Here is a 129,286-nt window from a genome sequence, read left to right on the forward strand (position 1 = left end):
CCTACATCGGATGTGTACTAGGAAAATCTTAAACTTATAAGGATGGTTTGAACTCCAATTATGTGAAACACCTTTTATAGGACAAAACCAGGAGGCCAAAAGGGTTGAATCAAATAATACCTCATCAGAGTTGGACCTAAAACCATTACATTTGGTATCAGACTCACCCTAGGGGTACTAACATGTGGATGAATTCTACACAGGGGTGTAAGCCACTTTGACGAGAGCGTCACAGAGATGGGAGAGTGTGTCATGATCCAGAAATCGGATGTGTACTAGGAAATTCTTGGGCTCATAAGGATGGGTTGGACGCCAACCATATAAGGGCACCTTTTATAGAACAAACCTGTAAGGTCAGTTGGCCAAAGTAGATGATTACGTGTCAAAGTTGTGTGATTAGGCATTTAAAATCGTGCATTATAGAATATAATTTTTGTTAAATGTCTAATTATGTTCAACATTTTAACATTGCATTCGACTTATAATATTTGGATTTTTATTCGATAATTTATGGATCTTGTGTGTTTTATTATTACAGGAAATTTTTTTTGGACATAAAAAATTGAAATTAAAATGTACGCCGATTGTGCATGATAGAAACTGTGTACTTATACCATACATGTGATCATGTGCACACAATTATTTGAAGTTGTGTGCGTGTGCAAAAATTTGAAGAGCACTGGGGCCATGCATGCAACACCGAGAGGAGCACACATTGGTCTTTAAAAGAGAAGAGAGGGCCAAATTTCGGGTTGATGTAACCCGTCCATGAAGACCCACGTGCATGGCCATGCGTTGAAGACCAAGGAGGCTGTGATTGGACAACTTCAAATTGAGTGGGCCGAATGCTTTGAATTGGAGAGAGAGAAGGGCTTTGAAGCCCATGCAGATAACATGCTAAAAGAGAAGCTCTCCACACAGCCTGCCTCCCTCTCTCTCTCTCTCTCTCTCTCTCTCTCTCTCTCTATTTTTTATTTGAATCTTAAACAATTGCTGGATGATTAAAAAGTTAGTTCGATTTGTTTGTTATTTAAATATTGTTAATTAGTTTTAAATTGAATCTCTCTTGTTATGCTCATTTTCTTTAGTTTATTTGTTTAATAAAAAGTTATGGTTTGAATTTTATTTTGGTTTGAATTATTCAGTTTAGATTGTTCCTTTAAAGTCTTGCTTTGAATCTTTAATATTTGTTTAGATCATTATTCAGTTTATCTTTCTTATTTGGAGTCTTTGTTGGAATTTAAATAATTCTTTGGGTGTTTTTATCATTAAAGCTAGCCGTTATATCTTGTTAAAATTTAATTTTGTTTAGGCTTGTGTTCAAAGTTAGCATTCCCAAAATCTAATATAATCAAATCCCTACAGTTTAATATAATTCCAAAATGTGTCCAAAAATATGATATAATCAAATCCCTGCATTTTAATATAATTCCAAAATATTTTCAAAAATCTAATATAATCAAATCCCTGTAGTTTAATATAATTTCAAAATATGCCCAAAAATCTGATATAATCAAATTCCTGCAGTTTAATATAATTTCAAAATATTTCCAAAAATCTAATATAATCAAATACTACAATTTAATTAATTAAATTTTCTGAAAATAACTGACAGAATCTATTCCGCTTATCTTAGCTCTGGAATGGTGCCTACGACGTCCCAACGACAAATCCGCTCCGATTAAAATGTTTAGGAGCGGAGCTAGGACCTAGATATGATGTTCGTTTTTCGATTTGACCAGGAAACGGAGGAGAAAGTTAGAGAGAGAAAGAGGGGTTGAGGATAGAGAGAGAAAGAAAGAGAGAGAGCGTGGAAATATAAGGAGGTCTCTAATTCTTTTGATTTCAATTGAAATCAATTCTCAGGAAGTTAGCGTCGTGAGTAAGTTTCTTTATATACATATATATATATATATATATAATATAATACTATTAGAAATATAAGGGGATCTCTAGTTCTTTTGATTTCAATTGAAATCAATTCTCCGGAAGTTAGCTTGGTGAGTAAGTTTCTTTATATACATATATATAATATCATAATATTATATTATAATAGTATTATATTATATTATATTAATATATTATTATATTATATTATTCGATTAATATTTATTATTAATTATTTAATTTAAATTATTTAATTTAAATTATTTTTTATTTTTTATTTTTTGGATCACTATACTACTAGACAAATGGAAGCCAGTTTAAACTCAAGAGTAGAAGGGCCCTGATATAGCCAAAATTAATAGGGTATATCAATTAAAAATCAAAGTTAAGGAACCACCATTACTTCCCATTATAAATACCTTTAAATTATATCAAAACCTCCCTCCTTCAAATAATTGACCATAAATATACTAAATTTAATAAAGGTATGACCTTCACTACTATGAAAAGAGTATATTGTTTCTTAATGTTGCAATCTTATCCTCCCACATTTCCTAACTTAAGCATCAGAGCAATCCCCCGCAGTACATCTCAGGTCCTCTAAGCCTCTCTTGTTTGATTCCTTGCAGGTGATCATGGTTAAAGATTAGTTTACATTAGCCAATCAATTTTTGGAAACAACAATCGGTGTCGTATGTGAGAATCAAAAGGATTTTTATCTTTTACCATGGCAACGTTGCATAATTCCAAATCAAAAATTTAGATCATAGGGTTACAATAGCCTTTTTGACAACATCCTTCCAGCCTAGTGATTTCTTGAATTCCTTAGGAAAGAAACCCCTAATTAATATAGGAATACTGATGGATGAGCTCAAAAATATATTAACCTGGAAGAGGTCATCACCACAAGACAAAAGCACATAATAGATCATACCCGATAAGCGACACAACTCGTAGCAAACCACAGAGCCTCGGGAAGCATCATCTTCAGGTAGTAGGAATCTTTTGAGAGAATCGCATGTCGAAGGGTCATGCCAGGAACTATTGAATCAATTTAAACCAAAGCCTTCCGTAGTAGTATTAGAGGATAGAAGAGGTACTTTTTGTTGAGTCTAGGGAGTGTCCTTCCCCTGAGATGATTCCCTTTGGACAATCTTGATCTTAGAGAAGCCAATTTTTCTTTTCTTTTTCTTCGTAAACGTTTGTTCAAATTCAACCCCAATCCATCCTTGAGAGAGAGAGAGAGAGAGAGAGAGAGAGAGAGAGAGAGGAGAGAGAGAGAGAGAGAGACAGAGAGAGAGAAATATTTAATATATATATATATATATATATCTTTGTTTGTTTAAAGTAAGATGAGGAATTAGGGGAAATGGCTCATTTGATGAGTACCGCTCATGAGGCCAAAAGACATCCATTTAATGAACACAACTCATGAGGCAACAAAGAAGTACGCATGACTCATAAAAAAATGGCTTATCTAATAAGAACCGCTTATAAGGCCCGAAGATGTTCATTTGATGAGCATAGCTCATGAGACAACAAATGAGTGAGCATGGCTCACCAAAAATGATCTATCTAATGAGCACTACTCATAAGGCCCAAAGATGCCCACTTGATGAGCATAGCTCATGAGGCAACAAAGAAGTGATCGCACGACTCACCAAAAATGACCCATTTGATGAGCACGACTTATGAGACCCGAAGATGTCTACTTGATGAGCACAACTCATAAGGCAACAAATAAGTGAGCATGAGTCTCCAAAAATAGTCCATCTGATGAGCACCCCTCATGAGGCCTAAAGATGCCAACTTGATAAGCACATGCAGCTCATAAGGCAACGAAGAAGTGAGCATGACTCACCAAAAATGATCCATCTGATGAGCACTGCTCATAAGGCCCAAAGATGGCCACTTGATGAGCACAACTTACGAGGTAACAAAGAAGTAAGCATAACTCACCAAAAATGGTCCATCAGATGAGCACTGCTCATGAGGCCCAAAGACGCCCACTTGATGAGCACAACTCATGAGGCAGCAAGAAGTCAGTTGAACTCACCAAAAAATAGTTTGGATTGAACCAAATATGCCAAAACAACTCAAACTAAGTTCAAACTATCCAAATGGTTAAAATGAAGCCAAAATTGCTTGCATAGGTACATTCCAAATTACTCTCGAGTTGGATACAAGTAAGAACTTGAGAGTAGAAGGGAGGGCAACTAATATAGCCAAAATGAATAAGGCAATCAAAGATCAAATTCAAGGAACAACCATTACTCCCTGTCATAAATACCTTTAAATTAGATCAAAACATCCCTCTTTCAAATAATTAACTATAAATACTGAATTTAATAGAGGTATGGTCTCCACTACCATAAAAAGGGTATTCCGAGAGGAGGTCGGCATCTCATTCTCATCTATTATTTCTTACCGTTGCAATCTTATCCTCCCTCACTCCTTGGCTTAGGGATCAGAGCAATCCCCCAGAGTATACCCCAGACCCTCCAAGCCTCTCTTATTTGATTCCTTACAGATGGTCACAGTCAGATATCATTCTACATTAACCAACCATTTTTCAGTTGCAACAGGTTTAGCTACTAAACAAAAGGAAGCTAGTTTAAACTATTGATAGGAAAACGTCGTGCTTCATCAACAACGTAGGCTAAAGCTTTGTCATTCTAAGATGCTTTCTATTTAGAGAATATTTTTCATTGGTGTAAATGTGTATTTGTTGGCAATGTAAAAATTATTGTGGAATTCTAGAGCTGGTTAGGAGAGGTTTCTAATTCAGATACATTTTTGTTTGATATTTGACAAGTTGCCAACTCGGAACAATGGTTTATTTCGTTTGTTGAACAAGAATTTAATCCATTGTACACATGGTCACTAAAGTGGCTAAAATTGAGGGGGAGATGTATTCGAACTTAGGACAATGTGGATATTTTGGAATCAGAATAGAGATATGCATACAATTATACAATATGGTCGATTCAGATAAAAAATAAGAAATCAAAAAAATTTTCGGTTAAGCATTAGGGCAAAGTGAATCAAAGAAAAATGCCCTATACAACCAAGCATTGAATCGAGCAAACAAATCAATTTTGCAAGTGTAGAAAATTGAATCAACCAAAGAAGAAGAAGAAGCGGAAGATAACCTAGCTAGTCTTCTAAGGTTTTAAAAGTTGCAGTTCGGCAACTCATTTAGAAGAAGAAGATAATTAAGGTTTGTTGGAAATTTCACTTATAAGAGTTATCTCACATTGGAAAATTAAGTAGAGGATAGATGACTTACTATATTGATGGGCCCAAGGCCTAATGGCTTAAACTCTTGGGGTCAAATTAGTATTCACTCATATGTGTATCCATATCATATAAGGGATTTTCGATGCATGGATTTCGGAGCTTACATTTGGATTTGGGTGGATTTGAACAAATTTCAATACAATTTTGTATTACATTTTGTCTGAATTCAATACAACTTCAATTCTACGGTCTATATAAACATAGGGCAAGTGAATTTAGTAATATGACTAAGACTGATCCATGCATAACTTAGCCACATAAGGACTTTTCGATGCTAATGAGTAGATTTGGTGAAGTTTTTCTACACCATGTCATTTTTAGTATTTTCATTTTTCTATTATTGATTGAACCAAAGTAATCGAGTTTTGTCAATTTTATGGGCCTAATTGATATTTGCATGGCACTATCATTATGATCGCTTGTAAAATGAACTTTAACACTTTTAAATAAATTTACTACATGACTAGGAACATAAATTTCAAAAAATTTGTCAAGATTTAAACAAAACACAATACAAATTATATTAGTTTCATTCAAATTCATACAATTCTAAATTCAAGATTCGAAATCCTTACTCTCAAATACGGTCATAATCCTATATTTGGAAAGACCTTAAATTTAGGTTTATTTTGAATTTAGATAAAATGAAATATAAAATTATTTTAAAAATAAACATATTTATTCAAATGCAAATTTAAGATTTACCGTACTCCTAAGGCAGCATAATGATTTTTCTTCAAAGAAAAATCAAATCGTCTATAGTAAATTGAGATTTTAAGCAAGAATTAGCAAGTCACTTGTTTTTATTTACTTTATGCTCAAGATTTAGATGCTTTTTTTAATCTCCTAGCTTGAAAGTAAAGAGTTCGAAGGTTAAATTAGAATTGAAAATTTAGAACTACATATATTTGTGTAACCCAGGTGAACCTTCTTCAATTATTTTTCAATTTGAGTTTTAAATCCTTATTATAAGTCATTGCCCAGTCCCCAAAACTAGAAGGCTCCACCATTTCAGTCAATCCTCTAACTATAAAATCTTTTCTTTGAGAAGGTTTTGTTCGTTGCCAACAAATTCAACACAGTATTTTCGCAACAAAATATCGAGAATTTCGAGGCTCCCCACTATTTTATTTCATTTTTCACTTTATTCAACTGCCTTTTTCTGAGAAGATTCAGTTAATTAATGATTTTCGGAAAGCAAAACATATATATTTATAAATTTGATTTTAAAATTAAGAAAAAATGAGTACGAATGTCATCGAAATCAGAGACTCGCCAACACATAATCACAAGATAATACAGCTAATAAAGCAGTTCATATGCCCTTTCCCCAAATAAAACCCCCAGAACTTCGTTTCCTCACCTCTTCTCTCGCTCGATCGAACCAGCTAGACGCTCCTGCGACAGCCATGGACGGATTCGGGTCCGGTTACCAGTCCGGCGGAGGAGACCAGAGAATTGAGATTGTGAGCGGGAAGCACTTCGGCGCGAGTCAGATCTACGCGAGCCATCCTCGGCCGCAGGATCTGGCACCGAGCCGGCCTCCGTCGAATCGGATGGAGCAGAGCTCATCGGGGGCGGCGAAGCCGTGGAGCTTCGGCGATCCGGAGATGAAGCGGCGGAAGCGAATCGCAAAGTACAAAGTGTACGATGTGGAAGGTAAGGTTAAAGCTTCTATGAGGAGAGGGTTTCGTTGGATCAAGAACAAGTGCTCTGAGATTGTTCATAGCTTCTAGCTAGCAGCTACTGCTCTGCTCACCAAGAACCACACACTGGGCGAGCTGTAGAGGATGAACAGACAGATAGAAGCTCGCTGAGTGTTCATATTTGGCTTTGTTTGATTTCTTCCATTTTTCGGTTCTGAGCTTCCCTGTTCTTCAGATTGTTTTCGGAATTACCAAAATGGCCCTGAGATGGCACTGGGCATCGATTTGTGGGGAATAATACTAGGGGCGTTTATGTCATTCGGAAGGATGGCGAGGTTGAACTTTGGGGAAAAAGAAAATGAACTTTTGATTGGATTGGATTGGATTGGATGCTTAAAGCTTTGATTTCTAATTGATTTAACTTGATTTTCATTAAATTTGCAATTCCATTTTCTCTATTTTAATGTTTTTCTTGATTAATTGATCTATGATGATTGAGAAATATAAATTTTCAGTCTCCGTTTTGAATTTTGATGGCTCATAATAAAGAATTGAGTTTTAAATCTTAAATTAAATATGTTGATTTGGACATAAGATTATGTAATATAATATATGTTATGGCAAAATTCTTTTACCGAAAGTGAGGGTATATTAATAAATAAATAGACGTATCGTGCTCTTTTATTAAAAGAAAAATATTTGTTATAGCAAAGCAAATTTAAATTCAATATATGAAATTTAAAATTTCTAATACTGTGAAATTCAACATCTATGGGTATGCGCCGAGCTTGTTTCAAATTCGTATTATTTTAAACACATATTCTACCCCAAGGTTACGGGTTCGAATTTTCTAGAGAGTTTACCCCGTGAATTATCAGGGGTGCGTAAATGGGTAGGCAGCTTTCACCTCCCGAATTTGGTGTCATACCATAGTTTTCAAAGTGATGCGATGATGGCTGGAGTTCCTGAATTATCAAAAAAAAAATACAATATAATATATGTGCTGGTAATTACATATTAATTTGTAGTTTGTGTTACCATCGTTCAATAAAAGTTAAACGATTATTGAACAAATAAGCAAAACACATTTTATCATTTCTAAGTTGATAATGATTATCAAGTAATTAAAGCTTCTAAATTATTTTAGTATAAATTGAACTTAAAAAACATTAAATTGAAACATAAACTTAAATACAAGTCAACTCAATATTATTGTGTATATATTAAATGTTTCATTAATAGTTTAAAATTCATGGAATATATTTTATTTTCAAAACTAAAGATATAGTAATGTTGAAAATAGAGAGGATCTTGAATACCCAATTAGACTAAAGGCCCGTACGACACATGATAAATTCTAAACCTTTCTGGTTGTCAAAATATTAATCAATTTAAAAATATATATTTTCGATTTGCATATTTTATTAAAATTAAACATATATAGCCTTTCTTGCGTTCTGTTGAGGAGGCTAAATGTTTGTAGTTGAATAGACATCATATCTTAATGATTCTAGTTTGAATGTTAAGGCTCTGTTTGGAACTCAAAAAATATTGGTGAAAGAAAGGAAAATACTAAGAAATCAACATTTTCATATTTGATTATCAACGAAAGTAAGAAAGAGAATAAAATATATATGTCAAATCCGTGAACAAAAATTAAAATTTAATAACATTATTAATATTTGATTTTTCTTAATTTTTAATCACATTAAAATAACTATTCTTTTTTAATAGAATTTAATATATAAGAAAAATATAATGAAAAATAAGTTTTTTTTTTTTTTTTCATTGCCTTTTCTTTCTCCAAAGAAAATCCTTATTCCAAACATATCTTAAGGGTTCACTTGAAATTTGAAAAATATGAATTATATATATATATATATATATATATATATATATAGAGAGAGAGAGAGAGAGAGAGAGAGAGAGAGAGAAATCTATTTTTTTGTATTTAGTTATCAAAGAAAGGAAAGTGAAAACGAAACTAAAATGTGAAATAATAAATTAATGAATAAAATTTTGAATTTACATATTGTTAACATTTATTTTTTCTTGATCATTAATCATATATATTAGAATAAATTTTTATTTTTAATATTATTTGATGTAGAAAAAAAAAGAACTAAAAATAAATGAGCTTTTTTTTTTTTCTTTTTTCAATTAAAATGTTTAATCTAAATAGAGTGTAAAGGGGCAGAAGGGAGATATGAGACTTGTGTTTGAATGTAAACGACCTAATCTATCGAGAGGCCGCGGGAGTCAACTCTGTCTCATCTTCCTATAGAATTTTTTTTTTTTTCAACTTCTTTCTACACGATTAACATGGGATTGTAACGTGTTAAGCTTAATAACTTGTGAAACATTGAATTATTTTCTTCTATTTAGAAGTACAAAATTAGGGTACTGAATTTCGAACGCAAGTTTTTAGATAGAAGGTAATATAAAATTGTATTAAATACATCTAAGTTAGCACAAGTTTAGATCGAAGCCCTATAATTAGTTGGATAAATCCATGGTTCCGAAAAAAGAGAAAGTGTTAGACACACCTAGTGTATATACCAGATTTAATATGATTTTAACATGTGTACATATTTTAACTAAATTATATTAAATATGATGTATACAAATACCAAATGTATCTAATATTTTCTCCCCAAAAAAAGGAAGTGTGCCTTTTCTTTTTTAGGGCTAGCGAAATGACCACATTGTATGTAATTAGTTGCCCCTAAGTCATTAATGTTCGATCTAAACTCCTATTTAATTTGTCGTAATTTGATTGACTAATTAACTTGTACCGTGCATGAATAAATCAAATTTAAATTCTATATAGAGCCGTATGTTTTGATGATACAAAGAGATAAAACATATAATAAAAAAGAATTTTCTATGTTGTAACTGTTTCTCAAACCATAATTAACTAAAATCATTTATCCAACCAGAGCCTTATCAGAGAGAGAGAGAGAGAGAGTATTTCCCAAACATGAAATGGGAAGATTAAAAGAGACAGAAATTAATTAAAAATTAAAAAAGAAAATGACAAACTAGCTAGCTAGCTAGCTAGAAAATACCATGCTTGGTTTAATTCCTTCATCAGAAGTGAACTACAAGTACAAAAAAAGAAATGATAATGCAAAACAAAAAGAGAAATTAAGAAAATAACTCATGCAAGATACATTTATTCTCGAAATTACACGAACCCTTAATTAATTAAGTTAATCCTCTTTGTAATTTTTTGTTCCCCTTCCATTCCCCCTTAATTAATTTCTCCCTACAATTAATTCATTTTTCTCCCCGATGCAATTAAACAACATGGCCAATTGAAACCCATGTGTACGTACTTGCACGTGCATGTGCATGCATCCATGCAACGTGCGATATAATTAAAATTAACGAGCGCCGCATATTATCATCATCGCCATATATATGTAAACGTCGATCGACGATCGTCCATCACTGCTTCCTCCCAGCTATCATCCTGTTGTGGCGTTCAGAGCAACCCAAGCGTTGAAGCTTCATCTGCGCGTAGAACTGAGCAATGAACTTCTCGGCCTTGGCGTCGATCATGCAGTCGCCGCCGTCTCCACCGTCCTCGTCGGCGTCGTCGTCGAGCTCCTGGAGGTTCTGGGCCGAGGCGTACCTGCTGCTGGCTCCACCGTCGGAGCTGCAGGGCGACGATGGTGTGAAGGGCGCGAGCGGGGACACCGGCAAGGGGAGCACGTCCTCGTATTGCTCCACGGCGGTAGCGGCCGGGGAAGCAGGGACGACCGCGAGCGACGGCACCTGTCCCGGCGGGTAGGGCTTGTCCTGGAGGTGTAGAGGGCGCATGGACCCCACCAGTTTGGTCAACGCGCCGGCCTTCTCGGCGACATCGACGGGGATAGGCTTCTTGTATTTGCCGCCAGAGTGGCCGCGGAGCATGAACAGGGCAACCCTGAACAGCTGCATGGGGCCGCGTTTCTTCTTGGCCGGCCCGCCGCGCTGGAGGACTTTGACGTCCTTGCCAAGCTGGAGGTTGGTTTGGGCGGGGGCGGGGGCAGGGGGCGGAGCAGGGGTGGCCGCTGCAGCGGTGGCTGGGATCTGCTCCATATGGGCGGAGGAGAAACGAAGGCCGCCTTGGGATAGCCGGTGTACTGTTGTGATCGTTTAGGCCTCTCCCTGCACAGAGCAGGGCGAGAGGCGGGAGGAGCGTTTAAAGGGAGGGGCAGCAGAGGTGTGCCATTTATAGGGAATTGCCATTTGAATGGCTGTGAATTGCCAATTTGGTACTCTCACATGGTCAATTCAGCCAGAGAGGACATGCATTAATTTCTTTTAGACTATACTCAAACTCACGACTGGTTTTCCCTTTTTTCCTATTTTTTGTTTAGAGAAAGCGAAATGACCACATTGTCCCGCAATTAAATACTCCTTTTTTTTTAGGCGAAATAATATAATAGCAAAAAAAGAGGAATTTGAAAATTACGGAGGCGGTGGGGGTGGCGGAATGGTAATAAAAGGGCAAAGGGAGAGTATTTGGGGAAGCGTAGGAAAGCGCGGGGAGCGGTGTTTCAGGCAGAGGAATCGGGTGGGGGGAGAGAGAAGAAGGAAGGGGCAGGCTGCTGTTGCGGAGGAGAAAATCATCGGACGGCTGGCATTGATTTGATGCCGTAAGCGCCACTCAAAAATTAATTAATTTATATATTTAAGTAAATAAAATAGAAAAATAAAAATAAAAATAAAATTGTTAAGAACGGCTGAACCGGTGAGTGTCCTCTACGGTTCAACAGCATTAACAAATAGTGGAAAGGGCAACAGCTGGACTAGCTTTCTATTATTAATGCAAAATACCAAACACCAAATCCCCCAAATAGAGACCCATAACGAAGGAGAAACAACATGCCCCAGAAACATGCTCCCATTCAGCCTGCTCGACCTTACAAGTTACGTCACCAACCGTAACCCCTCTCCCTTCCATTCCCCCATCAATCTTTTTAATTTGAGGGGTTCTTAGTTATAATTGCAAAAGAGATTTGCTTCTGCACCTAAATTTTACAAAAAAAAAAAATTGAATAATATTGAAGTCGCGGAATTCGGATGATGTTTTTATGATATAGACGTAGGGGTCTGACTACTTTTTAACGGGAAGCAAATCCTACATGTCTGATCATGTCTATCAGAATTTCAGTAATTCAAGACCATTACTCATGTTGTGATAAGTAACAATTCAAAATTTTATCTTAGTTTTCAATTGTTCGATATATGTTTGCGGGCCTTTTTTTAAAAAAAAAAGAACATTCACTATCTTGTCACAAGCACTATACATCCGTCATATGGTAGCCACGTGAAAGTACTGACCCTCTTTATAATTTTTGGTTAAGAGGTTGTCGAGCACAGTAGCACATTTACAATATTTATGATGAGAGCTAGCTACCAACTAAAATTTATAGCATACTAGCTCTATTTTTGTACCTCGTTTACTACTATATAACAAGAGGTGCATCCGGACCAATATGATTTTAACATGTGTCTGGTGTGTTAAATCAAAAATTATTATAACTACATAATTCAATCAAAATACAAATATATGATGAAATCATACTAATATCAGTGTATCTAATAGTTATTCCTTGTTATTTTTTATGTTATGAATTCATAATAATTTTTATATTACCATTTACTTTAGAAGGACAGTTTAGAAGTTATAAAATCCTTATGTAGAATTATTACACATTTAAAAATTAATAAGTATTCGAATTAATTTAAAACATATCATTGTGAGTTAATAATTAAATTTCTCACAATTTGAAAATAAAATTAATCATTTAAAATGAATGTTATATTATTATGCAGAAAAATCTAAACTAATTATTTACAAACAAAAAAGAAGGAATTATATATTATCCAGGCTAGGGATGAGCAAATGGTCGGTTCGGCTAAATTGGATTAATTAACCGAGTTAACCAAATTGCGTTTTCCTTTTTTTTCCTTTTTTTCCTTTTTCCTCCTTCTCAATTATGCGTGGACTTCTTAGTCCTTCCTGCAGGCTTTGCTTTCTCCATGTCATAGAGTTCCATTTGCTTCTCACCATGAATCCAATCAAGTCCATGTTCCTAAGACATTGATTAATTTGGTTAAGAAAAACACAAAAGTTGTTTTGTCGCAAGTGTGAGTCATGATTTGTACTAGGAGGATTTAGTTGTTTGTGTTGAAATTAGAGGTGTGGAGTCGTCGACAGCCGCACCAGCCCAAGCCGTTTGCTTTGACATTGGAGACCGGCGGCTACTAACCTCTGCAGACAATGCTAAAATCTGCAACCACCTCCTTTGAATTTTACTCCCTCTTCTGTATATATATATATCTGTGTGTGTGTGTGTGTGTGTGTGTGTGTGTGTGTGTGTGTGTGGAGATTGTGCAGGTGTGTTGTGTAGAGAAAGCTGTGTAATGTGTTGTGTTGTGCACAGAGAATGTGTGCAGAGCAGAGAGTTGTGGTGAGAGAGAGAGAGAGAGAGAGAGAGAGAGAGAGAGAAAAGAGAGGTAGAGAGTTGAGTAGTGAGACTCCTTGTAATTTTTCTCCCACTATAGTGAAGTGGTGTGTGCTCCGTGGACGTAGGTCGATTCGATCGAATTTTTGGTGTTCCATTGTGGATGTTTGTTTTCTTCGTGTGTGATTGTTGCTCCAGGATCTAACCCCAACAATTGATATCAGAACATGGTTGGAGTAAAATTGCCAAATCGAAAAAAAAAATCCTAGATTTGAGCCTCTGTCCAGTAGCTCAAAATTCAATTTTGAGACCACCACCGCATTCCTCTCGTAGAGACGAAGCTAATGGTAGCAACTGAAGCTCCAAACAACCTTAGAAAACGCCGCACGCGCAACCAACATCCAGGGGATGTTCCACGTGCCTTCACGCTCCGGCAGATAGTCGACGGCTCACTCCATGCACGACCACATGTCGGCAAATGCCTAGCGAATCAGCAGGAGGAAGAAGACGGTCCACGTCATCTGACACGTCAGTTAGGACCCTCGCCCTGTCAACTTGCTGCGTCGGCGCCTAGTCATCCCCACGCGACAGCGAGTAAGCCGCCCAATCAGTAGCCGTGTCAATCGCCACGTGAGCAGCCGAGTAAGCTGTCACGTCAGCTCGGACCCACGCCACGTCAGCAACTAGAACCCACAGTGCCACATCAGGAGTGGGTCCCACACTGCCACGTCAACTAATAGCGTCACTAACGCCGTCATGAATATTCCGTCAGTAAGGAATATTCTGTGAAAGTTGACCAAAGTTGACTATTTTGACCGAGAGTTTGACAGAGCTTTTCGAAACCATTTCAAGTCCGTTTTCGAATAACTTAAGTCATTTCTAAGGTTTTCGGCCGTTTTGGATCCAAACGTGCTATCGGTTTAAGCTAATTCCATCTCTAGATCAGCGAATCAAGATGTCAAACAAAAAGAGCTCTTAGATCAAAATGTTTGACGGCACGAACTTCAGTTTCTGGAAAATATAGATTGAGGACTACTTGTTTGGTGAGGAGTTGCACTTACCATTGAAGGAAAAGTCAGAATCTATGAAGGAGAGCAAGTGGGAGTTTCTTAACCGAAAAGCTCTCAAAGCTATCAGAATGACATTGACAAAGTCTGTTGCCTTCAACATCAAGCACTTGACAACCACCAAGTCCCTTATGGATGCACTATCTAATATGCATGTACGAGTAGCCATCAGTTGCGAATAAGGTACATCTAATGAAAAGATTGTTTACCATGAGCATGTCTGTAGGTGAAAGTTTCTGCAGATACCTGAATAATTTCAATGAGTTCTCGAATCAACTCACCTTGGTTGGAATTACATTTGACAGTAAGATTCGTGCCCTCTTGATTCTCAATCAGCTGCTTGAGAGTTGGAAAGGTATTGTTACTACGATCAGTAGTTCCGCAGGAAAATCGAAACTGAAGTACAACGAGGTTATTAGCATGATTTTGACGGAAGAGATCAGAATGCAGTCGAACAATACCTCCACTTCAAGTTCATCTTTGAATGTGGAAAGCCAAGGAAAAGGAAGCGGGCATGGACGATCAAACAATCGCGGCAAATCTAAGACCAAACAGTCTAAATCTAGAAATCACAGAGGTTCCAAGGGCACAAAAAACATTGAGTACTGGAACTGTGGAAAGGTCGGGCATTTCAGAAACTAGTGCAAAGTTCGGAGAAAGGAATTTGAGGCGAAGACAGAAGCAAATCTCACCTCTTCCTTGGGAGAAAAAGATGCAAAGATATGCTCTCTGGAGAGCAAGCAGGAGTCTTGAGTCTTAAACTCCGGGACCTCATTTCATGCCACTCGCTGCAGAGATTGTCTAGAGGATTACACACCAAGTAATTTTGGTAAGGTGTACCTTGGCAACGATCAACCTTGCGACATAACTGGCAAAGGAGTTATGAAGATTAATATAAACAGGTCAGTATGGAAGCTGAAGGATGTCAGATATATTCCAAACCTGAGAAAGAATTTGATCTCAGTTGGTCAGCTGGTAGATGAGGGATACACGACGACATTCATTGGCGATGAATGGAAAGTTTCAAAGGGTGTACTAACGATTGCGCGAGGTAAGAAAAGTGGAACACTTTATCTAACCTCCAATACCTCCATGTCTATTTCAGTGCTGCAGGAAATGACGACAGCAACATATGGCACCAACGACTCGGTCACATAAGCGAGAAAGGACTCAGGGTAATGTACTCAAAGGGAAAATTGAGTGGTCTACAGTCAGTGCAAATTGACATGTGTGAGGATTGCATATTTGAGAAACAGAAAAGGGTCAGTTTCCAAAAAAACACTCATGCCCCAAAGAAGGAGAGACTAGAACTAGTCCACTCAGATGTATGGGGACCGACGCCCGTCTCACCCATAGGCAGAAGGAATTACTTCATCACGTTCATTGACGATCACTCTTGGAAGGTATGGGTTTATTTTTTGAAGTATAAGTCAGAAGTATTTGATGCTTTCTGGGTATGGAAAGCTATAGTTGAGAGCGAAACTGGTTTGAGAATCAAGAAGCTGAGAACTAATAACGGTGGTCAGTATGAAGACGCTAGATCCAAGAAATTCTGCTATGAGCATGGTATCAAGATGGAAAGAACTATACCAGGTATGCCTCAGCACAACAGCGTAGCAGGGCGGATGAACTGAACGTTGATTAAAAGAGTCAGAAGCATGTATATGCAGTCAGGCTTACCATTACAGTTCTGGGTAGAAGAAGTCGGCACAGCAGCGTACTTGATTAATAGGGATCCATCAGTACCTTTGGACCACCGTATACCAGAAGAGGTATGGAGCAGAAAAGAGGTGAGACTTTCACATTTGAAAGTTTTTGGTTGTGTTGCATATGTACATATCAGTGATAATGTCAGAAACAAGCTTGATCCTAAGTCCAGAAAATGCACCTTCGTCGGTTACGGTGAAGATGAATATGGGTATCGCATTTGGATAATAAAAACAAGAAATTGATCAGAAGCAGAGACGTGATTTTCAACAAAAAGGTGATGTAAAAAGACAGGCACACAGCAAGATCCACCGAACCAATTTCGGAGAGAATCAACCTATGTAGATATGGATGATATCCCAGAATGTGTCAGGACACAACAGAAAAATGCCGAGAATCCTCAGGTGGAGGAACTAGTGAAGCAGATCGTCGCACCACCGCCTTCTACTCCAGCTCCGGTGCTTAGGAGATCTACTCGGCCCCATGTACCAAATAGAAGGTATATAGATTACTTACTTCTTACATATGGAGGAGAGCCTGAATGCTTTGATGAAGCATGTTAGGTGGTAGATACGAGCAAGTGGGAGCTTGCGATGAAGGACAAGATGAAGTCCCTCACCTACAACAAAACGTGGAAACTAGCTGAGTTGCCCAAAGGTAAGAAGGCCCTTCACAACAAGTGGGTGTACAGAATCAAAGAAGAGCATGACAGCTCCAGGAGGTACAAGGCTCGGTTGGTAGTTAAAGGCTTTGAGAAGGAAGGAATTGACTACACCGACATCTTTGTACCATTGTAAAACTTACAACCATCATATCAGTCTTGAGCATTGTTACCTCAGATGGCCTATATCTCGAGCAATTAGATGTGAAGATAGCGTTTCTTCACGGTGATCTTGATGAAGAAATTTACATGCATTAACCAGAAGGATTCTGAGATAAAAGTAAAGAGAATCTGGTGTGCAGGTTGAAGAAGAGTTTGTACGGTCTCAAACAAGCTCCCAGACAATGGTACCAGAAATTTGATAGCTTTATGCATAGGAATGATTTTCTAAAGTGTAACGCCAACCACTATTGCTACTTCAACAGGTATCAGTATAACTATATCATTCTGTTGTTATATATGGATGACATGCTGATCGCAGGACTAGATATAAGAGAGATCAGGAAATTAAAGCAGCAATTGTCAATGGGGTTTGACATGAAGGACTTAGGCTCAGTGAAGCAGATACTTGGGATGTGGATCTCTAGAGATAAGCAACAGGGAACATTGCAGTTATCTCAGTCGGAGTATATTAGTCATGTTTTACAGAGGTTTAACATGAGCAGCGCCAAAGCAGTAAATACACCTTTGGCAGGACAGTTTCACCTCTCCAAGGATCAAGTTCCCCAGATAGATGAAGAAAAGGACTTCATGGCTAAGGTACCTTACGCCTGAGCCATTGGAAGTCTCATGTACGTCATGGTTTGTACCAAACCAGACATTGGCCAAGCAGTGGAAGCAATCAGTAGATTCATGTCTAATCTAGGGAAGACTGACTGGGAAGCAGTGAAGCGAATCTTCAGGTACCTCAGAGGTACTATTGATAAGTTCTTATATTTCGACAAAGGAGACTTGAAAGTCAAAGAGTATGTAGATGCCTATTTTGCTAGTGAAATTGATCACCGCAGGAGCACCACCGGATATATGTTCAATGTTGGCAAAACAGCTGTTAGTTGGATGTCACAGATAAAAAAGATTATTACCCTACCCACTACAGAAGTTGAGTACATAGTAGTGATAGAAACCAGCAAAGAGATGATTTGGCTTCAGGGTTTGTTGACAGAGTTTGGGTTAAAGCAAGAAATGAATGTTTTGTATAGCGACAGTCAGAGTGTGATACATCTGGCAAAGAACTCTACATTTCATTCTAGAACCAAACATATCGAATTGCGTTATCACTTCATCATATCTCTATTAGAGGATGGAGTACTGACACTTGAAAAGATTCAAGGTAGCAGAAATCCAACTGTCGTGTTGACGAAGGTGGTGACTACAGAGAAGCTGAAGTTGTGCTCAACTTCATTTGGTCTTCATGCTTGAAGACAGACATGAGCACATCATTTGCCTATACACTGGCTGAGATGTTGTCTCCATCTCCAAGTGGGAGATTGTTGAAATTAGAGGTGTGGAGTTGTCGACAACCGCACCAACCCAAGCCATTTACTTTGACATTGGAGACCGGGGGCCACCAACCTCTGCAAACAATGCTGAAATCTGCAGCCACCTCCTTTGAATTTTACTCCCTATTTTGTATGTGTGTGTGTGTGTGTGTGTGCGCGTGTGTGTGTGTGGAGATTGTGCAGGTGTGTTGTGTAAAGAAAGTTACGTAGTGTGTTGTGTTGTGCGCAGAGAGTGTGTGCAGAGCAGAGAGTTGTGGTGAGAGAGAGAGAGAGAGAGAAAAGAGAGGCAGAGAGTTGAGCAGTGAGCTCCTTGTAATTTTTCTCCAAGTATATTGAAGTGGTGCTTGCTCCGTGGACGTAGGTCGATTCGACCGAACCACGTAATTTCTGGTGTTCCATTGTGGATGTTTGTTTTCTTCGTGTGTGATTGTTGCTCCAAGATCTAATACCAACAATTTGAAGTCGATTATAAATGAGAGAGGTCAAATGGAGAGCCAGGGGGTCTAAAGTAGAACTAACAAATGGTTCAATAATTTGTAACGAATTAGGCGAGATATTAAATAAGAAACTTATAATTTATATCTAATTCAAATAAGTGGTAAATTTATGATAATTTGAATTAAATAATTCATTATAGATGATGGATAATTTGTTATTCCCACCCCAAATATTTTTATTTTATTTTTTTTGTCATTTGATGAACAATTTATTTCGTAAGATAATAGGTTAAGTTATTTTTAAACTTATAATTTGGTAAATTATTACACACGTACTAATCAATCATGAATTTTATAGATCGAGAGTCGCATATAGTAGTGCTAGTGCAAGAGTTGGGAGTGTGAGGCTAAGTTTTGATCAATTGGGCTTATACTAATTGGGTTGATGCTTTGTAAGCATCGACACATGAAATTGTCCAAATTTGGGCATTAATTGTTAGCGAATTGGCAAATATCCAACAAATAAAGTCTAAAACCCACCAACCAACTTGTTTAAGGACAAATAAAATATTTTTAAATCATATCTAACTCGTTCAATGTGTGAATCGGTTATGAGTTTGTTTAAGCGATCCGGATTTGGTTCGGAAAAATAAATTTTTATCCGTTTTGTTAAGTCTAATTTGAAAGGAGTGACCTATGAGAGTGCATGGGTTTCACAAAATTATAGAAATTTGGGTGCATGGGGTTTCGCAAAACTATAGAAATTTTCTCAAAAAACATGATGAAAAGTCCTACATAAGTTAATTATTTTATTGTAATTATTATATTTTTTAAGACAAATTTACTCTAGCTATTTTAGCTATTCCACTATTTTATGCTATCATATTTATAATAATAAATTATTATAGTAATAAAAATAAATAATAATAATTTTTTTTTTTTGAAACAAATCTTCAAGACCCTTTAGACACTTGACTAATCCATCAGAATAATGAGTCTGCCCTTTTACTCTTCTCCATTTAAATACCTTCGAATGAAAAGGCATACTACCCAAGACTTGAAACCTAATATTTTAACCAAGAAAACCCTTAAGTTGACCACCCGAATTTGTAGCATAATAATTCTATTTTAGTATCTTGTTCACCACTATATAACAAGAGGCGCATTCAAACCAATATGATTTTAACATGTGTCTGGCGTGTTAGACCGAAAATAAGTATAACTATATAATTCAATTGAAATACAAATATATGATGAAATCGTATTAATCTCAATGTACCTAATATTTTCTTAACCTTGAGACCTCCAACATAAAAGTTACAAACCTAACAACTAGCTGGATTGATATAGCCAACAAGAGGTGTCGCAATGTCCTAGAGAAGGATTCGGAGTGGTAAGGAATAATAATATTTTAAGTTTGATGGAATCAACACTAACCTGTTATTTACCTAAGTGCGGTTAGTTCACCTAATTGCTACTTGTTGATTGATCTCTAAACTAATCATAGGTCAAAAATTAGTAGCCTCAATTAGCCTTTACCAGAGTTGGGATCGAGAGTTTAGTTATGCGAGGAGAATGTACTAGCACCCCTTACACACCTAATCTACGAATAGTACCTAATTAATTATGAATTATCCCTAAATTAAATTTAATAGTCTTTAATTAACGCCTTTAAAATAAATAAATAAATAACTATAGAGAAAATGAAAAACAAAGTGCGATTTAGGAATTTCAAATAAGACCTCCAAAGGAGAGCATCTTGTCAGATAAGCTCCCTTCAGAACTAGCTAATATAGGTGAGCTTTGAAATACTTCTTTAGTCTTTATTTAATCATTGGAATGCACACACATAAAAATAGAATATATATACAAATAATAATCAAATATCATCAAATTTGAGATAAAAGAGTCTTTAAAATATTCCCAGATTTTTTCAAATTTTTTCTAAAAATTTTTCAACATTTTTCCAAAATTTTCTAGGATTTTCAAATCTTTTCTTCATTTTTTGACATTTTTTTTATTTTTATTTTTTTTTGTTATCCGAGTCAAAAATAACTCAAATATTTTATCTATTTTTTTCTAATTTTTAAAATATTTTTCTGATTTTTCTTGTAATTTTTCTTGATTTTTTTCTATTAAAAAATAAAAATTAATTTTTTATAAAAATTAAACTAAGTTGGCCGTTCAAAAATCATATTGATTCAACTAATCTAAACCAAGTCTAACTCGGTTGGGGTGGGCCACATGTCTGCTGTTGTGGAGACACGTGACATTTTATTTTTTTTAGTTTACTTTAACAAGGTGATATCGGCATGACATCACCTACCACGTAGTGATTTTGCTTTTCATTTTTTTGAAATTTCTGCAGTGAGGTAACATCAACATGATGTCACCTGTCACATGGTGATTAATGTCACTCGCCACGTGGTAAATTCTAGTTGGTTGTAGAAGTTTAACATGGATTGCTGACATGGCAGCAATTTGGCCGTCCGGATAAAACACAAACTGGACAACCAGGATTGCGCCACGCTGCCTTCTGAAGGCACGGTCCTAGTTGGGTTAGCTCATTTGGATTTGGCTATGATTGAATTGGGCTAGGAGCATGGGTTGAGGGACTTGGATTTAATTAAATGGGCTACAGGATAATTGGGCTAGGCTTGAATTTAATTAGATGAGGTTCAACCAATTGGATCGAGTCCAATAGGCTCGAACTGGGAAACAAGCTTATTGGTTTTAGTTCAGCTGGGCTTGGGATTAGGTTAAATGTCAATGGTCAATGGACTCAAGTCTAAGTTTGACCTGAATTTTGGGTCTTTGGATCAACTGATTAAGATCAAGTTAACCCAAATTTGCGTTAAATCTCGGGTAATCGGGTATGGCTATTCAAATCTAGGTTACTGAATCCAAATGTGGGTAATCAATTTGGATTAAAATTCCTACTTGCATTCAAATTGAAAATTTTTAAAATATTTTGAATTTTAAATTTTATAATTTTAATTATCCAAGAAACAAAACATAACTAAATAAAATTAAAGGAACCAACATTTATCTTCTAACTACTTCAATCTTTAAGTCTACTCGCATTGTCAATTTTCCCACTACTTTTGTAATTCAAGTTTCTTAATCTTCTATCTTTCTTCACATTCTCAACTTCAAGCACTCAAACTTTTAACAATTCTTCTCTATGTTCATTTGTGTCTCTCACCCTCAGAAGCCCACTATTTATAGGTTTGGGGGAATCAATTCAATCAATTTTGATTTGATCAATAAGCACTTAATCAAATCAGTTAAAATTGAATTGAATTGATTAATTTGTGCTTGCATTAAATCATAATTTCACTACATGTTTCTTATGTAAATTCTTGCATGTCGAATTTGTGTTTTCCTTTTGTGCTTCCAAGTTCAAAGATGAAGACGTTTGCCCACTTTAATTCAATTTAAAGATAAATACATATTTTTTAAACAAAAAATTAAAAATAGTTATTTGTTGTTCTTTTTTATGTTATGAATTCATAATAATTTCTTAAATTATCATTTACTTTAGAAGTTATAAAACCCTGGTGTAGAATCGTTATACATTTAAGAATTCAAAAGCATTTAAATTAATTTAAAACACATCACTGTGAGTTAATAATTAAATTTCTCACAATTTGGAAGTAAAATTAATCATTTAGAATGAATGTGATATAATTATTATGCGTGGACTCCTTCCCGCAGGCTTTGCTTTCAATGTGGCGTAAAATTCCATTTGCTTCTCATATTTCCATGAATACCAAGTCCATGTTCCTAAGACATTGATTAATTTGGTTGAAAAAAACAAAAAAGTTACTAGGAGGATTTAGTTGTTTGAATTCAATTATAAATGAGCAAGGTGAGCGAGGGGTCTACAGTAGACCTAACTATGCAGCACCTGGTCAGAATCACATCCATATTAGAAGGTCCCGCATCGTTACCATCACCAGCATTTGTATTGTTATTCCCCAAGTCCATTCTGAAAATAGAACAAAATAATCTTAGATTCCTTTATCGTATTACAATTAGTGTATCTGTCTACCTAAGAACCACAAATATCCTCATACATCCAACTATATGACATCCATGATCCCAATTAAAGATTCAATCAAGCGGCTTAGAAACAAAACCTGTCAATAGTTTACTATAACTTTTCAGAAATCATCATTTTAGGAAAATCACATAAACAACCACAGAGTTCCTGTCTCCAAGTTGCGAGACGAAACCTCAAATTCCTCTTTAACCTCCAATGATGGCTTACTAAATTCCTAATCTACCCTTATCAAGATTTATTCCTATACTCTAGTATTGTTATCCGCTGTTTGTTAAAGTTTACAAAACCTAACAACTTAGGTTCTAATACCAAATTGTAGCAACCCCAAATTACTACCATTTTTTTTTTCAGTCTCCGATACCATGCTATAATATCCTGAACTCGAAATGGGTACTGGGCTAACCTGTCCATCACATAAATCTAACCATGCAACGAAAGGAAAATACATATAACATCCAAGATACAATACCAAAGTACTAATGTCATCATAATTACATAGGTTACTCTTCAAATATCTTACTTACATTACAACCCCAAATGTATCAAAAACATCACTATATACATAAAAGGTTTCACCAGCACTTACTTTTAATAACACTATCTAAGTCCTGTCTTAGAGTGCTAAGCTCGATCCCCTCGTGATCCTAAAATGTTGGGATATTTATTGCGGTGAGACACCTCTTGGTAAGACAAGATAAGTTATTACCAGTCTATGGCAAATGAGCTTTTATATAAGTAACATGACTATTAATTAAATTGTAACTGAGATAGAAAATGAATGTAAATACGTATCATAACTCACACCTATGCCATTTAAAATACAAGTTTTCTATTTGATTATACTTCTAGCTATAATACATAGTTTCTGTTTTTGTAAATCTACGTATGTATATACAACTGTGAAAAGTTCTCTAGATGGATAACTGTAATCATGAATTAACCGTGCATGATCGGGTTGTGTGGCCCATGGGCCGGACTTAACCATGACTGGCCTACCAGGTTAAGTCAAACTATGATCCTTCTGTAATACGATTGGCCTGCTCAACCTATATTAGAAGATATTTCCACTCTATCCTCAGTCGGACGGACAGACTGAAAGGACGATACAGATATTAGAAGATATGCTTCGAGCATGCGTGCTGAACTTTGGGGTTAGTTGGACCAAGTTTATGTCGCTGGTGAAATTTGCATACAATAACAGTTACCAGGCCAGCATTGGCATGGCACCGTTTGAGGCGCTCTATGGTAGGAAATGTCGTTCTCCTTTATATTGGGATGAGATGGGTGAGCGGCATGTTATGGGGCTAAAGTTGGTACAGCAAGCGTATGATAAGGTTCGACTCATCAGAGGTAGAATCAGTGCAGTTCAAAGACGAAAAAAGAGTTATGCTGATAACCGCCGCAAGAAGTTGGAATTTGACACCAACGCTCATGTGTTTTTGAAAATAGCTCCGTTAAAAGGGGTTATAAGATTTGGAAGGAAAGGTAAGCTTAGCCCTAGATTCATTGGCCCGTTTGAGATTTTAGAGAAAGTGGGGCCGATTGCCAACAGGTTAGCTTTACCACCTGTGTTGTCCAGGATACACGACATATTCCACGTTTCTATATTGAGGAAATACGTCTCAAACTCTTCTCATATGGTCAGTTATGGTGAATTAGAGTTCAATGATTCATTAGTTTATGAGGAAGTACCAGTAAAGATTCTGGAAAGAAAAGAGCAGGAATTACCAAATAAGAAGATTCCTAAGAAGCTTCTTGGGAGCTCGAGGAACAGATAAGACAAAAGTACCCGCAATTGTTCCACGGGGTACAAATATAATCAGGTAAAGTGTAAGTAATTGTGAAATGTTTCTTTTACAGGTTAGTTAGTATATGTAGTAGTTTAGTTAGTAAGTAGTCTTTTGGTTTTGGGAGAATTTTTATTTTGCATATGTAATCTCCCAGAACTCTGAATATAACCACGATATTCCTCCACCTTAAGTGAGGGTAAGTAATAAAATAAGTAGAATGTTTTCTTTAAGGGATGATGAATCGTATGGATAGAAAATTTTGCGAAAGAAATTTTTAAAAGGAGTGGAGAATGTAGTGACCCGAAGAATTATGGTATTTAACTAATAATAGAAAGAGAGAAAGGAAATTTTATCTGTAATTTTAAACAGGGGTCTCGTCGACGAACACAGCACGTTCGTCAACGAACATGCTTGAGGGGATCGTTGATGGGGACACGTGTCTCGTCAACAAGAAGATATCGAGAGGTTATATTCAGTTCTGAATTTCGTTGATAAGGAATAGGGGTTTGTCGATGAACTTCCTTCGTGGCCTCGTTGACGAAGTGACATGTCTCGTTGACGAAGGCCAGCGTACAAATAGCCCTAATCTGAATTTCAGCACAGATTTTTCATGCAAACATTTTTTTTCTCTCTCCTCTTCGGTTTTTCCTCCTTCTCTCTAAGATTTTGGGCCAGATTCTCGCCGGTTCGATGATCTGAGGTCACTACAACACTCCTGGGAAAGTTCTCTTCAAGTCTACTGGAGTGGATCCTTAGTGGAGCTATTTTGAACTTTATCCCAAATTCAAGGTAAGATTTTTTATTCAATATTTGGCTTTCCTACGGTTGTAAGAAATGTAGTACTCGAAGAAATACTAAAGTTTTGTTTAGGGGGATATTTTTTTCAGGGTGTTGAACGGGGAACCCTGCAAGTATAAGACTAGACTTTGTAGGGGTTTTTCAGAAATCAGGTAAGGGAATAAACTAAGTCAAGATTTTTATGAATATATATATATATATATATATATTATTTTACAACATTTAATTTCAGATAAATGTATAAATTATAAAATTATGTTGGGATTAATGCTATTGATCAAAAATATGTTTAATATCTAAATTTGTGTGGCATGAGTAAATTTACTATGAAAATGTTACAATGATACAGAATTTTATATGATATATCGGCGTACGGGCCGAGGGTTTTTATATGATATATCAGCATACTGGCCGAAATTTTTATATGATATGTCAGCGTATGGGTCGAGAGTTTAATATGAAATATCAGCGTATGGGCCGAAGGTTTTCTGATATGCAGTACCAGTGTATGGTTCGTGATTTATAAAATAAGAAATGTCGGCGTAAGGGCCGTAGATTTTACGATATGTTATGAAAAATTATATGATGATATTAACTTGACAGTTATTATTATGAATAGTCATGTATCACTATTTGGAAATATGTTATACGTTATCATAATTTGGTTAGCTTGGTTTAGGCTTTCACGAAGCACGATACCGTCACTATATGATCACGATCATGGTATGTTAGTGCTACCGACTATCGTACGGGGCAATGGGAGATTTGCAGTCGATGTGATTTATTGTAGTGTTGACGCCCCTGGTGTACGGATCAGGAGTGGCAAACCCATCGTACTTACAGACTTTTGCTTTTGATTCAGCAGTGGTCGCCCAACCATTGTCAAGTCCCGCCTTCGGGCCGCATAACCCAATCATGTGGGGATAAGACATGACACCAGCCAGCTAACCATCCAGGATGCTTTCTATGTATTATTATATGAGATGAATTATGTTTATGTAAATTCAGTATGTTATATCATGTGATGATTATATATGTTTTCCCAGATATGATACAGACAGTTTTATCATGTATATTTATGTACTATTATATGTATAACACGAAATTACTCATGTTGTCACAAACTATATTAGTTTATTTTCCCTACTGAGAGTATCTCACTCTAAATTATATAAACATTTCAGAAGCCCCAGACAGAAGAGCGGATAAAGCTCCACAGCGCTAGAGTTCGATAGTCCTACCTTACCTGAAGGGTAAGTCGGTCGGATGGATTTTGGGTGGTGACCCTAGGACACTTTTTGGGATATTTTGGGATGTGTATAATCATATGACGGTTGTAGTAGACTCTGGTATTGTGTTGATTGATAGTTTGGTATGTATATGATTTTACGTTTCTGAAAAGCAAGGTGTAGTCCCAAGAGGGGGGCGAATTGGATTATCAAAATTTCTTTTAATTCCTTTTAAGAATCCTTAACCTTCTTTTATTTCTTTAAGCTAATTCTTGACTTGTTTGTTTAATTCTTTAATCACTCAAGAACTTAGTTCTTTTAATTCAATCAATCAACACAACTATGTAAACAACCAAGCAACCAAACCAATTATTCAAGTAACCAAGCCAATCATCCACAATTTGAAAACAAACAACCAAATGATTTGCCAAGCACAAGTTACCTACAGCACTTAAAATAGTTTGTTTGTTTATATAAGCCCTATATATATAAAATTTGTACTTGCTAATATAAAGCCCTGTATTGATTGTTTTGCTTCTTCAATATGATGTGCAATACAACATCCAATCAACACAATATTTACACTCTTCTCAATATTCAGAACTTAACTAAACTCTCAGTTAATTTATCCTTAGGCTGTTAACCAAGTAACGTACTCTCATATGGTTTCCGCAACGTATGGTATAACTAACGTACTCCCTTTCGGTTTCCGCAACCCAAATCAAAATTAGACTTCAAGTTTTCTTGATTTCTATATTACGTAATATATATGATTATCAATTAAACCATCCACACAATTCAAATATGTTGAAAATAAAGAGTAAGGAAAAGAGAGAGTGAGATGAGATTTTTACAAGGTTTGGCTTATCCCCAGCCTACGTCCTCACCTTTGGCAAACCACCAAAGGATTCACTAAACATGTTCCTTTGATGGGCGGATCAATACCTTTACAACACTCCTTGGTTAAGGCTAGAGCCCGCCTTCTCCAAACGATATCCCCTCGTCCGATCATTCCTTAACTAGCCTAGAGCCCGCCTCTCTAAACAATATCTCCTTACTTAGCCAATGATCCAAACAATCCTTGGAATCGTCAATCTATAATAAATAAATCAAATATTTGTTTACAAAGAATTTCTCACACAAAGAGCTAATTAGGACAACAATTCAGCACTATAATATACTTCAAAGTAAATAACAATATAGAATTTAACTTGAACCTCAATGAAGTATATCACCGATTAATTCTTTCAATGATTGAAAGATTTAGAATTTGTAGCACAATTCCAGTGGAAGAAGATCAGCAAAAACTTAGTTGAATTCGTGCAAGTTGAGACCAAAAGAAAGCTTTAAGAATTTGAGAGCAATTAAGAGAGATTTTGAATTTTTACTGAATTTGAATTCTTTTTGTATTGATTCAATGATCTTTGAGGCTTATTTATAGATTTTAAAAGGTATGTAACTTGGTCCCCAAGTGACTTAGAGTATTCCCCAAGTTTTCACAAAGTTTGAGCCCCAAGCAAACCATTTAAAAAATGTTTCCGTTGAGGTTTTTTTAAAATTATGTTCGTGGCAGTCGCCTGTCACAATCTGGCAGTCGCTTGCCATGTAATTTTTAAAGGGACAATACGAGCAGTAAGGTGGCAGTCGCCTACCAGGATATAGCCAGTCGCTTGAATTGACCACCCAGGCACCTGTCATGGTTCAGGCAGTCTGCTAGTGGAACACAACACTGCTATCAGTTTCAAGTACCCTTCAGTATTTTAATTATAAATTTTTCTTTGTAACTTCAAATTTGATGATCTTGGTGTCAAATGAAATCTAAGAGAAAATCCTACAACTTTCATGTTGAAAACTTTTTAAAATAAAGCCTTTTTTAATTAAGAAAAATGCACCTCAATGCGGAAGTAGAAAAATTAACAACATTTGGAAAATCCTCTTTTTGGTGCTTTTCGTTCCAAAAATGATTCTAACCTTTTTGAAATAATTTTTGACCTTACAAAAAAATTTTCCAAGTATGTTAAAAGGTATATAGGTCCAATAATTTAACTTAAGAGTTTCATGTATCCATATTGAAATTATTTGAAGTACTTACATGGAATTTCCTATAGACTCTTTCAAATTTTCAATTCTTAAATTTATTGAGGTCTTTATGCTTGCTTCATCTTTCTTTGAGCTTTCATCAAGTTCTCTTTAATCTTCATGCTCTCATGATCTTCAAGTTTTATCATTAAATCCATTTTTGAATCCATGCTTTAAGCTTCATATTGATCATCCTTCTTTGAAATATAAGCTTTCATGAATTCTTTAATCTTGCATTCATCATTGAATCCTGAAAATACATCACTTAAACAAAGCATGTTAAGTTCTACTTGTTTGTTAGTATCAAAACAAAATGTTAAGCCTTGTAAGGCCAATAATTTCTTGCTACTAGGCTTCCGTGTTGTACTTCTGGTATTTCCCTGGTACTCATGGGTCCAAGTTGATTATGGTTTACTAGGATTATTATGCTGGATATTATTATTATGGGAAAAAAAATGGTAAAATTTAGTAGGTCGTTACATATATGATATGGTATTTTTAGTAAAAATGAATGGTGGGAAGTATAGTTGATGTTATAAATAGGATATATTGTATACAGAAAACTGTGTGGCAGGAGAATATTGTTTTGAGGGTTATCGTGTAATCGAGTTTATGAATGCGTGTGAAATATTGGAAATGCTTGCAAAATATTGAAATGTTTGTTAAATACTAGAACGGTTTGTGAAATGCAGAAAGATTTATATGGTGGCTGCGAGGGTCGAGTTTTATAACATGATAGATTTTATATGAAATGAGTCTGAAATACAGCTTCTATTACTTAAATTACATGATATGCTTTAGGAACCCTAACGACGAGTTATGTTATGAGCACGGTACCGTTACTAAAGATTCAGTATTAGACCATGTGCACCCACATTGTTCGCGAGGAGGTGTAGGGTGGTCTCAGCCGATTAGCCTCAGTAAAGGGGGTACCTTCCCTAGCAGATCGGACTTTCAGGATGTGTAGGGCAATCAGATCCCTGCAAACAAGTCGTGGATGTCTGCGTAGTCGAAGTTAGATGCAGACGTATGTTTTTTACTTAGTCTGGGTTGATATCCCCTGGGGCTAAATCCAGCCTTTGGGCCGCACAACCCGTGTCATGGGGGAAGTAAATGATGTTAGTCACAGGGATTGTCTTTTATGCATATATGTAGATTTATGTAAATATTGTTACTTTATTTACTGAACTATTTATAAAATGGAAACGAAGCAAACATTTTCAGTTGTATAAAGATAGTACGATGTAAAGTAACTATTTTTGGTTAAATGAATAATGGATGTTTTCTGTAAACACCAAATGCATGCTGACCACACACTGATATTAACTTAATATTTCCTTACTGAGAAGTGTCTCACCCCAATATATAAATTATCTTTTCAAGACCATCTCGAGGTCAGGTTTAGCGTGCTTTGGGCCAGGTTGATAGCCAGATAGATTTTTTTGAGTGTAAGTAAGAACTCTGTTGTATGTAAGCTGGGTTTGAAGTCCTAAGTATGTATTATGGTTATATAGACTGAGATGGGTTTTGTTTGTAGTAAGGGTTGTAATATGAATATTTGAAAACCTTCATGTATAAAGGAAACTTAGAACTCTAGTAATGTATATTTAGAGAATGTTTCATTATTTTCGCTACAGTTATTATGATGATTATAGTATCAGGTACTCAGATGTCACTAAAGTGGCACCTAGGCCCACATGGCAGGACAAGGAGCTACAACCCACTTGGGTCTCGAAGTTGTGTGAGGCCCACATAAGTTTTTGAAATTCGAACTTAATTCTTTTTCATAAATATATATATATATATATATATATATATATATATATATATATATATACACACACTAAAATATAGTTAAAAAATAATAATAGTAATAATGATTTCAAAAAAATTTAATTAAATGTGAGTGTCGGCAAGCACTCTCATTTTCCCCGCATGTACTCTCATCCTCATCCCATACCTCCCATTCCAAGCCCATCCCATGTCCATCCCATGCTCATTCCTTGCTCATTCCTTTATTTTAAAAAAATTATAATTTCATTCATCTCCTCACAGTTTTACAAATTCTATTTTCTTCCCCAAAATTTTCCTATAAATAGAAAGCTCTCAACCTTCATTTTTTACAAAAAAAATTTTAAAGGAAGAGAAGAATTAGTGAGTGAAAAAATTAGTGGTGGTAGGAGAATTTTTTATAATTAAAAATTCTCACTCACCTACTCTTTTCAATCTCATTTTTTAGAGATATTCGTTGTGATCGTATCATAAGGTTAAGTAAGAGGTAAGTAAATTTGATTATGTTAGATTTTTATTTAAAATTTATTCCAAGTTTATTTGTAAGTAAATTTGATTATGTTAGTTATTTTTCATAAAATTTTCCCGAGTTTACACTTATTTAATTATACCCATTTTAGTTTTAATATACTTGCGTTTATTTTTTAGTTACGAAATGTTCTAAACCCCTCTGGTATTTTATAGCATTAATTTCTATTCAAAAAAATATTTTTAAAATGAAAATCGTGTGGCATGAGTTAATTTCTACATTACATATTTCACGAAAACATGACTAAAGATGACATGAGTTTATTTTTATATTGCATATTTCATGAAAATATGAGTAAAAATGATATCTTCATGATATCATTTTTAATTGTATAAATTATATAATAAAATATTTTCAAAACTCCTTATGGTTCAGACGATACGGAAAATTATGAATGATCAGTACCGTAACTTAAAGTTTAAACGGATGAGAGTACACCCACACAATTTACAGAGTGGTTTTATATGGTAGTGGATCTCTCTTAAGTGCGCACCTGGGTCAGACCAGTGTTTTAATAGAGAAAATCTCACTTAATGATTATGTACGTTGATTTAGTTTGGCCGACCAACTAGTTAAGTCTAATTTTCGAACCGCACAACCCAATCATGGAGGTAAACATTACTTACAGCTAATAGGCCTAAGGGTGGTTTTTTACAGTATATGTATATACATATTTAATTACATGTATAGAACTATTGATGATTTCAAGGAAAAGTATAAGTTTATGTGAACATGGTCATTTTTGTGCCTAATTGATAATTTAAAGAAAACGTGTAAGGAAAGGTATATATTTATATAATTAAATATTATAGTTACAGTTTTAAAGTTAAAAGTTTAATTTAACAATTACAGTATATGGTTATAAAAGTTTTACTGTTGTAGTTGATGGTAAAAGTTTTATGTAGAAATTTTTAAATTCACATTTATTTTAAAAGCAGTTTTGAAGTTATAGTATTAAATATTATTTTACGAAAGTATAATATTATGAAAGCTCAATTTGGCCACACACTAATAATAATCTTATTTACTTAATGAGCGTCGTCTCACCCCAAACGTTATTTTATATTTCAGATAATTTGAAGAGTAAACCAGAAATTTGGCGTAGCAAGTTTAGAGACCCAAAAAATATAATAAATAAAATAAAATGGGAAAAATGGAGTTTTGGCCAAAAAAGGAGAAAAACGGTGACAATTTTGGATAATTATAGCGGGACGGTAACGGGTAAACGGTAAAAATTGGGCCAGCTCAATAGAAAACTGGCGATGGTTTTCTAAGAGACCAAGAAAATCGGCGACGATTTTTGTCTGCAGAGCTAAGATATAAAAATACCGAGTGTAACGCCCCCGGACCCACCACGTGGGGCCCGAGGTGTTATGCGAACAACATGCGTCTCTGATACCATTTATGCAATAAAAAAATAATAATAATAAAACCTCAAACATTAAATACCAGAGTTCTATATTTACACATCAGCAAACTCATATCATACCACAACATTTTCCATATTACAAAACCTAAAAGAAATATAAAGAAACATAAAAACTAAAACATAATTGTTCCAGTTTCACTCACAAAACTACCCCACCCTGGAGCTATCTAAGCTTGATCTCCTGGATAACCTAAAAAGATTTAACATTTGACAGGGTGAGACACCTCTCAGTAAGAAAGAAATAGTTTACAATAGCGCGTGGATGAAGTTTAAATATACAATTAAAATATCTATCCAAAGTGCATCCATAATCCGCAAGTAACCCAAAATATGGTGCCCATAATCATACAAAGTCAACGGCTTTGCCAACCAATCACATTACAAAATCATCAATATTTTATTGGTAATTCCAGAGAATAGAGAAATCTACTCGTCCATACAAATAGTTTCCCTCTGCTCTAATGCTAACACTAGGGCACTTACCTATCTCAGTAAGCCCCCGAGTTATATATTCAGGTAAAGTCACCGGAAATAGGGAAGATCACCCGCTCATACAAATGGCTTCCCTCTACTCTAGTACCCACAATTAATTATCAGAGTACTTGCCTTTCTCAGCAAGCCCTCGGGTGGAATAATCTAGTTTACCATAAATACTTAATTAATTAAAGTCACATTTATATCCATATCATAATCAATCCACATAGAATATTCATACATTCTCCTTTTTTTACCCACACAGGGTTTACATCCGCAAATCATGTAATCATTCACACAAGAGCCTAACAAATCACAACCTAAATGTCCACACAGGACTGGTCCACACAAGACTAATCAAATCACAGCAGAAATGACCACATAGGACTGGTCCATACAAGACTAATCAAATCACAATAGAAATGTTCACACAGGACTATACAAATCACAGCAAAAGTGTCCACACAGGACTGGTCCACACAAGACTATACAAACCACACAAGATACAAGACAACACTCCGTTCATAGTAAATAGGTAAACAACTTCCTCATACCACTGTCAATGTTTACCTCCCAATATAATTGTCCATATAACGACCTCCTCATACCACTGCCAACATTATATGACGATTATACCAGGTGTGATACAATGACCTCCTCATACCACTGTCAACACTATATCATAATTTACATGAACCACACAACCGAATCAACAGAAATCAATCGTATAACATACCTAAGATTTCACCACAACATACCCAACATCAGCATATTCAATCAACCATAATTTCACAAAAAATCAATATTCACATTCTCAACAATTCCTCATTCCGCATTATTCACAATCATTTATTTATCAAAAATGATTTCAACCACACGTTTTTCCCAATATAATTTATCTATCTAAAAACAACGTTTTCAATACCAGTAAGGTTTAGAAAATTATACCTACATATATATATATACATACATATATATATATATATATATATATAAATTTATACTCGAAACTAGTGTTTTAAAACTATTAAAAAGTCATTATAAAATATTTTCCCTTACCTGCTTCTCGAAATTTGACCCAAAATCAACAAAACGAGACCCTGAAATTCAGAAATTCCAAATTCCTCAAATCTTAGAAAAACACCCTTATAACACTTCCTAGACTCCAAATGACAATATTTGCAAAGGAAATTCCCAAATAATTCACTTACCTTAGTTTTGGGATGTTTCCTAATCTACTCAAATCAAAAATCTACTCCGCCTATATTGCAGAGAATCTTCTCAGGAGTCTTGTGGTAGCTTCTAATCGTCGAACCGAGCTGAATCCGGCCCGGAATAGAAGAGAGAAGGTGGAATAGCCAAAGTTTTTACAGAGAGAAGGAGAACATGTAAGGATTTCGCGTTGGAATGAAAGAAATCCACTTTTTATATTCACGGGTTCGTCGACGAGACACTTCTATTCGTCGACGAGTCCTAGTACACAGTTCTCGACGAGACAGCCAACTTGTCGATGAATTTCAGTCATGCAAAGAACCCCTCTTGGCAATTCCTCATTGACGAGACACGTCGATTCGTCGACGAGCTAAGAAGAACATTCGTCGATGAGACCAGTCTATTTGTCGACGAATGTTTGCTACCACCCTTTTCGAATTTATTCTTCCTTACCTTCTATCTTCCTTATTATTTCAAATTATTTAAAATTTTCTGGATTGTTACACCAAGAGCCTCAATTTGAAATTAAAAACAAACTCTCTTCTCTCTCTCTCTCTCTCTCTCTCTCTCTCTCTCTCTCTCATGCAAACCCACGACCCTCCAATCAATTTGTTTTCATTCCAACTTTGTTAAAGCTCGGATTGATGATCAGGTACCACCACAGGGTTTCTAGGAAGATTATTTACAACGTAGGCAAAGCGGAATTTCAGCTTGGGGTTCCGAGGCAACATCCCAAAACTGGGGTAAGGGTGTTAAATGCTGACTTTAATGGTTTATTTGGAGTGTTTAGAGCTTAGAAAATACTGAATGATAATATTCTGGAGTTTGGGCTAATTAATTTGGGAAAAAATATAATTTTAGGGATTTGAGTTTCGAACGCCACAGCAGGGATGTAGATTTAGCATTTTAATGGACTTCACAAGAAATAGGTAAGGGAATAGATTAAGTCAGGTTTTTTAGAAAATTTAACGTTTATAATAATTCAGTATATGTTTCAGAAATGATATGTATGATATAGTTAGTTTTGGGAAATACTGATGTTGAATTGAGTAAAGCATGATTTTATATTAATAATATTTTATCAGTAAGTATGTTTTTCAGGCCAAAAAATATTATATAGAATTACTTACTCGTGTGGCATGAGTATAAATTGAATATATTAACAGTATATCAAAATATGTTTGTATTTCATGGAACAAATATGATTTTACAGTGATTTTAGGAAAATTATTATTAGTACATAAATTTAGATAATTTTCAGTACATTGTGATATGATAACCAGCGCAGATGCCGAGACATGAAAGCCGACGCAAATGCCGAGATATGATAGTCGGCACAGATGCCATGATCAGTATTATTATGATGATATGATTCATAAATTATGAAATGATAGCTTTTATTCAAAAATATGTAAAATTCAGATTCTATTTTAGGAATATGGAAATTTTATTTATAAATAGATCAAAACCCGGATGGTTACTTACGTTAAGAGTACGGTACCGTAGCTAGCTAGTCATATCGGTGTAGTAGGTATACCCACTGAGTGCCGACCCCAGTGGTTTTGACGGTACAGTAGGTTGGGCGAACCAAATTGGGTATAGCCGACAGCGAAACCACACTAGTAAGGAAGTGTGGGTCGGTGGCCGATTAGCCTAGAAGTGTGACGGTGTAGTAGGACACCCACTGTGTTACTAACCCAAAAGAAGTGCATGACGATGTAGTAGGATGGGCAGGCCAGGTTGAGTGAGCGATCATGCATAGTTATGTTATGTTTGACTTAACTTGGTAGGCCAGCCGGCGTTAGGTCCAGCCTTCGGGCCGCACAACCTAGTAGTAGGGTAAGTAAACGAGTCGGGGACATGATGGATTTTTGGGGTTATGTGTTTATATGTACAAATAGTGAAACTCTAATTATTGTATATATGCAAAGTGTATTTTGGATCCGCTGATTAGGTGATATGTATTTATAAACAGGTAAATCCTCAGTGCTTATGGGTCCGGGTTGACTTTGAATTTATCTCGTGATAACAAAGTAATAATATTTTATGTAAAAAAAATGGTTCGAAAATCATAGCGTTACAGCAAGTGAATGGGCGGGAGTAGAAAGAGTAGAGTAGAATAAAAATTTAACATAATACAATTTAGAATATGTTTGTGTATTTTAGAATTTTAGAAATTTTCATTTTAATAGTTATGACATATATTTGTAATAAATTAGTGCTCTGGTAATAAAAATAATTTAGATTTATGTGAGTCCGTTGAAAAATTTATATGTAGGAACCCACTCGGGTTCGGGTCCTTACAAATTTTCTTTACATGCTAACAGTTGGAGGACCAAGTATAGAAGGATCTAAAAGGGTCAAGACATAGGGTGTAAGATTGGTTTAAAGGCACATGAAATGCAATCCAAATAATTGATAGGAAGATTGTTGAGAATTCCACTTCTGAGTTTGTCCTACATAGAAAAATAGAGTGAAGGATGGGGCGCTTATGCACATGGTTGAGCCTAAGACATAATAGGCTTAAACTTTTGGATTAAGTTAATGCTCACTCATGTGTATCATGTCCCCATGAAGACTCCTTGGTACTAATAAATGGGTATAGAATTGATGGTTTGTAAATCAGGGTTGAGCAACATTGTGAAGTCAGGATGTGAAGTTAAGTCTCCTAACATACTAACACTTGAAGGACCAAGTGTGTGATCAAGACCAATAAAGATCATCTAGACCTAAAAGATGGATTCAAAGAGGGTCAAGGTAGCGTGGAACGTAGGAGTGGTTTGAAGACACATGGAATGCACATAAGGTGTAGGGGCACTTAAGCAACTATTGGATAATTGGGTTTGCTCCCACGAGAGAGACTATTGACGCTCTAGGGCGAAAAGTTGGAACTCACAAGCGAGGAGAAAATTATTAAGAATTCCACTTGTAAGTATGTCTCACATTGGAAAAATAGAATGAAGCGGGATAGGTATTTATACACATGGTTAAACCCAAAACCCAATAGATTTAAATTTTTGAGTCAAACTAGTGTTCTTTAATGTGTATCAAGTCCCCATCTAGACTCCCTAACACTAGCATTAACAAATATGTTTAAAACGTGGAGATTTGGCAAAAGATGTAAGATCAATATCTTAAGAAATGTGATTCAAACTATTTTTTTCTAAGTTAACAACCACTTTGTTATTAGAAATAGATATTTTAAAAATCAAACTTAAAAATTTAAAACAAAAAACTAGCTCAATCCCTAATTACCTCCCAAACTTAGCATCTAAAGAAGCCCTCAAAAATAAAAAATAAAAATAAAATGAAAGAAGAAAAAAAAAAGTAGTCCCTGTATGTGAATAATTAAGCAAATTAATGTGTCTCACAACAAAAGACGAAGACTAGTATGAAACAATTCCTTCAGGTATGATTTGAAATCTACCTATTACGCAATTATCGCTTGAACTCATACAAGTGAAATGTATGATTTAGGATGAACCTCAATATATACATCATGTCCTAACCATTAATATAAATCTTCTCGTTCACCCAAGAGGGAAAAAAAAAATTGTCCATTTCATAAATCAAGAGCAAGATGGGACTACAAGTTGCATATGCTAGGTTTAAGAATGGTTGAATATCATGACATAATCTCTATTATTATTATTATTATTCATAGGCCAATTTTCTGGGTTTGGACCATTTCCAGTGTTTATGTTGCCCATTTCTAGGGTTTATGTTGCCCAAATCTAGAGGTTATGATAGAGAAGAAGAAGAAGAAGAGCACACAAATAAATAAATATACGCGAATATATATATATACTTAATGCTTTCCTTGTTCATGCCTGTTTCAACTTTGAAGCAGGATCCAAGTCCAACTCCTGCAGCTTACTTCATTTGCGTCATGTTTGCATTAAAGCTGGAAGAGTTTGAATTTCTCGGAACTTTCTTCCTGCCTGAAAATCAGTGAACTTATGGGATTACCCATTACAAGTTGTATTGTGGAAAAGGGCTTGCAGTTCTTTTTTTATTATTATTATTTTAAAAAAATGAAATCTACCCTTAGTTGGTGAGGTTTAGTTCATGTAGGACACCCCACCCTACAAAAAGACAGATTGGTCCATCCTCTACTGCCCATATGCATATGGGGGCCTTCTTTGTAGGTGACACAGCCAGTTCACTCCCTTCCCCTACCACCTATTTATCTCTGTGATTGATAATGCCCCTTGTAGATTGAATTGGGACAAGGGCTTTTTTTTACCATGTGCCAAGTTATGACCTGTTTTAACAATTCTTTTGTTATCATTTATTTTTTGTTTTGAATAAAAGATAATTTTCTCACTCCATATTTAGGGAGAAGATATAAATTTAATTTTAGGGTAAAAAACATAGTATCCATTCTGAGGTATGACAAAAAAGACAATGGCATTTTTTGAGGTTTCAAGAATTTTTCTTGAGATTTCAAAAATCTTAAAACCCTCATCTGAAGTTTGCCAAAAAGGTACAAACTTTTCCTTGTAAGGGATTTGTGATATTTTTAAAACCTAAAGAGAGGCTTGTGTCATTTTTTACAAACCTCCGGAGAGATACTTCAAGAAAAGTCTCTACCTTTTTGTCAAATCACAGGGGAAGTGAGCATCTTTTGCCTTAAATTTTATTTGAAATTTAAAAAAAAATTATTTTTTAAAAATTAAAAAAAAAAAAACTATCTATAAAATTTAAAATTTTCACAGGTCTCAAAAATGAAATAAATCTTATCTCATATTTGAAGAAAACACCAATTCAAGAAAGGGTATAAGTGTCTTCACAATTAAATAATAGGGAAAGTCTACTACATTTTTAAATGTTCATGAAAGTATACTCTCTTTCAGCCAAATTCCAAATAAGAAGTCACATATTTGTTTACCAACACTCCAAGAAAATCAGTATCTTCTATTTTACTTTATTTTATAATAATGGTATTTGAGACCGTTCGAACGCAATTGATCCACCGAACAATAGATCATTGAGAGTTTAATTATTATAAAAAAAAAAAAATTATAGCTCAAAGGATGAATCGAATCATCTTTTTTAAAACAAAAATTGCACTTTCATAAAAATTAAATTAAAAATCTCAATTAAAAATCTTCAAGTATAACTGGGATTAGGAAAGGGATTGACAGATAGAGGGAGCCAAATACAGCAAAGCACAGACCACCCTCCAGCCCCAGCAATTGCCCACAGCAACAAAGCAATACAACACAAAGCAAGAGGATCAAAAACAGGGCACCCTACCCTAGGGAAAGTGAAAAAGGATTGATTCGTCATCAAGGGCAGCTCATATTAAGCTTACATGAAAAGGTCAAATTGAATATTTTGTCTATTTCTTAGGCCCTAGAATTTTAGTTCCTAAGATAAGTGGTCTATTCTAAAAATGTCCCGAAAGTTCAAAAACAATTATCGGTTGTCCCTATAGTGAATTAAAAATACACCTTTTTTAAGTCTTTTTCTCGACAAGTCATAATTTTTGACACATTAAGCGCAATCATGTGCAGTGTTCTTTGAATCATTTCTCTCCACTAAGAGTGTAAAGTCGAATTTGAAATATTTGAAAAGTTTGATGAGTTTAGTTTAAGTTTTGAAATATTATTCGTGTACCTAGTTCAGCATAATCAGGCTTTTGATATTTTTATTTTAAACATTGTATAAATAATATTTTATGTATTTATATATTCTCAAAATATTTTTTTTTTATATAATTTTGTAAAGAAATTGAAGTTAATCGAGTCAATCTTACGTTTTAAAATTTGTGATCAAGTGAAACTCAAGTTTGAAGAACTTTTACTATAATTCAACAATTATAAGAACGATGAAATTTGAGCTAAAATTTGAACTTAAATTTTTAGATAGAACTTTGAACTTAAAATTTGTTAAATCTTTCCCGAGATTTCAAAAATAGTGAGATCTCTTCTAACATGAATGTTTGGAACACTTACACTTACACTTACACCCCTCAAAAAGTTTGTCTCTTTTATCAAATATAAAGAGAGATCCGTGTCTTTTTGACAAATCTTATGGGAAGTCTATGCTTTTTTGATAAATCTCAGGGAAGTCTGTGCAATTTTAAAAATCTCAAAGAGGGTTCTTGAGATTTATGAAATCTCAGGGGAGTTTTATATCTTTTTGTCAAATCTCAAAAGGGGAAAAGTCTTTTACCTTAAATTTTTTTTATTCAAGCCAAGTTTGATTATCCTAGTAACTCCAGTATCTCAACCTACCGAAACAATAAAGAAACAAAAATAATTGATCATTTTTCAATATGGACATGTTATTTCAATCGTTATTTAATATAGTGCTTATCAACTAGGTTCAGTTTAGTTCTATTCGAGTTAAAATTGAATCCAAGTTACTCAAACAATTTAATAAATTAAATCTAAATTTTACAATACTACTCATAAGCTTAATCAAAATTTTCTTAGTTAGTCATGAGTGACATAAAATATATTTTTGTATGCTACTATTTTATGGCCCAATTGAACTTTGAATTCAAAAACATTAAGGGTTTGTAATTGAGCAAAGCCCAAATCCAATAACTATAATATTGATTGAATTCAAGTTATATTACATATTAACACTAATTTTTTCGTGAAAGTCAATTTCGTATATCTCACTTCTTGAACCTAACTCTTGAATGCATCCCTACCTCCTAACCTATTTCAATAGGGACAAAAAACGACAAAAAGGCCAAACCAAATTATTTCTTGACAAGAACATGTTACTGTAATCTTTATTCAATATGATGCTTACTTGTATACAAATACATCATACTTGAAAAAATTTTGCAAGTCATTGCAAAAGTTGGTGTACAAATTTAGTAGACTCCCTCCACAGCATATGATTTCACATGCTATTGGGAAGAATTCCATTGCCAAGGAAAGAAACTTTTTAATACACATTAATTGGTTCTTCTTTTTGCTAATACTCTAGCATAGCCCACTTACCTCAAAGACAAAAGCATCACTTACATCAAAATTCAATACATAAATGATGTCATAATTTAGTAGGTAATGTGTGTAAACGGTCGATTCGACCAAATTCAGTTAATCAGCTAAATTTTTCAGTTAACACTAATCCCTAACCAAATCGATTGAATTAGTTGTTGTAATTGAACCATATCCAACCGAACCAACTTTTCAAGTAATTCAGTTAATCGAATTTGATCAAATAAATTTAAAATTAATTATAAAAACAAAATATGATTGCAAATTTTGTTTCTAGTTTACCAATTCCAGCTTAATAAATAAAATGGTTTATTGATAAAAGAGATATTTTAAGATTAAACATTTAAGATTTAACATATATCATATATTAATATTACTAATTTATATTTAATTTTTAATTAATTTGTAAATTGGGTAATTCTATTAGCCGAATCAAAGCTTCCCCGTACACGAACCGAAAATCGAATACCCGTAATTATCCAAATCTCAAATCGAACCGAACCAAACCGAATCGACCAAACTTGATCAGTTAATTCGGTTAAACCCAATTTATGCTCATCCCTACTTGACAGGACATGCAAATTATGATAATGTCATAGATAGAGCTATAAACTAGTTTGATTGAGTTGAATTTTATTATAGAAATCGAGTTGAATTAAACTTTATTGTATTTGTTATTTGTGGCTCTTATACTTCTTTTTTGATAAACAAATAAGGAAGAAGGAAAAACATGAAGGGGGCAGCACAGCCGGCCTCGTCGACGAAGGTCCTGTGTTCGTCGACGAGGGGACAGCAGAGGTTCGTTGACGAATAATTACCGAGAGCAAGAAATTTCATACTTCTGGTATCGTCTATGAAAGTCTTATATTCGTTGATAAAGGTTCTTCTTGGTCTCGTCGACGAAGCCTTGTGTTCATCGACGAGAGGCACCTGGACTGCGGCAGTTTCTTCAGAAATTTAAATTTTTAAACATTGGGTGGTTGGACAAGCGGGGGAAAACCTCCGAGGAACCTCTATATATGTCATCTAGGCATATTTTGAGATGGAGTGTGATTATTTGAGAAGTGTATTGTGTACATTTTGATTTCCATAGTGAAATTTGTGTCATTGCTTCCGTGGATGTAGGCTTTGTCGAACCACGTAAATCTTCGTGTTGATCTTGTTCTGGTTGTGTGTTATTTACATTTACTTGTTGTTTATTCTATTATGCATCTTCATTATTCGATCCGTATCCCAACAAATTGGTATCAGAGCGATTACTGTTATGGCATCGGGATCGTCTTCTGCAAGATTTGACGTAGTCAAATTCGATGGAATCGAAAACTTTGGTTTATGGCAGAGAAGAGTGAATGACATTCTTGTGCAACAAGGAATGGATAAAGCTCTGCTTGATACTCATTCGGAAGGAATGGATGAGACAACATTGGTAGATTTGAAAGCAAAGGCAGCGTCTACAATACGCTTGTGTTTGGCCGACGAAGTTCTCTATTGGGTGATGGAGGAGGATTCTCCAGTGGCTATCTAGCGAAAGTTAGAAAGTTGGTACATGTCTAAATCCCTCAATAACAAACTTTTTTCTTAAGCAGCGTTTATATTGGCTTAAGATGGTTGAAGGATCAAGTCTGGATCAACACATTGATGCCTTTAATCAAATTATAAGTGATTTGATGAGGGTTGATGTGAAGTTTGATGAGAATGATAAGGCTTTGATGCTATTAAATTCTTTGCCCTCGACTCATACCTACGAAAATCTTGTGACCACTCTTACGTGGGGAAAAGAAACTCTTAATCTGGAAGAGGTAACAAGTGCCTTATTAAATTTTCATCAAAGGTTGAAGATATGTGATGAAAGAGAAGAACTTGTGGTAAAGGGTGCAATGAGCGAGGCAAAGGAAAGTTTAAGAATGGGTCTAATCAGAAATCCTGAAATCAATCTAAGAAGAAGAAGGAAATTTGGTGTTATAAATGCGGTAAAAAGGAGCATGTGAAACCAGAGTGTCTGAATTGAAAGAAGGGAAATACTGAAAAGCATGAGAGCATTTCAAAATATATGAATATTGTTCAAGAAGAAGATTCACTAGATGGTGATGTTCCATCAGTTTCAGCGGAGTCGAATAATCTAACGAACTCTTGGATGCTTAACTTAGCATGCTCTTATCACATGACTCCGAACAAGGAGTGGTTCAGCACTTACAGGTTAGTGAATTCTGGATCAGATCTTATGGGCAATGATTCTTCTTGCAAGATCATTGGCATAGGAAATGTAAAGATAAAAATGTTTGATAGTGCTGTAAGAACATTGTGTAATGTAACACATATACCAAAGTTGAGAAAGAGTTTGATATCTCTTGGCACATTGGATTATAATGGTTTCAATTGCAAGTTCAAAGGTGGAGTCTTGACCATATGGAAGATAATCTGACTGTAATGAAAGGGCAGAAACTGGATGGGAATACTTACACGTTGCAAGGAACTACCATTGTAGGTGGAGTTGCAACTGTGGATGCTGAGTCAGATGAGATCGTCTTGTGGCATATGCGCCTTGGGCATATGGGGGAACATGGCATTAAAAAACTACACAAGAGGAAACTCTTAAAGGGCTTAAAATCATGTCAGCTAGAATTTTGTAGGATATGTGTTCTTAGAAAACATAACAGGGCAAAGTTCAGATCAGCTACTCACAAGACGAAAAGAATTTTTAACTATGTGCATTCAGATGTTTGGGTCCTAGTAAGAGTTTCATCAAATGGTGGACATGTGTTTTATGTGAGTTTCATTGATGATTACTCACGGAAGGTCTAGGTTTTCTTCATGCATCAAAAATCAAGTACGTTTGTCAAGTTTAAGATTTGGAAGGCTGAAGTGGAGAACCAGACGAAGAGGAGAATCAAATAGTTAAGGTCGGATAATGGGACCAAGTACGTTGATTCTCCGTTTATGGATTTTTGTGTCGAGCAGGGCATCAAGAGACATTTTACGGTTCGTCGAACACCTCAACAAAATGGTGTGGCAGAATAGATGAATCAAACTCTTGCTAATAGGGCTCGGTGTCTTAGATTGAATGCAAGGCTACCGAAGAAATTTTGGACCGAGGCAGTTAGTATGGCTTGTTTTCTTCTAAACCGATGACCAAAGGCATCACTAGCGAGTAAAGTGGCAGAAGAGGTTTGGACGGTAAATGCAGTAAACTATTCCGAATTAAAAGTATTCAGGTGTCCAGCCTATGTCCACGTGTCTAGTGAGGAGAGGTCTAAGCTTGACCCGAAGTCTCGTCGTTGCATTTTTTTGGGGTATCCAATATGTGTAAAGGGGTATAAGTTGTGGGACCCAATGGCAAACAAAGTGGTGATCAGTAGGGATGTAGTCTTTGATGAGAAGGCTATGGTGAAGTGTACTCAAGAGTTTGATGAACAGAAACAGGAGCCAGAAAGCTGGGGCAGTGATGAACATATTGTGCAGGTGGAGTTGGAAGCTCAGGGCAATGAAAATGATCATGGTCCCATGGTTACAGGGAGCTCTAACTTGGAAAGCCAGCAAGTCGATGATATTCCATTAAGAAAATCCAGACGTACTATTTGGCCTTCACTAAGGTATGAGTTTAAAGAATTAGTGTCTTATACTTTTCTTACTAGTTGCAACGATCCAACTACTTTTCAAGAGGCAGTGCACGGCCAAAAGAAAGATAGGTGGATGGGAGCAATGATTGAGGAGATGGAATCACTCTATAAGAACCAAACTTAGGATTTGATGGAGTTTCCATATGGGAAGAGACCGATAGGTTGCAAATGGGTATATAAGAAGAATGAGGCAATTTCAGAAAAAGAATAAGAGAAATTCAAGGCAAGATTGGTGGCAAAAGGATACTCACAGAAGAAGGGGATAGATTATGATGAGATCTTTTCTCTAGTGGTCCGACATACTTCTAGCAGAATTATGTTGGGATTGGTAGCTCATTACGATCTTTATTTGGAACAAATAGATGTGAATACGGCGTTTCTTCACAGTAACTTGGAGGAACAAATCTACATGGTACAGCCGAAGGAATTCATTGAACTAGGAAAAGAAAATTTTTTTTGCAGGTTGAAGAAATCTCTTTATGGGCTGAAACAGCCTCCAAGGCAATGGTATAAACAGTTTGATTCTTATATAAGAAAAAATGGTTACAAACGATGTGAGTATGACTACTGCATATATGTGAATAAACTTGATAATGGCTCACTTATTTTCTTGTTATTGTATGTTGATGATATGTTGATAGTTGTAAGAGATTTAAATGAAGTGAATCAGTTAAAGGACCTGTTGTATAAGGAATTTGACATGAAGGATCTTGGTTCAGCCAAAAAAATACTTGGGATGGAGATTCGCCAAGACAAGGTTGTAGGGAGATTATGGTTATCTCAGGGCGGTTATGTGCAGAAGGTGTTGGAGAGGTTTAGCATGGCTGATGCAAGACCAGTGTGTATACCTCTGGCGAATTATTTCAAGTTGTCTATTGCAGATTGCTCAAGTTCAGATGAGGAAATCCGGACATGTTAAAGGTCCCCTATGCTAGTGATGTGGGGAGTTTAATGTATGTCATGGTGTGTACGAGACCAGATTTACCTCATTTAGTGAGCGTGGTGAGTAAGTTCCTCTCTAATCCAAGAAGGCAGCATTAGGAAGCTGTAAAATGGATACTCAAATACTTGCGAGGTACATCGGGATATGGCATCATGTTCAACAAGCAACAAGGTTGTCCTTCAGTTATGGGGTTTGTCAATGCAGATTATGCTGGAGATATGGATGATAGAAGGTCTACAACAGGATATGTGTTACCCTTGTAGGAGGACCGGTATGTTGGAGATCCATAGTACAGTCTCAGGTAGCATTGTCTATGACTGAGGCAGAATATATGGCAGTTGCCGAAGCTGCAAAGGAGGCCTTATGGCTTACTGGTTTAGTTAGAGAGCTGGGGCTACGGCAAGATGGTGTGGTGCTGCATTGTGATTGTCAGAGTGTCATTTACTTGGCGAAAAATAAGATATACCATGCTAGGACCAAGCACATTGATGTGAGGTTCCACAGAGTTCAGGAATTGACTGCTTCGGGTGAACTTGTGTTGGAGAAAGTTCACACGTCTGAAAATGCAGCGGATATTCTAACGAAATCAATTACTTTTGAAAAGTTCAAGCATTGCTTGGACTTACTCCATATCTCTAAGTGATAAAAGAGAGACAAGACCAAACCTAGCGTTTTCAAGTTCAAGGTGGAGCAGATCATGTTTTTCGAGACTCTCCTAAGGGGCGTATAATCGCCTAGGTGGAGATTGTTATTTGTGGTTCTTATACTTCTAGTTTGATAAACAAAGAAGGAAGAAGGATAAACATGAAGGGGACAGCACAGCAGACCTTGTCGACGAAGGCCCTGTGTTCGCCGATGAGGGGACAGCAGAGGTTCGTCGACGAAGGCTATGAAGTTCGTCGACAAATAATTACCGAAAGTAGGAAATTTTAGACTTCCAGTATCGTCAATGAAAGTCTTCTATTCGTCGACAAAGGTTCTTCTTGGTCTCGTCTACGAAGCTCTATGTTCGTCGACGAGAGGCACCTAGACTGCGGCAATTTCTTCATAAATTTGAATTTTTAAAGGTTAGGTGGTTGGGCAAATAGGGGGAAACCTCCGAGGAACCTCTATATATGTCATCGGGGCATATTTTGAGATGGAGTGTGATCATTTGAGAAGTGTATTGTGTACATTTTGATTTTCATAGTGAAATTTGTGTGACATTACTTCCGTGGATGTAGGTTTTCCCGAACCACGTAAATCTTCGTGTTGATTTTTTCTGGTTGTGTGTTATTTACATTTACTTGTTGTTTATTCCGCTATGCATCTTCATTATTCGATCCGTATCTCAACAATATTGATACTTATTCATTAATGTTTAATCCAATTTAAGCTTGAATTCAAATTGGGTTTCAGTTAAACTTAATTATATTTGCTTAATTCAAACTTCGTCAATGATGTGTAAATTAATTGATGGGCTCAACCACACACTAATACGTTCTATTTAATTTTAATTTAACGAGAAGAGTACTTGATAAATTTATTAAGTAAAAGTATACGAGCATACATTTATAATAAAATATTAGACATAAATAATTTGTTTTAAAAAAAAAAGGGTACATCATCGCTCATAATATATTGTGATGAAAATTACGAACAAAATTAAGGGTGTTAATTAGAAAATTTTTTATTATTTATAATATTTTAAAATGAATATTCTAGCTTGTTAATGAGCTTGAAAGGTTACTTCTCAGTCAAAAAATATGTAATTTTATAAAATATTTTTTGGGGGAGCGCATAACATGCCTATGCACGAATACGAATACATTATAAAATTGACATCTTTATTCACACTGCTTGTCGAACCTTTAAATAATTATAACAGTCAGCTTTTTAAATGGACTTAAATTAATATTTCAAATAACATAAAGATTGAAAATAAATAGTTCACGAGCCTAAATACATTGAGACAATTTTATTCGGTCAAAATTAGGCCTAAAAATTATTTATTTATACCAATGCATCCACTCGAATGAATTCTTAATAAACAAATTTTAAAATTAAATCTAAAAATAACGTAGATATGTGTATAACTATAAATTTAAACGGCTATTTTTCAAGCCAAATAACTAATTTGTTCAAATACAAAAATGAAAATAGTTAATTTTACTAATAAAAATGCAAAAATAGGGGCATCCAATATAATATTGTATATTTTCTTTCCCTAAACGGCTTTGTTTTACAAATATAACTTTTCAAGTAGCCATAGCCATGCGTACAACTAATTAACAGCTCTCTCTCTCTCTCTCTCCAAATAAAACAAACAAAAAAGGAGTACATGAACACTAATATTATACATAATATATATTTATAATATATTGATTTTATTCGGTTAATTATTATTATGAAATGTAAGGGTGGCAAGATGGGTTAATGGGTCATGTTTGGGCGGGTTGTGAATGGGTAAGGGTTAAACGGGCTCAAATTCGGATTGACCCGTTTACTAACGAGTTACTAACATATAAATTCAAATCCGCCCGTTTAATAAATGAGTCATAAACGGGTACTTGTTAAGAACCCGTCTAAAAATATAATTTATTTATTTTAGATTTTTTAAAACATTTCAGATCAAATGATATTTTTTATATAAAAGAAAAAAAAAACAACACTCTTTTATTTTATTTATTAATATTTTAAAACATAAAATATAGAAAACAGTACATCTCTTTAATTAATATTTTTTAATGTATTATATATATATATATATATATATAATTAAATGGGTCACCCACCAGGTACCCAACCCAAACCCGCCTAACTCGTTTATTAAATTAGTCAGGCTCAAGTTAACCTGTTTATAAATGGATCACCTTTTACTAAACTCAAATCCGATTTAAACGAGCAGGTCACGAGTCACCCACCGGTTCCAACTCGTTTTACCACCCCTAATGAAATGAGCCAAATCAAAACTAATTGATGACTGAAAAAAAAAAAAAAATCAAACCAAGACCAAGTTGAATAAATGATTAACCTATCTTCAGTTTATGCTTTGGTTCGGTTTTCGATTTTTCTTGCCCACTCCTAATGTACAAGCACATTTGTACTTTTTTGTAGTGTTTGAAGCATAAGTGTGAAGGATGGAACTAAATTTATGCGAATTTAAAGAAAAGTTGAGTATCATTTTTATTATATTTTGTCTAAATTTCACACAAATATAAATTATAAATCTTGTGCTCCTAAAAATAAATTAGAAAATGGTCTTAAGTTCAATACAATTTTAAATTAAAATTCTAAATTTTTTATACTTCTAAATTCCAAATGCAAAATAAGAAATTTTCAAATTTTAATATCTAAATTTAAAATAGGGAGAACAGGGAAATGCATTTTCCCAACAAGAGCCCAGCTGGAATAGAATAAAAATGTGTTGGTTAGGTGGAGGGGGCTGGGCCCCTTCCCTCTCTTGTTCTGCACTTTAGTTTGACCCATATGCCCCTGCTATTGGGAAATCCACTGTGCCATTGAAACGTGAATCCGGTGGCAATCTGGTCACTCAAAAAAATAGTGACATTTGTTAAAACGTCTGTGTTAAGTAACTGTTTTTAGTGGGCAGCAACCACCCTCTCATCACCCTTCTTTGCTTTCAGATTACACCACCACCACCGTCGCCGCCACCCACCACCACCACCGGTCAACATTACCCATTATACTTTGTCACTCGAGTGAGTTTAATTTATTATTATAGGATTAAATAACTTTAAAGTTCTAATAATTTACGAGATGAGACAATCCAACATTATGAGTTTCGTAAATGTTAAATTGTCTCGCCATCTTCTGTTATGCTGAAAAAGATAGACTTGTATAATGAGTGCTAGAATAGAATGGGCAAAAAATCGGGTTTAGCCTTATACTTTTTACCTTAAAAAATTTTAAATAATTAGTATTACTATTGCGTGTTATTTGGAATAGTGTGGTGAATAGTTCCAAATTTAGATCGTACTGAGGCAAAGCCCCATAATTAATTCATCACCCGCCTCGGCCTCGGCCTCTAAAAATCTTTGAAAAAAAAAAAATCATTTTCCTAAAATAAAACGAATAAAAAATGAAAGAATAATTTGTATTAAACTTGTAATTAACCCCAAAGTGTCATTTTCCCTTCCGGACCAGAGGAGTAAAACCCAAAGAAAGGACAGATGTATTAGGAACCTTAATCCCAAGGGTACCCCAAAATGAGCTTCCGCGTATAGACCAAGTAAACCGCCGCCCACAACTCGCTTTTCCACTCTCTCCTCTGTGACTCTCTGTCTCTCTCTCATAGGCACCGCGTATCACCTATCGCAGATACACAACCATGCATATATAAATACGACCGTTGCTCTCCCTTCTTCCCCATCATCTCAAAAAGCAAGCACCACCAACTGAGAAAACGAAAATCATTCCAGCACCAAAAACCCATCTGGAGATCAATCCCAATCTCTGTGTTTTTGCCTTCACCCGGCTATTTCTACTGCCGGTGGCGAAACCCAGTCCCCGCCGGCGCACGTAGAAACAATGCCGAAGAAGAGCTCCGACGTAGCCCACAGAGCGTGGAACATCCTGCGCCTCGCCCTGCTCTGGGCCAGAAAGGGTGGCGTGTTTAAGAGACGCCTCGTGATGGACCTCCGCATCATCCCCAAGTTCATGAAAAGCCTCGGCGGCGGCGCACCCGCCGCAGCCATCCGCTACGGCGAGCGCCAGCTCTCCTTCGACCGCACTCCCATCATCCACGTCAAGATGCATCGCCCTGCCTCCATGCGCTTCCGCATCCCCTGCATTAACCCCCCAGCCGATGCGGATTGCGATTTTGAATTCGAGGACAACTACGGATGCTACGACGGCCAGGAAGACGGCGGAGTTTACAGGATCGACGACGGCGAGAAGGTTGAGTTTCTGAGATGCGGCAGCGATGTAGGGGAAGAAGAAGATTTTCTAGGAGAAGAAGAAGAAGAAGAAGAAGAAGAAGAGGAAGAAGAGATGGTGGTTTCTTGCGAGGAAGAAAGCAAGAGCATCGATCTGAAGGCGGAGGAGTTCATAGCCAGGTTCTACGAGCAGATGAAGCTGCAGAGACAGATTTCATGTCTGCGCTACAATGAGGTGCTCGTAAGAGAGACACAGGTCAACTGATCATGGCTGCAGATTGCTCTGTTTTTTCTTCTTCTTCTTCATTTTTTTTTTTTTTTTTTTTTTTTTTTGGCTTCCTTTTCGAGTTCTTTTGCTTCGAACTAGCTTTGGCAGTATGGCATTCTTTTCTGTAAAAGAGGCATTGCGGGATTGTGTAAATACCGGAAGCTTCCACTGAGTGTCTTTACATTCTTGAAATAAAGCATCTGCTTTCGATTTGATTCACCCCACTTGGTACCAACTTCATGGGTCTAGTTTCCAACGATTAGGTGAAATTGAAAGGAAACATGTGAACAAAACAGAGCAAAACGGAGGAGGAAATCACACAAGAATTTTTCATGGAAATCACAATACTTTCAATGAAATGTTCATCTTCTGGAAGAAGACGAGGCAGCAATAAGGTGATACAGAATCATCTATTAAAGATCTAGCCATACTAGTAATTACGCAATTCTACATGGTGTCTTGCTCCAGCCTTCAAGACAGGTTAAGCAGGGCAGGTTCCAGAAAAGGTCGAACATTTTCCAATCTAAATTTTTTTTAGATAAATTCTTTTAAAAGATTATTTTATTTATTTCTTTCTTTTGGAAATAAGTTAATTGGATTGTCCAAGCAGCAGCAAAAAGTCCATGCAGAATTTCTGTTTAGAGTCAATAGTGTTCTGAATAACCCAATCCAGATCTCATTTAACACCCCTTCAACAGCAGGACACCATAGTTTAAAAATTTTAGATAAACAAAAAAGAAAACAAGACAAATTTCACTATTAAAACCCTTTACAACCAAAAAAAACAAGACAAATTTCACTATTAAACCCTTTACAGTCTACACTTTCATCATGAAAAGTCAAGAATGTCAGAAGTAATATTTAGAAGCACAAGAAAACCATCTGGAACCCACAGGCCACAGCAGTACTAATCTGTCCTATAAAATACAGAATTTGTGCAGCAATGGGGAGACCAAGAACAACTTAATAATTTCAGCAAAAACTAAATAAAGTTAGCCTTCAGAAAGGGATGAAAAAAAGGCACGAGCAGCCTTGTGCCAAAGGATCACAATTTTGAAGACTGCAAAGCGAAGCATTTTGCTTGAATGCTTCTTTTTGTTGTACCTCCTATCTGCCTTGTCATATTCAAGGTGCATGTTTCCACCTTAAACATCAATCTGTTTTCCTACACCAAAAGGTTAAGCATATTAAGTTTTAGATTTCATACAGCAGTGCGCAAGACTCCCAGTCCAAATCAGGAGTCCGGGAGGGGTATGACCCATGCAGCCTTACCTCAAATACAAATTATAAAGACGACCCAAACTAGAGTACGAAAATTTCATACCCATGCCCAATAGATTGGGTCCAAGAAGGCACATGCAATAACAAGAAGCTTTCTACTCACAAATTTAGAATAAAAATACAGTTCCTCAAATTTTCCCTTCCAAACAACTTACATACCTATTAAGAAATATTTGTCAGTATGGAAAACGAGGCGCCTATTAACTTCCATTCTGGTACTTGTTAGCATAAGCTTCCAACTGCCCAGTTGCTGCCAAGATGAGACCTACAAGTACCAATATCATGAATGTCAAGATCAAATAAAATTGTGTAATTGGGAATGCTAATGCTTGAATACCTAGGTAACATGTCAGAATTTTGCTTAAGGTGGATTGGCTATGGGCACTCCAGAAAGTTGTACAATGCAAAAAAGTTTTCTTATACAGCTGTCTGTGAACATGACCTGGGATCTTGGATTTGGATTTGGATTTGTGTTGAGTCTTGTCCAAATCCACAACTCCAAATCAATGGCTTCAAATCCACATTCCCAAATTAATATAAACATAATGCCAAATCCAAGGCTTGAATTCCGTATTCCCAATCAGCAAACACAACCAAAGAGAATTTCACAATTTTGTAAGTAACCGCATCATCGCTATTGATCCATCCTATTTCATTTAAGAAGTGCATGTCTACATATTACACTCCAACTTGTGAGTTGACTGCTAGGTGCAATGCAATGAACTGATTCAACATCATGTCAGAACCAAATATTCAAGACAATGTCCCAAACTGTATAGGTACAGCAGGATTTAAAGAAAAAATTCTTTTACCCACCCCCAAGTTCTGTTTCCCTGAATATCAAAACCCAACTGCAAAATTCCATCTTAGAATTCTCCTCATTTAGATTCTAGAACATTATAATTTACCACAGGGTCTCAATCAGGGCAGATAGGAGTAGTGAAGGGGCTAATATAAAACTAATAAATAATAAAATTTGTTTTCAAAAAAAAAAAAGCTTTTGGAAGGGCAAAGTGTTAATTTTTATTTAATTAAAATATGTAATTTTTGAAAACAAAAAATGAAAATGACAATTTCATAAACTTTGGGGGACCCAAGGCCGCCCTTTCCATCCATCCTGGGCCTCAACCATGTTTCCTTTTGAAGCGTAAGAAAAATCATTTCACAGAGAAATCCTATTAATTTGCCTGGCTCTGTCAAAGATTTTAGATTTCAGTATTCAAATTGTGCTTTCAAAAATTATTGCCATACATACTTAACAGCAATTGCAATCTAGAGAAAAAGATATACATATACATGGTCAGTTATATTATCATAGCCATTTCATGATCCTACAACTATCATAGAAATAAGGATAATATTTTTCTTCTCTAAAGGGGAGCCTAGGCACAATGGTAAAGTTATCGCCATGTGACCTAGAGGTCACAAGTTCGAGGTGTGGAAAGAGCCTCTTGGAAAAATGCAAGGTAAGGCTGCACATAGAATTTCAGTTCATTGTGCTACACATGGAAATTCAACTTAAAAATTTGGAGCTACAATGTGGATATATATAAACTTTTCAACAAAATAGAACGGACATGAGGTTATAAATACACTTTCAAAATACCCGTTGACCAGACATTCCCATGATTTATCAAATGCAATCTACACAAGAAACTCATTGCAAGCCTCAATATAAAACCTAATGGACCGAAATGATGGAATATGACGGATCTTGGCAAAAAATTTTAATTTCATGGGACAAATAGTGCTCACTTATTGTGCAAATAATTACCTAAAAATAGAGCTGAAGGTCTTCCTGGCCGAGACTTAAATTCTGGATGAAATTGCACTCCCACATAGAATGGATGATTGGAAAGTTCCAAAATCTGGGGGAAAAAGAAAAAGAAAAAGAAAAAGAAAAAACGCAAAATTTAATAATATAGAATCATGAACAAACTTGATTCTCTTTAAAAGGAGGAAGGGGATGAACCAAAGAACTACTGATTAGACAACTGATGCCCAATAAGCTTAAGCTGTCAAAAAAAATTTGGGGCCAAGGTACTGGTGGGGTTGGGGGGTACAGGGAGTAGTTTGAAATTGGGATTTTAACCATTCAGACAAATTCCAAAGCTCATATTAGTTCAAGCCCAGCTAACGCCACTCTAGTAGCAACACCAACCTCCATTCGCCTTCCACTCTCATCCCGCCCAACAAATCTGAGGCCAGCTTCTTCTAAAATGTCAATTACATCTGGGTTCACCTAGGCATATGTCATGGCACCAAATGTCAATCAAGGTTTAAAAGAAAATAATGTCTTCTGAACAAGATTTCTCTTCAAGCAAACTTCACAACAAACCTCATATCTATGCCGATGCCGTTCATCCACATACTCCGAATTATGGTACCTAACAATTAACAAATACAGCAGCAAGGACAATAAGGATGGCAGAATAAGCTTTATTACATAAATTTTAGCAGTGATCTAAGAGATACAGCTCCATCATAAGTAACTCATCTGACATACAGCTGCAAGTAATTGTTAAGAAAAAAACAAAAAACAAACAAACCCAAATAAACACAGGCACAACATTTTCTTTTTAGCAAATCTTTAGAAGCCAAATCAGTGAAGTAGCCGTAGATTACCAATGTGTCAAAAGAGAGTCTACAATAGGAGAACCAAGGCTTCCAAACATCTGATGTTTCAAAATTATCCGAGATATTTATATAATAATTTTAACCCTCTGGACCCTGCTGAATTCAATAGAGAAAATGTTTATGGCCAGCCAGTACCAGCCAGTATTAGCACCGACAAGCCGCAATATAATGGCCTTATTGCCCTCATTGCCTTGTGAGTCAAAATATGGGTACCTAAGATTTTACATCAGACAAGTCATCCAGGGGTCCAACTATTAGGCATGAGCATCACATTGAACAAATAAAGTGCATTAAAGCAGAATTAGATGTCATGTGCATTTTCAATCTTGGAGGTTTTTCAAGGATTTTAGGATTAAATGAAGTATATAAATATATCTCATACAGCTTTGATGTAATACAATCAGGAGTCTGCAACAGTGTTCTCCGGGATCCTAGTCTCATTGTGCTTCCCATATGTGTTTTTGAACCCTACAAATGAATATAAAATAATGATGAAGAGCCAAATGCAGTAATAGTTCATTCCACAGACATCATTTTTAGAAGTAACAAATAATACAAATACATACCTCTGGCATAAAAACCACAACAGGATTGGGTGTCTGAGCATCAAATTCTGCACTGTTTGCCCTTTCCAAACCCAAAACCTAGATGATGTGGTAGAATGAGGGCCAATATACAATCTGATAAATATATAATACAAAATAGGTAATATATAAAGGAGAATCACACTTACAGATCTAGCGAACTCAATCACAGAAATCTGCATTCCCAAACAAATCCCAAGGTAAGGAATATTGTTCTCTCTGGCATACGTTGCAGCCAATATCATTCCTCTCACTCCACGATCTCCAAAACCACCAGGAACCAAGATGCATGCTGCATTCTGCAAACATAAAATATACAGCAACAACATGATACCAATACATCATGTGAGCACATTTTATTTTAGGACTGCTGTGGAAAAAAGAAAAAAAAAAAAAAAATTCAACCATCCTATGCCTACCAGGCATAAAACATCAACTATCTTGCTCCTCGTTTTCAAAACAAACTGAAGAGCATAGAGAGACTTCACCCAAAAAGTTTACCCATAAATTTGCCCATTGATATGGAAAAAGAGGAAAAAATGAGGAAGGAAACAGAGAGGCACCAATAATAGATTAACATGGTAGCCTTAGTCTCCATTTGGAACATCTTAAAAATTAAGTACTCAATTATCCAAGAATTAGCCCAAGTTTCAATCAAATTGACCCCAGAAAAAATAGGGTGTCAAAAACTCGCTTAGTATGTTATGGGATAGGGTTGTATTCTTGCCATATTTCTAGGTCATTCGTCCGGATTTTTTGGGATTGTCGCTGTCCAACCTTCAAATGGATTGGAAGAGAGCTCTACTATCATTTTCTTGGTTTTCGCTCTTTGTTTTTAGGAGGACATCTTGTCCTCCTATCATTGCATCCTGCTTGTTATTTAATAACATCTTTTCTTGTCATACATACATATATACGCACACATTTCTATCTACATTTGAAGAGGCTATTTCTGTGATTTGAACTTTTGACCTCCAGATTTAGGACTAGCACCCTTACCATTGAGCAAAAGCTCACCTTATATACTTCAAACAAATATTATATACAAATGAAGATGTATCAAGAAAAGAGGTTCTTTCAAAATGTGGATAATTAAAGGCTCTTGTAGTTCAACCATTGATCTGGTCAGGTACTTTTTAAACTACATTTTTTCTCCACCTTACAAGGCGAATGAACAAAACATAGAGCTTGCCTTTAGAAAAATATCAGCAGGGGGCTGGCAGCTGGAAGAAAACAGGGCAATGAACACAAATATTTTTAAAAATACATAATTAAAAAGATAGAAGATAAAGCTTACCTTTAGAGTCTCCCATGCAGTCGCATGAGCTTCTGGTGTCTGTGTCAGGAACAACAATGCATAAAATCAGACGTACTCTTCCAATACATTCACAAACACATGCACACAAGCATGCATGCACACACAGAATCCAATAATGCAGCTAGGAAAGATTCAGTACCAATTTTGCACTGTCATCTTCAAGGTCAGAAGCTGCAATCCAATCAACTGATGGCTTCAAAGAACATGCAATGCTAGCATGCAGAAGGGCCTGTGCGTAAAATCAAGCTTAAAATGAAACTAGATTTCATTATATAGATCATATTCCAAGAAACCAAGCCTCTAGTTTTGTTTGTTTTTGTCTGGAGTTTAAAATTGGAAACCGTGATACCAAAAAAGATCTACTGCACGTCAAAAAAGATCAACCAAGTATTTTTCACGCTAAAAGATCTAAAGTGATAATCTACCATCATATTGGTATGCTCTTCCAATGTGCATATTCAATCACTGATTCTACTAGGCATCAAGACTACAATTACAAGGCATCATGCTGAGATCAGAAAAGATCAAGTCACATGATAAAGAATGTCCCTAAAACTAATCCTGTGTATGATCTCTAGATGAATTGACACAGATAATTTGGAGTAAATGTGATTTTTAAGAAGACACAGAGCTAACTATTAGATAAGTAAAGTAAATTATATTTTTGTATTAGAAATCAGTGTCTTGACAAATGATGGTAGACCATAACCCCCACCCCTTCAAACTAAGCATAGAGTTAAAGCTCCTACATACCTTCACAACAGATAGGTAAGAATCTGTTAGCCCAACATACTTCCCAACCATTGCAATCCTCACCTGCACAAATCACCAATCTCTTTGGTCAGTTAACAAGGAGGAAACATAAACCACAAATAGGTTAATACCATCAAAACATATTAATTATGATTATGTAGCCACCAAGGCTAACAATAAAAAACAAGAGCATTGCTAATATTACTAACAGAATTTGTGAGACTGTCAAATGTCTCCGCCCTCTTTGTCCACTCCAGTAAATCAGGTGGCGTAGCAATGCTGAAACAAAATTGTAATAACTGATAAGGCACTATAATCAACCTTCCAGCATTAAAGTACATGTTTCAAGATTAATGTTGCATCTTGTTAAATAATGAATCAACCATCCTTAAACGTAAAAATGTTTTGACAAGGCTATGACTCATGAGTATAATCTATACCCCCACTAGATTAAACTAGTCATTAGTTTAAAATATATATATATATATATATATATATATATATATATATTCAGATCAACTTAACAGCCTGGGTGATCCTCGATCAAAATTAAAAGTTGCCTGCTTCTCTTTAGACACCTGTCTTTTTGGGTCAGAGAAGATGCAAAATAGAGTTCTAAACTCCAAGGTTAAACCATGGATGCTGTAAAATTGAATTAAAACTTACCTAAGTAAGTCCAGCTGTCTCAGAATGGTATGGTGAGCATTTTGATTCTGCAACAGCAGCCCATCAGAAATTTAGTTGAAAGAAGATGAAAAATAATGAAAAAGAATAGAGAGGCAGTCAAGCCTTAGGGCTTAAGAGTTAAAGCAAACAAAACAAAAACAATCAAGTACCAAAGGGAACCAACAAGTACCAAAGGGAACCAAAAGGATTACAAATTTAACCCACCCGAAGTAATAGAGGAATATGCCAAATGTTTGGAACATCATGGATATTGAGAATATTACCTGCCTGTGAGATGAGAACCAAAATTAAAAACCTCAGCAGCAAGGATACAATTTATTTTGAATCACAAGATTCACAACATAAAATTCACCAATAACAACTTACTGGAACATGGCAAAACTGTGAAAGCTTCTCCTTTGTACTATCCAGTAAAGGCTGAAAAATCAATGAAAATAATTATTTTATACATTTTCAGCAGCATAGAAAGAGAAAAATAAATAAATATTAAGCTTAAAGCATTAAGTTAAAACAATCACTCAAAATCATCCCTATTCTAGTTAAAACAGAAGAAACACACAAACGTATTGGCATAAAAAAGACACCTCTGGACAAGATCATAGCAATTTTGCTAACAAAAATAAATGTAAATACTACATGCGCCGAATATAACAAAATATATCGAAAGATCCAGTTAATTTTAGCATTTGAGTGAAACTGAAACAATAATAATTGAGTGAAACTGTGAAAAAATAACTGAAATAATTAAATATTCATCAAGAAAACGACACACTAACAAAAGGTATATGTTCACAGGGGATCATGTCATGCCATTAAAGATGTGCAACATGGTCTTAAATTGATCATTTTGCCAAAATCTCCATCAAGAATAGAAATTTTGGATTTTGGGAAGGTTTGAAACAAATTTGAGGTTCAGTTTCTTATTGCAAAGTTCCAGACAAAAAATCTAGAATTTCCAAAATGCCACTAAAAATATTCCAGGACTTCAATGGATTGTGCCCCAAATTTCAAACATATTGGCCAAATTTTCAGAAATTTAAAATAACTTGAAGAAAAATCAAAAAAAAATTTGGGGTATTTTTATTTTATTTCTAAATTATTCATAATCATATATTTTAATATTTCCCCATGCTTCATTCATAATTTCCATAATTTATTAAAAATCTCCAGTGTTTCTTTAAATCAAAATGGAAATTTCCATTGAAATTTCTGTAAATTGAGACCTTCAAATTTTCCATCAAAATCAAAATACTAGTCCATTGTGTATAGAAATACCTAATTAGTAATCTGAGTCACATCCAATAGAAAGAAATGTTAGCATTCAAGCAACAATTTGGTCCATCAAAAAGATTCTTAGAACAAAGCAGTTCACATACCTGAGCAGAACGACATGCTAAAAGATGAGGAGTCAACCCTAAAGCTCTCAATTCCCTCACACTATGCTGAGTAGGCTTGGTTTTCTGGAGAGAGAGAGAGAGAGAGAGAGTTATTTTCACCATAATTAACATTCAAGATACATACACTAGTATGATCTCTGTAAATAAATTCCAAAAGGAGGAACATAATAAAAGCTGCAAATCACTAATAAGGTTGGCAGCAAAAGTATAGATGATATGGAGAATTACTTGCTCTCCTACAACACCCAGAACAGGTATAAGGCTCACATGAATGAGGCAGAAATTGTCTTGTCCTGAACAGGGAATTAACAATTAAGATAAGCATGGAGACCTTAATGAAATGAAAACTCATTGAACATGCATAAATTCAAACACCCACAAGAAATGGTTTCTCATATTTAAGCTGAGTTCCCTTGCAATGCAACCACAATGCAGACGTAATCTTGTAGGTCAAAATTACTCAGCAGGGTAACCACACATGCATTAGTAAATGTTCATAAAGCACAAATATTAGTAAATGAGCAATTCAATCCAATAAACATACTGTTTATTCAATGGACATCCTGAATGCATCAAGGATACCAACTGGACAATAAATATTAATCTAATGGGCAAAAAAGGATAGTGAGACAAATACTAGTTCAAATAGAAATTGAGGATTGTACAAACACAAAAAACCCAGGGCAGCACTAGTAATTACTTCTGGAAAAAAAAAAGTAAAAACAGTAACACATGCAGCCTCACCAACGGAAAATGATAATTGTCGCAATGCTTCAATAAATGGCATTGATTCAATGTCCCCTATGAAAAAAATATATATTTCAAGTTAATATAAAAATGTGCACACACACGAGAGAGAACTTCAGTGCACCACATGTGTCTTCATTTGGCAAAGCACGTACCTACAGTTCCTCCCAATTCTATCACACAAACATCTGCTGGGCCTTCTTTTCCATCCACAGGAATGACAGAGACAGACTCAATCCAATTCTTAATGGCATCTGTAATATGTGGGACCACCTGGAAGCCACTCATACATACAGCACTGCAATGAGCAGTGTTCTCTTTGTTCATAATGAAATAAGAACTACAAATCAGTTACATGTGCAGCATCACCTGGACAGTCTTTCCAAGATAATCACCTCTCCTCTCCTTCTCAAGGACAGACTGATACAGAACAGAATTGACTCTTTCATGTAAGCAAACATTTAGAACTTTGAAAGATGATAGATAGGTAGAATAAATTTGGTACCTGATATATCTTTCCCGTGGTAATGTTGTTGTCTCTAGTAAGTGTGACATCCAGGAATCGCTCATAGTTACCCAAATCTAAATCAACCTTTGAAGAGCAAATCAAGTAACAAAATCATGAAATAATATTCTTAAGCTAAAATTCTAGAGATTATTTCTAGTTTTTTTCCTTTTCCTCTTCTTTTTGGGGGTTACTGTCAGCCCCAAGGTTTCATTAACTTAATTTTGATAATAAAAAATCTTTTAGGACTAATGGCTTTGTTTTTAAGTTGTGATTCATCAAGATTTTAAGCTATTAGAAATGGAAGATTGAGAGCGCTTGAAGAAATCTTTTTTTTTTCCATATAAGTTGTTCTTTTGACTTGTAATGTTATGTTCTTAAACTTCATTCCTTTGAACACCTTATGGCATAAAGAAACCTTGTTTCAAACCTCAAATATATTGAAAAACTTTTTAGGTCTAAAATAAATTCAAAACAAGGAAAAAGAGGGTTACTTGTACATAGTGCTAAGGGATAGGTCAACTGATCCTCACATAATGGTTGAAAAGTCGACTAGTCCAATTGACAGGTTAACCGATCCAAACAGATTGTTTCAACTGCTATATAGCAATTAGTTATAGGTCGACCGGCCCATGGAATAGGTCCAATTGGAGTGCGTAACACATTCTAACAGACAAAAATGTATTCATTGAACCCCAAATTCTATATGTATGCCCTCTAAGCCCAAATAAAGAGACATTATTTAACACTTTGCCTAATCTTATTACTCAATTTCTCTAAAATCTCTTGATTTTCTCATCTTTCCTCAAAAAGATAAAAACACAAAAAGCTCTTGTACCATGATATTTGCATTGAAAGTTTTTGTATTCATATTCATATTTGTAATTTGATCTTTCACGTTGTAATATGTGTTCAAAACATTTGTTGTCCTTGCCACTGTGAATGCAAAGGGATGCAAGTGGTAACCTTGCCTATATAGAACTCAAAGGGATTGTAAGTTTTGTTTGGTTGAGAGAGTGGGTGTATGCTTGGGATTGTCAAACCATTATAAAAGAGTTTGCATCTCTTTTAAAGAATCTTTTTACTTGCTTTCGTATTAACGTGCTATTGCTTGCGTTTGTTTGGTTTGTTCTAAATTTCCCAAACAAACACTTAATTTCTAATCAAACCCAATTCACCCCCCCCCCCCCCCTTCTCTCTCGCTTTGCCTTTAGGATAACATTTACAACCAAAAAAATAAGAAACATAGTTTGATTGATGCATGACTCATCATAATACAAGCCAAGATGATTCCTTGAAAGTAGAGCATTTAAAAGTAGAAAACAAAGAAGATAAAAAACAGGGAAGGAAAAGCCTTGTTTGAGAGCACAAATTTTGATCCTTGGGTTTGAACTTGTGCGGATATGGATGAAGCACTATAATTTTTTATTGCATTTTATCCAAATCCAAGGTCCAAACATGAAGTTCCCAAACACAAGGTGAGAGTCCAACGAGAATATAAGAAAGGGGGGTGGGGGGAAAAGACCTTTAATATTATTTTAATTCAGAAATTATTTTTAACTCCTCGTTACATACCAAAGAAATAGAATTATTGGATAATTTCATATAATTTTTGGGCAGTGTGTTCTGAACTAGGTGGCACTTCTTTAACTCTAGATAATCTCTATTTCGTAATCAGATGTAAGAAATTTGAAAATTTTAAGTCAAAGTACCGTAAATCATTCTCCATGGTCACTCTTCACATCCAAAATTTCCAATATTTTCAAGATTAAAGCCCATATGCAGGACCCTCCTTGTGAAGTCAGCAACCATCCGATCTTTGCAAAAAACCAATTGCACTACTAGCTTTTAGATACCTTAATCTATTGTGTAAGGTGAAGGAGAAATTGAAGATGTTATACATAGAAGTAAGGCAAGGTAGGTAAAATAGACCAGTGTATCGGTCCATCGGATGTGTTATGTGATCGCAGAATACTCTTAAAAAAATCAAAAAGATGTTTTATAGAATGGATATAAAACCAGTTATGCTATATGGATCAGAATGTTGGCAACTAAGGAACAACATACCTAAAAAGTAAAAGTTGTTGAAATGAGAATGCTTTATTGGATGAGTGGTATACTAAAAGATAAATTAGGAATGAACACATTTGCATTAAGTTACACATACAATGTAGAAGATAAGATAAGGTAAGGGAAAGTCAAATGATTTAGGCATCTGCAACGTAGGCCAAATAATACACCCATGAGAAAAAGTGAGTAGTAAAAGGGGCAAGAACAAACTTAAAATAACTTAAACTGGGATGATGAGTAAGGATTTAATAGCCCTTAAATTTTTGAAAGAAATTGCCCACAATCATGTAAATTGAAGAAAAAGGATGCATGTAGTCAACCCTACTTTGTGAAACTTAAGGCTTGGTTTGTTGTTCTTGTTGTTGGTTTTACTCAAAAATATTTCTTCCATGCCTCAATACACGTATGACATAAGCTAAGTATCTTCCGTGCCTCTCCATGCACATTTGTACCTATGTCCATATATTTGCAAGTGCGCATGCTTGAAAAAGCACAGCGGAATTATGTATGTTCTTCAATCAAAGTTGTACAAAAATGCATTAAGATGATTAAGAACTAAGAAGAAGAAGAAACCTCTCCTCCATCATCAAGAACAAAAACTTCACCATGCTCAAAGGGAGACATCGTGCCAGCATCCGTGTTCAAGTATGGATCTACAATTACAGGTATAAAAAGTTTTAAAACCGTCAAAATAAATATGTACTAATAATTATTAAAAAAAAGAAAAAAAAAAACACACACACACACACACACAATCGAAAAGCACCCATTTGGCAACCAACAAGAATTGAAATACGCAAATTAAACTATAAAGATGCAATGCCAGCGCCAAACCCCAAAATAAAACTATGCAAAAACTATATAGTCAACGAAGGGGCTGCACTGTACAGCTTTAACTACATCCTATAAAAATGAAATGAAAAGAACCGCAGAGAAGCCAAAGATTCTAGAGAGAATTCTACACATTCCCAAAAGCAAGAACTGAACATTAGTCCCGTCGCAAAAAAAAAAAAAAAGAAACAAGAGAAAGCAAACATTTTAGAATAAAATAGTAGGGCGGCAAAGCAAGGAACCTATTTTAATGGAAGTGACGCGCAGACCACATGCTTTGAGGACTACCCCTATGCTGCTGGCCGTCACGCCTTTGCCCAGACCGCTCACCACTCCTCCGGTCACCAACACGTACTTCATTCCCAGATTCTCTGCCTCTCCCTCTCCCTCTCCCTCTCCTTGCGCGGCGTATGAAGTGAAGCGGATTATTGCATGCCAAGCGTTTGTGTTAATGTCCCAGCGGGAAGAAGGTGAAGAAGATGACGCAGTTTCGTGGTCAAGTCGCCTTCTAATTTCTATACGTGGACGGAATTGGCGGACATAAATCTATCTAAAATCTATTTCTGAAAAGGCAATCCCGCTTTGAGGCCTCTTTCCTTAGCTTCCCTTCAATGCATTCCCTTTTTGCTTATTGCTGCGTTCTTTACTCCCCCCTTTTGGGCCTAGTGGGCACACATCCTCTTCTCGTGGCTCCTCCATAATCATCCATAACCATTATAAAATAATACTTTTTTTAAATTATTATTTATTATTTTAAAAAATTATTTATTTATTTATTTATTTATTCATTTATTTATGCTATTATAATTTTTATTCAAAAATCGTGGAACACGTGCACCGCGCATGCTTATAGCTAGCATCCTGAATATATATATATATATATATAGGTATCTACTGTAACTTGAGATGATGACACGCTTTCAAAATAAATTAAAAAATAGAAATCAACCTACTTGTGGAAAAAGAGAAAAATGGGACCCACAATAAAAAAACAAAAACTTCACTTTTGCAAAGTAAATTTGTGATCTATTATAAAAGTGCGGGAATATTCATCCCGCTCAAAAGGAATTATTTGGCAACTTTTAAAAAAAAATTATATTATTTTTTGACTTTTTTTTTTATGACGTGGAAACTCCAACACTCCAACCACCGATAAGTTCCGGTGCAGCACCAAACCCACGAGGGTGAAAAATATTACCGTCCGCCCATTGATGCACCGTTGATAATTTACCGTGCAATTCATAAGTGAGGAATTGAACACGTGACCTTGAAGTTACCAAAGTCATAAGTCCGCTCTTACTACTTGAGCAAAATTTTGCTAGATTATGTGAATAAGTTACATTGAAATAAGAATTTGTACAAGCATTAAAATGTAATTGCAAATGTATCTATTTATATGCTTACAAACCTCTTCAATACCCCAAATCAAAGAAAAGACACATACAAAATATCGAACGCCCAATTTTGGTCTTTTAGAATTTGTTAGCGGTTTAACAACTCATAAATATAACATCTTAAACTTGATTTTATCTCTTCCGAAATTGAAAATGTGTAATTCTTATCTATTTATATAATACTCTACGAATATACGACAAGCGCTGTATTATGAAAAAGTATTTTTCTAATATCTTAATTAGAGTCTTTTAATATTGAAACAAGGTGTGATTTTAGTTCTATCGATGTAAACAATTTTGTCTTCTCCATATCACTATCTCTTTAGAGTCAATAATTCTATACGAGGAACTACTGAACTCAATCACTTGCTATTTGAAGAAAACAAACAATAAATTCAAAACAATAAAATCAGAAGAAGAAAAAAATACATATTTTTCATTCCATATTTCTAGGATTAAATAGAAGAGTTCACAAATAAAAGCACCATTATGCAAAAATAGTGAGAATATACAATTTAGTCGGGTTGATATATCGTGAAAAGATAAGAGGTGATATGTATGGTTTGTAGGCTAACCCTAAAGTCTAAATTATAAAATTTTTCATAAATTTCATCTAAAAAAAAAACGAGAGATTCATGTCTCAACATAAATTCATTTTTTTATTCTATTATTTTTGTTATTTATTTTAAAATATTTGAATTTGATATTTAGTGAAAACATATGAAAATAAATTTTAAAAATAGAGTAGAAACATACCTTTAATTAAGCTATGGGCAGCAATTAACTTTCCTTAATTAGCTACACTATCTAGGATTAGTGAGAAATGAGATTGTCAATGTCAATGTCAATGTCAATGTCAATGTCAATGGGTCTATTTATGACTTTGACTTCACAAGGCTCTCTTTAGTATATGAATTTAATTGATGAAATGTATTTGGAATAAATAAATATATGTATAGGTTCAAAGCATTTACAATAAATTGATTTTTTTTTAAATATCATAAGTCAATAAAAGTAAAGATATATTATCCCTTCCAAGATACATTTCACTTCCCTAGTATACATCCACCAATATATTAATTTTTAATATTAAAATGCACTTACAATCTCCAAATATTTTAATATTAAGTTCATGCACTTACCCTCGGATTTGGTATCATTTGGATGGGTTTGAATGACTTGCTTAGGCTGGAGTTCCCAATCATTAAGGTATTGTTTGGAACTTAGAAAATTTAAGGAAAGGTAATGAAAATATGAACAAACCCACTTTTTCATATTCAATTATCAAGGAAAGTAAAAAAGAAAATAAAAAATATATCAAATCAATAAATAAAAATATTATTTTACAAATCATTTACACAAAAATTTTCTTAATTTTTAATCATCTTACAATAAATTTTATTTTTAATAATATTCGATATAGAGGAAAAATATAGTAATAAATAAGTTTCTTTCTTATTTTCCTTTCCTTTTCTTTTCTTTTTCAAACTAAAATATTTAATCCAAACAAACCCTAAACATATATATGTTTACCCTACTAATGTTTCTATGATTTTTTTTTTTTTTTAAAAAGAGGATGACACCTCCTATTTTTATTAGAATACTCATTACTTATAGCGAAGGAATACCATGATTCCAACCTTGAGATTTGAAAACAACAAACCCCATGACTCTAAAATTAACTTAAGAAATTTATTCAAAATCAATAAATCAATGACCAGCAACCAAACAAATAAATAAGAATTAAATAACTATAAGTAGAAAATAAATAAAACTCCGAAAAATAGTACAAAGCATCACAAGCGCAAGGAAAGAAATCTCAATAAATCCAATCGAATCATTTCCCTGACTTGCTGACAACTATATGATCGAGATATACCAGATTTACCTTACTTGGCAAAGAAATCCACACTTTTATTCACCTCCCTGTAAAACAAAAATTACAACCTAAATCTTAGGGTTCTTTCTTTAATAATACAATTTTTTCCCCGTCACTAAGCTCAATCCCATTTATGGTATTTTTCTGCAAAATAAAATGAATGGATGTGGTGTCACTTTCTATATGGGGACAGCTGGCAATTGCAACTATTTTCTTCTATATGGCTTGGGCGTTGGGCTCCAAGCCTCCAATATTTGAAATTCAAACAGTAGAAGAGCCGTTGCCACTTGCAGGAAGGCAGCGCAGTGAAGTAGGAGAGCGCAGAGACAGGTTAGAGATGGTGGGAAGCGCTAACAAGCTCAGATCTGCTTTTTCATGGGCAGACGAGGTAGAGAAAGAAGAAGAAGCAGCAGCAGCAAGAACTACTGAAACCCGGTTCAGTGAGAAAAGAAAACCAAACCCTTTTGGCTCTGGAAGGCCCAGAGAGGTTGTTCTTCAGGAAAGAGGGATTGATTGGAGAAAACTTGACCATGATCTCCCACAATCCTCCCCACAATTCAGGTAACATGTTCTATTAACCTATTATTAATCGTAAATGTTATCCCCTTTCACCAAATTCTTGCAGGTAAGTTTCTATCGATGTGAGTTGGAGATCTTAAATGCTGATGTTTGGTTATCCTGAAAATTATCTTAACGCGTATTTGGGGTTTTCTGATAATCTGATATGATATTTAGAGAATTATTCTGAGATATACATATATAATGGTTCCATTTAAGTTTTTCTCAATAATGAAAATTTAATATTGGTCATAAATGATGTTCTAAAAAGATATTTTGTCATAAAACATGGGTAACTGTGATGGAGTAGCTTGGAGATGTAGACTTCCCAAGTTCCGGTTAATTAATTGCAAGCTATCAATTTCCTTTATTCAAATTACGCATGTTTTGGGTAATATGTGTTTGGTGGCCGAGAAAAGTCAGAAAAAGAAGTAGAAAATTTTGAATCTGAGATGATTTAAGTAATTTCTAGCACAAAGAGGGAAGCACTGTTTCATCAAAAACTTTCCTGCACTGCCCATCTCAAATTGGGAGAGCTGCAAAGCACCCATCACTTTAAACTTTTTGATTAGTTTTCCTGGGACAAGATATGACTATTTTCTCAGATGCTGCCTTCTGATTTCATTTTCAAATGAATTTGGTGAACTCTGTGCTTTAACAGTTCTAAGCTTCCAAAGGAAAAGGAAAAGTCACGGAAAGAAAAAATTCCTACAGCATCAACACCGCTGGCCGTCCGAGGAAAGCAGCCACCAATTCCTCTAAGCAGGGGCCCCCAAGGAATTTATTTGCCACAGGAACGACCTTTAGTTCCTCTGGATCAGGTTCCTGGGGCATTTGTTCCTCCACTAAGATATCCACCGAAGAATGTCGCCAGCCTTGTCGATGAAGCCCGTAATTTTCACAGGCCCCAGAGGATGGAAATTCAGCGCCGGGGTTTTCAACACAACCACCATGAGGAAAGCACATTTGATGAGCTTGAGCTGAAACAGTTTCACAAATTTGGGAGCTCAAGGCCTAGTAGGAGCCAGAGTCATCAGCATATTGGTCATTTCTCTATTGAAGAGGGGAGCAAAAGAATTTTCAATGAAGAGGATTTTGCAAATCGGGCAGGGCGAAACGCAGATTTTAGTCATGGGAAAAGGAGGAAATTCTGCAAACGGAGCTTGGCGGGTTCGCGTCGGGTAGACGAAAGAAGAGAAGATTTTGTCATTCATGACTACCAGTTTCTGCCATCTGCTGAGGAGAGAAACTGGAAGAACACACAAGATGGACATGAAGACGATGTACTTAGGAGGCATTCCATGGGACAATTGTCTACTAAATCTGTAAAGAATAGAGGAAGGAGACTGAACCACTAAGATTCAGTATACAGGGGAAATGGAAATTTGATATTGGAATTTGATAATCAGTTGTAGAGAATTGGTGGGAATTAGGGGCATCCCACTGGAAATAATTAGCTTTGGTGGTAGACCAAATGCTGATGCTATCTGGAGCTTAACACTAGGTTTTTTTTTTTTTTTTTGAACTTTATGGAGTTGTGCGAGGAGCAAAAGGATCATCTTCCACCATTTCTCTTTTTCATTTGCTTCTTTACTGAATTGTATGCTTGTTTTGAGGTCGAACAAATGTTTGATATAGAATGAAATAGGTTGAATGTGATTGAAATAAAAAATTATATAATAAATTTTTAAAATTTACAAATCAATTCCATTATATTCTTATACACCAAACAAATTATAAGATCCTCAACTATATAACAATAATGCATCTTTGGAGTTCAGTTGTGTAAGACTCACTTTGGAGTTGGTTTGTTGGTTTCGAACTTTGGTGGTTAATCGGTGAGTTTACCATCAAGTTGTTCGTTGGTATTGACTGGGAGAACTTTCGAGATGGGATCTAGTATTGGATGGTAAATTGGTATTAAACCTGTAATGAACCCAATTGAAATGGAATGAACTCAACACAATTTGTAATGAACTCAAGGTTGTGATAATTCCTTGATTGATAGAATTACTTGCAAGAGAATGAAATTACAGAGATAAACTAAATTTAATATTGCCATGCATACAAAGGAAATGGAAATAAAAAAGAACAAGTTGGCTGGTTCGAGAGAGCCACTCTCCAGAAATAGAAAAAACAAATTGATTCCCAATTTTCTACTCCCCTGTATTCCCGCTGACCCCTAGCTTTATACATAACAAACTCTAACTAACTATTCTAGAATACCTCATGCGCTCTACTGCAGTTGGCCCCTTAACACTTAAGAGACAAATGAGCCGTTGAGGGAGTTCGGCCCAGCACCCAACTCAGCTGCCACATGATCCATGCATCGGCCCACGACGGCTCGGGCTGCGAAGAGCTGACCTACGAGTGGCCGACCCACTCAAGCCCCCCCACTCGGTTCGGCCTCTTCTGCCAACCTCAGCTCCGAACCCTCGGTCCGAGCTCCCCTGCGCCCAGCCGTTTCGTCCGAGCCCCTCAAGCCCTTTGTTTGAGCTCCCCTGTAACGAACCGCCTCGTCCGAGCCCTTCAACCTGCTCGACATCTTCAATCTGACGATCAACTCGGAACCCTTCTGTCCGAGCTCCCCTGTAGTGAACCACCTCATCCGAGCCCTTCGATCTACTAGGATTCCCTTCTGGTCGGTATCTCCGACCTTATTCATGACAAAACCTTGAGATGGTTTTTGTTCATCTGAAGATGGTAGCGTATTGAATATCATAATTGGATTAAGTCAGAAGCTTTGATCGAATGAGATTCTGGGATTGGAATGGAACCAACACCGTGATATTATTACTACATTTTGATACTCATACCTAATGACTGTTGGAATGGAATGAAAGATATGATACCAGTAATATCCATTTTAAAATCAAAATTTTAATTTTGATGACTATGTTTTGATTTTATTTTAAAATCTATTTTTAATGTAAATAAATCTGTTTTAAATAAAAAAATTTAAATTTTAAATGAAATATTCTTTCATTGAAGAAGACAATGGAACTTTGGCCATTCAAACACTATTTAAGCCACAAACAAAAATGCACTAGTGCACACAAAACGCACACATACATACAAATACAGAGATTTTTGAACAAGAATTTCTTTGCATTGAACATTTCAAAATTAAATTACAAAACATCAAAGAAGGCCGGAATTTGAATATCCCATCTCACCACACAGATACAATGATGGCATTATGCCGAAAATAAAATAAAAACAAAAATAAATTATATCAGCCATAGCTTACTCCTTCACCATCAACAACTTCACCAATGCAATATGCTATGTTAGATGTATTCCTGTTGTCAAGTATTCTGAGGGATGCCTCCTTGCTAACAACTAGAACCATCCCGATGCCCATATTAAAAGTCCGCCTCATTTCAGAATCTTCCACACTTCCCACCTGAGAGAGAGCGAGAGAGAGTAAAGATATATTTTCAGGAAAAAATTGAACAGAAAATGCTCCTAGAATATCTCTGTCTTAATTAAGCAGGGTCATGATCACCATGGCGTTTGCCATGTCCCGTACTCGAGCCAAACAACCTTGAGTAGATAAAATTTGGTGTACATGTTGGAAGAGCATTTGATGGTTCAATGTAATATACTAATTATGAAGTCCAGTAAAGATTTCACGAAAAAAGCATCTCATTACCTCTTGGATCCATTTGAACACAGGCGGGACCGCCCAAGAGTCCTTGTAGATTACAGCTCCAAGACCACTTGGAAATACACGAGGTATATTGTCTGTAAAACCACCACCAGTGATGTGGGCTATTCCTTTCACACCTCCCTTGTTGATCAAGTCAAGAACCTGGTTTGACAAATAAAATAAATGAGATTCATAAATTTCTGGTGCCTCATCAATTGTAGTGACATCGAGTATGGTAGCAAGGAATCACCTGCTTTACATATATAACTGTCGGGGCCATCAGAGCTTCACCTAATGTAACGGCTGCACCAGGAAGTTGATCCTTTAGAGAAAGTTCACTTCGGGCCAAAACCCTGCAATGATATATATTATCTATCATAAAGGATATTGCATATAGCAGTCATGAAAAGGTCTAAAAACAAAGAAAAAGCACTCATTTTGGCATACTACGTATTGTTTAATCGTTGAAGCTAGTATAGATAAAAAGAAATCCAAACTGCCCTTCAAGCACTCGTTTTGCAAACTTCTTTACACTTTTCCTGGATATATTCCTTTGGTAACATACTTTGTATCCCTTTGTGCCAATATATTTATTCTTCTTTTCTTCTTCCATTAAAAAAAGACTAACCTTCTAACAAGAGAGAATCCATTGGAATGAACTCCACTAGATGGCAAACCGATGAGGACATCTCCAGCCACAATATTTTTACCATCAATAACCGAATCCTTCTTTACTATGCCAACTGCAAAACCACTGAGATCATATTCACCGCCTGCATAAAAATCTGGCATCTCTGCAGTCTGAAAAGCAAAGAAAATCCACTAAGCTCAATCATTTCTCACAATGTAATTCCAATTTTAACAAGGAAAAAGGCACTCAAAATGTCAAAAATATTCATCACAATTCATGCACAATATGATTGAAATGGACAACACATCTTCTTCCTACAAGACAACAAGTTTCCAGTAATATTAAACATTCTCTGTTCTACAGACATCAATGCTATGCAAATACATAGTTTCACACATTTTACTTTTCAAGGGAAAAATACCAAGTGCACCTAAATCGCACACAAAACATAGTTAAAGAAATTATCTAGCCATTGGGTGGTTAAAGGAATTATCTTCACCAGTGACCACACAAAAAGAGGACATGAATTGGACATGCAGAACCAAACTCAAGTTTCTGTGGTTGATGGTATTCTCTTGCACTTGTTAAACTACACAGTAACATACTACTCCATTGTATTTCTTATCTTCTTCAGCACCAATACTACACAAAATATTATTGGGTAACTAACATCACCCCTCAATAACTGAAATATGCTACAAATTTGAAAATACCTCGCCTCCTAAAAGAGCGCAGTCTGCTTGTTGGCAGCCATCTATAATTCCTTTTATAACCTAAGAAAGCATGAGCAGCAAAGTTAACAATTCTTCAGGGTAAATAATAATTTTAATAATGCATATTGCAGAAGCGGCCAAAATAATTTCTGCACAATTTGCAATACCTTTTCAGCAAGATCAACATCAAGTTGGCTTGTGGCAAAATAGTCGAGGAAAAATAAAGGCTTTGCACCAGATGTAACAATGTCGTTGACACTCATTGCAACCTAAAGTGAAAGAACACAATGAATGTTATGATTAATTGATCAAAAGCATAGCACTTACAATGTTAAAATGATACTCATTGCAACCAAAAGGGGATGACCACAAGGAAGGTTATTATCAACTGGGAAATTTTTATTGTCAGCATTTACCAAATCAATCCCAATGGTCTCGTGAATTCCAGTTTCAAAAGCAAGCTTAAGTTTAGTTCCAACTCCATCTGTACCAGCAACAAGATACGAGTCCCCTGTTCAAAAGACTTGGTGAGAAACAAAAACAAACAACATAGGACAACAACCCAGATAACAATTGGGTTCCTTTAAAAATTTTACTAGAGAGGAAAACGAACGCTACATAAAGCAAGGATCAGTGGATGCATCTCTCCCTACAAAAGCAAGGCAAGCTACACATTTAATAAATTGATGGATCTCTTCTTATATAATAAAACTGATTAAAATTAATTTGGCATATAGATTTGCAGAAAAGTAAAAAATTTGCACACTGCATGAAAGAATCTTAAATAATCTGATTCAGCTTGTTGAAAAAATTAAGGACAAATATTTTATCAACTGAACAAGGATATACAACTAGTTGGAGAAACTCTCTACATCTACAAGCAACAAAATATGCGCATTTAATTTTAAAGGGCTTTTAAATCCTTTAACTTTTTCTCATATAATACTAATTAAATTTGGTGTATGTTGATAGCACTCGTAATAACAAGAACTATTGTATGCAAAAGACAAATTAGCTACAGCAATAAGGAGTGAACAAACTTTTTACAGCCCAAACCCTTTTATGACAATAGAGAGGTTAAAAAAGAGTAACAAATTTGTCTTAATTCAAAGTGGCTTTGACACCAAATGGTACAGGTCAGCATCAAGGAATTGCTGCCAAGGGAGAAATCCAAAGAGAAATAGAGGATAGAAGAGAGATTAACAAAACAAGGAAGAAGAAGAGAGGAAGAAGGAAGAAAAAGAGAGGAAGAAGAGATACAATTGGGGAGAGGGGAGGAGAACACATTCAATTGTCAATTCAAATTCAACAATAACAACCTCTTACATGGTTTTCACACTCTATTTATAAGATAGCCCAAACACAAACACCTAAAGATACATGAAATTACAAATAAACCCCTACAATACATATCTATTACAAACGAACCCCCAAACAAACATAAGCCTAATTTAGTACTCTTAATCCTATTGGGCTGAAGTCCAATAATTCCTTAATACAGTTCTCCTTAATCAGCTTCCGAAGAGAGTTCATCATTGCTCTGCTTATGAACATCAAATCTCCCCCAGTTAGACAAGTTCGACCTCAAATTTGGAAATATTGGAGGATCAAAAGTAAGAAGCAACTAACTTGGACTCTTAGAAAGTCAGTGTTCGAGTGATGCAAGAAATTGCATTCCTTTGGCAGCACCAAAGACTTGAATCAAGAATTGGCATCAATGAACATATTGGGAATGACAAACTCAACAATAAGAATGGATTGACGACTTTTATGTCTGCAAACACATGCATGCCCTTGCTTGTAGTGTCTTCAAGTTGAGTAACTTTGACATGTTCAATGCTGCCATTTACATCTAGGTTGCTTGGTAAAGCAGGCTTCAAAATAATCTTATCATTGTAGTGAAAGATATGTGTTTTTATGTCCTCGAGACACTAAAATCATCCAACCAAGAAGAAACAAGGATTTTACATGGCTAATATTCATGGGCATTATATCACATCAAACAATAACAGAAGTCATCAATTTGGATAGGAATTGAACATCTTTCATAAACATTTAAGGTAGTGTTATCAACCCAAGATCTCGTAAGCCTTTTGGCAGGGTTCCAGATGAAGTTGCATACAAATGAAAGAAAGAAATTAAGGGAGAAAATTAGAAAGAAGAGAAGAAGAGGAGAAGAATAAGAGAGAGGCAGTGGATGGAAAATAGAACAGGGACAGAACAGAGAATAGAACAGAATATCACATTCACCAATAAAATTTTGCAGAACGGAGAAGAGAAAGAATGGGGTAAGAAGAAGATACAATTGGGAGAAAGTACACATATTCATTCTCAATTCAAATTCAAGAATAACTAACTCTTGCAAGGCTTTTACACCCCATACATAAGAAAATCTAAATTACATGAAATTAATCGTAAACCTCTAAAGATACATAAATCACAAATCAACCCCTAAAAGACATATCTATTACAAACCCACCTTGGGATAAACATAAGCATAAACTAATTACACTTAAATCTATTGAGCTGAAATCCAATAATTAATTAATCCAGTTCTCCTTAATCAGCCGCTTATGAAGGTCCTCCCATTGCCATGCTTCTGGTCCTACATCACCTAGACTTTCCAGTCAAATTGTGTATCCTTTTTCTAATTGATGAACAAGTAAATTTGTCATGTCAAGTAAGGGAAAATAAAGAAGGATCTTCTGGAAAGGATGCAACAGCATTAAACAGGTGAATACTTCAAGGTTATCCAATAAAACATTTTTCCATAACTGATCCAAAACAAATGTAACAATTACGTATCAACAAATATGTAGAAGAGGGCTGAAATTTGGTGCAAAACAACCTAAAAACGAAAAACTATTCAATTCACTCTAAATTATTTCCACTAAACTTATAATGTTTTTAAATTACATTAGCGTGTCCCAGACTCCCAGTAGTAAAACAGCCAAAACCTATTCAAGCAGTACCAACATGAGCAAAACTCAAGAGACAAACTACTTATCATTTCGAACCAATAGTCAATACTGCAAGAGTTTCTGTCATTACTCATTACAGTCTATAGAATGCATATGAAACTATAAAAGTAAAAATTAGAAGAAATCGTACCAAGAGGGAAAAGGCCTCCAAAGCCTCCAATCCCAGGAGCCATTTTTGCAATTCTCCTAACAAGCTCTGACCCTGCATCGATGTTAACACCTGCATCCTTGTATGTAAGGGTCTCAACCCTGTCTGCACTTTCACCAGTGGCAGCCTTTGACATTGAAAGTATATGGAAACCCTTTGTTTTTCTTTCTGCTCCCACTTCTCCAGCAGCCAAAGATAGTAATGGCAACTTTTTAGAGAAGCGACCAGATGGGGATCTCCATAGATAATGTTGGGAGATGGAGGACTTCTGACAAGAGGGTCTAATTGAGCCAGTAATGCATTTTGTTATGTCCGTGTTTGCTCCAAAACTGGTGGCCATGACGACAATAGGATGCAATGGAGGTAACTAAACAAACAATGAAAAAAACAGAATGTAAGATTGTGATTATAACTATAAAAAAAAATACTGTAATGAATAAACTTCTAACCAAAAAGTACACTAAACTACTCATTCTTTAATCAAATAAAACTTTTTTTTTTTTTTTAAGAAGGGTGGCACCTTCATTTATTTATTGATAACCCTCACTTTTGGCGGAAAAATAAAACATCATATAATCAACATTTTTTGGCAAATAGTGCAGCATAAATAGGATGCCAACCACCACTCCAAAATGTATTTTGCATTCACAAGCGTAGAAGCAAGAAAAAACACTACCAAAAAAAATCAGCAGGTTAGGTACAATGCAATCTCCCAAATTTGACACCCTCCTCGAACCCCCCCCCCCCCCCAAAAAATAAAAATAAAATAAACAGCCAACATTTGGAAATGTATCTTAACTAGTGCAACATGTTAGGATGCCAGCCATGGCTCCAAATGTATAGTTGACTTGCATTCAAAAAAAAAAAAAAAAACATAATCGATTCCCCAAATTCAACTGCCCCCTGCCCCCCATTACACCATAACTGATTAGCTAGTAGCTAAAAAGACTCCAACAACATTTGAAGGCTCTTGAAATAAATAAGGGTATGAGATTTGTACACATAAAATTATGAAGCGAATTCATAAAGCTATCTCCAATGTAAAAGCTACATGCTCTTTGTAGATTACCTATCATGCAACATGAAATGGCCAAGGGGACATTTGGTTAGCGGCATAAAAAATATTCCCATGGAATGACATTCCTAGGGATCTCATTTCAAAGAATGCGATGCCTGCCTCATGGGAAAATTTTTGTTTGGATTGTGTTGTTAGATTCCCAAGAATGTGCACAACATTCTCATGTCAATGTTGATTGAACATGGGAATCCTAACAGGCATTTCAAAAAGATGACCATTAGCCCCTTGGCATGTGTATACCCAACGTATGAAGAATAGTTATAGTTTCAACATAAAATATTACTAAGAATATGTACTTAATTAAATCCATGAAATGAAATCCTCAACAATCATAAATTTAAAAAAAAAATCAACACTTAAATAATCTAATTAACCAAAATAATCAAGGTAATATGGTGCCTAAATATTAATAATTAAATTATATTATTATAACACAATAATATTATTTTCATTTTATTAATAATTTATTATTTTAATATAATAATAGAGTGTAATAAGACTAGATTATAGGGGCATTTTTATCCAACTCGCCAAAATAACAAGGGGCAATTTGGTACAAAAGTAGGATTCCCATGGGAATGAGATTTCCATAAAACTTACCCATGGGGTAGGATGAGAATGAGATGTTCATGTTTTGTGGGAATCTGTCATTTGCAAGAATGTTAAGATACCTGCCACTTGGAATCCATGCCCAAACAACATGGGAATGAGATGCATGGGCATCACATTCCCAAGAATGTTGAAAGGTGTCACAAATCAAACAGCTCCTACGAACTAGAATTAGGGAACAAAGAATACAGATAACTAAGCAACTTTTGGACAAAACAGCCATCGAAAGTAAAAGGCAAAGAAGCAAAAAATTCATTCAAACTAAAAATTCTTCCACTTCAAATTCTTTTTCTGATTATATTTGCCAGAGATTATTGTTAAGATGTGATGGTGGTGGTCATGATGGCAACCACACCACCTACTCAACAATCAATTGGCTAGATTAGCAGATTGGCAATGAAGATAAAATAACGGTTGACCACAAGAAGAAGATCCAAGATCGTCAATAAGGATGCATGAAGATGCTTGGTGAAGGTCCAAGCACTTAACCAATTCTCTATTAGCAGCTTGGAACATTGATCAATCAATAATAAGGATGAAACAATTAAAGAAAACATGATCCATGAAATTTACCACCTAAGAATGACTCTACATAAGAAAAACTATGTCCCTCATTCCAATTGCCATCTTTTGGTCTGTGTGGAGGGAAAGAAAAAGGAGAGCTTTTGAAGGATTGGCTACACCCTTGGGGATTAGTAATGATTGTAGAATTGTTAATGTAATGAGCTGACATAGTGGATTATTTTTTTAATGATTCTCTTGACTTTTTAGACACCCTGCAACGTGTGTAATCTTTTTGTTTTTGTTTGTACTTGGGCGGCATCCCTTTGATGTCTTTTCACAAATTCTCTTTTCTAATAAAAAAAAATGAAAGATTCTACATCAGGCTCATGCAGAATAATGCAACAGAGTCATTTTGGATGCAGATATAGATATCTCATTTCAAAATGAGAGAAATTATTTTTTTTTTAAAGTGGATATTAAAGATGAAACCATATGATTGACAAACCGTCCAGTTTGCATAATAGAAACAGGATATGGTAAACAAAGGATCTTTCCTAATTGAGAAATCTTCCCTAATTGAAACTGAAAAACTAGTCAAAAGACACTACATGGAGAAGGGGCAACTTTTAACACAATAATCTTAATTTTTTAATACAGTCAGGCAAACAGGCAGGGTGGGCATGTTTTGGGCGGGCAATAAACAAGTCAGGTACATATGCCCATTTACATGGCCATTTGATAGATTTACTTATACCCATATACATCCTAATCCATTAATTTCAGCTTTCAGGACCGATTAGTTCTATTGACACATTAAAACCATGAGCTTCACTTAAAATTACCCTTTTCCCCTTGTAAATTTTAAATGACAAATTTAACTGAAAAATGAAACAATTTATGATTTCCCTATCATTAAAATGTGTTGCATACATCCATGTTTCACTGTAACACCATCATAACAACCTTGGCCTAACACCTCTTTAACAATAATAGAAATGAATTTTAAAGTAAGAATGAAAGACATCAAAATCTAGCTATAGTTATGACCCTCTCTAGATTACTTCCCAGAAAAACTCTCATAAACAAATAAACCCTTCCCCCCCCCCCCCCAACCAAACCAAAAAAACAAAAAAAAAAAACTGCCTTGAACCATATCAACTCCCAAAAACGAGCAGAAAATACTCCATGAGATATTTCTCCCTCATGTTCTCGCAAATGTATTGAAGAATACATAGGAAAGAAAAACACTGTTTTCCTTGTTTGAAACAGACAACTCAAAAATTCATTTCCCAAATAAAGAAAGTACTTGATATCCAAAAAACAAGGGGCAAAGTAACAGAATGCCACAGATTAAGCTTATCATTGCAACCCGAATATTTGAATGCGTATTGAAAAACATAACACCTAAAACAAATCAGATCATTTTACAAGCATTTTAAAAGAGAAGTTGAGAACTAGGAGTATGTGATCATATAACCCCAAACTGAACACAAAAGAAAAGATGAATGATTACAGAATATCCTGCAGCAAGACTTTGCTGGACATGACAATTGAAAAATAGTAAAAGTATTTTGTAATTGGCTTTATTATTATTTTTTGAAATTTATGTATATTTTCTTTTAATTATATTTAAATTCATATGATCATTAAGTGTATAAAATGAATAATTTAATCCAAAAAAACCATTTCTGGATAGAGATTCAAAGCAAAATCATAAAAAGATTCACCTTCCCCTTGGGCAAAGAACTGGAAAACTCTAGAATTCCTTGAAACAGCAGAGAGAGATATAGCAAGACACGCAAATCCTGAGAGAGTTTCAGGATTGTTGAAGAGATTCACCTCTTTCGTTGAAGGATAATTACAGACCTAGAGAGAGGAAGAGGGCGAAAATGGATCCAGAAAAAAATTATCAATTTTTTTATATATGACGCAAAATTTGCCACAAAGATTTCAACATGCCAAAGCTTCATCAAATAGAAGTTGCAGCATTTTCAAAACAAACAAAACAGACAATCAACTCAAAAGAGAAAAAAGAAACAGTCCTTCCAACTTCAACAACCTCCCAACAGCACCAGCTACAGATCAGAAAAAGAGAGTGCAAAACAACAGGCCAGCAACTAATCGTCAACAAATCTATCTTCAAAGCAGATAAAAAATGAAAACCAAAAGTTGAAACAGAGCACAAATCATAAGCACAAGCCCATTAATTGAACAATTGATATTTAACTTGTTAGCGGGAAATTATACAAAGCCTTTTGCCCTGAGGGGGTAGCCTGACAATGTGTCTAGGTCTGTTTACAGCTATACTGCGATGTTGCTGGTCTCCCGAGCTAGATCTCCCTGCATTCTGAACATCATCATCTCTACCCTGAGTCTCCAACTCCACCTGCACCAGCTGCTGATCTCTCGAGCTAGATCTCCTTGCATTTCTGCCCTGAGTCTCCAACTACACCTAAACCACATGCTCGTTGTTGCTACAGTTTTCTAACACTTGTTTCTCTTCTTTTTACTGTGTACACCGCAACATGGTTTTTTCATTGAAAACTACATATTTACTGATCACCACCTTATTCGCCATCGGATCCCACAGCTTGAACCCTTTCACTCCTTTCTGATATCTCAGAAAGATGCAACGTCTAGACTTCGCCTCAAACTTTGATCTCTCCTCACTAGGAATGTGCACATAGGCTGGACACCCAAATACTCTCAAGCCAGAGTAGTCTACCTCGTTACTTGTCCACACCTCCTCGGCAACTTTCCCATCTTGTGATGCCCTTGGTGATCTGTAAAACCAAGAAGCAAACCATACTCATCGCCTCAGCCTAGAAATTCTTGGCGAGCCCTACATTCAACCTGAGACACCAAGCCCTTTCAACTAGGGCTTGGTTCATCCTTTCCGCCACACCATTTTGTTGTGGTGTCTTGCGTAATGTAAAATGCCTCCCCTTATGCCATGCTGCTCACACAACTCTCTAAAACTCGAATTTATGTACTCAGTGTCATTGTCTAACGTGAGGCACTTAATCTTTCTCTCGATCTGGTTTTCCACCTCAATTTTCACAGTTTAAACTTAACAAATGTCTCTAACTTGTGCTGCATTAAGTACACCCAGACCTTTCGTGAGTAATCATCAATCAAACTCACGAAGTACATATGTCCTCCTCATGATGCTACTCTCACTGGCCCCCAAACATCCGAATGAATGTAATGTAGGATTCCCTTCGTCTTGTGCGTGACTACCATGAACTGGACCCTATTCTATTTCCCAAGCACACAGTACTTGCAGAAATCTAGCTTGCATGATTTGACCCCCTTCAAAAGATTTCTCTTGTGAAGCTCCTTCATTTCACGCTCACCCATATACCCTAACCGCATATGCCATAAAACAATACTGTCCGACTCAGACTCTGCAGCTGCAACTCCACCTACAACTATAGTACCCAGTAGTGTATAGATATTCCTTGGTACTTTTAGGCCCTTCATCACAGTCAAAACACCCTTACTCACCTTCGTTACCCCACGTTCAAACTTGCAACTAAACCCGTCACAATCTAAAATTCCTAATGAAATCAAATTCTTTCTCAACTCTAGTATGTGCCTAACATCGCATAACGTCATCAGCACACCATTATACATCTTGATTATGATGTTCCCCATTCCGACAACTTTGCAGGCAACATCATTTCCCATCAGAACAAAACGAGAATTCACCAATCTATAGGTGGTGAGCTAGTCTTTGTTGGGCATCATATGATAAGAACACGCCGAGTCTAAGATCCAAGAATCCGAGAGCTCATATAACCCGAATGAAACCGAGAGCATATCACCATCACCACTACCAGAGTCTTCTTCCACTACATTCGCCATGTTTGATGAACCTTCTTTGCTTTTAGCATCCCCCTTCTTCCTCTCTAGACAATCCAATTTTATGTGCCCCTTTTTCCTACACTTAAAACATCATATGTCCTTCCTCTTCCTGGAATTGGACTGAGCCTTATTGTTACTTGGTCCACCTCGGAACTTGCTTCTCCCACGATCCTGATTACCTTTCACCACAAGCCCTTCACCTTGAGAATTCTCGTCATTGACCTTCTTCCTCTGATGAAAACTCAACAGAGCACTCATGATATCCTATAACTCCAAAATTTCTTTCCCCCATGTCAGAGTCGTAACCAGATTTTCATACGTAGGAGACGTAAGTAGGGAATTCAGCAGCATCAACGCTTTGTCTTCATCCTCGAACTTCACATTAACCTGCTTCAGATCGCTGATGATCTGATTGAATACGTTGATGTGTTGATTTAGATCCAAACCCTCTGTCATCTTAAGCCCATAGAGTTTTTGCTTAAGATACAACTTGTTCGTCAATGACTTGAACACGTACCGGCTCTCCAATTTCAGCCAAACTGAAATGGTTATTCCTCATCGATGACGCGATTCATCACGTCATCGACCAGACAAAGTCTTATAGTAGCCACAGTCTTCGCTTCCAACTCCTTCCAACTCATGTCGTCCATGTCTTCCGGCTGTTTTTCGTATAAAGCCTTCACCATACCTTGTTGCACCAACAAGGTCTTTAACCCTCTGTCAAAGTCCGAAATTTCTCATTCCATCAAACTTAACGACATCGAACTTCGCTGAAGAAATTCCAACCATTGCAACCAATAGCTCTAATACCAATTTGTTGTGCAAAGTGCTAAATGCCAATGCGCAACGGAATCCACAAATTGAATCGAAACGTGCGATGCAAGTAACCAACGATGAATATACGAAAACACAATCAATCACAAAGAGAATAAAGGAAATCAAATAATCAAAGACACAATAATTTACGTGGTTCGGCAATGTGCCTACGTCCACGGGAGCAAGAGGCTGATTTTTACTATCAATCATCAAAACTTACATCAAGGGTTATAAAATAATGTTTATATGCTAACCCTATGCGTACAGAAGGCTTAGAAACTATCTAAAATATTCTTGTGGTAAATCTCATAGGAAAATCCTCCAAATCCCCCAATCTACTGGTCTTCCCGATTCAAAATCCATGTTTAGCGCCGAACAAAATCATCGACGGTTTAATACTGAGGCAGATTCCTACAGACTGAAACTGTTGACAGTTTTCCTTCCGAGGGTGAACTGTCGACCAAGCAGTCGATGGTTTCTTCTTGCAGCCTACTTCCTTGTTCCTTGCTTCACCATGATTTCCCAGTGCATGTGATCCACTCAATATGAGCCACATATCCAACATTCGCCAACCAGAGAAAACCTATAAATTGGATGCTGAAAGTTGAAACCAACAAAAGGGAGCGTGGAAGGAGCAAGGATTGAGAGAGAGAGAGATTGTGTTGAAATGTGAAAAAGCTTCACTTGTCACAAGAAATAGTGTTCTATGCATTGGACGTTCAATTTTAATTAAATTTGCGAAACAAAGAATCATTGTTGTGCAAATGCCCAAATGTTCACCCATTTAAGGACTGTTTAATTGTCCAGAATTTCATCCAAGAAAGTAACCCATTAGTCAATAAAAAGGATAAAATCATTATAAGAAAAAAGGATATATATCTAGTCAAAACAAAAAGGAAAGTATAAGAAAATGGAACAGTGACAAAGAAAATAGAAAGTTATGTAGAATTACTGGACCAGCTTCAAAGATGAATATGAATTAAACCATCTCAAGAAGCTTGAGTAGAAGATATATTAATTCTCAAGCAGCTAAACACCACCAACGCCACTACAATTAGGCTGCCCAAGTAATTGCTCGATGAATAAGAAGAAGGTAAAAAGAATGCAGAATTGCCTTATTAAACCACTCAAAACTCACACAAAGTGAATTGAACAAAGAAGAAAATAGAGATAATTCAACAAACATTTTAGTGTTCCTAAGAGATCAACATGCTATTCAGTTTCAGAGCACAACAGAAAAACTAACAGTAAACTCTGGAAATTACAATCCCACTGGAATCAACAACAAAAATTTGCAGAGCACTAACAAATTTTCAGAACTGAAAAACAACCATTGGAATTTAGAAAGTATTAAGCGATGCCATAAACTAAGTTGCAAAATCTTGTACAAGGGTCCATCCATTTCAACTATTTATTTTAATTATTGAGCATATCATTCCATAAAGTAATCAGTCCATAAAATCAATAGAAAACAAAAATTATAAAGATACATCAAACAACAACAAAAAAAAAAACAAGAGAAAGAAAATTGCGACACACACACCCAAAAAAAAAAAAAAAACATAATGTTCTTATGCATATACTAGACCAACTTCGGAGACAGATACGAGTAAACCATATTGGCAAGTCTGAAGACCAAAAGGCAATACTTTCTGTTGAGTAATTGGGTAAAATGGAAGACCTAAACTCAATGATAGGTCTCTTCCTCTATTTATAATATACAATAGGAATGACCATAATACCCTTACTAACTCAGACTTATTACGAACTAAACTCTAACACATAATAATAATGCTAAAAGACTAAATAACCATTAACACTCCCCCTTAAGCTAGAGCATATATATCATATGCTCCTAGCTTGTTACAAATGAATTTCACATGAGCACCTCCCAAGTCTTTAGTGAACAAATCAGCAAGCTAAAACTAATGACTTCACATGAGTGGTCGTGATGAACCAAGTTTCTCTCGAATAAAGTGGCAATCAACTTCAATCTGCTTAGTCTGACTCATGGAAGACAGGGTTGGAGACAATACGAATAGCAGCTCGATTATCACACATCAATTCCATAGGCTCAGAATGTGGAAAACCCAGTTCTTTCAACATGTTCTTCAATCAAATAAGTTCATATGTACTATGTGCCATAGCCCTATACTCTAATTCAGCACTCGACTTGGCTATCACAGTTTATTTCTTACTTTTCCAAGACACCAAATTACCACTGACAAAGATACAATACCTAGTTGTGGATCTTCAATCGGAAGGTGATCCGGTCCAATCTGCATCTGTATATCCCTAAATATGAGTGTGACCCCGATCTTGATAGAAGAGTCCTCTCCCTAGTGCACCTTTAAAATATCTCAAAATGCAAATTACTGCATCCATATGACTTGTTCTCAGGGAATCGAAAAGCTGACTCACAACATTTGTTTTGCGAAGGATATATTCGTTCGACTGATTGTGAGATAATTCAACTTTCCAACAAGTCTCCAGTACCAACCTGGGTTAGGCAACAAAGCACCCATATATAACATTAACTTACTATTGGGATCCAAGGGTGTATCAACAGGTTTGGATCCCAATAGCCCCATCTCATCTAAAAGATCAAGAACATACTTCCTTTGTGATAAGACAGTTCCTGTACGAGATCTCGATACTTCTATACCCAAAAAGTACTACAATGGTCCCAAGTATTTGGCCTGAAACTTACTCTGAAGAAAAAGCTTTAGGTCTTGGATGCTACGATCATCATCATTAGTGATCCCAATGTCATCCACATATACAATAAACAAAATACTGTCTGATGGAGTATGACAATAAAATATAGAGTGATCTACTGCACACCGATGAAGACTAAACTCAAGTACTACAACACTAAAATGGCCAAACCATGATCTTGGAGATTGTTTTAATTCATACAATGACTTCTTGAGCCGACATACTAAGTCTGACTCCCCCTTAGCAACAAACCCAAGGGGTTGCTCCATTTATACCTCCTCATGAAGATCACCATGTAGGAAAGCATTCTTCACATCTAACTAATGTAAAGGCCAATGACAAGCAGTGGCTAAAGAAATAAACAAATGTATTGAGGCAAGTTTAGCAACCGGGGAGAGTGTGTCTGAATAATCCACCCCATACACCTAAGTATACCCTTAACAACAAGGCGGGCCTTCAGACAAGCCATAGAACCATCAGGATTGACCTTCACATTGTACGCCCAATGACAACCAACCACAGACTTATCAGGAGGACGATGTATCAAATCCCAAGTATCATTATCATGTAATGCACACATATCTTCAACCACTACCATCCTCCACCTAGAATGGGATAGGGCTTTAGAAATAGATCTTGGAAGAGCAACAAATGACAGACTAATAACAAAACAACAATAAAAGGATGACAAGAAATCATAAAAAACAAAATTAGAGATTGGATGTTGGTTTGTGTTTACCTTTTCGAACAACTATTAGAGGATCAACATCACGAGAAATAAGATCATCCGACGAGGAAACTAGAGGCACAGTAGTAGAACCTAGAGGAGGCACTTCCCCCTTGAGTCGCCATGTGTATACCTGAAAATTGGGATGATTCAAGCGACAAAAAGGACTTAAACTAGATGGAGATGTAGGAGTATTGGGCACAGATACTAGGTTTGGATCTAGAAGGCAAGGCAAGGGAAGGGACTCATCAAGGTCAACAAAATTCAAGGAATCAGAGTAGTATGGTATCAAAAAAGGTGACATCAGCAAAGACAAAGAATTGATGTAAAGTAGGACTATAACATCGATATCCCTTTTGAGTATAGGAATAACTCAGAAAAATACATTTGATAGCACTAGGATCTAACTTATCCATTCCTGGAGGTAATTGATGGACAAAGGATACACAACCAAATATACGAGGAAAGGAGAACAAAAGAGCCTTAGGGAAGATAACTGAATATGGGTTTTTATCACCAAGGACAGAGGATGGCATTTTATTAATGAGGGAGCAAGCTATGAGCACAACATCACTCCAAAAGACTTTGGGGACATTCATTTGATACAATAGGGTACGAGTGACTTCAAGAATATATCTATTTTTTCGCTCTGCAACTCCATTTTGTTGTGGAGTGTGGGCACAAGAGAACTAATGGATCATACTAGAGTTAGTCATAGAAGTATTGAATTGGGTACTAAAGTACTCCATAGCATTATCACGACCTAGTATATCAAATTGAGTCTTTATTTGGGAAAAAAAAACACAAAAGATATCAAACAACTCAAACGATCTTTCACTAAATATAGCCATGTCATCCTAGAGTAGTCATCAACAATGTAACAAAGTACTGAAACCCCAACTTTGATGTCACACAACTAGGACCCCAAATATCAGAATGGGCAAGCATAAAAACTAACCACCCATTTGTTGACTCAAGGAGCAAAGGGAACATGATGATGCTTGCCCAATTAACAAGACAAACACTCAAGATTAGACGCAAAACTCAATGTAGGAACTAGCTACTTCAACTTGTCCAAGGGGAAATGACCAATGCAACAATGGATTTGAAGTGGTTTAGCTCAATGGGTGGAGAAGTCGACTTATAGTAGTAAAGTCCATGAGCCTCACGTCCTGTGCCAATTGTCTTTCTCGTCTTCAGATCTTGAATAACCACAGAATTAGGAAGGAATGTGATAGAATAGTTTAGCTACTTTGTAAGCTTACTAACTAACATAAGATTGAAACTTGAAAGAAGATTCAGGAATGTATAAAGCAAAAGAACGAGGGATAGAAGGAGTAGGATTTACTATTCCTATCCCCTTAACAGAAATAGTGGACCCATTAGCAAGGGTAACTTGAGAGAGATTTTTAGGATATTGGAGATCAGAAAAGAAGTTGCTTGCATTTGTTATATGGTCAGTGGCAGCAGAATCAATAATCCAAGGACTAGTAAGAAGGATACCAGATGACATGCAAACTATAGGACTACCTTTCTGGGCGAAAGAAGCAATGTGATAAGATGCTTGTTGAGGCAATTGATATTGTAGAAACCTTGAATACTGCTCCTCTGATATAGGCACAGTATGCGGTTCACTCAAACAAGTGACTAATCATACTTTTGGGATTTGCAAACGCCATCCCAACACTCACAAACTCAAACCAATGATCATAACATTAATTGCTAGAACAATTGGAACAACCACGAACAAGGTGACCCACCATGAACAAGCCATAGATAAATTAGTACAAGGATGCCATAGCACCAAAAAACTCACATGCAGCACCAAGAAAGCAACACCCAGCCCTGGAACAATTGGAGAGGTGAAACACCGAAACTACCATGAACAAATCACCAACAACCTCGGATGCAGCCCCAAGAAAGCAACATTGCCACAGCCTCAAAAAAAAAAAAACAAAACAAAAAAAAGCAGCTTCTAAGCACTGCCACTGCCCCAAGAAGGTCACCAATGACCGTTACTAACACCAAACAACAACTAACAAATTACCATGAGTGCATTGTCACAACAAAGATTGGATCTTGGAGCAAAAACACATGCCTAACAGCTTGATGTTTTGGTAGGAAGGAATTAGAATAGTGAATCAAAAAACACAGCAAATCCCACTGTTTCAGACCCAATAAACTCATTAACAATTGATGAACAGCTTCACAAAGCATCAAACAGCCATTCCTTGGGTGCTGCACTGCCACGGACGAGGTGAACAACTCATCAACGGATACAGCACTGCCACAGCCTCACAACTGAACATCTGAATGCGGCCACAGCTCCAAAAAAAAAAACTCACAAAGAAGCCTTCACAAGCCTTGAACGGACATTAACGGAATGCTGCGAGCGCATAGTCGAAAAAGGTTGAATTGTTGAGCAAAAAACTGACCTAAAAAAGCCTTGATAATATAGTCTAGAGAAGGAATCAGAGCATGGCAGAGGAAAAAATAAAAAATAAAAAGGTGGCCAGAAATTCACTCACGCGCCGGCGCATGGGGTCGGCGCTGCCGGCATTTAGATGGAACATGGGGGCATGTGAGGGGCTCCTCGGGCGATGGGGTTTTGTGGGGTGAGTCGTCAGGGGGGTCTATTTATGGGTGTATGGTTGGTTTTGTGAAATAATATAGGATGGAGATTAATCTAGGAAGGACAGCCACGGGAATGGTGTTTTCCGGTGACAGCCGAGGATTGTAGGGTTTTGTTTGGATCATGCTCGGATACCATGTTGAGTAATTGGGCAAAACAGAAGACCTAAACTCAATGATAGGATGACCAAAATACCCTTACTAACTCACTTATTACTAACAAAACTCTAACAAATAATAATAATAATGCTAAAAGACTAAATAACCATTAACACTTTCCCAGCATATTAATACCCCCATTGCCATCACAAGGAGGTTGCCAGAAAGCCCAGACCGTATTCTCGATGTATAGCTGCACAGTAAATAAAGCGCAAGATGACTCAACATAATCAAACATGAAGGAGAGTGAACAACCCAGAAAGAGAGATAATTCAACCAAGAAAGAAAAAAACATGAATAAATTCTTAAATTAAATTTGAAAATAATAAATAAATACAACAGAAGCCTCATTTTATTAACCCATAACTCACCCAAAACCATTCTTGAACCCAAACACTATCAAGCATATTGTTAGGGAGTGACAATGTAATGGGGAAAAAGGGAAGAGAGATACTGCTATAATTGTATTCTCCGAGGATTTAGAATGAATATATGATTATTTGTGTTAATGTTTGTATGGTTATTCTCGTGGATTTGAATAATACAAGTAGTCCTTTTCATTATGATGTTTTGTTGCCTTGGATTGTGATATACCTGATTGTTGTAGCCTTATTCCGTGTATGTGAATATATTACTCGTGTGATATCATATTGTTCCTTATTTCTCTTGAATATTGAGACTCACCTAATGCTCATGCTTGCAAGCTTGAACGTGTGAGATTTGGCTGACTTGTCGTAAGAGAGCTCTCAATGAGTGTCGCACGGCCCTTACTTGAGTCCCATTTTGGGGATCCGTGACAATTGGTATTAGAGCACAGTGTGTGCGAGCACAATGAGTGGTAACATGAGCAACAAGTCAGGAAAAGTTGAGCGCATTGAGGCACTTGAGACAAAACTTGTAACCTTGGAGACAACGTATTGTGAACTCCAAGGGTTGGTGGCAACATTGATCAAGGAGAAAGGCGTGCCAACAGAGCTTGAGACCGCTGAAGAAAACCCTAGAGGAAATCTCTATGGGGTATCAAAATTTGTAGAGAGACTTGAGGAACTTGAAAAATTGATTCCACGTATAAAATCCCTGGAGAAAAGGCCAATAAAGCTTGAGGCTTCCAGAGGAGTATCGAGCAATTTGAGGCCTTTGAGAGTAGGTGGGAACATATTAAGGGCATATTGCCATCTCTTTCATCCCAACGGGGAAAGCCAATAGAGCTTGAGGCCTCCTTACAGGAGCTAAAGGATAATTTTGATTTCCTTGCAAAAGATACTAAGGAGTCCATCACTGCTTTGAGGGAAGATTTGAAGGAGATTGGCAATGTCCAAAGTGATGTGGACCAGGTTCAGAGGGATTTACAAGAGATGACGGTGAAAGTGAATGCAGTGGCACAGATAACTGGAAGGCCGATTGTAGATCCTAGTAAGGGTTTTTGATTAAAGGTATCGGAACCTAAAAGTTTTGGGGGTACGCAAGATGCAAAGGAACTGGATAATTTCTTCTTTGATATGGAGCACTACTTCATGTGCTCGCGAGGGGATCTAGAAGCGGACCGGGTAAATATGGCAACCGTATACTTGGTCAGGGATGCTAAATTGTGGGGGAGAACTAAATGGAATGATATTCAGCACAATAAGTGTGTCATTAACACTTAGGAGGGGTTGAAACAGGCGTTGAAAACGCAATTCTACTAAGAAAATGTAGAGTACAATAGTACATAACACAGTGCAAAGTAATGGAATTGCAACAGACCGGCTCAACAAGGAGTTATGTACGAGAATATCAGGCCTTGATGTTGGACATCATCGACATGACCGAATCAGATAGGCTATTTCATTTTCTCCGGAGTTTGAAGACATGGCCGAAGAATGAACTGCACCGGCAAGGTGCTAGTGATCTCTCTTCCACCTGACTACTGTTGAACGGTTGGATGATTTTTCAGACAGTTCTGGGAAGCGAAATTTTCCCATATCTGCCAATAATGATTCCAGGCCCAATAAAGTGTATAAGGCCACAAATGAGGGAAGAGTTCAAGGAGGTAATCCCATAATAGCTACCTAAGGTTTTTCCACCTCGATGACAGATTGACCACGAAATTGATTTTTTGCCGGGGGTAAAACCGCTAGCACGTGCCCCTTATCGAATGACACCACCTGAGTTAGTTGAACTTAGAAGGCAACTAAATGATCTAATTGCAACAAGATTCATCCGCCCATCAAAAGCATCTTTTGGGGCCCCAGTGTTATTTCAGAAGAAATAAGATGGAAGTTTGCATTTGTGTGTAGATTATCGAGCTCTTAATAAGGTGACGGTTCGCAACAAGTATCTCATTCCACTGATTGCCGATATTTTTGACCAGTTAAGTACAGCTAAATATTTTACTAAACTAGACTTGAGATCGGGATATCATCAAGTGCGCATTGTAGAGGGAGATGAACCTAAGACCACTTGTGTCACCCGATATGGAGCATTTGAATTCCTTCTCATGCCTTTTGGGCTAACAAATGCACCTGCTACCTTTTGTTCTTTAATGAATCAGGTTTTTCGGGACTACCTTAATCAATTTGTGGTCGTTTACCTTGATGATATAATGGTTTGCAGCGCATCCTTAGCAGAACATAAACATCACCTTTGGCAGGATTTTCAAAAACTCCAGGAAAATCAGTTATATGTAAAAGGGGAGAAGTGTGCTTTCGCTCAAAAGCGTATTAAATTCTTAGGGCTAATCATTGACGAGGGCCATATACAGATGGATTCAGCTAAGTACAAACCATCAATGAATGGCAAGCACCTACATTCGTTAGAGAACTGCGATCCTTCTTGGGGCTAGCCAACTACTATCGAAAGTTTATAGAGGGGTACTCTAGAAGAGTTGTATCGTTAACAAATTTACTGAGGAAGGGGGTACCATCGGGGCGGTCAGAAAAGTGTCAATCAGCATTTGTTGAATTAAAGGAAAAGATTATAGGAGATCCTGTGCTAATCCTTCCTGATGTGACAAAGTCATTTGAAGTTCAAGCAGACGCCTCAGACTTTGCATGAGGAGGAGTTCTTTTGCAGGAAGGGCATTCAGTTGCTTTTGAAAGTAGAAAATTAACAGGTGCCGAACGGAACTATACAGCGCAGGAAAAGGAGCTTCTCGCTGTGGTACACTATCTTCGGGTGTGGAGGCACTATCTCTTGGGGTCCAAATTTGTGGTAAAAACCGACAATGTAGCAGTTACTCACTTCTTGTCACAACCAGGACTAACTTCAAAACAAGCCTGTTGGTAGGAGAAGCTAGTTGAATTTAATTTTGATTTTGAATACAAAGCAGGGAAGACGAATGAAGTGGCTGATGCTTTTGGCAACATTGAAACTCATAAGTCATTTATCAACTAGTAGGGTGATGTTACCTTTGAAAGATCTTATCAGTGAACATTTAAGTACAGACCAGCGGGCGCAGACACTGAGCAAACTAATAGAAGAAGGGAAGACACGACAATTCTGGGTAGAAGATGGGCTGATAATGACAAAAGGCAGGAGAGTCTACGTGCTCAAAGCTGGAAACTTGAGGAAAACCTTTCTAAAAGAGTGTCATGATACATTGTGGGCTAGTCATCCCGGATGGTGAAGAACTCATGCATTGATTACACAGGGATACTATTGGCCGAATATGCAAGACGATGTGATGAGTTATACCAAAACTTGCTTGATCTGTCAACAAAACAAGGTAGAAAGAAAGAAGACCTCAAGTTTGTTGGAGCCATTGCTAGTTCCTGCAAGGCCATGGGAGAGTATCTCTTTGGACTTCATTTCTTCATTGCCAAAAAGTAGAGGAGTATGACACGATTCTGGTAGTGATTGATCGATTTTCAAAGTATGCAACTTTTGTACAAATCTCAAAGCCATGTTCAGCAAAGAAGACAGCTCAGCTATTCTTCAAGCATGTGGTGAAATATTGGGGTGTTCTAGAAAGCCTAATCAGTGATAGGGATGTCAAATTCATTGGGGGATTTTGGGGTTAACTCTTTCGCTTGATGGGTTCAAACCTTAATCTGTCCACCAGCTACCACCCGCAGACAGACGGTCAAACCGAACGTTTTAATGGGATGCTGGAAGAATACTTGCGACATTTTGTTTACTCAAATCAGAAGAATTGGGTTTCTTTACTGTACACGGCACAATTCTGTTTAAACTCTATGAAATCTTCTGCAACTAATAAAAGCCCTTTTGAGATTGTGACAGGTCAACAATCGATTCTCCCGCACACTTTGGATGTCCATACAAAGGAAATTGCCCAAAAGCACACCAATTCACAAAGAATTGGCTTCAAAACATCGAAGTCACTCGAACTTAGTTAGAAAAAGCATCGAAGCACATGAAGAAATGGGCTGACAAAGGGAGACGACCACAACAATTTGAAACTAGAGATTTGGTTCTTGTAAAAGTGCCGCCAGAGACATTTCGATTTCTTCGTAGCAAGGATAAAAGGCTTTTATGCCGTCACGAATGCCCAATCAAAGTGATCGAGAAGGTGGGGCATGCATCTTATCGGATTGAACAGCCAAAGTGGATGAAGAGCCGCAGACGACCAGTCCATCCCGTGTTTTATGTAAGCAACCTAAAGCCATTCCACACAGATAAAACAGATCCGCACCGACAAAAGATAAGGAGATCAACAATTTCCAAAAGGTGGCCTATAAACAAAGATGTTCAAAAGATCATTGTAGACAGAGTTGTCAATGCAGAAGGTCGTCAACAACAACAATATCTGGTTCAATGGATGGGGCTAGGAGAAGAAGAAAACAGTTGGGAAAAGGCAGAAAACCTTCAGCATGTCATACAAAAGATTGAAGATTTCAGAAATTCAAAGACAAGGACATCACCTTCAACATCAGCAGAGTGAGGAGGGCTTCTACAACAAATCGACGAGGACGTCAATAAAATGAGTGGGGGAGCATGTTAGGGAGTGACAATGTAATGAGGAAAAGGGGGAGAGAGATACTACTATAATTGTATCCTCCAGGGATTTAGAATGAATATATGATTATTTGTGTTAACGTTTGTATGGTTATTCTCGTAGATTTGAATAATACAAGTAGTCCTTTTCATTATGGTGTTTTGTTGCCTTGGATTGTGATATACCTGATTGTTATAGCCTTATTCCGTGTATGTGAATATATTGCTCGTGTCATATCATATTGTTCCTTGTTTCTTTTGAGTATTGAGACTCAACCTGATGCTCGTGCTTGCAGGCTTGAACATGTGAGATTTGGCTGACTCATCGGGGGAGAGCTCTTAGTGAGTGCCGCACAGCCCTTACTTGAGTCCCATTTTGGGGGTCCGTGACACATGGCATCTTCCAAGTTTAAGGAAAAAAAAAAGAGAAAAAGAGAGAGAGAGAGAAAGAGAGAGAGAGAGAGAGAGAGAGAGAGCTTAAAGACTGATACATTATACCAACATTCAGAGATTTGAGACTTTAGTACAGCTCTATACTCTAGACATTACTGATTTCAGAGAAAGACTCGAAACAAACAGTAATGTCTAAAAAATACAATTCTAACAGGATTAACAAAAAAAAAAATCAGAAACGATTCTTGAACTCAAAGACTATCAAGCATAGCATCTTCAAAGTTAAGAAAAAACAATAGAGCTTAAAGATTGATACATTATACCAACATTCAGAGATTTGAGACTTAAGTACAGCTCTATACCCTAGATGTTACTGATGTTCAGAGCAAGACTGAAAACAGACAATAATGTCTAAAAAATACAATTCTGAAAGGATAAACCAAAAAATTGTAAAATCATTCTTTAACTCAAAGACCATCAAGCATGGTATCTTCCAAGTTTAAGAAAAAAAAATTAGAGCTTAAATATTGATACATAATACCAAGTACCAACACTTAGAGATTCGAGAATTTTGTACAGCTCTATACTCTTAGATGTTACTGATGTTTAGAGAAAGACTGGAAACAAACAACAATGTCTAAAAAATACAATTCTGACAGGATTAACCAAAAAAATGACGCAGACAAAATTAAAAAATAAATTATTTTTTTAAAAAAATAGCTTAATAAGTTAATGCATTAACAAGTGCTGGTTCAAGGGCCCCAAATAACAGGGCTTAACTAACTAATAGTCAGAACTGCAGATTCAAGGGCTAGACAAAAATAGAGAAGCCAGCCATTGAATTATAAAAAATAAAATTAAAATTAAAACTTCACAATTTTGTTTATATGGAAGCCAGTCACTCCATAACTCTATGGAAAGAAGGAATTTTATTTGTTTTCTTTTTTTGCAATAAGAAAGGAGTTTCTTTTCTTTTCTTTCCTCTTTTTTTTCCCCCTTTTGGATAATTGGATCTACCCTGCTTGTGGGGGATAGAAATAAAGAAAGTATTCATCAATGAAACCAATTATTCACATACAAAATATGTGCTCATCCATTCAACAACTTATTCTAACTATTGGGAATTTCATTTTGGAAAATAGCCCATCAAACCATAAGCAAAATAGAAAATCAAGAAGTATGACAGAGATTGTGTCAAAACCAAAGGGCAGTAGAAATGGAATAATGGCATTAAAAACAGAATGTTCTAAAGCATACTAGACTAGCTTCAAGGAAGGAGATAAATAAATCCATCTCAGCAAGTCTAAAGAGCAAAAGATATTAATTTCTGAGCAGATCAACGACCCCATTGTCATCACAAGGAGGTTACCTGCATAACTGCTCAATCAATGACTTACAGGGAACATAAAACTCAGAATGACTCAACAGAAAGTTAAAATTAAAAGAAGAAGCGAACAAAGCAGAAACATAATGCAATAAAAAACCACAAAGAAATGCTTCTGTCAAAAATTTTGACAAGGAAAACTGATCCATGGCAGGTCCAATACCATTATTGAACTCAGGATGATCTACCACTAGAATCATAGAAGTTACAATTTTAAGCAAAATGAATGAGCATAAATATGGAAAGTATACCCACTTTCCAAAGATTTGAGATTTTAGTATTGCTCAGCAATTCAAGGCTTACTTGTTTTCAAAGCAAGATTGGAAACAATCAACGACATCATAAAAATACTATCTTGATGGGATTAACAAAAAATTGCAAAAACACTAACAAAATGCAAGAATAAATGAGTAATGGAGATTAATATACTGATGCATCCACAGCTGCAGGTCAAAGTGCTTAAAAAGAAGCCAATTGCTAGACCAGCTTCAAGGATAGTTATGAACAAATCCATCTCACTGAAGAGAAAAATATATATTTCTCATTTACTCTCACCTAACTGCACTGTAACCGATATCCAATATACTACTATTTAACAAAATTATATATATGCACATATATAAACAGCAATACATCCAAAATAAATAAATGATCACATGGAAATTTTAAAACAAAAAAAAAAGATAGGGAAAGATAAACAGAAGCATCATCCCATCAATTCATTGCTCCTAAAAAACCTATATTAAACTCAAATATGATGAAGCAAGAGAACATATAAAAGTCTCAAGAGAAAATAAATGAGCTCAAAGAATGAAGCTCTGCACTACCATTCACAGATATAAGATATTAGCATTCTTCAAAGATCAACATGCTATTCATTTTCAAAGCACAACAACAAAACCAACAGTAACCTCTGGACATTACAATCTTGATGGGATTAACAACAATAATTTTCAGAACATCAACAATTCTCCAGAACAGAAAAACAACCATTGGAATTTAGAAAGTGTTAGGTGGAGTCACAAAATAACTTGGAAAATATTGTACACAGGTTCATCCATTCAAAAGTTTGTTTAAATTGTTGAGAATATCATTCCAGAAAGAAGTCAGTCCATAAAATCAATAGAAAATCAAAAATTAGAAAAGTTGGCTAAATTAGAATTATGGAGAGGAGCTTTGGAATCTAGAAGCTTTAGGATAAGTAGAAATAAGACAGAATATATGAAATGTAATATCAATAATGGTCAAAGAAATATTGGAGACAAAGTTAAACTTGATGATGAAGAAATAAATAGCATTTATAGATTTCGATACTTTGGATCTATTATGCAAGCTGAAGGAGAAATTGAAGATGATGTAATGCATAGAGTTAAAGCACGTTGGGTAAAACGGAGAAGTGCTTTAAGTGTGTTTTGTGATTGTAGAATACCCTTAAAATTAAAAGAGAAGTTTTATAGGACAGCTATAAGACCAGCTATGCTATATGGATCAGAATGTTGGGCAACAAAGAAACAGGATATCCAAAATGTAAAAGTTACCGAGATGAGAATGTTTAGATGGATGAGTGGTATAACACTGAAAGATAAATTAAGAAATGAACATAATCGTGATAAGTTAGGTGTAAATCCTATAGAAGATAAGATAAGGGAGGGACGACTTAGATGGTTTGGGCACTTGCAACGTAAGTCACATAGTGTGCCAGTGAAGAAGAGCGAGTTAGTTACTATGGATGGTAGTAGAAGGGGTAGGGGTAGATCTAAAATAACTTGGAATGAGATAGTGAATAAGGATTTAATAGCCCTAAATTTGTCAAAAGAAATGGTTTATGATCACATAAATTGGCGGAAAAGGGTTCATATAGCCAACCGGACCTAATGGGACTTAAGGCTTGGTTTTGTTGTTGTTGTTGTTGTCGTCTCAAAAACAAAAGAAAAACCAAGAGAAAGCAAATGATGACACAAAAAACAAATGTTCTTATGCATACTGGACCAGCTTCACGGACAGATATGAGTAAACCATCTTGGCAAGTCTGAAGAGCAAAAGGCATTACTTTCCGAGCATATTAACACCCCCACTACCATTGCAAGGAGATTGCCTGAACATATGCTCGACAGATAGCTTCAAAGTAAATACAACATAGTATAGCTCAGAAAAATCAAACATGAAAGAGAAGCAAACAATTCAGGAAGTAGAGATCATTCAACTAAAAAAAACATCAATAAAGTCTCAAATTAAATTTTAAAATAATATTTAAATACAACAGCAGCTTCATTTTATTGATCCATAACTCATCCAAAACCATTCTTCAAGCATAGCATTTTCCAAGTTTAAGAAAAAACAATAGAGCTTAAAGATTGATACATTATACCAACATTCAGAGATTTGAGAGTTTAGTACAGCCTTTTTTTCTAGATGTTACTCATGTTCAGAGCAAGACTGGAAACAGGCAATAATGTCTGAAAAATACAATTGTGGCAGGACTAACCAAAACAAATGCAAAATACTGAAAAAACGAAAAAAAGGTGGAAAAAAAGACTAAAATAGCTTAATAAATTAATACATTAACAATGCTGATTCAACAGCCTCAAATAACAGAGCTTAAGAAACTAATAGTCAGAACTGCTGGCTCAAGGGCCAAACAAAAGAAGCCAACTATTGGATTATAAAAATAAAATTAAAACTAAAACTTCACAAATTTGTTTATATAGGAAGCTGATCACTCAATAACTCAATTGGCAGAAGATGGTAACGTTTCTTTTTGGAATTTTATTTGTTACTTTTTTTTGCAAAAAGAAAAAAGACTTTCTTTTCTTTCTTTTCTTTTCTTTTCTTTTTTTTTTTTTTTTTGGTTTGTGATTATCCTCCATTGTGGGAGGTAGAAATAGAGAAAGTGTTCATCAATGAGACCAATTATTCACATGCAAAATAAATGAATATCCATTCAACAACTTATTCTAGCTCTTGAGAATTTCATTTTGGAAATAGCCTATCAAACCATAAGCAAGTTAGAAAATCAAGAAGTATATCAGAGATCATGTCAAAACAGAAGGAAAGGGAAAGAGAAATGGAATAAAGGCATTAAAAACAAAATGTTCTAGAGCATACTAGGCCAGCTTCATGGATGGATATAAATAAATCCATCTCAGCAAACCCGAAGAGCAAAAGACATTAATTTCCGAGCAGATCAACAACTTCATTGCCATCACAAGGAGGTTACCTGCATAACTGCTCAATGGGTGACTTATCATGAAAATACAATCCAGAATGACTCAACAGAAAGTCAAAATTAAACGAAAAAAGTGAACTAACAAGAAACATAAGGCAACAAAAAAAACCACAAAGAAATGCTCCTGGCAAAAATTTTTAAAGAGATAATTGATCCATGGCTGGTCCAAAACCATTATTGAACCCGTATATGATCTAGCGCCAACATCTTACAAGTTACAATTTTAAGCAAAGTGAATTAGCTCAAAATATGGAAAATAAACAACTTTCCAAAGATTTGAGATTCTAGCATTGCTTTGCATTCAAGGCGTTGCTTGTTTCAAAAGCAAGATTGGAAACAATCAACAACATCAGAAAAACATGATCTTGACAGGATTAACAAAAGACTGCAAAAACAATAATAAACTACAAGAACAAATGAGTTAAATAGAGATTAATATATTAATCAATACACAACTGCTGGTTAAAGTGCTTAAAAAGAAGCCTATAGCCAGATCAGCTTCAAGGATGGCTATGAATAAATCAATCTCGCTGAAGAGCAAGCAACATATTACTCATTTACTCTCACCGGGACGCGCTATACCAGATAACGAATATACTACTATTTAATAAATTTTTTGCACAAAATCAGCTTACCCCTCGCTCTCTATTTGATTTCAAATCTTTCAGACTTCAGTTCAGTGTTTAGTACGCTTTCAGTAGAAAAAATTAGGGCCATGTCTGTCTATGAAGTTTCGAGAAATTAGAGCTCTCTTTTAAGTTTCAGGCAAATTAGAAGAAGAAGAAGAAGAAATAAGAAAACAGACGACCTGGGAGAAAATCAAGGATCTTTATTGGAAGAGTGGACGACGGCTAGAGAAGCAGATGGATTCCACGCCGGCGATGGGTGCTTTCTTCCTCCTCTCCTACTTCTGAGGCGTTTAACAGAGAAGGCGTTTAACAGAGACGAAACGAAGAGAGGGACGGCGAGGCGCTGGAGCTGGTTGGGACGCTGCCACTTTGGGCACCGGAAAACGGCTAGAGAGGGTCAAGCTTTAAAGGATTCGCGGCTTTCTATCCTTCTCCTGTTCTCATTTCTGATTTTTGAAACACCTAGATTACCAAAAAAATATATGACTTAATATTTTACTTTCCACTTACTCTGTTTCTTAAATTGCATAGACCGCTGTCATAAATATGGTCTAGTCTATTTATTTATATTCTATAAAATTATTTTAATTGGTTCTTATAGTTTCCTAATTTTTACTTTAAAATTTTTTAAAGCAGGTCATCATATCTGCCTCACATTTTTCAAAATTTTAAATTTCTTTATTATATTGCCAAATTTGTTTGTTTTTTCAATTTTTAAATTTGATTGCATTAATGGCTCATTTAATAATTTAATTTATTTTTTTCTCAAATAAAATAAGTAGTGTTTCCTTGTAGGGAAAGCACAAAACAAACATTATTCACCATAAATTCATTACTTCAATTTGTGAAGTCTTGTGTATTATGCTTTCATGAAAATGTGTTTTTCCTCGTTCATTTTTCTCTTTTTTGTACTTTTTTTTTTTTTGTTCTTTTGGTAAAAATAACGTTAATTAAACTCCTCAAACATATGCTTTTAGGGTTTCATCTTGTGGGTTTTCTCCTTTTTTAAACTAATCATTAAGGTTTCGTCATTAAGGTATTGCCTTTTTTCTAACATTCACAATGTATCAATGATTTAATTGGACAATTCCATACCTAAAACATCCGTTTTGAATATCATTTTTTGGGTTTCAACCATAAACTCATAATCCCCTAATTTTTCCGGTCATAAATATTCTTTGATGTTATGATTGATTTATATTAAATAGTAGGCATTTTTTTTTTATAGACTGTTTGTATGATAGTAAGCATTTTAATTACGGGATTATGGAGCGAACAGTGGAATCATAATTGTTACATTATCTTGCAATAAGATGAAGGAAGCACAGTAAATTTTGAGTAGTAAAGGATGGAAAGCTATTGAACATGAGCATATTTTAATCAACGGTTGTGAAGTTGTGCCAGTATGCAACAAATGTGATATGCAATGATCGTGTTGCTAGTGGAGGAGCTTATTGGCTATGTTGTACACAATTGGCGCTTTGATACCAATTGTTGTTCCCGAGTGTGCGCAATGGAAGATCTCACACAAAATCACTAAACAATCAATGGAACAAGCAAGGCAAGCTCACAATGATGAACTATACTAAACAAGCAATCACTCCGCAGTGAGAAAAATGAAAATAACAATCAAAGACACAAGATTTACGTGGTTCGGCAATTTGCCTACGTCCACAGGAGCAACGGTTATTTTTCATTATCACAATGTAGCTTACACTTACCCAACTAGGGTTACGTAATATGATTAAATATTAATCCTATGTGTACATAAGACTTCTAGTATATCTAAAACATTTTTGTAGCAATCCCTCGGAGGAAAATCTTCAAAAAACTCTCAATCAACTGATCTCTGATTCGAAAATTTGTGGCGTCCGCAAACGTAACCGTCGACAATTACACCCAAACCGTTGACAATTTACGTCATGCATCCTTCTCTCTTTGTTCCTCGCTTCACGATGTTTTCCCCCGGTGCATGCGTTCCACTCAAAATATGAGTCACATCCCCAACAATCTCTATTTTGGCAAATATTCACCACTTAGGAGAAATCAAAAAATATAACCCCATTGCTCCACCTGGGCCAGTAGATTGGGACCGCCTCCCGTCTGATACCTAGAGATGTAAACCAAGTCCAAGCGACGCTTGAACTTGTCCGTGGTTACAGGAACTCTACCTATCTGAACACTCGGCTCCTTAAACGATCCTTTAAACTACAATGCTACCTTGGCAGGCTCAGCCATTGTCAAGACCTTATGATCTAGTTGCAACTAGCACATTTTGAGACTGTACCCTGGACTTCCAACAATTAGGCCTTCCCACAACATACCCCGTTGTAGGCCTCATGTCATCCAAGTCCACTATGTAGCATGCATCTGCGAAGCTCACAACTAACAGATCACTCTATTACCTGCCGAAGTACCCCACTGCACTGGTATAGGAAACTTTTGACATGTCCTGAACATCACCGTCCGTCATTGAGTACTAAGCGATAGACTGTTTACTTTAATTCGCCAATGATGTACCCATTACCAGTTTAAAATTAACTATGTTAAACCTCTCCAACACTTGATCTACAAAACCATCCTGAAATAACCAAAATCTCCTTGTAGTTTTGTCCACACAATCGTCATGAGATAATCTCAATCTCTCTGCAACTTTATCCTTGCAAATCTCTAACCCAAGAATCCTTTTGTCAGCACCCAAAACCTTCATGTCAACTTCCTTTCTCATTAGAGTTCTCGACTGTTTTACCTCAGTAGGAACCTTCCCAACAATTAGCATGTCACTTATATAAAATAATAGAATAATTGTCCACTTGCATCTTATATCCCTTTCCTCATCTGGGAGCTCCACCAACCCCCACGTCTGATTCTTAAACACCATCTCCTCCACCATGACACCTATACACCCACCCTTCTCTTGGTCATGCACTATGTAGCGACCCTCAATAAATTACAACATAATAAATAAAAATGGTCAACCCAAACCCATGGGTAGCGGGGACACTTGTCAAACACAACGGAAATCTACGCAGCAGTAAACATAAAATCCAAACATTCATCCATAAAGCATAATACCAAAGCTTTCTATAACATTATAAAACTGTACTTCTATACATTCTCATATACATCAAAATATCTCTAGGAACAAACACAAAATACTTTGATCCTATTACAAAATCTTACCCTCCTCACAGGATAATCTCACTAACTCAACGGCGGCCTTGACCCGCCGGTCTCTCAGTGACTCCTAAAAAATTAATTAAGTTTGGGGGTGAGACACTTCTTAGTAAGGAAAAATAAACTAAATACAGCTGTGTGGCAACGTGAATATTTAATATAATTATACATATATAGTGCATTTCATATATCTGTAGACATTTAACTTAACATACTGAATAATCATAGGATTTCATAATAGCTGGTAAATCGTATCGCATGTAAACATCTGTTATACTAATAATACTGAAAATATACCTAGGATGAATAGCTAGCCAGTGTCATGTATTACCTCCCTTGACAAGTTGTGTAGCCCGAAGGCACGACCCGACAATGGCTGGCCGACCATTGCCGAGTCAAATATGTCTGTAAGTACGATGGGCCCGCCACACCCTGGTCCGGACTGCTAGGTGGACGTCCACACTCTACTGAAAGCCACATCGGCTATCTATCTCCCATCCCCTCGTGGGATGGTTAGCACTAATCTGACGTAGATATCTGATCTACATATAACTACAGTACCGAGCTCCTGAAAATGAACTAAACTAACATCCGGGTTCTGATAACATATAATATATGTAATAGCGGCCTCGTGCCAATCATTTTCATAAATACGGCCTCGCGCTGAAATCATAAATATGGCCTCGCGCCAAAACATAAATATGGCCTTGCGCCAAAAACATAAATATGGTCTCGCGCCAGTATCATTTAAGTACATACATTCTGAAACTAAATCATTTATCATATATTCGTCAAAATCATCACAACATAACTCATCTTTTCATAATTACCTGAAAAACATGCTTTGCTCGTAAAATCGTTCTTATCATATTACATTTCACATAAAATAATATTCATGTCACACATGTACTGTTAAAAGTCATACTTCATCTTCTAAAATCGTGATTTTCTGGCATCTCATACATACATATACATTTTAATCATCATAGTAGTATTTTCCCAATCGTACATTTCATTCGTAATAAATAAATATAACATATGCTTTTTGGAAATTAAATTTACTCATAATCAATAATATTTTGCATAGAAAATAACTGTTTTAGTTCCGTTACCTGCCTACTAAGAAAGCCCCTAAAATATCCTAACCTAACCCCCGTAGGATTTCCTACTCAATACCCTGAAACTGAAAAATTCCTAGTATTAAACCTCAGTATTTTCATGCGTACATCATTTCCTATAACTATCACAAGACCAAATTTGGCTTAAAAAGTTTTACCTCAACTCAGGGATGATTTCCAACTAACTTTTACCAATGATCCGCTCCAGCAGATTTGGAGAGAACTTCCCCAGGAGCATCATGGTGACTTCAGATCGTCGATCCAGCGTAAAACTAGACCAAAAATGATGAGAGAAAGAGAGTAGAAAGGAAGCTTAAAAATGAAGTTAAAAATTGGATTTTTCATATATATAGACAGGGAATTTCGTCGACGAACCGCATCCTTCGTCGAAGAATTCTCACTAATTTCGTTGATGAAATTCAGTCTTCGTCGTAGAAATTCAGTTGGCACCATAACCTCTCTCGGTATTTCTTCGTCGACGAAATTCAGTCTTCGTCGACGAATTTTCTTAAGCCTTCGTCGACAAATATAGGGGATTCGTCGACGAAGCCATGATGATCCCCTTTTTGTTTTTCTTCCAAAATGCAATGTCGTCAACAAACGCGAATGCCTCCTTCTATTTTCGGTTTCCATTTCCCTTCCTTTTATTATTTAAATCTCATTATTATTCGGGTCGTTACACACTACCTCTTGAAAAGTAGTAGGATGCTTCTTGGTAGATGCATATGACATTAGATCATAAAATTTATACCTGGGCGGTGGCCTGATAGTTCATCTCCATTGTGATCATGCTGGTCTCCCGAGCTTGAACTTCCTGTATTATGACCAATGTCTTCTTTGCGTTGAGTTTGTAACTCCACCTGCATCACAATCTCCTTTCTGTTTCAGTTTATACTGTGATACTGCATGTCTCCTAAGTTAGAACTCCTTGCACTTCTGGCTTGAGTCTCCAACTTCGTCTACACAACATGCTTGTTGCTACTGCTTTCTGGCACCCGTTTCTCTTCATCTTCCTGAGTATGTTGCACCAATGCTTTAACACCTAAAACCATGTCTCCACCAATCGCCACCTTGTTTGCCATTGGATCACCCAACTTGAGCCTATCTTTCTTATACCCCAGAAAGATGTATCATCCGGACATCACACCAAGCTTAGATCTCACCTAACTAGAAATGTGCATGGCTGGACCTCTAAACTCTTTTAAACTATAGAAGTCTACCACATAACGTACCCAAGCCTCTCATGTAACTCTCCAATCTAGTGACACCTTTGGCGATCGATTAAACGAGAAACCTGTCATACTCGCGAACTTTACTAAGAAGTTCCTTACAAGTCCTACATACACCATGCCCTGCTTATTAAACTCCTTGAACATAACCCTACTCAGCTCCAATATCTGACCTTGGAAATCTCTCCCAGTATGGTACTCCACCTAAGCCACAAATTATAACTGGCAAACATCTCAAATTTGTGCCACATGAGATACCCCCAGACCTTTCATGATAACCTCATGAAGTACCCATGCCCAACCCGTGATGTTACCCTCACTAGTCCCCAAACATCCAAAACAATGTAGTTAAGAATACCCTTCGTTTTGTGTGTGGTTGTGTTACACAAAACGATATTATTTGACTCAAAACTTTTAGCTGCAACTCCACCTACAACTATATTACCCTACAGTGTATAGAGATTCTCTGCTATCCTCTATCCCTTCATCACCATCATGACGCCTTCACACACTTTCATTGTCCCACCTTCAGACTTGTAACTATACCTATTATAAAAAGGGTAATGAGGTATTTTTAGACCTCAGCTGTACTAGCTCTGAAGGGGGTTTTTCTAACAAGATCCTGTGATGCCCCAATTTTCATACCATTTTTTTAAACAATAATAATTAAATCATGCACACCAAACATCACATCGGCCACGTCAACAACTCTTATACCACCCACATGACTCGACCTGCATTGGGTACCGGGTAAACAGACATTTTATTTATATTAACTTAACAGCAGAAGACATAATATACATACCGTCTATAATACAATACCTAGAGTATCAATATCCATACACATACATTTCTATCCCATACCCAAAAACAATACAACCCTAAGGGAATCACACCTCCCTAGTCCAAAAACTCACCCTGTATATCAGGGTCTCAGCTTCCTACTAACACGGAGCTCTATCATATGGTATGTGAAATATTATGAAATAGTGAATTGTGAAATGAGAACCCTAATGGATGGTTGTGTTATTGAAATGAGTACGGTACCGTTGCTAGTGGCAATTAAGTGCAGCCATATGGGCTCGTGGAGCATGTGGCATGACAGTTTGAATGAGCCAGTGTGATGGGTAGTTTTGCCCCCTGAGTCTGGATCAGGGTATATGGCAGGTCATTCGTACTACAGATGAGTATATGGTATGTTTATTTTGATCTAATCGGGTAGGCCAACCGTGGTTAGGTCCAGCCTTCGAGCCGCGCAACCCTAACCATGGGGGGAAGCATGGCGTGGAGTATGGAGAGTGACCTCGACCATGGGGTGAAGCTTGGTGTGAAAAATATCCTCAGGGCAGCCATGAGTTACAGACGCAGATGTAATCGAGGACACTCATAAGCTAGATGTGAAATGGAAATGGAAATGGAAATGAAAATGGAAATGAGAATGAAAATGGGAAAATGGAATAGCTTGAGTTAATATCATAAATTATTAAAGCGAAGTAAAACACACTGCCTGAGGGCTTACTGAGTAAGGTGAGTGCCCTGATGAGTATCAATTGTAGTCGAACCCGAGTTAATCGGGTAAGGATACAAACGATATTAGAGTAGAGGGGAGCTACGGGAGCTACATGTATGGGCATGTAATCTCCCCTATTCTCGGGAACTTCGCTGGTATATATGGGTTGCGGGTGCATGGTGTTGAAAATGAAAGTAAAAGCTTATGAAAGCTTGTATTTTATATTTATATATGATTATGAGTAGAAATGGTATATTTTTCTCAGAAGATATTATCACTGAAATGAATATATGTTATGATATAATGAAACTTATACTGTCACACACTGTAGATAATTTATTCCGTCATACTAAGATATATCTCACCTAATCATTTAAATATTTCAGGAAAGTGAGATAGACCTCATGATAGAGCTTCGAGATACAGGGGAGCTGATACCCTAAGTAGACAAAGTGAGAGTTCTAAGTCAGGGATGGAGGATTTCACTAGAGTATTTTGTGTTTCTTTTTGGGAATATGTTAGACATGTATATATGAATGAATTAGTACTCTGGTATGTGTATTCGCTATGTTATGTATTTATAAATGACTTCCGATGTTAGGTTTGCGAATATGATGATAATTGTGTACTCGGTACCCTCTTAGGGTACCCTTATGTATTATGGTATCTGACGCCTCGACTCGCCACGTGGGCCCGGGGTGCTACTTTAGTGACGTTTGTGTACCTGATACCATAATCACTATAATAAATGCAAAATAAATAATGAAACATTCTCCAAACATACATTACCAAAGTTCTAAGTTTCCTTTATACATGTAGGTTTCCAAATATCCATACTATAACCCATAATACAAAACCAAACCCATCTTTGTCTATACAACCATAATACATACTCAAGGCTTCAAACCCAGCTTACATACAGTAGAGTTCTTACTGACACTCAAAAAAATCTATCTGGCTATCGACCTACCCCAGAGTACGCTAAACCCGACCTCGAGTGGTCCTGAAAAGATAATTTGTATATTGGGATGAGACACTTCTCAATAAAGAAAGATTAAGTTAATATCAGTGTGTGGTCAGCATGCATTTGGTGTTTACAGAAAACATTCGTTCTTCATTTAACCGAAAATAGTTTCTTTACATCGTACTAACTTTATACAGCTGAAAATGTTTGCCTCATTTCCCTTTTATAAACAATTCAGTAAATAAAATAACATCATTTACATAAATCTACAGATATGCATAAAAGACAATCTTTGTGACTAGCGCCATTTACTTCTCCCATGGCATGGGTTGTGCAGCCCGAAGGCTGGACTTAGCCCTAGGGGATATCAACTCAGATGAAGTCAAAAACATACGTCTGCATCTACTATGATTGCGTAGGCATCCGCAACTTGCTTGCGGAAATCTGATTGCCCAACCGCATACTGAAAGTCTAGGCTTCCAAGGAAGGTACACCCTCTACTGAGGCTGGTCGGCTGAAACCACCCTACACTGCTATCTAGAATAGTGTGGGTGCACATGGCCACATACTAAATCTTTAGCAACGGTACTGTACTCATAACATATTGGTCCTCGGGGTTCATAGAGCATATCTTGCAATTTAAGTAATAAAAATTTTATTTCAAATTCATTTCACAGAAAACCTATCATTTAATAACTCTCGTTAAAACATAATCCCGACCCTCGCGACCGTCACATAAATCTCGACTCACAGTCGCTAAACATAATCCTTGTGATGACCTGCTAAATTTTCATAGATTTTTTTTTCCATAATATAATAAATCCAGTATCACAAAACTCTGCAGATCATAATTCACCTAGACCCGTGGGTACTAGGGATATAACAAAAACACAAACGGGAGCCTAGGCAGCTGGAAATCATAAAGCCATGCACATATTTTGATATCATTTAATACAATACCAGAGTTTACTATATCCAAAATACACATCCCAAAACAACAAAAAACCAGCCCTAGGGTTAATATCCAAAAATCCATGAGACCCTAGCAAACGACTTACCCTTTAGACAAGGCAGGTCAGCTAACACTACCGTGGCGGAGCTTTATCCGCTCTTCTATCCGAGGCTCTTAAAATGTTTATGAAACTTTGGGGTGAGACACCTCTCAATAAGGGAAATAAACTAATACTAGTATGTGACAACATAAGTATTCTGTGTTATACATATACCATACAGAAACATATTTAGTAAATTGTTATGTCATATCTGGGAAAACATATATATCGTCATAGCATGGCAAAACATACTGCATTTTTAATAATAATAATAATAATAATAATAATAATAATAATAATAATAATATGAAAACAACCCTGGTAGGTTAGTTGACTGTTGTCATGTATTACCCCCACATGACTGGGTTGTGTGGCCCAAAGGTGGGACCTGACAATGGTTGGCCGACCACTACAAAGTCAAGAGTACAGTCTATAAGTCCGATGGGTCTGCCAGACCTAGTCCGTACACTAGGGGCGCTTACACTTCTTAAAAGCACATCGACCATACAATCTCACATCACTCTGTACAGCGGCATTAATACAAATATCATGATAAATTATGAACACATTGCATCAGTACTGTGCAAGTGCTAGCCTAGACCAAGCCAATCAGGTTCTGATAACATATATCATATACTGAAACTGTGATACATGGATATTTCATACCATTAATTATCAAATCAATCATATCATTTTGCATATATACGTATATCATGAAAATCATCGGCCCGTACGCCAGTATTTCACATTTTACCATACCTCGGCCCGTACGGCCATAGATCATATCCATAGCTCGGCCCGTACGCCGGTGAACATATCCATAGCTTAGCTCATACGCTAGCAAATCATATACATAGCACGGTCCGTACATCGGCAAAACATATAAAAATCTCAGCCCGTACGCTGACTTTTCATATTATATAAATCCATATCTTTATCATATTTTCAGAAAAAAGTATTTCATTATAATTTCTACTCATGCCACACGAAATAGGGTTTTCATATATTTAAAATACCATCATTTTCAGCAGTATTTCCCAAATATAAAACATATATAAGTATATTTATTTCCCTGAAATCAGATGTTATAATATCATACATACATTTTCATAAAAATAACTAGTTTAGTTGATCCCCTTACCTAAGTTCTGAAAAACCCCCCTAAAACAGACAGCCCCACACTCGCAGGATTCTCGGTTCAATACCCTAAAAATGATATTCCCTATAACTAAAGTTCAGTATTTCTACACGTACTATGCTTTCTACAACTGTCAAATAGCCAAATACTGAGTAGAAAGCCTTACCCTGAATTTGGGATGGTTTCCAACTCAGTCCCACCGACGATCCACTCTGGCAGACTTGTAGAGAACTTTCCCAGGGGCGTCGTGGTGGCTTCAAATCGTCGAATCGCCAGAAAATCGGCCCGAGATCCTAGAGAGAAAGGTGGAGGGGCATAGAGGAGAGAGAGGGAAGTAATTTGTGTAGGTTTTCGGCTAAAAATGAATTTTACCCCTACTTGTACACTGGCTTTCGTCGACGAGCCACGTCACCTCGTCGACAAGGCCTGAAGACAATTCATCGACGAAATTCAAAATCACCCAAAAACCCTCTCTCGGTATTTTCTCGTCAATGAGACACGTCCTCGTCAACGAGCCCAATTGTAACTTTCCTTTTTCTTTTCCCTTCCAACTTCTATTTTCCCCCTCTTTATCATTATTTAAAATACCACAATTTCTCCGGGTCATTACAATCCTGGCCCTCGTGGTCATCATATAAATCTCAGCTTACAGCCGCTATATCAAATCCCGGCCCTTGCAGCCGTCATATCAAATTCCTGTATTTTCATAAATAGTTCAAGTATTTCACAAACATTCCCATTTTCGGCTATAAAATAGTACCAACATATCATCCACCTGCCACACAAGTTTCAATATTTGAACATAGCCTGTAGGCAACTAAGAAAACATAGTATATTCAGTTTAGAAAATAAAACCAAACCTCCCATCGTTCATTTTTCCTCAAAAAGCATAACATATATCCTAGGTTTGAAAAAGGTTTATTTTGAACGGTCAATTTTCGAAGCATCAACTGAAAAGATAAATGTACTTACACCAAAACATTTCAAATGGTTCAATTTCGTTAAAAAAACTTACTTAACTTAATCCCTTTTCCTATTTCTGAAAAAGAAACCAAAACGGACAAAAAAACCTGAAACCCTAGCTTTTCAAACCGGTAAAAACATGAGATCCTATGAGCCGAGAGGAGAGAAAGTGATCCGGAAGCACAAGGGCACCCGTAGGAGTCTTTTGACGAAGAAAACCCAAAACCCTAGCAAAGCTCAAAAGAGATGATTTTGGAATTTCTTAAAATAAATGAGCTCACTTCTATTTATAGGTGAGTAGGCCAGGAGAAAACCGTCGACGATTTTTTCTGTATCCACAAAATCATTGATGGTTTTGTGGTTGACTCACCCCTTTGACCCAAAACCGGTGACGATTTTTCTTATACTCTTTGAAACTGTCGATGGTTTTTGGCCCTACCTTCTAAATTCTTTCCTTTTCTTTTATTTCTTGTAACACCCCGACCAGCCACGTGGGTCCAGGGTGCTACTTTAGTGACATTTGTGTACCTAATACCATAATCAGCATAATAAATGTAGTGAAAATAGTGAAACATTCTCCAAACATACATTACCAAAGTTCTAAGTTTCCTTTATACATGTAGGTTGTAATGCCCCGACCCTCTAGGTGGCCCCGGAGTGTTACAAAGCACACATAACATACATACCTTCCGATACTTTCTATTTACAACCAGCCCAAACAAGGGAAAAATGAGTGTTTCATACTAATTTGTATAAACATACATAGCGGAAATAGAACATCATCTAATACTTACCAGAGTTTCTAATCATTTCTTATATACATGCGTGCATAATTAAAACATAATATGTTACTACAATTCCCAAAAGACAAACAATGACTAACATCTCACTAGCTCTGACAAGGACTACCTGCTATCTAACTCAACATAGAAGAACGCTAGGCTCGATCCCTCGGAGGACCTGAAACACATTTGTATACTAGGGTGAGACACCTCTGAGTAAGATGGAATACATTATCATGAGTGTATGGCTAATGTGAGATGTTGTGTTTACATAATACTGCTAACATTAATCATTTAACTGACATTTAAATTTGTCCTCAAATGTATATCTGAAAATACATGCTTTCATAATAACATACTGCTGACTCAATATAGCATTTTCTATAGTAAATGTGTCCATATATGCCTAGAAGATACAGCCTGGTCTATAGGACTAGCGTCGTCACGCCATCACATACACATGCGACATGCTTCCCCCATGACGGGTTGTGCGGTCTGAAGGCTGGACCTAGCAAATAGTCGGCCGACTAATGCTAAGTCAAATATAAATTAGTATGATGGTGCCTACTCAATCTGTACCCGAAGGCTTAGTCATTCGAAATTACTACATCGAATGGAGCCCTATAAAACCTTTGGAGAGTACTTTACCCAGGTCAACAATCGCCTTTCCCATCCACACTCTTGTTGTGTGGATTGCACCTCTACATACATTTAGCTATGGTACCGAGCTTCAACATGAGAACATAATAACAGGGCTCTACTATCATATATGGCAATTTACATTGTATAAAACCATAATTATAATTCATTTCATAAAATTGTACATATCTCTGCTACATATCTGTTGGATGAGGACTCAGTAAAAACCAACATATCATAGTATTATAATATCTCATATCTCATATCTCGTATCTTGGCATATAGCCGTTACATTTCAATATTTCACAAAACCTACTCATTTAATGCCAATTAAAAACTATACTCAGGCCACACAATATTTTTCATCAGTTAATTTATAAATATATTATCTGCTTGATAAAGTAATTTCTACTACTAAAACTGGGGTTTGAACATTTCCAGGTTGTTACTTTATCAAATATAGATATATAGCTAAATATGGGAAGAAAATCAAGCCCACCATCTTTGGTTAATTTCAAAATAAGCTTATGGTTTGAAATAACGTTTTCCCAATGGTGAAAACGTTCATAAATACCAATACTACACTTTAAAAATATCATACTTAAATTTAAACGGTTGGTTTCGAAAATAAAGTCGGTTAACCGAACCCTAGGCCCGGAAACCTTAGAAAAGCTGCAACTAAATATATAAAAATCATTTTAACATTCCATTCGGTTAAAACTCTTAAATGTAGTTGACATAATATAATCTCCTTACTTGATTCCTAGAAACGACCCGAGACGCTCGAAAACCGAACTCAAACTTTTTCTCGAGTTCTAGAATTTACTCTGCTAGACTAGTAGAGATTTGTCCCGTGATCCTTATGGTATCTTCTAATCGTCAAAATGGGCGACGAACGACAAACGATCGAAGAGAGAGAGAGAGTGTTGGCGTGGGTTCTAGAGAGAGAGAGAGAGAGAGAGAGAGATTTAGATTTCTTAATGAAGAAGCAAACAAAAATCCTATTCATTGCCCCTTGACCTGGTCAAATTCGTTGACGAAATGGCTTCGTTGATGAACCGTAGAAGGTTGTTTGTCGACGAACCCTAAACTTGATATTTTAAGATGTTTGGATTTTTTTGTCGATGAGGCACTGAATTTCGGTGACGAACCACAGAAGGGCTTTCGTCGATGAGAACATTGGCTTCGTCTACGAAGCCTGCTGTTCTATGTTGAAATTTTCCTATCTATTCTTATTTAATTCCTGAGTTCGGATCTCTACAATCTCCCCTCCTTATAAAATTTCATCCTCAAAATTTGCTACTGGTTTCTAACATATCATCTGAACTATCACTACTATGGCTTTAGGCAGAGCCGGCGGCCACCCACATAGCAACCTCATCCTAAATTTATTACCTGCCCTCACTTATGGCGGAGGAATACTGTGGTTACACATAATATCTCAAGAGATTATAATATCCATGCAAAACTCTCCCGGAGACCAAACCTATTCTAATCTATAAACAAACTTACTTTGCTACGATACATACATGAGAACCGTTTACATATTGATTTGCTTACCTAACTAACTTTGAGGGTCTCTAAAAAGATGAGGATACTTTTGATGTATCTCTGACTTTAATTCCATGAAGCTTTTTCTACTGCGTGATTACGCCACAGTACCTTTACTAGAGGAATCTTCTTCGTACGTAACTTCTACTCTTTGTGATCTAGGATCTAAACTTGTATCTCCTCATATGCTAACGTGTCTCCGAGCTCCAATGACTCGTAATTAATCACATGCGAAGGATCTTGAACATACCTCCTAAGCATGGACACATGGAACGCGTCATGAATCCTAGACAAGGCGGGAGGTATTGCTATTTTGTACGCCACCAAACCAACTTTCTCCCAAATCTCGAACGGTTCGATGTACTTAGGGCTTAGCTTGCCCTTCTTACCAAACCTCATAACTCCTTTCATCGAATCAATCCTCATAAATGTATCATCACCTACCAAGAATTCTAGTTCCCTTCGGCGTGTATCTGCGTAACTCTTTTGCCAACTTTAAGCTGCTTTAATCCGTTCCCTGATGAGCTTTACCTTCTCTGAAGCCCGCTGAACCAACTTTGGTCCCAAAATTTGTCGCTCACCAACCTCATCCTAGAACAATGGAGATTAACATCTCCGACCATATAGTGCCTCATACAGTACTACCCCGATGCTAGACTAGTAACTATTGTTATAGGCGAACTCAACCAATGGTAGATTTTTAATCCAACTTGTAATAACCTGGAAAAAAAAGTTATTAATAATAAAAAATTTTATTAATTAATTAAAATTATTAATCAATTAATTAGTTAAACAATATTAAATTAATGTATTAAATAAAAAATAAAGGGAATAGTAAAAAAAAAAGGAATTAAACTAAATTAAAATTATTTATTAGTAATTAATTAGTTAAACATTATTAACTTGAATTAATTAAGTTAAGTAAAATGGTGATTATATATATATATATATATATATATATATATATATATATATATAAGTATATGATATAAGTTAAGTTAAGTTAAAGTAAGTTAAATATATAGTTAAATATATATATATATAAAGAAAACTTCTTGAGAAGTTCTCCTGCGTCGTCTCTCTTAGCCTCTTTCATTCTCTCCTTCTCTCTCTGTCTCCGTCACTCACTCCTCCGTCCTCCTTTTTTCTCTCCTTATTTCTTTGGCCAATATTCGGCCGATCAAAAAACAGAAGGTACCGTTAGGTTCATAGTTCAGCCACCGATATCTATTGGAGCGAATTTGTTGTAGGAGCGGCTTAGGTACTAACTACTCTTAGGGAAAAATAATTTTTTCCCACTTTCCCAAATTTTCCTTAAATATGCCATTAAATCGATGATCGAGCACCATCACGTGGTCTTAATCACGATTGTCGTCATTTTGGTGTGAATAAATTTCTAATTGGGGTTTTCAAGCCCCACTCCAAAACGAGAGTGGGATTTGAAAATTTTGGTAAATTGACTATATTTAAGGGTATAATTATTTATTTAGAATTTATGGGCCAAGAAATTATTAAAATAATATTTTATTTAGGGTTAATTTGATGGAATTAGGATTTTTGATTCAGGGTTCGGGTGAGCACCGCAGGTATTTTTTTGAGTCCCTATTGGCGTAGTTCAAGAAATCAGGTAAGGGGAAAAATATATATTAAATCATAATTTTTATGTATTTTAATGAAAAAATGAATTGTGTTATATATACGTGTATATGTCTCGGTATGGGTATAAAATGCCAACCATTTAAATTATGTTTTTCTAAGTTTACGGCTGTTTATTAGATACGTATATGCGAAAATGAACTAATGAAAGTGGAAAATATTTTCAGGATAATTATGTAAGAAATGAAAAGTATTTTCAGTATATAAACGTTAAGTGTTGGTTGGCTTATTTTACAGGCAATGTATGAATTTTATTGCTAAATTGTGTGGCATGAGTAGATGTGAGTTCTGTGCAAATATATGTTAAATGTATGAGATGCAAGCTAAGTAAATAAAGCATTGAAAATGAAATATGATATGAACTATGCTGCTTGTGTGTGTTAATGCAACCATGTAAATAGTTGAAAGATTCTGGGTAAAACAACTGAAAGATTTTAGGTAAAACAACTGAAAAATGCTTGGTAAAACAGTTGAAAGATATTAGGTAAAATAACTAAAAGATGGCTGGGTATGTAATGAAATGAAATGAAATGAAAATGGAAATGAATGAAACGAAAATGAAGTGAGAAATGTGAACAATGTAAAGTGGGAAATAATCACTTAAAGTGAAATGAAATGAAATGTTAAAGTTATGAACATGAACATATGTGAATGGTTGAATAATGATAGAAAGAATAATGTATTATGATACTAGAAGTATTTATGCTTGTAGAACATGTTACAATTGAGCAGGGCGTACTCTTTGCTTGAGGGCTTGCTAAGAAAGGCAAGTGCGCTAGTAACTTCAGATGTGGCCGTAGTTGCATAACGTACTAAGGCAGAGGGAACTTACTTGTATGGGCGGGTACATTTCCCTATCATTGGGGTCTTCGCTGATAAACCTTTGTTTGAACTGTGTGAGTACGAGATTAATCTAATACTTAAGGGCTTACTAAGTAAGGTGAGTGCCCCGGTATACTTCAGTTGTGACCTTCGGGTTGCCTAAGTATCAAAGCAGAGGGGTGCTACTTGTATGGACAGGTAATCACCCCTATCCTTGGGTAATCTCGTGGGTTAAATCTTTTGCATGTGTTTGGTTAAGATCAGAGAATGATTTCAGAAATTATATTAACAATTTTCAAATGTTAAATATTATGTTGTTATGTAGACTCAATGTGATAACCAGAATAAAAATGGAATTTAAATAATAAAGAGGAAGGGAAATGGAAACAGTAACAGAAGGAGGAAGTCGATCGCATTCGTCGATGACATTGCATTTTGGAATGAATAACCGAGGGGAATCATCAGGGCTTTGTCTACGAATACAGGGGATTCGTCGACGAGGGTTTAAGAGAGCTCGTCGACGAAGAAATACCGAGAGAGGTTTTGAGACAATTGAATTTCGTTGATGAAGACTAAATTTCATCGACGAAATTATTAAAGGATTCGTCAACGAATGACGTGGCTCGTTGACGAATCTAGTTCTATAAATATAGAAAAATCCAAATTTTAACTTCTTAACTAAGCTAACACTCTCCTCTCTCTCTCTCCCCTTCGGTTCTCCCTCTCTTTCTCTCTTCATTTTTGGGCCGGATTTGCGCTGGTTCGATGATTTGAAGTCACCACGACGCTCCTGGGGAAGTTCTCTCCAAATCTGCCGGAGTGGATCGTTGGTGAAAGTAAGTTGAAAATCATCCCTAAGTTGAGGTAAGGCTTTTTAAGCCAAATTTGATATTACGATAGCTATAAGAAATGATGTACGCATGAGAATACTGAAGTTTAATACTGGGAGTTTTCAGTTTCAGGGTATTGATCAGGAAATCCTACGAGGGTTAGACTAGGATATTTTAGAGGCTTTCTCAGTAGTCAGGTAAGGGAATAAACTAAAGCAGTTATTTTTATACAAATTATTATTATTTATGAGAAAAGTTATTTTCTGGAATGCATGTATTATGTTTGTAGAATACGAAGGAAATGTACGTTTGAGAAAAATACCACTACTATGTTGAAATGTATATATATGTATGAGATGCTAGAAATTATGATTTTTAGAATGCAATGTATGGTTTTATACAGCAAATGTGTGGCATGAATATTATTTTACGTGAAAAATTATTATGATATAATAACGATATGAATGAAGTATGATTTGAGAAATTATAAAAGTATACAGTACATTATGACGTTAACAAAATACATGATAAATTAATTATTTTCAGAATGACGTATTTATGAAATATTCAGCACGAGGCCGTATTTATGAAATGTTCGGCACGAGGCCGTATTTATGAAATGTTCGGCACGAGGCCATATTTATGAAATGTTCGGCACAAGACCGTATTTATGAGATGTTCGGCACAAGGCCGTATTTATGAAATATTAAGTACGAGGCCGTAATTATGAAATGTTCGGCACGAGGCCGTAATTATGAAATATGTTATAATATCATGTATTATATGTTATCAGAACCCAGATGTTAGTTTAGTTCAGTTCAGGAGCACGGTACTGTAGCTTATAAATCATATGTTTATGATCAAATTAGTGCTAAACACCCCACGAGGGGGTGGGAGATGGATAGTCGATGTGGCTTTCAGTAGAGTGCAGACGTCCATCTGGCCGTCCGGACCAGGGTGTGGCGGGCCCATCGTACTTACATACATATTTGACTCGGCAGTGGTCGGTCAGCCATTGTCGGGTCCCACCTTCGACTGCACAACTCGTCATAGGGGGTAATACATGACATTAACTAGCTATTCGTCCTTGGTATGTTTTCAATATTATCAGTTATAACAGATGTTTTACGTATGGTACGATTTATTAGCAAGTAAGAAAGTATATGAGTATTCCAGTATGTTATGATAAATGTCTACAGATATATGAAATGTACTATATATGTATAATTGCCTTAAATATTCATGTTACCACACAATTGTATTTAGTTTATTTTCCCTTACTAAGATGTGTCTCACACCCAACATTAATTAATTTTTCAAGATACCTTGAGTGATCGGCGGGTCGTGGCCGCCGTTGAGTCAATAATATTACCCCATTAGGAGGGTAAGATTTTGTACTAGGGTCGGAATTATTTTGTGTTTGACCCTAGAGTTATTTTGATGTTTATGAGGATGTATAAAAATACAGTTTTATGATGTTGTAGTAAACTCTGGTGTTATGCTTTATGGATGGATGATTTAGATTTTATGTTTATTGTTGCTTAGGTTTCCGCTGTGATTGACAAGTGTCCTTGTTACCCACGGGTTCGGGTCAACTTTTCCATTGATTATTGAAATTGAGGTCATTACACTCATGTTGGTCACACGATGTTTTAATATATTATTTCTTCCTTTACTGAGATGTGTCTCGCCCGAATATGAATTTATCTTTTTCAGGATTTTCTCAATATCGAGCTTAGAAAGCTCGAGGTTTTATAGTATTTTTGGGAAATATAAAGAGAAAAGGGTACATTTTTATGTTAATTTTGAGATATATAAATTTATATTTTATGTTCTACGTTTTAAGTTTTCTGAGATATGGATGGTTGTGAATACTGGTATTTGTGGATTATGTTATGGAGACATGTACATATGTGATTACAGGTGATGAATAGTTATTTTGGATTATATATAGAAATAATAAACTATGGTGTTATATAATTGAGGATCATAGTCATGTTTTTCGCTGCGTATTTGTTATGGTTTATCAGGTTTAACGCACTAGACCGGGTTTAAGGGTTCGGGGCGTTACACAACTGCCACCGAAATCCAATACACACGCCCTTAACATATCCTCTAAAATTTGGATGGTCCTCTCAGACTGACCATCTGTTTGTGGGTGAAATTTTGTACTGAACATAAGCTGAGATCCCAATGCTTTTTGAAGACTCTTCCAAAATCGGGAAGTAAACCGTGGATCCCTATATAAGACAATCGACACCGGCACTCCATGCAACCTGACTATCTTTTGTACATAAAGCTCTGCCAGCTTATCCATGGAATAATTGCCTTTCATCGAGATGAAATGGGTTGTCTTTGTCAATCTGTCAACCACGACCCAAATCGCATTACGCCAATGAAGTGCTAACGACAACCCCGTGACAAAGTCCATGGAGATGTGCTCCCACTTCCATTTAGAAATAAGAAGTGGTTGCAAAGGTCCTGCCGGCTTTTGGTGCTCGGCCTTCACCTGCTGGCACGTCAAGCATTGCTATACAAAACAGACGATCTCTCTTTTCATGTTAGACCACCAAAAAGATTCTCGTAAATCCCTGTACATCTTCATACTTCCTAGATGTACAGTGTAGAGTGAGCGATGTGCCTCCTATAGAATGACTCATTTAATCTCGACGTCATTTGGTACGCAAATCCTGGTATGGAATCTCAACACCCCATCATCTGAGATGTTGAAATCCGGCTTCAATCCATCCCAAGCTCCCATTATAACCTCTACCGGCTTTGCATTTGTCGTCTGAGCTACTTTGATCTTTTATTGTAAGGTTGGCTGTACTACCAAGCTAGCAATGAACGTCTAGTGATTTCCTTCTACTACCTCCAAGCCCAACCTTTCTAGGTCCATACGAATATGATGTTGAACTCCCACTATTGAGGCTGATGCATCAACTAACTTCCGACTCTGAGCATCAGCTACCACATTAGCTTTTCCTAGGTGATAGCTAATGGCACAGTCGCAGTCCTTTATTAGTTCAAGTCACCTACGCTGCCTCATATTCAACTCCTTCTGGGTGAAAATTTACTTAATACTTTTACTATCGGTAAAAATCTCACACCTTTCACCATACAGGTAGTGCCTCCAAATCTTCAGTGCATACACTACCGCTGCTAATTTCATATCATGTGTCAGGTAATTCTTCTCGTAATGTTTGAGTTGACGAGAGGCATAAGCAATTAACTTACCATGCTGCATTAGAACACACCTGAGACCCTTCTTTGAGACGTCACTGGAGATAATAAACCCATCATCCCCTGACGGAATGGTCAAAACTGGGGTAGTAAGGGAAATAAACTAATACCAGTGTGTGGCAACATGAGTATTCTGTGTTCTACATATACCATACATAACATATTTAATACTGTTTATCAAATCTGGGAAAACATATGCATATTAAAACATGGCAGAACATACTACCTTTTCATAAACATTTCTCATCTCATATCATAATAATAATAACATAAAAACAACCCTGGTAGGTTAGCTGGCTGTTGTCATGTATTACCCCCACATGACTGGGTTGTGTGGCCCGAAGGTGGGACCTGACAATGGTTGGCCGACCACTGCCAAGTCAAACAGTAGTCTGTAGGTCCGATGGGTCTACCCAGACTGGTCCGTACACCAGGGGCGATAACAGCACACTTCTTGAAAATAACCACATCGACCATCCAATCTCACACCACTCCGTACAGCGGCGTTAACACAGATATCATGATCACGAGGACCATGGACACATAGCAACGGTACCGTGCAAGTGCTAGCCTAGACCAAGCCAACCAAGTTCTGATATCATATACATATACTAAAACCGTGATACATAAATATCTTATATCATTTATTTTCACATCAATCATATCATTTCACATATATACATGTATCATGAAAATCATCGGCCCGTACGCCGGTATTACACATTTTAACATAGCACGGCCCGTACGCCGAAAAATCACATAGGACAGCCCGTACGCTGGCAAACCACATAGCACTGCCCGTACGCCGGCAAATCACATAGCACAACCCGTATGCTGGCAAATCACATAGCACGGCCCATACGCCGGCAAATCTCATCCACATAGCACGGCCCATACGCCGGCAAATCACATATACATATAAAAATATCTCGGCCCGTACGCTGGTTTTCCATCATAGAAATCCATATCGTCCCCATTAAAAAAAAAAACAGTATTTCACAATATTTTTATACTCATGCCACACTAAACAAATTTTCTACGTATTCAACATATCATCATTTAAACAGTATTTTCCAAATATAAATCATATATATAAATATATTTATTTTTCCTGAAACCAGATGCTATATATATATACATACATTTTCTCAAAACAAAACTAGTTTAGTTTATCCCCTTACCTGATTCCTGAAAAGCCCCTAAGAAAATCTTCCTCGTACCCACAAGGTTCTCAACTCAATACCCTGAAAATGAAAACTCGCAGAATTAAAGCTTAGTATTTTCGTACGTACAACATTTTCTATAACTACCACTAAGTCAAATTCGACTTAAAAAGTTTTACCTCAACTTAGGGATGATTCCCAACGTTCCCAATCAACACCTTGGAACTGAAAATTTTCAGTATTAAAGTTCAGTATTTTTACGCGTATATCACTTTCTTCAACTGCCAAAAATCCAAATATTGAATATAAAGCCTTACCTTGGATTTGGGATGAAATCCAACTTCGTTTCCCTGACGATCCACTCCGGCAGACTTGTAGAGAACTTCGCCAGGAGCGTCGTGGTGGCTTCGGTTTGTCGATCCGGCGTAAAACTAGCCCGGAATCGAATAAAGAGAGAGTCGTAGGAGAGAGGGAGAAGAGAGAGAGAGAGAATGAACTCAAAGCTTCTTAAAGAAGCTTGTGTTATTTTATATATATATATATAATAGTAAACATTTATTAAAGTGTAGCTTCTTGAAGAAGCTTTTATACTTTATATATATATACACACACACACACACACACACACACAAACATATATATATATATATATATATATACATGCTTTAATATTTATATATATATATATATATTTGTTCCTTATCATACTATTCATTTTACTTGTTAATTTAATTAATTAATTTTATTTTATTATTTTATTATTATTATATATATTTTTTTCCCGATTACTACAATAACCACCACGTGGCTCCTGAACACCTCCTCGATATGGTTGCTGTGGGGGTACATTGCTCCTCGGCATGTCACATTCATGCACCAAATGCCCTGGTTTACTACACTAAAAGCACACACCTGAACCCATCAGACACTTTCTTGCATGTTGCTTGTCGCAAGTAGGACAAGTTGAGGAAAATGTGGTACCTTGAGATGTACCACCACCAGTATCTCACCGCTGGCCTTCGCCACTGTTATATTTCTTCCAAGTGCCCTACCTCGCACCTGAATAAGAACTGAGAGGCACTGGCCTCTTCTTCAGGTTCTGGACCTCTATGTCATCCTACAAGCTCTTATCTGCCACAGTGGATTTATCCACTAACGTAGCAAAGTCTCAAAGCTACAGTATCGATGTCTGCTTCCGGATCTCCTTATTTAGACCCCTTTCAAACTTCCAGGCTTTTCTCGCCTCATCAAGTACCATAAATGGAGCAAAGTGCGATCACTCCATGAATCGGGCAGCATACTGCTGAACTGTCAACTGCCATTGAGTCAGGATCATGAACTCCTCCATCTTCGCATTCCTAACAATGGCTGAAAAGTACCGCTTAAAGAATACCTCTCTGAAACGGCCCCATGACATCACCACCTGTACTGGCCTCTGCTCCTCCAACATCCTCACTGATTCCCATTATCTCTCGGCTTTACCCACTAGCTTATACGTCGCACAGAGCACCTTTTACTCATCAGTGCAATGTAGAACAGGCAAAATATTCTCGATCTCCCGAATCTAGTTCTCTGCTTGGATCGGGTCGGTACTCCCTACAAAGCTAGAGGGCTTCAGTCGAGTGAACCTTTCGATAAAATCACCCAGCTCAGTCGTGGGGCGATCCTGTCCTCTGGATGTCCACACCATCACAACCATAAGCTGTTGGGCAAAGTTCCGCAGTACCACTGTGGAGTCATTGCCAGTCTCATGGCTGACTCCCTCACTACTACTGCCTCCAGCATTAGCAGTATTATCCTTGGATTCCATACTGAAAAGATAATCGAGAAAATTGTTTAAAATCTTGGTACCTTACACATCTGCTATCACCACAATACTTATGAAATTTATCTTACTGAATTAACATCCCTAATGACAACATACTCTGCTAATATGATACTCTCATTCTAGCTCAAGTTCCGCCCCTCCACTTGGAAACAAAACCATCAATTGATCGCCATGATTTTTTAAACCTGTCGACTAATCTAGAAAAACATAGAAATCCGCCAATGGATTTCTATCTACAGGCTTACGAAGCCAAACTCGAAAGTCCTTTTCATACCCATTCCTATCCTTGTCCTGCTCTAATACCTAAACTATGGTAAGACTCTCTGATTTACTCTGCAGAACCTAGTAAACCTAGTGCTTTGAACATTACCAAACACAAGCAATGTGAATCTCATCACATTTCCGATTGGGTAATGGATTTGATACCATCTGTAACACCTCGACACTCTAGGTGGCCCCGAAGTGTTACTAAGACATATAACATGCATACCTTCCGATACCTTACGTAGACAACCCGTCCAAATAAGGGAAAAATGGGTGTTTCATACTAATCTGTATAAACATACATAGTGGAAATACAACATTATCTAATACTTACCAGAGTTTCTAATCGTTTCTCATATACATCCATACATAATTAAAGCATAATCTGTTACTACAATCCCCAAAATATAGACACTGACAAACATCTCACTAGTTCTGACATGGACTGTCTACTATCTAACTCAGTCCAGAAGAACACTAGGTTCAATCCATCGGAGGACTTGAAACGCATTTGTATACTAGGGTGAGACACTTATCAGAAAGACGGATTAAATTATCATCAGTGTGTGGTTAACATGAGCTGTTGTGTTTACATTACACTGCTAACATTAATCATTTAATTAGCATTTAAATCTGTACTCAAATGTATATCTGAAAATACATGCTTTCATAATAACATACTGCTGGCTCAATATAACCCTTTCTATAGTAAATGTGCCCATATATGCCTAGAAGATACAACCTCCTCTGTAGGACTAGCGTCGTCACGCAATTACATACACGTGCAACACGCTTCCCCCCATGACGGGTTGTGCGGCCCGAAGGCTAGACCTAACAAATAGTCGGCCGACTAATGCTAAGTCAAACATAAAGTAGTACGATGGTGCCTACTCAATCTTTACCTGAAGGCCGCCCGAAGGCTGAGTTATCCAGAATTACTACATCGAATGGAGCCCCAAAAAACCTTTGGGGAGCACTTTACCCAGGTCACTAATTGCCTTTCCCATCCACTCTCGGAGTGTGGATTGCACCTCTACATACATTTAGCTACGATACCGAGCTTCAACATGAGAACATAATAACAGGGTTCTACTATCATATATGACAATTTACATTGTATAAAACTATAATTATAATTCATTTCATAAAATTGTACATATCTCTACTACATATTTGCTGGATAATGACTCGGTAAAAATCGATATATCATAGCATATCATATCTTATATCTCGTATCTCGGCATATAACCGTTACATTTCAGTATTTCATAAAACCTGCTCATTTAATGCCAATTAAAAACTATACTCATGCCATACAATATTTTTCATCAGTTAATTCATAAATATAATATTTGCTTAATAAAGTAATTTCTGCTGTTAAAACTATGGTTTTAATATCTTCAGGTTGTTACATTGTCAAATATAGATTTATAACTAAATAAGGGAAAAATGGAGAAAATCAACCCTACTGTCTTTAGTTAATTTTAAAATAATCTTATGGTTTGAAATAATGATTTCTCAACGGGTGAAAACGTTCATAAAGACCAATACTACACTTTAAAAATATCATACTTAAATTTAAACTGTTGGTTTCGAAAATAAAGTTGGTTAATTGAACCTTAGGCCCGGAAACCTTAGAAAAGCTGCAACTAAATATATAAAAATCATTTTAACATTCAATTCGATTAAAACTCTTAAACATAGCTGATATAATATAATCCCCTTACCTGATTCCTATAAACGACCCGAGACGCTCGAAAACCGAACCCAAACTTTTCCCCGAGCTATAGAATCTACTCCGTTAGACTAGTAGATATTTGGTCCCTGGTCCTTGTGGTATCTTCTAATCGTTGAAACGAGAGACGAATGACGAACGATCAAAAAGAGAGAGAGTGTGGGCGTGGGTTCTAGAGAGAGAGAGAGAGATTTAGATTTTTTAATGAAGAAACAAACAAAAATCCTATTTATAGCCCCTTGACCCAGTCAAATTCGTCAATGAAATGGTGCTTTTGTCGACGAACCACAAAAGGTTGTTCATCGATGAAAGAAGGGCTTCGTCGACAAACCTTAAACTTGATATTTTCAGACGTTCTAGATCCTTTCATTGACGAGGCACTGAATTTCGGCAACGAAGCACAAAAGGGCCTTTGTTGACGAGAACATTGGCTTTGTCGATGAAACCTGCTTTTCCATGTTGAAATTTTCCTTTCTTTCTTTCTTATTTAATTTCAGGATTCGTGTCTCTACATAGGCTTCCAAATATCCATACTACAACCCATAATACAAAACCAAACCCATATCAGTCTATACAACAATAATACATACTCACGGTTTCAAACCCAGCTTACATACAGTAGAGTTCTTACAGACACTAACAAAAATCTATCTCGCTATCAACCTGCCTCCGAGTATGCTAAACCCGACCTCGAGATGGTTCTGAAAAGATAATTTGTATATTGGGGTGAGACACTTCTCAGTAAGGAAAGATTAAGTTAATATCAGTGTGTGGTCAGCATGCATTTGGTGTTTACCGAAAACATCCATTCTTCATTTAACCAAAAATAGTTACTTTATATAGTACTAACTTTATATAGCTGAAAATGTTTGCCTCGTTTCCCTTTTATAAACAGTTCAGTAAACAAAATAACATCATTTACATAAATCTAAAAATATGCATAAATGGCAATCCCTGTGACTAACGCCATTTACTTCCCCCATGACACAGGTTGTGTGACCCGAAGGTTGGACTTAGCCCTGAGGGATATCAACCCAGACTAAGTCAAAAACATACGTCTGCATCTACTATGACTACACAGGAATCCGCAACTTGCTTGTAGGAATCCGATTACCCTGCCGCATCCTAAAAGTCTGGGCTTCTAGGGAAGGTACACCCTCTACCGAGACTAATCGGCTGAAACCATACACCCTCTACTGAGACTAATCGGCTGAAACCACCCTACACTGCTATCTAGAACACTGTGGGTGCACATGGCCACATACTGAATCTCTAGCAACGGTACCATACTCATAACATATTGGTACTCAGGGTTTCTAGAGCATGTCATGCAATTTAAGTAATAAAAATTGTATTTCAAATTCATTTCACATAAAACCTGTCATTTAATACCTCTCGTTAAAACAAAATCCCGGCCCTTGCGGCTGTCATATAAATCTCGGCTCATAGCCGTGAAACATAATCCTGGCCCTCGTGGCCATCATATAAATCTCAGCTCACTGCCGCTATGTAATGGCCCAAAAATTAAATAATTAGGAAATATAATAAATGGAATGGATTAATGGATAAAAAGGGGGAAAGGAAGAATTTTTCAAAAGAAAAGTAGGCCTCGTCGACGAATGTCCTGTCTTCGTCAACAAGTGTACTTCTAAGCTCATCAACGAATCTAGTTCCTCGTCGATGAAGGAATCCAAAGAAAGTATATTTTGGAACTCTGAAATTTGTCGACGAAGGTATCTTCTCGTCGATGAAGTCTCTATAGCGCCTCGTCGACGAATCAATGTGTCTCGTCGACGAAGCCCTGCCTATAAATAGGTTGTTCTTCATTTTCAACGTAAATTCACGAACTCTTTCTCTTCTCTCTCTCTCTCTCTAAAACGGTTTTCCTACTTTCTCTCTTCGATTTCAAGCTGGATTTGACCCGGTTTGATGATTTGGAACCGCCACGAGGTTCGTAAGATCGTTCTCTACAAGGTTATAGGAGCTGATCGTTGGATTGAGGGGTTTGGGAAACATCCCAAAATCAGGGTAAGTGAATTATTTTGGGATTTCCTTATTGAATAATGTTATTTGAAGCCTAAGAAGTTGTAAATAAGTGTTTTCCTTAAGATTTGAGTTTGTTAGAATTTATTTTAATTAAATTAGGGTTTTTGGATTCAGGGTCCAGGTAAACGTTGTGGGTGTAGTAACCGGAAAAAAAAATATATAATAATAATAATAATAATAATAATAATAATAATAATAATAATAATAAAATAATAAAATAAAATTAATTAATTAAATTAATAAGTAAAATGAACAATATGATAAGGAACAAATATATATATATATATAAATATTAAGCATGTATATATATATATATATATATATTTTTGTGTGTGTGTGTGTGTGTGTGTGTGTGTGTGTGTATATATATATATATATATATATATAAAAGGTATGAAAGCTTCTTAAAGAAGCTTTACTTTACTTTACTTTACTTAAGGTTTATTTTATATATATATATATATATATATATATATATATATTATTAAATTAACACAAGCTTCTTTAAGAAGCTTTGAAGGTAAAATCCAAATTTAATTGGATTTTTGGTGGATGTGAGTTCATTCTCTCTCTCTCTCTCTCTCTCTCTCTCCTACGACTCTCTTTCTTCGATTCCGGGTTAGTTTTACGTCGGATCGACAAACCGAAACCACCACGATGCTCCTGGCGAAGTTCTCTACAAGTCTGCCGGAACGGATCGTCAGGAAAACAAAGTTGGATTTCATCCCAAATCCAAGGTAAGGCTTTATATTCAATATTTGGATTTTCGACAGTTGAAGAAAGTAATATACGCGTAAAAATACTGAACTTTAATACTGGAAATTTTCAGTTCCAGGGTATTGATTGGGAACGTTGGGAATCATCCCTAAGTTAAGGTAAGACTTTTTAAGTCGAATTTGATTTAGTGGTAGTTATAGAAAATATTGTACGTACGAAAATACTAAACTTTAATTCTGCGAGTTTTCATTTTCAGGGTATTGAGTTGAGAACCTTGTGGGTACGGGAAAGATTTTCTTAGGGGCTTTTCAGGAGTCAGGTAAGGGGATAAACTAAGCTAGTTTTGTTTTGAGAAAATGTATGTATATATATATAGCATCTGGTTTCAGGAAAAATAAATATATTTATATATATGATTTATATTTGGAAATACTGTTTAAATGATGATATGTTGAATACGTAGAAAATTTGTTTAGTGTGGCATGAGTATAAAAATGTTGTGAAATACTGTTTTTTTTGGAATGGGGACGATATGGATTTCTATGATGGAAAACCGACGTATGGGCCGAGATATTTTTATATGTATATGTGATTTGCCGGCGTATGGGCCGTGCTATGTGGATGAGATTTGCCGGCGTACGGGCCGTGCTATGTGATTTGCCAGCGTACGGGCTGTGCTATGTGATTTGCCAGCGTACGGGCTGTGTTATGTGATTTGCCGGCGTACGGGCCGTGCTATGTGGTTTGCCAGCGTACGGGCTATGCTATGTGATTTGCCGGCGTATGGGCCGTGCTATGTTAAAATGTGTAATACCGGCGTACGGGCCGATGATTTTCATGATACACGTATATATGTAAAATGATATGATTGATGTGAAAATAAATGATATGAGATATTTATGTATCACGGTTTTAGTATATGTATATGATATCAGAACCTGGTTGGCTTGGTCTAGGCTAGCACTTGCACGGTACCGTTGCTATGTGTCCATGGTCCTCGTGATCATGATATCTGTGTTAACGCCGCTGTACGGAGTGGTGTGAGATTGGATGGTCGATGTGGTTATTTTCAAGAAGTGTGCTGTTATCACCCCTGGTGTACGGACCAGTCTGGGTAGACCCATCGGACCTACAGACTACTGTTTGACTTGGCAGTGGTCGGCCAACCATTATCAGGTCTTGCCTTCGGGCCACACAACCCAGTCATGTGGGGGTAATACATGACAACAGCCAGCTAACCTACCAGGATTGTTTTATGTTATTATTAGTGTATGAGATGAGATATGTTTATGAAAATGCAGTATATTCTACTATGTGTTGATATGCATATGTTTTCCCATATTTGATAAACAGTATTGAATATGTTATGTATGGTATATGTAGAACACAGAATACTCATGTTGCCACACACTGGTATTAGTTTATTTCCCTTACTGAGAGGTGTCTCACCCCTAAATCTTATACATTTTTCAGGAGCCCCTGATAGGAGAGCGGGAAAAGCCCCGCTGATCTAGATCAGTTGTTTGCCCTCTTTGGAAGGGTAAGTTTTTGGTAGGGACAGTTAGGTTTTGTGGGAGATTGTCCCTAGATTTCATTTTTGAGATGTATATACTGTGAGATAGTAATTGTAGTGACTCTAGTATGTGTTATGCACAATATGATGAGATGTATATGATTTTATACTTTCT

At 36.3% G+C, this 129,286-nt stretch overlaps 5 protein-coding genes and 3 non-coding genes across 13 annotated transcripts; 3 read left to right on the forward strand and 5 right to left on the reverse strand.

Moving 5' to 3' along the window:
• Positions 1-17,527: 17,527 nt before the first annotated feature.
• LOC131156101 (secreted RxLR effector protein 161-like) lies at positions 17,528-21,263 on the forward strand. Its single transcript, XM_058109548.1, has 3 exons — positions 17,528-17,879; positions 21,034-21,037; positions 21,143-21,263. The coding sequence occupies exons 1-3, from the start codon at positions 17,528-17,530 to the stop codon at positions 21,261-21,263; spliced, it is 477 nt and encodes a 158-aa protein (XP_057965531.1).
• A 28,692-nt stretch (positions 21,264-49,955) lies between these two features.
• On the forward strand, positions 49,956-50,951 carry LOC131155601 (uncharacterized). The gene has a single exon (XM_058108845.1). The coding sequence runs from the start codon at positions 50,118-50,120 to the stop codon at positions 50,727-50,729; it is 612 nt and encodes a 203-aa protein (XP_057964828.1). The 5' UTR covers positions 49,956-50,117; the 3' UTR covers positions 50,730-50,951.
• A 554-nt stretch (positions 50,952-51,505) lies between these two features.
• LOC131155602 (uncharacterized) lies at positions 51,506-64,241 on the reverse strand. 5 transcript variants are annotated; one of them, XM_058108846.1, is made up of 23 exons: positions 63,785-64,241; positions 63,285-63,364; positions 60,642-60,728; positions 60,506-60,556; positions 60,292-60,409; positions 60,134-60,190; positions 59,618-59,682; positions 59,369-59,452; positions 58,359-58,409; positions 58,197-58,259; positions 57,972-58,018; positions 57,515-57,584; positions 57,306-57,368; positions 56,692-56,781; positions 56,532-56,570; positions 55,384-55,533; positions 55,217-55,294; positions 55,033-55,118; positions 54,352-54,400; positions 54,175-54,255; positions 53,788-53,881; positions 52,173-52,278; positions 51,506-51,889 (listed from the first exon to the last, which is right to left on the reverse strand). In XM_058108846.1, exons 1-22 carry the CDS (start codon positions 63,900-63,902, stop codon positions 52,214-52,216), a joined length of 1,686 nt encoding a protein of 561 aa, XP_057964829.1. In that variant the 5' UTR covers positions 63,903-64,241; the 3' UTR covers positions 51,506-51,889; positions 52,173-52,213. The 5 variants fall into 5 exon arrangements, 3 of the variants coding, with proteins under 3 accessions (XP_057964829.1, XP_057964831.1, XP_057964830.1); XM_058108848.1 differs by lacking the exon at positions 53,788-53,881 and having other exon boundaries at positions 63,785-64,235; XM_058108847.1 differs by lacking the exon at positions 53,788-53,881 and having other exon boundaries at positions 51,506-51,897; positions 63,785-64,235.
• A 2,734-nt stretch (positions 64,242-66,975) lies between these two features.
• On the forward strand, positions 66,976-69,077 carry LOC131156102 (uncharacterized). Its single transcript, XM_058109549.1, has 2 exons — positions 66,976-67,376; positions 68,035-69,077. The coding sequence occupies exons 1-2, from the start codon at positions 66,976-66,978 to the stop codon at positions 68,729-68,731; spliced, it is 1,098 nt and encodes a 365-aa protein (XP_057965532.1). The 3' UTR covers positions 68,732-69,077.
• Positions 69,078-70,460: 1,383 nt separating this feature from the next.
• LOC131155197 (phosphoribosylformylglycinamidine cyclo-ligase, chloroplastic) lies at positions 70,461-99,684 on the reverse strand. Of its 2 annotated transcripts, XM_058108153.1 has the most exons (10): positions 99,351-99,637; positions 79,417-79,555; positions 75,481-75,865; positions 72,786-72,880; positions 72,537-72,638; positions 72,370-72,429; positions 71,654-71,826; positions 71,276-71,378; positions 71,029-71,187; positions 70,461-70,779 (listed from the first exon to the last, which is right to left on the reverse strand). In XM_058108153.1, the coding sequence occupies exons 3-10, from the start codon at positions 75,836-75,838 to the stop codon at positions 70,609-70,611; spliced, it is 1,221 nt and encodes a 406-aa protein (XP_057964136.1). In that variant the 5' UTR covers positions 75,839-75,865; positions 79,417-79,555; positions 99,351-99,637; the 3' UTR covers positions 70,461-70,608. The 2 variants fall into 2 exon arrangements, with proteins under 2 accessions (XP_057964136.1, XP_057964137.1); XM_058108154.1 differs by lacking the exon at positions 79,417-79,555 and having other exon boundaries at positions 99,351-99,684.
• LOC131156890 (small nucleolar RNA snoR77) lies at positions 95,173-95,303 on the reverse strand. Its single transcript, XR_009137154.1, has one exon. It is a non-coding gene; the product is annotated as a small nucleolar RNA snoR77 (small nucleolar RNA).
• Positions 97,284-97,413, reverse strand: LOC131156891 (small nucleolar RNA snoR77). The gene has a single exon (XR_009137155.1). It is a non-coding gene; the product is annotated as a small nucleolar RNA snoR77 (small nucleolar RNA).
• On the reverse strand, positions 98,405-98,535 carry LOC131156889 (small nucleolar RNA snoR77). Its single transcript, XR_009137153.1, has one exon. It is a non-coding gene; the product is annotated as a small nucleolar RNA snoR77 (small nucleolar RNA).
• Positions 99,685-129,286: the final 29,602 nt, after the last annotated feature.

Source organism: Malania oleifera, chromosome 5 (assembly GCF_029873635.1).
Source record: "Malania oleifera isolate guangnan ecotype guangnan chromosome 5, ASM2987363v1, whole genome shotgun sequence".
Taxonomy (NCBI): Eukaryota; Viridiplantae; Streptophyta; class Magnoliopsida; order Santalales; family Ximeniaceae; genus Malania; species Malania oleifera.

Bases quoted from the DNA above. Each gene is read 5' to 3' on its own strand.
- LOC131156101 (XM_058109548.1), top strand. From the start codon at position 17,528: ATGGTTTGTACCAAACCAGACATTGGCCAAGCAGTGGAAGCAATCAGT.
- LOC131155601 (XM_058108845.1), top strand. From the start codon at position 50,118: ATGCCGAAGAAGAGCTCCGACGTAGCCCACAGAGCGTGGAACATCCTG.
- LOC131155602 (XM_058108846.1), bottom strand. From the start codon at position 63,902: ATGAAGTACGTGTTGGTGACCGGAGGAGTGGTGAGCGGTCTGGGCAAA. The intron at 59,683-60,133 runs GTGAGGCTGCAT...TTCCCTGTTCAG, and splicing joins ACAATTATCATTTTCCGTTG to GACAAGACAATTTCTGCCTC. The intron at 52,279-53,787 runs GTAATTATTTGC...TGGTACTTGTAG, and splicing joins ACCTTCAGCTCTATTTTTAG to GTCTCATCTTGGCAGCAACT.
- LOC131156102 (XM_058109549.1), top strand. From the start codon at position 66,976: ATGGATGTGGTGTCACTTTCTATATGGGGACAGCTGGCAATTGCAACT. The intron at 67,377-68,034 runs GTAACATGTTCT...GTGCTTTAACAG, and splicing joins CAATCCTCCCCACAATTCAG to TTCTAAGCTTCCAAAGGAAA.
- LOC131155197 (XM_058108154.1), bottom strand. From the start codon at position 75,838: ATGGCCACCAGTTTTGGAGCAAACACGGACATAACAAAATGCATTACT. The intron at 72,639-72,785 runs GTAAATGCTGAC...CTTTCACTTTAG, and splicing joins AGACCATTGGGATTGATTTG to GTTGCAATGAGTGTCAACGA. The intron at 70,780-71,028 runs GTAATGAGATGC...GCTCTCTCTCAG, and splicing joins TGTTCAAATGGATCCAAGAG to GTGGGAAGTGTGGAAGATTC.